The sequence below is a fragment of the Vanellus vanellus genome (genome assembly GCF_965231255.1).
Source record: "Vanellus vanellus genome assembly, chromosome: 3".
Classification (NCBI taxonomy): domain Eukaryota; kingdom Metazoa; phylum Chordata; class Aves; order Charadriiformes; family Charadriidae; genus Vanellus; species Vanellus vanellus.
Window position 1 is genome coordinate 121,473,606 of NC_138907.1, and position 123,079 is coordinate 121,596,684.

At 41.3% G+C, this 123,079-nt stretch overlaps 5 protein-coding genes across 8 annotated transcripts; 1 reads left to right on the forward strand and 4 right to left on the reverse strand.

Annotated features, from left to right (window-relative positions):
- Nucleotides 1-2,488: 2,488 nt before the first annotated feature.
- Nucleotides 2,489-9,626, reverse strand: LOC309670309 (WD repeat and coiled-coil-containing protein; the record flags this gene model as incomplete). Its single annotated transcript, XM_082481189.1, has 3 exons — nt 2,489-2,840; nt 4,939-5,056; nt 7,764-9,626. The coding sequence occupies 3 exons, from the start codon at nt 9,624-9,626 to the stop codon at nt 2,569-2,571; spliced, it is 2,253 nt and encodes a 750-aa protein (XP_082337315.1). The 3' UTR covers nt 2,489-2,568.
- Nucleotides 9,627-21,431: 11,805 nt separating this feature from the next.
- FKBP1B (FKBP prolyl isomerase 1B) lies at nt 21,432-101,016 on the forward strand. 3 transcript variants are annotated; one of them, XM_082481161.1, is made up of 5 exons: nt 21,432-21,456; nt 28,633-28,704; nt 56,284-56,331; nt 97,568-97,680; nt 100,347-101,016. In XM_082481161.1, the coding sequence occupies exons 2-5, from the start codon at nt 28,668-28,670 to the stop codon at nt 100,473-100,475; spliced, it is 327 nt and encodes a 108-aa protein (XP_082337287.1). In that variant the 5' UTR covers nt 21,432-21,456; nt 28,633-28,667; the 3' UTR covers nt 100,476-101,016. The 3 variants fall into 3 exon arrangements, with proteins under 3 accessions (XP_082337287.1, XP_082337286.1, XP_082337288.1); XM_082481160.1 differs by lacking the exons at nt 21,432-21,456; nt 28,633-28,704 and adding an exon at nt 53,426-53,534; XM_082481162.1 differs by lacking the exons at nt 21,432-21,456; nt 28,633-28,704; nt 56,284-56,331 and adding an exon at nt 53,510-53,534.
- Nucleotides 25,015-40,038, reverse strand: LOC309670285 (WD repeat and coiled-coil-containing protein-like; the record flags this gene model as incomplete). Its single annotated transcript, XM_082481159.1, has 3 exons — nt 25,015-25,181; nt 28,974-29,094; nt 38,119-40,038. The coding sequence occupies 3 exons, from the start codon at nt 40,036-40,038 to the stop codon at nt 25,015-25,017; spliced, it is 2,208 nt and encodes a 735-aa protein (XP_082337285.1).
- Nucleotides 101,017-105,625: 4,609 nt separating the features above from the next.
- Nucleotides 105,626-110,806, reverse strand: SF3B6 (splicing factor 3b subunit 6). Of its 2 annotated transcripts, XR_014268982.1 has the most exons (5): nt 110,670-110,806; nt 110,220-110,338; nt 107,663-107,801; nt 107,014-107,166; nt 105,626-106,009 (listed from the first exon to the last, which is right to left on the reverse strand). XR_014268982.1 is itself a non-coding variant. In XM_082481134.1 (4 exons), the coding sequence occupies exons 1-4, from the start codon at nt 110,697-110,699 to the stop codon at nt 107,077-107,079; spliced, it is 378 nt and encodes a 125-aa protein (XP_082337260.1). In that variant the 5' UTR covers nt 110,700-110,806; the 3' UTR covers nt 105,626-107,076. The 2 variants fall into 2 exon arrangements, 1 of the variants encoding a protein (XP_082337260.1); XM_082481134.1 differs by having other exon boundaries at nt 105,626-107,166.
- Nucleotides 110,807-112,573: 1,767 nt separating this feature from the next.
- Nucleotides 112,574-116,842, reverse strand: TP53I3 (tumor protein p53 inducible protein 3; the record flags this gene model as incomplete). The annotated part of the gene is made up of 5 exons (XM_082480490.1): nt 112,574-112,762; nt 113,550-113,746; nt 114,358-114,570; nt 115,743-116,010; nt 116,705-116,842. The coding sequence occupies 5 exons, from the start codon at nt 116,840-116,842 to the stop codon at nt 112,574-112,576; spliced, it is 1,005 nt and encodes a 334-aa protein (XP_082336616.1).
- Between the last annotated feature and the right edge of the window lie 6,237 nt (nt 116,843-123,079).

Here is a 123,079-nt window from a genome sequence, read left to right on the forward strand (position 1 = left end):
CTAAGATTCCTAGGGTTATATTTCAAATGCAACATTCGTCCACACACACATACACCATGAAGAACTAGCGTAATCCCGTGACCAACCTATTAACAGCCTTCAGTGGGTGACTTGCGCTTGCTGTGTCAGCTCTAGTTGCCCGACACGGCGATGCCCTGTGTGCGTGTCACTCCTGGTGCGCACCTGGGGAGATGGAGGAGTCCTACAAATCCGTCTGGTGCAGCCTGAGACTGGGCACACTTCTGGTGGGAGACACTGTCTTTCACCAACCTAGAACTAATACAAATAGATAACAATTCCAAAACAAACAGCTGATTTTTATATGCAGTTTGGCTCCAAAATGAAATTGTAGAAGCAGCACTTGAGGCACGCGGCATTCAAGGCACCCTCCCGGGGTGAATGGGACAGCACAGGTGGTAGAGGGTTCCCACAGAGCCAGGAACGCTCAGTCCTGCAGGTTAGTGGGACATTGGAACCAGGAACTGGCGTGGAAGAGGACCGTCAGGCAGCTGAGAAGAAACACAGTGCATCCCCAGCACCCAGCCTGCTTTGGACACGCACCCACTGCTGAGGGTCTGAATTCCATTCCTTTCTAGTAACGGTGATCGCGGACCACCTCCTCATTGAACAGTGGCAATTACTGAGAACAGGTGCTTGTTATGGACAGGATGAAGCCCACAGTCGCCAAATTATTTTACCTGTTGTCCTCCTCCCCTGTTCATCAAAAGCTGTTAAATTCTGGTTGCACCACACAACACCGAGTGCTCTTTGCAGCTTTCGCAAATGTTGTGTCTTTAATATTGTATTTTGTGGACAGATGATTTTTTGACAGCGGCTAAATTCCCAAACAGGCAATAAAAAAAAAGAGATTATATTAGTCCTGAGACAGCAGCTCCAATTCTATAATCTTGTCACGCGATTCCTTCTCACACAGTAAGTGCCACTGTGAAAGCCTGATAAACTGCTTAATGTTATCATGCTTTAATTTTATGGGTAGCAATCTTGGATTACTGTCTTGTCTGCAGTGCTACAATCCATGCTACATAAACTTGTGCTGGTTTCATAAATTTCACCTTTGCATTTTTCTCTTTCTCTCTCTCACTACAAAAGCCCATAGAACATTTCCTTCTGTCAGCCTTTAAATCGGATGTTCTCAAGGTAATGGGTTATTTGACTTCCCTTCTCCCCATTCAGCACATGCTAGCTATGAAAATTAAAACAGATGTATTGAAGATGGATTAGCTATGAAAATTAAAATAGATGTATTGTTAGTATTAACAGTATTATTTGAAAGGTAACAGGGGAAAAAAATCAATATGAAGACAAGAGATGTTTAGAAATAGTAACTAGCGAATGTTTAGTTATTCAAATGTAACTAAAATAATTTTACACCTATAATGATGTTCTGGGCCTGGCTGAGATGGAGTTAGTTTTCTTCACGGCAGCCTGTGCAGTGCTTTGGATCCGTACCCAAAACAGTGTTGGTAACACCCCCGTGTTTTGGCTATTGCCGAGCAGCTTGTACAGCTTCACGACTTTCTCCTTTTCCTGCTCTGTCCCACCCCAAGAAGCCAGGAAGGAACAGAGCTGGGACAGCTGACCCCAGCTGACCAAAGGGACACTCTTCACCATATGTCATGCTCAGCAATAAAAACTGGGGAAAAGAAGGAGAAAGGGGAAGATGTTCAGAGTTACGGCATTGATTTTCCAAAGTAACTTACACATGATGAAGTCTTGCTTTCCCAGAAGCTGCTGAGCATCTGCCTGCCCCTACGAAGTACTGAATGAAGTCCTTATTTTGCTGACATAGCTTCTGTTTTACATATTAACCTGTCTTTGTCTCAACCCATGAGTTGTTGTTGCTTTTGCCTTTCCATTTCTCTCCCGTCCTGCACAGGGAGTGAGGGAGCAGCTGGGTGGTGCTCAGCTGCCAGCTGGGCTCAACCCACCACAAATGATGACACACGTGACAGCCACTGCCCCAAATCCACACAGAGAAGTATTATTGGTGGGCGCAGGAGGGGAAAGGGTCTTGCTTCTGCATACTATGGATATTCCACATGACCATACTTTGTCCCAAGCTCCATTTACCTAAACCAGCACTTCCACCCTCAGTAACACCAGTACAAAACTACACGCACTTCTGTAGGCACTATTTCTAACCAACAGTGGGATAGTTCAGGCTTCAACAGAAGTGATGAAATGCTGGACAACACAGCGTTTTCAAGGGTTTCTTTATTATGTAAGTTTACTATCATCTAAAAACACCAACATATTAAAAACCAAGATGGAAACTTTAGCTCGGAAGCTTGTAGGAATACACCTTTTCAACCACCGATACAAAGAAGACTTGGTCTATACTGCAAGAGGCATGTTTAAAAAACACTGCTCAGTAGAAAAAAAAGTTAATGTTTCCAAGGATCAAATAAATAATTTACAGTGATATGCAACAAAAAAAATTACAGAAATCAGAGATTTGAGACAGACTTATTTAGAATTTGCAGCCTACACAGTAAATTTAAAAGTCGCCCATTGTTAAGATGGGCATTAAAAAAACACTGTCAAAAATTACATTTTACTACTGGGCTGTTCTGAAGCACTGCTGCTGTCTAAAGTGTTGGAGGAGCAGTCTCTGAGGACTTCCAAAGAACTCGTGATATCCAGACTTTCAGAAGAAGCAGGTCTGCACCCTTCCGTAGAACTGATGATGTCCAAAGTTTTGGAAGAACGGGCACTGTAGCCTTTTGCACTGGCATCTCTTACAATTATCTCCTGTGTGGATGTAAACATTAACGGAACAAAGCCCTCACTGTCCGCTGTGAGAACAATCCAAGATGAACCTGTGAAGACACATAAACATCTGTTTATAAGTTTTCCTGTAATTAGGTATGTTTAAGGTATAAAACATATTTCTTCTAAAATTAAAGTTAAATGTTTATGTATGTTTACAGTTTTTCTAGAAAAAAAAAAAGTCTGGGGTGATATAATCTCAAAAATAAAAGACAGCTAACAACTACGAGAAAGAGCTTTCTGACTGATTTTGCCACTAGGAGACAAAACTATAATAAATGCTCGCTTCAAATAAGGAGGAGGAATGAAATTCTGAATAGAATTCATAAGCATCCAGACTTGTTTTTAATTAGGTATTCATAAGATACTTCCCAGTGCTTAAGCTGTGCAGATACTGTAAAAAGCAGAAAATTATTAAATTAAATGACAAATTAATATCATAAAACCAATTTAGAAACCACTTCTATTATGTAATTTCAATACAATTAATTCCAATAAACACAAGGAAGAAATACTGTACTATACTGTGCAAATGCCACCTCGCTGGTCCATTTGCTATTTGACTTCACATCATCATTAGCATTATTTTTGCAATTTGAAATAATTTACCAAATCCAAAACACCGACCAATTCATATAAACCAGAAAATTTTCATACTTGTATCTGCCAAGTTGATGAAGAAATAAAATGGAGCTTGTGGGGGTGAGGGAATTCAGAGAAACATTTCCAGCTGTTTGTAAATTTAAATTACGTAACTTCCTATCACAAGTAAGGTCATGAGAAGATTGTAGCTTAAAAGCACGCAACCCTTTAATCTTTTGGGTTAATGTCTCCTTTGGACCAAACTTTAAAATCAATATAATTCAGGAATTTGAAAATACCATTCCTACTTTGCCCATTTATCTAGTAATGTTTGTAAAATTAATAAAGAAACCTACAGTAACACTGTTTGCTTTTAAAATTTATCTAGTAAATACGTGATGATTACTCATTCCTGGGCAACCAATTCTGTTAAGTTTACATTTTTAAGCTAAAAATGAGAAATGGAAACTAACATAGGCAATGGGGCCATTTTTCTTGCCAGAAAGAGTTGTTGTTCAAGTCTCATTGCTCAAAATAAAATTCCAGTCTGAAAAATTAAGAAATCAGTACCTACAAAACTGCCAACTGTTATCACTGCATCTATCACACGTTTCTGGGTTGTGTCACAAAATTATTAAAGTAGTCACCGTGTTTCAATGCAGGTAACTGATCCTGCGACGGGTAACGTAAGATAAATGGTAAGGACCTTTTCAAGACTCAACCGCTAGTGAATTATCCCGCTACAGTTTTATCTAGCTATTGGAATACTAAATATATTCCAACAACTACTTGAAGAAAAAAAAGACTTGCACAATGGCAAGAAGAGCAGTCTTAAGGCTTTGGGATAGATGCTCAGTAATCTGCAAGTAGGCAGGCAGCAGACAGGGTAGGGAAGTAGCTGGAACACAGTTCAGAGAATATCCGCAGTGGTGGGAGATCGTATCCCATAAGTGTGTTTCCTGCCTTTGCCAAAAGCAAGACACTTGGGATTGACGCACACACAGACACGCAGGACCTGCGTGGGATAAATAGGTAACAGCAGAGAAGACCACAGCAATAAGAAAGGTAGTTTTCTTCACAGCCAAAACTGAAGTGGAATGCACTGCTAAAATTTACAGAGCTACTTTTGTGTTTACAAAAAAAACAGAGGATTTGGTAAAGGAGAGCAGATGTTGGAACTACAGATTAAAATATAGAAAACTGTATTCCAAAACCACCAGTCAACTCTAATCTCCTCATTACTCAGACTTCTCTATTTAGAATAGCTGGAAACAAATAAAATACTCGGTGACAGTAATTTTCCTGTATAATTAGCTACTTGCTAAGGGGGTATCAATACATCAAAGTCCGCTCTTTTTTTTTTTTAATACGATGTAAAAATTCTTCTCAGTAGAAGCCCAGAGAAGAAGCTTTATGTTATAAAACAAATGAGCAAGCTTTTGTTCATAATCTTTCATTATGTATTCCTTGGGTTTTTTTCCAGATGGGATTCTGGATATTGCTATTGCTCACTGAGAATGTTGCATGTGTTTGAAGTATTTGCATTATTGGATAATTACAACATACCATGTTGCATTTCTACAAGAGAGAGATTGAATATCTGCTGGACTATATTTAGACGGAGTTTACCACCACAAAGAATAACAGCTCGTCTTTCATCTGAATCACTTCTGGAAAGCTGCTTCTGTAAATTCAAGAAAGAATCATTAGATAGCATGATGTATATTTAAGCAGAGATGTCAAAATGGCATTAATCAAAACAGGATCACAGACATGCCTTCAACTACATCATTTAAAGAAAGTCAAATGCTACTTTCATTCAGACCCATTTGCAAGATTTATACTTTCAAGTCTCAGCTCTCAAAGTGATGATCTGTGAGTGATAGCAGCAAGTAACTCTGCTAATTCAGCACGTGTCAGAACGACAGGAGAGGAAATCATACACTGCTGCTGAAGCAACCATAAGCTTCACCCACAGCGCAATCCTGGCTCTCACCCTCCCACCGGTGAGGGACGTTTCCCTGGGGAGTCTGTAAAGCTGCAGGTTTTCCATCCTCCCCCCTCCCTGATGCACAACTTAGGAAGAGGTGAGAACTCCTGTCCATGAATGTGTGGGACGAGAAATGGACTAATGAATGAGAAGGGCTTGTTTGTCTCACCTCTGACCATCACCACCCCAAGCCATAAAATCCAAAGAGCGTCTTCAAAGAATATCCCCCACGGGGCAAAGCAAAGCATTTTTAAAAATCTGCGAGAGATCAGTTGTTACCAAAAAATACAAACTCTGTCTTTGTGTAGGATAAAATTCACACAACCACATCGCTTCCCAGGGAAGCCTTGATAACATCTCCGGGTCATGACAAAACCACGATAAATTCTGACTCCCTTTCCATGCTGTGGACAGACCCATCCACCCACAAGGAGGGTGCGTAGCAGGGGGGAGGCTGGAGATGCACACATGCTCTTTGCTCCCTGCACTGATGAACACTGCCCTCTCAAAGACATTGTTCATTTGGGACATTTTGGGTTTCCTCGATATTTTGTAAAATACAGCTAATAGCTTGGGCAGTAGAGAAAGGATCAGGGCTCAGTGCACGAGGTGAGGATCCCTGTTTGCCTGGTAACGATTTCCCAATCAAATATACTCTGATTGAAGTTAAAACACAGCATTTCCTGCCAGAATTTCCAATGCCACTTGTAATTCAAAAGTCAAATGCTTTGCTTGCCACAAATCATCAGTGATCACAATATGTAGGCAAAATTGTAGCATTACTTTAATTTGCGAAGCTCCCCCACGCAAGCGTAGCTGATCTAGCTCGCAGAACACCAAGACAAGCTGATAAGAAACTCAGTTTCAAACTACACGTAAAAAGAGAGCTGAATATAAAAACGTAACAAAAATTTGTGCCGCCTCAAATTGAAGTAGGCTTCTAAACAAGCACCTCAGATAAACGAGACACCAGACTTGATGAGGGAAACTTTTGCTTTTCAGAGTAATGCCCCACATATAATTAAGATTTCAGAGAGCTAGAAAAATTACAGTTATTACAATTATTAAATGTTTGCAATGGAAAACGGTGAAGAGAGTGAGGGAATATGATCTAGGACCTAAGAGTTCAATGCTACAAAAGTTGAGAATAATTTTTTGCAATAATAAACCTGAAAAATAAGAGCTTATTGAAAGCAAAACAGCAGTTTAAATTACTTTGAATATTGACTGACGTTTATTAATCTGAATTCTAAATGAGACCTAGCAGATTTGTGCCATGTTTTGAGAATCAGGTAACTTACACTTTCTAGCATGAGATTTGGAAGTGCCTTCTTTCAGCCAAGGAAAGTGTCTTTCACATGAAATTTGATTTTAAATCCATTTGTAAGCTATGTTAATGGAATTATCTATTGAGTCCCTAAGGGTCTCTTTCCTTGTCAGATGGTGCTCCCAATACTAATTAGCAACAGCTCAGTTTCAGAGCCAAAGCTTTTCATTGTTTTGTTTTGTTTCAGTCTTCATTATTTCAGTTGTCACCACAGGAAGAGGCGAGATTGACACCAATTCCCATACATGGAAATTTTCACTTGTCTCAATTTCTAAACAGAAAGCTTCAGAAGTTGCCTATGAAAAACATTACCTTCCTGGAACTTCACGCAAGTCTTTAATTCTGCAACTGAACCGTCACACGTGGGTTCTCTGGAGTCCCACCAGCTCCTGGGCTGAAGAAGGTAGGCCTGCCTGGGCCAGAGCCAACGAGCTCAGCCCCGCGCAAGGGGGGGACAGGGAGCTGCACATTCCCCAACAGGACATCGCTTCAAAAACATTGAAAGCCTGCAGAGCAGTGGGACTTGTAACATTAGTCTCACCTGCAGGAGCAGGATGGAAATCTAATTTTATTGACCATTACGTGATAATGGTCGTCTTTTTCCAGAAATGCTCTGGTTTTACCACTGGTACAGATAGCTGTGCAAGAATGAAAGCACTACTACAGCATCCATCTGAAATGGGAATAATTTTAGATACATTAGTTTAAGTTTAGTTTAAAAAATTACCTGAAATATTTCCCTCGTTCTATCTCCCATCAGAGAAAAATACAAATACGTAGTTTTAAAAGAACTGTAAATAGGGATTAAGATGTAACTACGGGAACAGTAGGGAAGAAGGACAACAAAACCAAGCCAGGCTTACGTAAAGCCTAAATAAGTCTAAATAAGACTCCTATTGGATTCACCTGCATGCAGTGAGATCATTCATACATACTGAATTTGCCCGTACTAAACATTCACAGGATGTCATCCTTCCTGAGCATTATCTGACAAGAGTTTGTGTTTTAAATCCATACAAAGAACATACATCCATACACAGATTTTATCATTAAGGCTTCCAATATTAAAATTACCTGGCAGGTGATGTTAATAAAAGCGGGTTCCTGAGAAGATGGGTAGACTGGAAGATTTCTCTTCCCAGATTTTAGCAGCTCAGTTAATTCACAGACATGATGCTGTAATTCTGTGAAGTTGCTAGACAGTTTTTCTACATTTTTTGAAAAGTAACTCGCCTCCTTTTCACTTAACAGGTTATTCTTGTAAGAATTTGGTATTTTGGAAGCTGCATCTGCCTGCCTTTTTGGAGATGTTGGCTTGTTAGAAAACGCCAGCGATGTGGCAGACAGTGCCACAGTCCGATTAACTGGTTCAGCATCAAGAGACTCAAGACCTGGAGGAAAATTCATGGAAATCTTTTTATCTTTGAGGTCACTCACGTTCAACAACAAGCTTTGTTCATAAACAGGACTCTTAATTTCTTCAATGAGTTTCCTTCTGCTGGTTGGGGACTGAATGGCAGCACGATCTGGTATCAAGAGTCCATGGCTGAGAGGGTGAACATCTGCAGAGAGATCATGAGCTATGTTTGAAAGGTTCAAATTGGAGCTTCCACTAACTGATGAAGAGGTTGAAGGACTCATTTCAAATATTAGTTCCTTAATCATCAATCGGATCATGTATTTGTCTGATCTTGAAGAGGGAAGAAATGCAGGGTCAGTGAACTTTTGTCTTCCAACCAGTATCAGTAATAATTTATTGGTCAGGAAGCACAAACCCTTTGGTTTCTCATTTTTCTCTAGCTGAATTTGTTGAATATTGGGTAAATTGGATGAAGTCAGTGAATAGACTAAAATAACGTTACAAGTATTGGAGGCAACCGATACAGTTTGAGTTTTTGCATCAAACGCCATTATATCAGGAACCAGAATGCCTGGGATGCTAACTTTTTTGGTAGAGGTAACCTTTCTTTCAAAAGTCACCAAGATGAGGTGTGAAGAATCTTGGCCACTTCCCGTTAGGTAGTCCTTGGGCCTCAGATGAAGAAGAGGACTGGAATCAGCACCCTGCTTGCTAGAAAGTATGTGAGTTAGATCCACAGGAGATGTAACAACAGACAAGGGCTTCTCAGAGTCCAGTGACTTTTTCCCCCCATCCATGGAATACTCTTCCTCACCACATAAGCTGGACTGTGAGGGGAAGGACTCTGTTTCAATGCTCGCTGGAACTTCAAATGCAACACCAGCATTTAAGCCACAGATCTTGTCTAGAGGAAGCTCAGTGGCAACAGCAACTTGGAAATTCAGAGTTGCTTCTACAGCACAGATGTAGCCTCCCACATCAAAGATGGGGCAAAAAGAACAAGGATCCAGTGTTTTCTGAGCATCATCCCAAATATAAGAATGAAGGGCACTGCCTACCCCCACTACTAAGCGGTTGCCTTCCTTTGTCCAACAAGCACAGTGGATGAGACCGCTGCCTTTAATATCTGCTTTAATTCTGGAGTTGTTGAGATGAACAGAGTGTAAGACGGAGGCATCCCGTGTGGTTAGCACAGCCAAGATCTCCTTCTTTGGATGCCACACGCAGCCTTGGGGGAGCACAGGAAACGGCTCACTGATGTCACATATCTGAGAAACTAAGAGCTTATTTCTTTCTGTAGCATTAAAACAGAGCTGCCAAACGGTGATATGCTTTTTATGTTGAACGGCGAGCAGAGCTGGGGCATCAGGGGGACATGGGCCCCAGTACAGTCCATGGACATGTTCAAACTGACCGACAACACTTGAGTCACCAAATTTTGGTTCTCCATTATGAAGGTGTAAAGAAGTTAGTATCACTTGTTTCCCATCTGTCCAGGCAATGCCATGCACAGGGTGAATTGCTTGGTATAAGGCATTAAGGCCAGTTCTCAGAAGCTTCGCCTTTCCTAGCTCCATGATTTTTAATGTGAGACATCTAAACAAATCAGACAAAAAAGAAAAAAGTTATTGTAGAAGATAGAGGGCAACACCTATATGATTATTTATCTTATGACCCTGCCGATGCTGACTCTTCCTTCCAATGAAGTCAATATACACATAACGTTCATCTATGCTTAATCCCCAACCATAGAACTTTTTGTTTATGGTGTTTCCACAGTGAAATGCAATTTTAAGAGAAAGAAAGTTTGCTGTTTACACAGGCTTAGTCTGCTGCATTTTCATCACAAGACCAGTTCTTTCATTCTAATCGACAGGTTGCTGCTTCTCAGAATATTTTTTAATTACTTCAGTATTAAAAATTTTCAAAATATCGCCTCTCACTCTCAGCTTCATGGACCATTTGTGATCAGATAAAGTAATCCCTTACAAGTATAACCGAGCATTAATGCATTATCTATAAATCTGATCCTGTATTAAGTGGGTGAGAACGAGGCATTTGTATAGTTATTCCAGAAAGCTCTCTAAAAAAGCAAATGCAATTTTGAAGAAAGTTAGGATCAAAGCAGATTTTCCTGAGGAAATGCATAAAAAAAGAATTTAAAAGAACTTAGAACATGGCAGAGGAACAGACCCATCCACCCAAGGCACAAATTGTACAACGACTGCATATGAATTACTGGTTTATAGGCAGAAAATAAAACAACAGAAAACCTGCATTCCAGCATTTTTGAAAAAATAGGTTACATGATTCGCCTGATGTCTCAAGAGAAGCCTTTTCAATTCTCTCTACATAACAGCTTCAAGAGGGAGAATGGGAAACTGCCAGCAATTATTATTCTCCGTAATCAGTAACCAAGTGTCTGGGACATCCAGAAGCCATATGCAAGGCACCAAAACTTCAGAAGGGTTCAGGATTTTACACATATTTCTAGTTTTTGAGCTGTGAGCAATCCCTACTCTGTGCACAGAAGCCAATCCAAAGGAATTGATGTTTTCCTCTCTTAAGATTTTCCGTAGGATTTGGCTCAGCTGCACAGCCATGGCACAGAATGAGTTGCAGCTTTAGTAGGAAACATAAGAAACAAGCAGTGTTTGAGAAAGTCAAATTGTCAAACTGGAAGGGTTCATAACAATGTGCAGGGCCTGGCACTACTCGGTATTTTAATTAACTATTTGTGGATGATCCCAAATTTGGAAGAAGGGGATTGGAAGAGCGGATTTCAGGACAAAAATTAGATAGAAAAATTTATGTTATGATGATCAAGATAAAATAACTTCTTCTCAAACTAGTAACAAGTGCAAATAATATACTTAGTAAAGAAAAAAACCTACATGGATAACTCTTCAGGAATAATTCCCTGGGTAGCAGTATAGCAAAAAAGAATCTGGTTTACAGGGGATCACAAATTTAGTATCTCAGTAATGTGAGAATGTTGCCAAATAAGACCATTCTAGAATGCTTTTAAGAGGGATGCCATAAATGAGGGAGATAATTACCTCCCTTCCTCAGAGCTAACAGTATTTCCACTACAGTACCGAGTTTAACTGTCCAAGGATGACGGAAATGCTTAACAGAGCTCAGGGACCAGAGAAACACGAGAAGTGGGTTCACTCAGTTTGGAGAAAATTGTGAGTGGAAACTTGCAAACACCCACCAGGCTGCTGACAAAAGAAGACTGATCCATTGTTCTCCGGGTCTACTTGTATAGCGCAAGATAATAATCAGCTTAGTTTCAACAAAGGAGATTCAGGTCAGCTATTAAGTAAAATTCTACCTATATATGACAGCTAAGCATTGAAGCAGGTTACCTTGGAAGGGGGGGAGAAGGCACTGCATGAATTTCATAACCTGTAAGAGCCAATTAAGTAAACATCTGTCAGGGATAAGTTTAAGTACACTGGATCCTGCCTCAAGCAAGAGAGGACTCGAGATACCTCCCAATCAACTTCACCATCTACCTGGCTTTCCTCTAAACTCCAGTATAACCAACCTCGATCTCATTAAGCAACCACCGGTTGTGGGAAAATCAAAGCGTTAGTTGTTCATTCTTTAGGACTCTGAATCACGTGTACACTGCTGGGCAATACTTACCAATGGAAGGGAGATGATAAAGTGCCCCAGAAGATACGCCGAGATACTAAGCCTCCTGGGCCATCTGGACAGTTTCCCCTGATGCAGGAGATGTTTCACACGATGCCTGGAAAAGCAAAAGCAGCAAAACACCCACTGGTCATCACACTCCAGTCAACTGGTGCCCAAACCCCCCTTCCCGCAGCGCACCGCCGCTTCCAGCCGCGCGTTCCATGGATGTTCCATGCTTCCAGCCACGCAGGCCATGGCGCTCAGGCTGTCAAGGTGTGCCGCCACCGCCTCCTCCCCGCTGGGCAGCTCCTCCGCAGCCGCCCCTGGCCTCGCCTCATGCCCTCGCCCCGTCCCGGCAGACGGTGTGGCGATGCTGCCACAGCCCTGCGGGCAGGCCAGAGTGCTCGGCGAAACACGGCGCCTGTCCCCAGCTCCTCTGGGCAGCCGGCGGGGGAGGGAGGAGACGCTGCAGGGGACACTCCGGCAGCCACCGCCGCGGCGGGGCACCGGGCGGCCACGGCAGGGGACAAGACAGAGCGCCCAAACCCGCCCGCCCGCGCCGCTTCCCCCGCGCCGCCACCCGCCCGCACCAGCGAGCCGCCGCTCCCCTCGCGGGCCCGCCCGCACCGATATTCCCCACCTCCCACCAGCTGCCCGCCCGCTCCTTCTCCTCCCCGCCACGGCCAGCAGCCTCACCCGACCGCCAGCTCAGCCCGGCTCCGGTGAGGCGGTCCCCGCCGCCGTGCAGCGGAGCGGGGCGCTGGACTGTGACAAAAACCTCCCGCCCGCAGCCCGGTCCCGCCTCCCCTATGCCCAGCCCCAGCACCGCCCGGCCGGGAGGGGCGGGCAGCGGCGCTCTAGCCGGGTACGCCTGAGCTCTATGACCCCGCAGGCGGCGCCTACGAGGGGTGGGCGGTAGAACTACAGCTCCCAGGAGGCAACGGGGAGGGGCGGGACCGCCCCGCCCCTTCCCCCACCCCTGCGGCGGGTGGCGCGCGCCGTCTCCTCAGGGCGCCCCAACAGCCGCCGCTGCTGAGGTGACAGCGACTTGTCCTCTCCGTCGCTCCCGAGGGCGGGAGGGGCACGTACCATGCAAGTTTCAAGAGTTATTTGGATCCTTCTGTGCAAGATAACGATGCAAAATGAGATATATGCCTGCTTTGTTTTGTGCCTTTTTTTTTTTCCTTGGGAAGTCACACTTGAGAAAGCATATAAATACGATACAGAACTACTGCATTGCAAATTCTTTGGTCCTGATTTATTGCACTGGGCATAACTTCTAAGTCTCTGAGGCCTTTTTTAAAGTTAATTATTTTGCAAGACTGTGCCACTTTATCACTACTTAGCACTGCAGAGCAGTCTGATCATCGTACATTTTTTGAAACCCATATTTTTGAAGGTTGTTGAAGCACTGGAAAAGGTACCTTAAAGAGCTGCCAAAGGTATGAACAAAATGCTTGAAATGGTTGCAAGGTCAAATATGTAAGTAGCTCAAACTTACCGAAAGAAGAACACTAGGTGGTGACTTGGCTATATTGCATGACTGCCTTTACAGTGAAAAAAAAAAAAAATCAAATAAATAGTTCTTTAAGTTAGTGAAGGAAGGTTTAACAAGAGCCATGCTTGGATTCAAATAATTAAGGCACAGCTGTGAGTTTGATTGACCACTCGAACAAACTACCAACAGAGCAGATCCTCTACATGCATCTGCAAGTTAAAACTTGGTGGCTTTCAGGGACATATTATTTAAATGCAGATTTTGTGGCAGTCACAGACTAATTTCTGAGCTCAGTGTATGGGTTTTAGATGAAATTCAATGGCCTGTGATGCAGGTGAAGGTATCTATGCATCTGTGGGTTACAAGTTACAATTCCATGTACTGTCTCAATCTGAAAAAGCTCAATGTAATTCGACTGTTTTATACCTGACAGGGCACCTGCGAGATGCTGAAAGGTAGACGGGTGTGTTTTAAGGACTGCAAGGAGCAAGAACTCTTCTTTTACGTGATTATACTGGAAAAGGTTTGTGGAAGAGAAATTCCTGCCATTCAAACTGAAAGTAGTTAGTTTCTAGCTTTTTTTTGGAAGCTTTTTCAGCAAAGGAGAAGTGGCCATGGGATAAAGGCAGGAAAGGCTGGAGGTGGAGAATAGGATTTGTTTCAACTGTTGTATTTTTGAAATGAAAGAGCCACCTTCGTGCACTTAATGCTATGAGTTGCAGTAAATTAAAAACAAACAAACAAACAGTTTTTAAGATAACGAATAGATTTCTAAGGTTGGATTTTTAGTGTAGAAGGATAAACAGTGGATCCAAATGCCAGCTTTTCTATGTTGCTCCACAAATACACTTTCAGGTGTATGAGAATTTATCAAAAAATGAACACACACACACACACACACAGAGTTATGGTTTCTCCTTTCTGTTTTCCTTTTTCTGTCATTAACAATAGGCAGGGTGCAATTGTATAGAGAACAATCCCAAACTAGCCCAGAATTGAAAAGGAAATCTGAAAAATTTCCTGTAGAAATTTACTATTATGTTCACAATATATGTTAATACACTCTCATGGTTAGGGCCTTAGCGTATTATGCCTCTCAGAGAGGTGAGCAGAGATGGGCCCTCCTTGAGAGATGGCAATGGCGATCATTTTATTTGCTTTTGTTCTTTTAGCTGTGGGAAGTACACACTTAGCACAGTTATAAGAACGGAACAGCACTAGGAATTTCTGCTCCCTCTTGCCTGTGCCTGTGTCGCACCTGGTGGGTCAGTAAGGGTTGTTTTCCAGTTTTCCAGTTCAGCTCCCTTCTCTCTGCAAGACTGCATAAGCTTGAACACTCAGCACTGTATTGCAGCAGTTACTGGCATAGGAGGTGCCTGGGGTGGTTGGTTCTGTGCCTCGCAGAGGGTAAGACAGAGCCTGTGCTTTCAATCTCATTCTCCCCATGGGTAAAAAATAAGAGTGAAAAATACACGTCCTAAGGCACTAATGATATACCCTGTGATTTTTTTAGATTGATGGTGATGTGGTTTGAAAGTCGTCAAGCCGCCTATAAATAAGAAACCTTTTAGGGACGTGTTTCATCAGTGAGGCTGGCCATGTAGCGTTTTACTCAGTGCCCGGCACCGGAGAGATGGCTCTGAGCTCTTCCCCTTGTGTTTAAGGCAGAGTTAGCCACCAGAGGGCTTTACTAGACAGTAACAGTTTGCTGAGTATAATTATATTCCTGTAATCTCTCAAAGAGTCTTGCTTTCATATAAACTTAAATTGACCATCCATATTAATATACAGAAATAAACATTTAAAAATGATTTTTTCAGGTGGAGAGATGACAACTTAAGAATTCCTCACAAGATATTTTCACATTAAATGTTTATTTTTGTTTCCTATGCCTATAATTATACAAATAAATATTTTTAAAGACTTTTATTTTCATCATGTAAATTCTCTTATATGTGTAAAGGCTAATTGAGTTCTACAAATGAACTAAAAATATCAGCAAAACTTGTAGTTATTTGCAAATCTGTAAAATATGGTCAGTTGCATAATATTTTGATTGAAATGGAATTGTCTCAGCCTACAAGAGTGCTGGGATGGTGTGTAGGTAGTTATTATTGCACCTAGATGTTTATTTCCATGCCCAACAGTCTGTATCTTATTTGAGTAGCCACGGGCTGGTTATTTCGCAATGTAGAACAGCACGAAAATTGCTGTAGGCTACTTGGCCAGTAGCCACTAGTCACAGCTAGTCCCACAGCCATGATGTGCGTAGCCACAGCAGTTATTTCTCAGTAGCTGTAATGCTAATAACCATCTTTTGTTTTCTTTCTTTTTTCCCCTAGACTTTTCAAGCTGTTTACTGCTGATATATATGATGCAGCTGTTACTTCAGGGATTTAAATGATGCAAAACCCTTAGGAGATGTATATAAGGTAGAAATGGGGAAATGAAATTATGCAAATAAAAGTGTTTAAAAAACTGACATTACAGAATTTGTTTGCTATGGTCATGCTCATTTAAAACACACATTTTGTCGTTTAAAAATATTTGCTTACATTGAGTCAGGCTTATCCTTAAACACTGAACAGTCTCACAAATCTGTTCTCAGTCCCTGCACTAAGAACAGATTTGCGTTCTCATAACTTAATTTGTTTTATCATTTGGGTGTCTGCTTTTCAAATTAGTTTAAAACACAACATTAATAAGAATATAGGACAGTCTGAGAAAGAAGAGGTATGAATACCTGTTAAAGGGAAAGAATGGCAGGGAAACAAGGTGTAATGGATGTGATGGGGAGACATGCTGTAGAGTTATTATTTATGCACTCTGCAGATTTTTTCTTTGCTCTTATTCAATATGTACACATTCAAAGAATGTAATGTTATATGGGAAAATAATCATTTGAAGATACTTCCTGTTAACTTCATAAGCATCATCTAAAAAAAAAGATCCATCCAAGTTATGGACACTACTGACTGAGCAAGCTGACATCATCATCATATTTCTTAATGGGAAAACTTAATGAGGCACTTTCGTGTAATTTAGACCTCTAAAATATGATGTGGTAAAGCCTAAGATCAGTAGCTAAAAGGTACAGATGTTTTATGTGCTTTTTGTTATTAAATTAAAAACGTTTCTTCTTGATTTGGGGAGGTGATTAGTAATAAAGATAATAGAAGATGAGCAATTTTGCAGAAAATTACCTAGACCTGAGTCAATATGATGCTGTAACAAGAAGGCAGACATCCTTGTGGGATGTGTGAACAGGATTATTGTGTGCGAGACCATGCTGTAACAAGAAGGCAGACATTGTTGTGGGATGTATGAACAGGTTTATTGTGTGTGAGACACGAGTATCTTGTCTGTTCTGCTTGGCTGAGTAAAGCCAGAAGGGGTCACACTATTTCCGTAGTGTAGGCAAAACTGATTTTTGTACTCTGTACCACAAGGTCTCTCAGGGGGTTCCTTGTGGCTCCAGGCTTTGAGGAATGGAGAGGATCAGTGAAAATTTTTGGGATTAGGACAGTGACAGAGTGAGTGGGAATTGCTGCTTTTCTCTGCAGCAGTATCTACCACACCTCATCTCCTAAAGCAGCTACCATTCTGTGTCTCCTGAAGCCTGCCTTAGCAGGTTGGACTTCAGCAGGTCCAACACTTTGCTGGTTGTTGCAGAGACAAAAGATAAATAGGCTGTTGTCCAAATTATTTTTCAAACAGTTGATTGTTGTCTGCACTGGGAAGCAGGCACAGGCAATGCAGAAAACTCATACAGGGATGTTTTGCACCCCCTGCAATTGTTCATGCTGTGACAGCCCATTTTTTTTGTATGTAAAAACCTACACCAGTGCTTTTTCTATATCTGTGTTGTGAGAGAGTGAACACTGTCTGCACAATATGCAGTTCATTTCAGTAGTTAGAAGAGGCCCAGCTAAGAAGCGAAGTTACTGAACAAAATTGGTTCTGTTTTACCTCAAACCAGGACATTCTGAAACAGGCCTTCAACTAAATTCTACTAACTGCCGCAGTTTACTGGATGCTTGCATAGAGCAGAGCAACAAAAGGTCCAGGGTGGATGTCTATGAGAGAAAATGAAGAAGTGGTATTGCTTAGAGAGAAGAAGACTAAAGGGAGATGTAATGGACATAGTTTTCAAGTATTTAACAGACAGCTGCAAAAGACAAATGACATAAACCATGAATAGTCAAAATCTCTGCTTTGAGGCAGAAAAATGGACCTTTCAGTCCACTAGCATAAAGCTCTATGTGAAACGAATGTACTTGCACTGCTGTGAAAGTGCTATGAAGTAAAAATTAGTCTCCTGACTAGTCACACAGTTTGTTGTGTACCATAAATACATGCAAAACCAAAATAACGTCATATATATTAAAAATGAGATAGCCTTTTGAGAGTCTTTCTGTTTTAAAATTGATTTGCGTAAAGAATTATGTTGTAAATGAGGATTTTTGACATGACAGTGTTCCTTTGGCATAATCTTTCCAAGGACATTTCAGGCATACCTCTTCAAAACAAATATTATCTTCTTTTAAATTACACATCCTTGTAACTGTGGTTAGTCTAGAACCAAGCTAATATACAAATCACATCCTTACAGATATTTAACAATATCATACAAGAGAGACTGTTCAAATCTCAGTCTTTCCAGTAGGCACCTGGAGTTCCCTTTTACTTGTGCCACTGTGTATAGACATCTTTTCTCCTTCTTCATATATCTTGCTGTGAGAACCCTTTCTTGTGGCAGTAAACAATTCAGTCCTAGATGCTTCTGTCTCCTACTGTTGCCTTTTTTGTTTTCCTTTTATGTAACTAATCTGCAAAAGCACTACTTTCATCTTTGCTATTTCTTAGGTTAATCCTGCATTTCAGGCACACTGTTATCATGCACAGTTTTCTTTTATGCTATTAACAGGTACAAGTGTTTTGAGATAACAGTGTATCAATGTAGATCTGTGTAGCTACATTTTGTCTTGATAACAATATCATTGATATCTAAATAAAATGTTAATAAGGAAAGGTAGACATGGAAATGGAGATGACAGCTGGATACAAGTTACATGAGCATAAGAATATTTACAAACTGAATGTGAAATTGTGACTTGTTTGAAGTTCAAGGGAAATTTTGACAGAAATTTGCAGTGGAGCCAGTATTTTGACTTACACTTTTTTTGACTTATTTGACTTATTTTTAGGTGAACTAAGTTTCTGAAGGAAGGATAACAAGGAAAACAATTAGCATCACACTTACAAATAAAATTGTGACTAGTTTGTTATGTGTCGGTTATGCTATCTATGGTAGGTAAAGTGTAAAGACAATTAGTGTTATTGACAATTAGTGTTATTGTAAAATGCAATAAAGTGTTAAACTTAAAAGTAAATTTATTGATAATTACAGAGACACAGAATTCAGTGATAGATAAAGGTATGAGATATGACAGCAATGGGCGTGTTAGTAATTTGTTGGTGTGACTTAAGACTCATGATGCCTTCTCCACTATGCTGGCACAACTGTGCAGCTGAGCTGTAGGCTGAACTGAGAAACTGATCCACTTTATAAGTGTTTTGGTAGGTATTTTTAGCCATGTAAATTTTTGGGTCCATGCATTTCCATCCAGCGACTGCAGGATGAACGAACATGGGGCAGTGGAGAATGAGAAGGCCTTTCACCAGTATCGCTGTGGAAAACTTCACTTCAGCATCCTGCAGCTAAATTTCAATTAGGACACTAGAGCTTTTCCTACATGGCAAAAGTTTATTCTTTGGTTGCTGAAATTATTACATTATTGTGAATTTTGTACTAATTTTTTAAATAATGTTTGTGGACTGTGTCTTTCTGTACTGCCTTTTATAATTTTTAAATGTTTGATTTGAAGGAAGTGATGTTGCCTCTAAAGTGAACTAGTGGTTTGCATTTATCTGGAGTCTTGGTTCATTTTTGTCTGTGTTTAGAGGTACTGCTTTCCTGGCTGCGTACTCCCTCGTCTGTTAAGATATCATGGTGCCTGCTGACAAGTGGGATGGATCCTTGCCAAAGGACAGAGGTTGTCGAGTACTAATGGTTTTAACCGGCAAGCCCATATAACACTGCAAATGTCACCTCCTGTGCAGGAAGTCTTTCTGTGCCAGTACTGAACTTTGGCACCACATGCCTCCAAACATTTGATCACACCTGGCTGTTCACACATATGTGTCAAATAATAGTGGAGGAAAGGGAGGCATAAAGTTCAAGGACAGTATTGGCTCGCTGCAAGCAGAGGCTGAATTGCACTGAGCACTTTGGGAACTCATATAAGAGGTACCCAAATGTCATTAGCTGAGAGATAATGGCAGTCCTCTACTTGTCCATTAGATAATAGCACCAGCAGGGAAATACTGAATCTCAGCAAAGTGAATTTGCATTTAACGTAAAGATTGTGCAATGGCCTCAGTCTGTCAGAAAAATGAAGCCATAATATTAACTGATTAACATGTATGTAAATATATAAAATGCATATTAACATATCAAACACTAATACTAAAAAAGCTAATTTCCGTTGTGTGGGACAATGGAAAATAAATTCATACTTTCAGGTGTGAAATTGCATAACCCCTGGGATTTACCTTGCCTGACTTCACATGCTTAAAAATTAGGTCAGTTGAGTGCAGGTCTAAAGGACTGAACTGTTTCATAATTGCAATCTGGTACTATATGTTGTTTTTTTAAGAACAAGTTAGATAAACGTGTCAGGAGTTACTTAAGAATAATTGGCACTGCCTGAGGTTACAGAAAAGGGCTTTTCAGCTACATATTGGATGGGGTAAATGGCCCAATGTTTGTGGGGTTCTGTTATGACAGGAAAACCTGAAAGTAAAAATGACTAAAAATATGTTCATTGTCCAAGCTGAGAAAACTAGATAAAAATGAGAATCAGGGGAAAGGAAGTTAGGCTTGATGATAGTATTTATACTATTTCAGTGGTTGAAAATCATAGAATCATGGAATGGTTTAGGTTGGAAAGGACCTTGAAGATCATCGAGTTCCAACCCCCCTGCCATAGGCAGGGACACCTCCCACCAGACCAGGTTGCCCAAGGCCACGTCCAGCCTGGCCTTGAACACCTCCAGGGATGGGGCCTCAACAACCTCTCTGGGCAACCTGTGCCAGTGCCTCACCACCCTCAAAGTGAAAAATTTCTTCCTAGTGCTTAATCTAAACCTGCCATCTTCCAGTTTAAAGCCATTGCCCCTTGTCCTATCACTACATGCCCTAGTAAGAAGTTCTTCCCCAGCTCTCCTGTAGGCCCCCTTTAGGCAGTGGAAGGCCACAATAAGATCTCCCCAGAGCCTTCTCTTCTCCAGGCTGAACAGCCCCAACTCTTTCAGCCTCTCCTCATAGGAGAGGTTCTCTAGCCCTCAGGTCATCCTCGTGGCTCTCCTCTGGACACGCTCCAGGATACTTAAGATTTTTCACATAAGTATAGATAATAATATGCTGGAGTAGTAGAGGAAAAGAGGGAAGGACTAGTTGAGGGCCATGCAGGACCTACGTTATACACTTCCTGCAGTGATCTCTCACTTTAGCTATTATGAAGCATATCAAAGTAGTATTTCATTGTGCAAAGTCAGCATCATAGATTGGCCAGCAGAATTTCAGCTGACTTTGATTTTCTTGCATTTAATTTTTATATTGTTTCATTATTGTTTTTACAAAATTGTTTTCAAAATAAAAAGAAAAGAAAAAGCCTCTCTGGCATGTAGAACTTCTGTTGTTAGTGTTTTCACAAGGAGTGGGTTAGTACAAGAAACCACGAAGAGTAAAGCAGACTGCTGCACGCTTAGCAGCAGAGTTATGGAAAATGTAAGGTAAGTTTTAACTTTACTTTGAAGCAGATTGTACTTTTAAGTAAAGATATACCAACTCCTAAAAGTATACTAGGATGCATATAAATGTGCTGGATAAAGATGCAGAGTAATTAAAATGGAAATTTAGGCTTTCTGGTATGTTGTTTATTCCCCACAGGGGAAACATTTTGGAGGAGCTGGTACACCATTTCGTCTCCTGCATGCCACCGGTATGGCATACTGAGTGTAGTCATTCTGCTTTGACTTCTAATTTAAGATCCTAGTCTTCCTAGCTTTCCTCTGTTTTAATTACAGAAGACAGACTCCCCTACAGGATAACTGGACAGAAACCTAGCACCAGTAGTCTCATAATTCTTCCAGAGGAGCCTGTCCTTTCTGCTGGTGAAATAAGGAGCCTTAAAGAGGAGGTTAGTGCCTTCATGAAATTTAGGTGAACAACTTTTTTCTAAACTGATTGATTTTGGCCCTATAAAATAGCACTTCTAGAGGATGGTGAACGCTTCTCAGTCTATGCTTTTCTCCTATTCACAGCCTACTGTCTGCTTAACTTGTGTAGTACAAACTCTTTCTGTCTTTCCACATGCCTTTATCACTGTGCAAAAAAGCTTCTGTGCAGCTTGTGCTTAATAGAACAGTCGTCTTGCATCTCTCTGCTTCACTGATTCTCCATCTGTTCTCCATCCAAACCAAAACTGAAAATTTATCCTCTGCTTTGCATAAATCTTTTCAGCACTTCTTCCAGTGCTTTTATTGCTTTCAATTATAACTTTACAGCCCTGTGATAGACTCTGTATAAGGCAGTTCTGCAGCGCACTGCACTCCTAAATCATTACCTGAAATCAAATATTTCTTAATTCAATTGTTTTCCGTTTTTAAGTGCATGTATATGATTTAAACACTTATTTTCAAATATATGTACATAATAGTGTGTTAAAAAATGAGGGGGGGCAGTGCTATTCTTTCACATAATACAATTTTAATTGTATTATGTTAAAGTCAGATATATAGTTTATTTTTCCTAAGGCTTCCTATAAAATTTTAAGTGTCCAACAATATGAACTGGGGTCCTTGTTTGTTACCAGACTAGTTGTGCTGAGTGATGATAGCACTTTCAGGCAGATTAGTTCTTACTTAGGTTCAATAGGCCTTGAATCATACAGCAGGAGAAAATAATGTCACCAAAGTATAACAAATCCAGAAGTCCATTAAGCATTACAGAAATAAGTTTTTGACTTTTACAGCCAGTTATACCCTGAAACTAATTGTTTTGTCATCTAAAAGTTTATTTGCCTTTTTTTATCTCCACCAAACCAAACTTTGATGTCTGTTCAAAGAAGCTCCTTGCACTCCTCTTCTTGTCAACATTCAAATTGTTTTATAGAAGAGTAATACATGAAAAATTAAAATGGTAGTGTGAAAGACTGACAACAACACGTGTAGTGATAAGTGTAAGTTCTGAGGCATCTTTGATGCCTAGATACTCGCTGATCTCTGCTAGTTAAGATTTTCACCTTCTCAGAATTCCCCTTTTGGCTTTTGCAACAGTGCGAAGGCACAAAGCTGAAAAAAGGTGGAACGTGGGTATTTCTCTAGCAACAAGGAAGTCCTTATGAATAATGTATGTAATGAATTCAAAGAAACTATACTGCAAAAAAAAAAAAGTGTCTTGATGTGTTATCAACCTGATAGGCTCAATCCCATTTTTCCTCAAGTTCATAAGTTCAGAGTGCAGAACTGTTCCATGTAACATATTTTTTGTTATGTTTTATTTTCATTAGCTTCATTTCAAGTGGACCAAACTATGGGACTACCACCCATAGAAGATAATATTTGTGAGAAAAAATTTCTTTTAGTTCTTCCTTTAGTTGAGCCTAAATAGGCCTCTAAAATATATCATCCCATCATTCTAGTTAGTTATAATTAAATTTTATTTTACTTGGCCATAGCTAAATATTGTAAATATCAGATACTGTTGTGAGAAACAAGGATGTTGTTCAAGTGTATTTGCAGGATTAGAAACATCTGCTGCTTCAAAATGTGGTATGTCATTTAGACATCTGATAATGTCTTCTTTCACCATACTAAGTCTGTGAACTTCTGTGTTACTTATTTGATTTCAATGATTTGGGCTGATTTGAGTGAAGGAAAGCATGAATTAACCTAGATTTTTACAGCAGTAATAATATAAATACTCTTTTGAAGACAATTTTAATGCAAAGTAGCAGGCAATCCAATTAACTAAGTAACCATAAAGTAATAAACATGTTTGATAGTTAAAAGGTCAGATTTATTTTATTTTGGTTTGTTGTGGTTGTTTTTTTTTTTTTTTTTTACAAACCAGAATGGTCCTTGAGACTGCTTAAAAAGATCTTTGCAAACAAGGTAGTACAAATATACCCAACTACATTGCATACCTGGGGTTGTACGTGATTTGGAATGATGATTCCTTTGTCTCTCGGAAGATACTTGCATGAGAAGGGCATTATTTCATTCAATGAGTTGAAACTGTTCCCTTATTTCAGGAATTGAAACCATTCCTCATAAGACTTCTGGCTGCATCACTGGAATGGTACTAATGCCAGACCTCCAAACCCATTAAATGCCTCCAGGCCATAGATCATAGACCATAGACTTTTGGATTCAGCCTTGGTACGGGGTGAAGTATTGTAACTGGATTTTAGCATATCTGTGCCCTATAAAAAGGCTTGCCATGGTTCCCAGGCAGAGAAAAAAGACTCTCCAGGAGTATTAACAAGACCCAAAATGCACAGTATGAAAAATAAGTCTTAATAGTAGCTTATATAAGTCTCATTCCTTTTATGTTTCCCTGAATGTATAGGGTGAAGCGGGCATACCTTTCCATGGTTTCTGTTGGGGCCTGTCCAGCGGTACAAAATGCTGGGCCTCGCATATGTGGCTACTCATTACACTTAACACATCTCTTTTACATTTAGAGGAAGAAAAGTTAGGGAGTTCATTCAGTTCTTCCCTTATGCCTATTTCTGTCACCATAATCATGATAGTTTAACTTCTGTGAATCCGTCTGCCTGCTTCTCAGATATATCTGTATTGCCTCTTGTCTCTGACGGTGAGGTTCATCTGACTAAATGTAAATGTTTGTATTTAAACTAGCTTTTGCAGTCAGTGGAAAGGAATAGGCACTTATTTACTTAATAGGGATCATTCACCACAATCAGTTTTAGAAATCTATGTTAAAGCATACGTAAATCTGCTGTGGAAGTGCTTTTCTTTTTTTGATTGATCATACAGGAGTCTAGATGACAAGTTCAGTGTAGACCAACTGCATTTAGCCAAATGAAGTTTGTGTTCAACATCTTTGATCCTTAATTTACTTTGCAAGGTGTTTTCTTTCTCTTCTGTGTGCATGTATAAATCTACGTGCTGTGTAAGACACTGATGGGAGACAGTGATGCAGCCTTTCTAGTAATTAAACATTTTCATATAAAAATTAAGCATTTCTGAAAATGTTGCAAGTTTCTATGGGATCCAGCTGGAACAGTAAAGAGACCCTGATGCAGTTTTCCTTTTTTTTTTTTTCCATTCCTGGTTTTCCTTAATGAATATACATGCTCTTTCTTTTGTGTGGACTGTACACCTGTAGTAGCTAGATTAATTGTTACTACATAATTTTTAGCATAATATAGTTTCTCCAAGAAAATCCTGACCACAATTAAAGTAGAGGCTAGTCTCTCTGCTCCAGTCCGTTGGCAGCCATTAATAACAACAGCTGTGGTAAACTTCACTCTAGGTCTGATCCTTCAGAAGAAATCATGAGGGTCCAGCCAATCCTAGGATTTAGCTATATTGTAACCATGCCACAGATTTTACAGTTAAAATACATTGAAAGTAGTGAAGACAGCTTGCTAGTCACTCAGTTTCTGACACTGCAGAATGTCTCTGTGTTGTATTAGAAAAGAAGGTCATTAGTATTCTTTGTTCAGAAATTATGTCACTCTGCTTGGTGGTCGCATTGAAATGCTTTTTTTGTAGGAGTGACCTCCACAGACTTCTGAACTGTCAGTTCCGTCTCTTATGATTATCTCTTGTGTTGCTTTGAATATTAATGGTACAAAGCCGTCCTTGTCTGCAGTGAGCACAATCCAAGAAGAACCTACAAAAATTAAGCAAAAAAAAGAAACTGAGTGTACTGCTCTGGTTATGTAATATGCACAAGCACGTTTTAAAAAGCCAGACAGCACGCAAGCAGAGCAGGCTTTCTTTTTGTGCTCTAAAGCCTTATTACGCTAATGACATTAAGGTCTGACAATCCATGTTAAACACACCTTTGTATAAATGCGAAGGGGAGCTAAATGAAACGTCTTGAAAGCTTTGAGGCATTTTGTCCCTTATTTAAGTCAAGTTGAAAGAACTTTCCTAGTTCTGATAAACTGTAAGTATCTCCGTTTTCTGAAAACTCAGCCAGCCTTTCCATGCTGACTTTTGTTCTAGTGACATCTACTTCTTTTATCCTTTTTGCTCATCTGCTCTACCCAAATGATGATGAAGAGATCATAAAACCTGAAAAAGTTGGCGAGGAAAATGATTGTGCTGTATTTGGTCTAGAAGGAAGTAGGAGTTTCCATCTCCTTTACTGTCAAGCCAAGATTGTTCAGTATGTTTTCAAATTTATATAGCAAATGGAAGGAAGTTACACCTTGAAGATGACGTATAAAAGATATCATGATTTATAAAAGATTATTTACAAAACCTGATATAATAATTTTTTGTCCTGTAATTATTTATTGAATCTTCTCATAAAGAGAATGAACAAAATCTGAATGACATTTTTAATTTTTGTTGTGTGTGTGAAAAAAAAGAGTCAAGATTAAAAAACAAAGGCATCAAAATCATTCAGGTTCACTTTCTCTATTGCATAGAAATAGAAAATAAAGCTACTCCCCTTTGTCTTTTACTTCCCTTTGCAAATCAGCTTGACAATGAAGCTATGTGTACCATATATATATATTTTTAGCGATTAATCTGTTTTCTTTTGGACTGGATATTGCAGTTCTCATAGAAAATAGTGAATTCCTTATTTATCTTTTTTTCAGTTTGACATTTTATGAAAAAAAAAATTCTGTGGCAACTGAAAAGCATTGTGGGAGCCCTTGTATCACATGTTTTTCTTAGAGCGTGTGATCCTGTCATTACTGAGCAGGGACATTAGCTGGGATCTGAGGTAAAGAAAGCCATGTTATGTTCTGTGGTTGAAATTTTTAATTTTGGGAGATAAAACTGTAATTTGAAAAGGAATGTGAAAAAAGAAAGTGTAGAAAATCCAGAAGAACCATGCTTAATTTTTGTCAGTCATAACAAAGCACGTTCCTGGACAAGGCAAATCTCCCCTCCTTATACTATTAACAAAGCACTTTTCCAGGCTGCTGCACTATTGCATGTTGTTGTGTCACCTGTTACATCATAAGAAGATTGTCATTCCAAACCATGAATCTTTAATCTTCTACTCTTAATACTTTTGTTCTAATTCTGGACAGATTTCAGATTCGATAAGCAATAGGCCTGAAAGTTGAAATTCTGCTGTCCAAATCCATAGTTACGTTGTTGGTGAAATTGATAAAGCATACTCTTTTGTCAAACTCTTGCGACTTTTTAGTTTCATCCATTGAAATGTTTGAAATTCTCTGTGTCATTGATAACACTTGCTTTGAAGCATATCCCACAAGGTATTTCAATAGTGGAAAAACCTTGTGCAGGATGTAGTACCCTTTTGCTATGCACAATTATTATAATGATGACGGGCCGAAAAGAGGGACTTCATTGTGCTTATACCAGAGCAGGTATTATGACAGGCTATAGTTAGTACAAGTAATGGTATTACAGTCCTGGGCTTAAAGTGCACATGAGGAGGCCAAGTTCATTGCTTGCATGACTCGATCTTCATAGCCTTGCTGTGTGTGGCTATGAATTTGGGCTACAGTTGTGAACTTCTTCCCAATATATTCCAGTTTAAGTGTTTATTCATAGTAAAAAATGCCAGCCTGTCATTACAATACAAGCACAGTCTTCATTGTGTCCCCTTTAATTATACAGTATTAAAGGATGGGAGTGATATTTTTAAACATCACATTTAATATTCATGCCTGTGGCAAAGGAAAGATTTAGGAATATAGACCTGTACTGATCGGAACTGAATAAGTTGCTACGTAACTACTTCTGCCCCATACTTGATAATTTTGCAAGATTTTGGTGACTTTAGAAAGCTTCTTGTTTCAGTTATTCTTTTTGCTGTCAACAAACAGACTCACTTTCAAAAGAGCTGAGCACCACATTAAACAGAAAGAGGGACATGTTAGGGTGATTCTGAGACATTCTCTTTTTGATATCTCTGAAGTCTAATGCATGAAATCGAGGAGTGGTGTTCTGTTAATTAAATTTTAAATATTCAACTGTTCTATAGGGCTGAAAATAGGTTTTCTCACAGGACGATTATTTATTATTTTCATACTGAATTCTAAACTGCTTTTTGCATTATGGGCATTTGTTTCCACAATCAAAAATTGGAAGTACAGGTTAAAAATGGGTTGTGCCATGCAAGGGAAAAAGCCTGCTGGGAAATAGCTCAGGCCTCTACAGCAAGTGGAGTGTTTTCATATATGCCTCCACTGCACTGTACGGTCAAGAGAGATTGTTGACAAAAATATGAAACCTGCATATCCTTATTTTCTCGAACAACTCTCAGAAACTGCTGTAAGCCAGGGGAAAAGTGAAATGGCCCAATGTGACTTGGATAAAGGCAGATCTACTAATCAGTGTTGTATTTGTAGCCCCTTTTCTTCATCCTTGTGGTCAACAACAAGTAGATAAGCAGAATATGAATGGCAGAATGGTGCATATTTTACGTCTCTTTTTCCCACTGTCCTTGGTGCCAGCACCAGTAACATCCCAGGCTTGGTTTCTTTTTCATCAATAAGCCTGTTGTATAGCAGTCTGGTATATAACCTGGTGTATATATATAAACTATATATATATATATATATATATATATATATATATATAAACTATAGCTTATGTTATTACTTTTCTTTTTGTTTTCACCAACAGTTGAATTCATTTCTCATAAGACAGAGTATACCAATTAAGCCAATATGTCTCAGCTTGTCAGGGCTTAAGACAAGGGGCAAGACAGAGAGTAATTTATGGATCTCTCAGTGTGGAAACCCTGCAAAGAGATCATAATTATAGCCAACTGCTGTGTACTGTAAGATGACAATATACTTAGACTGTGATGAGAAAAGCCATCAGAAGCATTATAGAGAAATAGCTAAAAAATAACAGTATGTATGTTGCTAAGAAGGTAGCATACATGGACAGACAGGGACAAGGTGAATCAAGAGACCAGTCTGGGGCTAGGTTATCCCTAGCTGCTTCTGTTCTTACATGTTAATCAGTGGTGGGTGGTAGAAATGTGAGACTGGCAAATTAGAACATTGAGCTTCATTGTTTATCATACATTAAAATAATCCCAAATGCTACATGATACATAGATATATATATATCTCATGTTCTGAGAATGAATTTTTTTCCAACCTACTTTCTATTGTCAGGTCTGGGACATGCTCGTAAAGATGGGCAAAACAAAATGCCAGAAGGTCTCAAGGAAGCATTTCTATTTGCAGGTAATACAGTGTACTAATTATTTTCTCAGCCTTTCTCTGTAGAGGCATCTAATATATTACTCTGGTAACAGGTAGTTCTGCAGTTACTTAGCATTTAAGTGATTTCAAGAGACGCTCTGCCATATTTCAGACAAAGGAAAACACATACTTATCAAAAAAAGTTAGCTATCTCAGTTTACTAAAGTATGGGGTAATTACTCTACTACAAATGCCTTTTTTAAGCTAAAAACCTCAGTTGAAACCAGATACCAGAAATAAAAAGAACATACCGTGTTTCATTTCAATAACAGGCAGATCAAACAGCTGCTGGACTAAATTCAAATGGATCTTGCCATCACAGAGGAGAACATCTTTTGTTTCTTCAGTAACTGCTCCATTTGAAAAACTTTTCTTCGAATGCATATATGTAAAAGAAAAGATCTTGTCAAAGTCTTAGACGTTGTGCCTGAGTTCTTTTAACCATTCCTCTGCTCTTACTCCTTTCAGTTCTTTAGTCATTTTGCTTTTTCTTTGTCTGTCTTTTTCTTACAATTTATAGATACCATTATGCAATGCAATTCTAAGCACAATCTCGCAGTCCCAGGTGAAGAGGAATATGCCTCTTTGCTTTTTGCTTTGTGTGCTTATGAAGCTCAAAACTGCATCAGCCCTGTATATATAATGAATCAGGTCATGCATATATGCGTCTATTGGGCCTTTCTGCCTGAAGAATCAATTCAGTGGAAGGTAATATATCATGCCTGGAATGAAGTTGTCCAAGATGCTACCAGAGCAAATGAGTACTCTGCTCAGTTTCAATTGTACGCATGGGTGGTTTTGATAGTCCTTGGTCAGCTATTCCACCCCAGTAAAATAACCTCAGTTCTGACACAGAGAGAATTGCAGAGACTGGACATAGTGACAGTCTCTCTGAAAAGCTGTCATAACAAGGTAACTTACGAATCTTGTGACTTTCTTTGAGAGAGAGGGAATGTATGGATTTACAGCCCTGGAATTTGCTCTGACATTCACTAAAAGAACACACTTGCATATTCATGCTCCATGAAGTTTAGCTGGCCTTCAGAATCAACACCTTTGTGTTCCATCATTGTTATCACTGCAAAGTGCAAGAACCACAAAATAGTTGAGCTAATATGATTATGGAGTGGATATATATTTGCATTTACATTTTCCTATCTGCTATCATTTGAAAGTCATTTTAGCATTAAAAATTTTCCAGGGACTCAATGCCATTATACAATATATGTGAATTGGACATTTTCTTCTAAATATACTTTGCTAAATATATTTTGCTAAATATTCTTGCTATGCTTTGTCCCGTGAATTTCATTTTGTTCTTTCCTCTTCGTACTTTCCACCTGTGTAGTTCCCATGTGTTATGGTGTTTTTTTTCTTTGGCATCCCTTATGTTTGCAATCCCCCCAGATTTAACATATTTCTTATTTGAATGAACAGTCTATGTATCCCATTTCCTAGACTTTTCTGGTTTGTACATTCAGAAGGGATCCAGGTTAATGTTTTACAATGGGTTGAAAAGATGTCATGCATCCTAACTCCTGTTCTAGTCCTACCCTGTCTGTGTCTACTTCGTACCCTTGAATCTTTCTTGCTAATGTGAAACTTACAGTGGAATGACTTCACAACTACATTTTCTATTTCTGTGCATAGTAATCTAACTTTTGACTAAATAAACATCTCTTTTAATGCTTGTCTTCTTTTCTAATTCTGCTGTCTTTTGTCTCAGTCGCTCTCAGTGAACACATGCTTTTTTGCTGTGTAACAACCTTTCTAAATCAATCACTTTCATTTTTCTGTACATATTATGCATAGTGTCAGGCAACCACATTGCATTCTGTAAATCAGAATGTCTACCAACTGTTGCAAAAGTACTTTTTCCCCACTCTATCATAAATTGGCCATGCAGCTAGTCTATGGCTGATTGTTACTTATTTATGTATTATGATTGATGTATGATTATGATGATTGAAGATGTAAGAAATGTAAAAATATCTTTCCGTTAAAAACGTAAACTTCCCAACTTTCAAAAGTCTTCTTATCTCTTTCCCCCTTTCAAAACAGCCAGAAATTTGTTGCTGTGTAATTAACAGGGAAATACCTAAGGAATGCATCAAAGGAGTACCATTTTCTTCATCATAAACGTATAGTAACTTTATTACAGCTATAATATATAACAGAACTTCTTTGTCATTTTTAGGTCTCTTCGAATTATATAGTACTATATTCTATTGAACCTAAATACACTTAAAACTCAATGGGCTGAATGTTCAGCAATGAGCATGTGTTTTGCGTTTACATTGCAAAGATGCCGTTTGCCTGTACAGATATTTGTGCAAAGCTTTTCATTGCTGCATATTGTGGATTAGTACATCTAACAACTACTTCATTTTCCTGAATTCAGGTTGAAATAGCAGAGTTTATTAAAACTTGTACTTCAGTTAATGAGTTATAGAAAACTGTGGACAGTAAATGAGACAGGCACATTGCCTTGACCAAAGTGGTTCATTTTTTCACGTAGATACGCTTCAACTCAAGAATAATCAGAAAAAAATCTAGCTGTGCCTCTGTTGACTTGAAATCAGTTGAATGGAAATGTATGTTACAGGTGACTTTGTTCTAGTATGTCTCCTACTTAGCCCTGCAATTTATCGTTGGAACAGCTATTAAAAGCAGAAGATATTTTTGTATATACAAAACTACATGGCATCTATGTTTTATCCTGACCAGTTTTTCAAGTACAGACCTCAAAGCTTAAGTTTCAAGTTGTCTGTCTTTCATCACTTGTGAGAATTCATATTAGCTATTCTCTCTGCCTTTGTCATACACTTCTGTTTATAATGATAAACTTAATCATCTTTACATTTTATTTTTGTCTCCTGGCAAATTCTGTCAGGTCAAGAATCTTTCTTTGTTTTAATCTTCTAATTATTTAGCCTTTCTTTCTAACATGGAGTTTAAGTGATTATAACATGCCATCTCTTTAGGGAATATGTTCATGCATGTCATATCATAGGTTAACTGATTTAAATGCAGGCCTTCTTGAGAGGTAGGTAACTGTTAGTATTCCCTTTTTATAGATGATCAAATCCTTACACAGGAAGATTAGGAGATTCATTCAAGGTCATGCAAGTAATTTGTGACTGAGTTAGAAATACAACTAAAATCTCACCTCAGTACTTCCCATTTTCATGCCTTAACCCAAAGACCATTTTCTAGTCAAATCTAAATTTAATCCGCCTCTTCCCAAAATATGTATCTCTGGTTTTGCTGTGTTGCTATTTATGTCCAATAGAAACCAGAGGAACTTGTCATTGTCATATTAAAAGCCCCTAATGTTAGTTGCTTTTTCCTAAACCAAAGTTTATTGGTAGACTAAGAACATATTAATCACAGAAGAAATAAATATATTTTTACATACATGAGTGGATATTTACAGATTAAGTTTCTTTAGCCAACTTCTTGTAGTGTGCCAGGTGAACTCTCCCTCAACAAAAATCCAACAGAAAGAAACCATCAATTCAAAAATTGTTTTCCTTTATCCGTGCCAGCCTGCCCCCTTGATCAGATTTTATAACCTATAAAGGGTCTTCTGGGCTGCAGCCAGTCCATCACAGTGTTACCAAACTGTCTTTCAAAAGTCATGGTTTGGAATGCAAATATATATGGGAAGAAAATCATTTACTAAGGTAAAAAGAGTTCCTGGATTAGATGTTATACTCCGTATGTCTGCATGATAAATAAACGTCTTTTACTACTTTTTTGAACCCCACTGAGCAGTCAGCTAGTTCTGCCTCTTGACCTTTTTCACTATTTATCTTCTATTTCCTAATGCACTATGCTTGCCTGGATGCTGAGATCATCTTCATGAACTTAAATGCAACGACTAATGAAACAGTGGAATATGCTACCAATCAGAATTGGTTTTACTAACACTGGTTTAGTGATCGATTGCAGTTTGAATGAGTCTTTCTTGCACATAGATGTCTAGAAATGTTAAATGTTTTCCAGATGAGGCCTCACGGCTGTGTTGCCCAGTATTGCATTACTTACTGGGTGTACCTCACTGATGTACCCACAGATTGTCTTTGTTCTTTTCATAAACATGTCACATTTTTGATTCATAATCATCTTATAGTCACTTAACACATGCAAGCTTTTTTCATCCTTGGTTGTTCCCAGCTAATGAATATCCAGTTTACAGCAGAAATTCCTTCTATTTATTGTGGAATATATCACTATCCACTTCAAATTAGTTCATTTCAATAATTTTTTTTTATTCTAGATGCTAAGGTCATCAAATTACAGGTGTGATATCCTGATCCTCTATTGACTTCTTCCTGTCCTACTACTGACTTTATGCTGTATGTAGATTTTATTAGCATATCTTATCAAATCACTAATGAAACTTTTAGATTAGCCTGAAAATCAGTCATGAGAAAATCCTCTAGTAAATGTCTTCCATTTTCTTTTATATTACTATCACTGTTTACTATCTTCCTTCCAGGTAATTCCTTAACCATTTTATATTTCTTCTATTAATCCCTATTCTCTGCTGTTGAACAAATAATTTCCCCTGTGGCATGATTTGAAGTACTGTACTGAATTACAGGTATTTTAAATATTCTTCATATCCTTTGTGTTAATAATCTGTTCTTTTATAAATGAAAGGTATCAGGTTAGTCAGTCACATATATGCATTGTAAGATGAATTGTGCTGTAGTTGCCTAGAACTCTGTTTTCATTTTCTTAAACCCTTGGTTTCAGCTCTTCGTGTTATGCTTCAGGAATAATTTCAGTTTTGATACCTTAGTACCCATTAGTCAGTTTGCTTTTGCCTTTACTCCCCACATTCGTTGTGTGGGATGAGAAAAAAATGGTAAATTAAATAGACGTGGGGGAGCTGGCCGAGAAGACAATGAAAAGAGAGTTAGATGTCTAAGGAAGAGCACTGAAGAGGAATGAGAAATATGATTTTTGATATTTAAAGTGCTGTGTGTCATTAAGTCTTGTGCAGCATTGCCACTGGTAGTTTTAATTAGGTTTTGCAGCCTGCACTGCTCCCCTTTCCTCTCATGATTTCTACTGTTGCTGTGATTCCTTTTTGATTTTTGATGGGTCTTGAATTTATTTTGATGAAGATCTTAATATCTTTGCTTGCCTTTATGTGGGACATTCCAACTGCAACCTTAATTAACCTGTTAGAGAAGCATAAGCCTGTAAAATGTTTGCATTGGAAGCGATCTGAGGTGCTCAGGGGTGCTTAAATCCCAGTGCAGTTTGCATTTATCGTGCACATCAGCGTTTCAGATTATATGATGCTAGGATTTCTCTATTCTTGGCTCCTTTTTAATAGTGCTGCAACTACAGTTTCAGATATATTGTAATCTAAGTTATATCCTTTGTCCTTGTGCTTGTGCTTCCATGATCTTTGGGTGTGTTTTTTTATTAACTCAGATTTTTACTTTCTTTATACAATACAAAAACTTGGATTCATTTTTGACATTATGTATTCCTTTTCCTTTGTGTCTATGTATCCAACAAACAAATCATCTGGTCTAATAAAAGGTATTGTGTCTCCTCTGCAAACCCTGCTTGTCTGCTATTGATCAGTTTCAGAACATTGTTGTCAGAATTTGTTCTTAACAAATTCCTCAACCTTTGCTCAAAATGTTATCCATGCATTAATTACACCTTGTCTTGACTACTGCAGGTCTTTATTTTATGGTCATCCTAAATCTCTTCGCTCTAAACTTCAGGATGGCTGACTAGTTTCTTACTCCAGGGAGCAGCCACATCACCTTCCTTTTCCATCATTTTCATGGCTTTCTATTGCTCAACCCAAGTCAAAATTGCCCTTTGGATTTCAGAAAGGTTCGTGGTCTTATTACAGCTGATCATTGCAGCCTGGTCTTTGCTCATTTTACTGTGCCAGCCTTATACCCCCCTTCTGTATCTCTACTTCACGCAATTCTATCAGAAAAACTTTATTGCCATATGTTTGCATCCTTTCTATTCATCTCCCAGCTCTGTGTAAAAAATTGTTTATTTTATAGCTGACCTTGGCAATAAAGTTTCCCATAGTAAATTGTATGAAGATGCTATAAAAGTACAAATTGAATTGTATACAATTATTGGTGGGTGCTAAGAAAAGGAAATCATGGTGACTAATTACTGTAAAGATATTTATTTCCTGTTTAATTATGCAATCAATGCTCTCAGTGATATATACTTTTGACATAATACTGCTTGTGAGAAAAATCTAGGAGTTTTAAGATATTCTTCAGTTTAAGATGAATCTTATTCCTCCTGGAGAGGTTTGCCTAAATGCCATTAATTTCAAATCCAGATTGGCTTTATTTCCACTGTAATTAGCTTTTGAATGAGGCTATTTTAAATATTCTGCAGCTGTTCCTTTTCTTGGGGAAAGGGATGAAAAAAGTATCTTTTTTCAAAATGAAACAGAAAAAAATCTGTGACAGATCCTCATCTCTTCTTTTTTTTTTTCTTTTTAAATAATATCCTTTTACTGGGTCTGTCTGTCTGCTCTCCTACACTATCCTGAATCACAAGTCTGTATGTGATGAAAGAGCAATAATATTTGCTTTTCAGGGTTGAATGATCAAGTCACCTCTGGTGGCTGAATGCTATTACACAAGTGATAGTGCAGTGACATTTCCAAAGTGTGAGTGATCGTGTTTTTCTTTTATGGCTACGGGCTACAAAGAATATAAATTCTGGTAGTACTGCATGGACATGACTTCAGAGGAGTTATAGTTAGGCTAGCGCTAACAGAATAAACAAAGATTTTGAAGACTATTTAGTGGGCAGACATTATGAATTATTAAGTAATGCACATTCTGTTTTATATTACGATTTTCTAAGCAGAACTGGAAATACATAAATATGTCAATAATGCTTCTGCACAAGTGTTCATAATTGCCTGTTAATTATTGCTACATTTTTATCTGTTATGTTTTAAACTTTCCTGTTATGTTTTTAATGCATAAATATGGTTATGCAGTACTGATCATTATGTTTTATAGTACAATAGATTTCCCAATCAAGATTGAGCCTCTGCCACGCTAGGGATTATACAAACGCTTAAGAAGACATGCATTTGGCACAAAAAGCTGAAAGATAATGGCCATGTTATTGACTGGACTGCAGTGTTCCTAAAGCTTAGAATCTTTTCCACAAGCTGATATTTATATCATAAAGCAATAAAGCTATTTCCTGACATTTTGCACTGTGAACACAGAGCCTGGCTGGAACCCACAGCCCAGCTAGTCTCTGAGCTCACAGAGCGCTAATCAACTCCTGAAGGAGGAACAAGGTTCAGATGTCTGAATCCAAACTAATCAAAACAACTATTTTCTGAGAAAATTATTAGCTGCCTATGAAGCAAATATTTCCCTGTCTGTCTGGAGGCCTTTTTGCCATCAGTCTATTTTTCATTATTTTTTGGCATCATGCTGTGATCCTGTTAGATTTCAGAAGAGGGGCTGGACTATGCAAGGCATTAGTTGTGAGACTTACACAGAAAAGCTACGTATGCCAGAAAGACATTAAAAGTGGCACTTTTTCTGAGTCGTCATAATGCAGTACTAGTGGTGCTTTCTGCTGGCTTAATGTGGAACTAACCTTTTCAGATAAGTAAGAGTCTTCCTTTCTAAATGTAGTTAGTCTAGCAGTATTTTAGAAGCACTAATATTTTTTTCTTTGCTGCCAAAGGAAAAAAAAGGTTAATTAATTCTTACTGCTTGTGCAAGGAAATGTGCACAGTGACTTCAGATCTGAGATTAATGTTAAGTGTCAGAAACAAAACTTCTCTTTGGAAAGGTTAATCCAATTGAATCCAAAAGATAAGGCTGCTTGCTAAATAAATAAGTTGATTTATGTTAAGAAATCAGAATTAATTTGAACATGCTGGGGTAACAGAAGGTCTTGCTTCTTGGCAAATATAATCCTAAATTATTTAAACAGACATGTTGCTTTTTTCACCAGACTTTGTAAAATGTATTCAAGTTAAATTATTGACTACTTCAGACCAAAAGCTTTCCTTTTATCCAGAGTACTGGAGATATATATATATATACTAGAATCTGCTTAAATGCCAAGTAAACAATTGCTAAAAGTAATGATTATGATTTAACTGAGTTACCATTCCCTTAATGAATGTTTAAGGAGGGGTACTTAGGTGCCTATCTGGATTCCTTTAAAGTAAATTGAAGTCAAATTTGTTTGACAAGTACATACTTCAGCATCATCATAATGTAATGTATTACTTTGACATAATGCTACTTATGTTGCAGTAGATAAGAATGCATTTATAATTGGCATCTACATCCTGAAAGAGACCCTAGTTTTAGCAGCAATACCACTAGCATCAGCATGACTAAATATATTATCAGTTTAATGTTAGTATTAGTGCGAATAATACTAAGAATAATAGCCAGAAATAATTACCCAACTTACATTCCTTAGTCGAAATTCTTATTGAAGCCAGTAGGAATTTTGCAGAAACGAGGGTTGGATAGGAACATCATGATTTGACATTCGTCTTTTTATTTAATGAAATGATAATTGCATATTGACAGATATTTTTTCCAGAAAATTTGAAGTGGTAACATTTTTCTCAAATTGTCTATGTCTAGCTCTGTGAAGATTAGTGGTGAGAAATTAAAGTAAAATTAAGCCAACTTCATGTCATGCCCATCTAAGTTTTCTATAAATTGAGATTCAATACTTTGTTTTGGCCTTCATGAGACACTAGCTATCTTCAAACTTTGGATTTGAGCCAGGGTTTGAATTTATTATCATGGAATCAGAATGATTAGGGTTGGAAGGAACCTTACAGATCATCTAGTTCCACCCCCCTGCCATGGGCAGGGACACCTTCCACTAGACCAGGTTGCTCAAAGCCCCATCCAGCCTGGCCTTGAACACTTCCAGGGATGGGGCATCCACAGCTTCTCTAGGCAATACGTTCCAGTTTCTGGTGGGCTACTGTACCACCCTACTCATAGGCTCATCTCTACACTAAATTAACATTTAAACCTTTTGTACATTAACAACTGTTTGGCTCTGTTTTCTCTCTTTGACAGATGCACAAAAGATCAGCTAGTATCCAAGACAGTTGTGCTTAATCAAAGAAGAGCAGACAGACACAAATCTCCCATGTGAAGTATCCTCTGAGTTACCCACATCATCCTGAGTTATTGTTTCAATGACAAATTATAATACTATTTTAAATTAAGCTTGATGCCACTCAGGTTACATTTCTCATGTGTTGATAAGAATTAAACTGCATCCTCTTGATTTAAAGCTCAATAAATACAAGATTGTTTAAAAATTCAATGTCCTATCACAATATATTTAAGCTGACAAAAAAGTTACCTGATAAGTGATATGAACGACAGGTGGTTCCTGTGAACATGGATAGGCTAAAGATATCCTCCTCCCATTTTTAGCACAGTCCGTTATTTCAGAAAGACTCAGTTGTAACTCATTGAAGCTGCCACAAAGCCTCTCTAAATTTCTAGATATGTGACTCGTTCCTCTTTCACTTGGCAAGTTGTTGTTTTTAGGAGAACTTGATGTTTCTTGGATCACATTGAACTGCACTTTAGGGGAAGTTGGTCTGCTGGAAAGCCTGGTAGGTGTTCCAAAACCAAGAAGAGACACTGAACGCTTGGTAGGTTCAGCATCCAGTGTATCCAAGGCCACCGAGGCGTCACCTGGGAGCCTTTTTTCATCCAGATCACTCACGCTTGATGAAGAGCTCTGCTCATAACTAGGGCTCTTTACTTCCTCGTTGAGTCTTCTCCTGCCACTAGGAGATTGAATAACTGTGCTTCTTGGTATTAGCAGCTCCCTGCTTTGAGGTTGGTCTTCTGTGGCAATATTTTCAAAGAACTTTCTTTTTCCAGGAATATTCACAGAGGATTCAAAGTTATAAAACATATTCTGCTTCGTCTCAGGCAATGCTGAAGAATCTTCTTCCAGCATCAGTTCGTTGATCATCAGGCGCATTACATACCTGTCTGAACTTGAAGATGGAATGAGACTAGGATCAGGGAACTTTTGCTTCCCAATCAGAATCAATAGGAGTTTATCTGTCAAAAAGCATAGGCCCTTTGGTCTTTCATATTTTTCCAGCTGGATTTGTTGAATACGAGGCATGCAAGAAGAGGTTACTGAATACACCAAAACAATGTTAGAAGTATTAGAGGCCACTGCCACAATCTGAGCTCTAAGGTCAAAAGCCATTATATCAGGAACCAGAATACCTGGGATGGTGACTTTTCTGGTGGTGGTTACCTTTCTCTCAAATGTCACCAAGATCAAGTGAGAAGAATCTTGACCATTTGTTGCTGCAGAGTCTTTGCGTTTCAGAGTAATAAGAGGACCAGGGTCAGACCGACGGTGGTTTGCAAGGATATGAGTTAAATCCACGGGACCTGACGAAGAAGAAGCAACTGAATCAACACCTGATCTGTCTGAATCTATGGACTTTCTTCGCAGGTCCATGGAGTATTCTTCATCACCAAGCACCAGAGCAGACTGTGAGATTAAAGAACCAGTTTCTGTACCAGATAGCACATCAAATGCAATGCCTGCATTCAAACCACAGATATTATCTAAAGGAAGCTCAGTAGCTACAGCAATTTGGAAATCCAGTGTGGCTTCTATAGCACAGATATAACCTCCCACATCAAAGACTGGGCAAAAGGAGCAGGTACTTAGAGTTTTCTGAGCATCATCCCATATGTAGGAATGCAGGGCACTGCCTATAGCAACTACTAAACGATTACCATCCTTAGTCCAGCAAGCACAGTGGATAAGCCCACTGCTTTTGATATCTGCCTTAACTCTAGTATTGTCAGTACGAACAGCATGCAAGACTGAAGCATCTCTTTTTGTAAGCACAGCCAAGACCTCCTTCTTTGGATGCCAGACACAGCCCTGGGAAAGCAGTGGAAACGGCTCACCAACTTCACAAGTCTGAGAAATCAAGGGTTTATTCTTCTCCGCAGTGCTGTAGCCCAGCTGCCAAATGCTAACATGCTTTTTATGCTGAACAGCAAGCAGAGCTGGGGTGTCTGTAGAGCAACATGGACCCCAGTAAAGCCCATGAACATGTTCAAATTGACCAACAACACTTGAGTCTCCAAACTTTAGTTCTCCGTTATGATAGTATAAAGCAGTCAGTATCACTTGCTTCCCATCTGTCCAGGCAATTCCGTGCACGGGATGGATGGCCTGATATAAAGCATTGAGGCCAGTTCTCAGCAGCTTTGCCTTTCCCAGCTCCATCTTTTTAAGCTTTTTGTCTACTGGTACTTGTTCCAAAGTAGGGAATCCATGGAATTCACTTGCAGATCATGAGGAAAATTTTATCTTCTATCTCCTTCCCTTCCTTTCCAGAATCAAGCTGGTTTTTCTGCTAATAATCCAAGAGCCTATATTGTGAACTCCTTCACAGTAAGCCCGCAGTTGCTCTTCTAAGTATAAATCCATGTCAAAGCTGCTTTTGCTATGTCTTTTCCTGGGAGGAGTTATCATCTTCATGTGATGGCTAACAAGGTTTAACCAATTACTGTACGTTTTCGTAGAAGTCTATTTTTAACTCTTCACTGCTGGGAGTATATTTAAAAATAACACTCTAATACCTTGACCTTCAGTGAATGAAGGTCTTTAATGAAGGCTGGAGAGAGATCATACACTGTTAAGCCTAAGTATTAAGCTACAGCCTGAAATAATGGCCTGACACTTCTTTCAGCCAGCCTTTGAAGGATAAAAGAAGATTTAAACATACCTGAGAACTGTACAAGGCAGATTGCAATCTCTGATGGACAGCATCATTCAAAGATACAAAATCCTAAGTGGCTATGAAAGGGAAGTAGAAAAGGGAAATCATGTTCTGTTCTGTTAGTAGTTAGAAGAGAATGAAGGAAGGTGAGATTTTTTTTAAAAAAAAAGCAAAATAGTGTAAAAACAAAGACAGCTGATTAGTGTTCATTTTACTGGGACAGATTTCCTAGCTACAAATATATAGAGATTTCTTTCTTGGTCTTCCCAGCCACCTGTATCTGAGGACCGTTCCCTCATCATATAGCCAAAATGCAAAGAGGAAGACAAAATTTTCCTGTTTCCCTAAACTCTGCAGTTTCTACAGTATGTAAAATAATGTCAAGCAAAGATCCTAGAGTTGACAAAGACCCAACCAATGAACTCATGTTAAGACAGTGGGGCCATGTGAGGATACGCCAATTTGTTTTGGTTGTATTGTTTCAGGACCAGAGCTGGTTCAGATGGACTGCCTTGGGTGTCTCCATTCTTCCCTCCTTTTCTGGGTTTAGCTTGGACAGAGCTCGCATATCGCTGAACATAAATTGTCAGGATGGGATTCATTACTTAAATATAACCAACTATTACTATTTTCAATACCCTAGGATATCTGAGACAGCCACACTGGCTGGCAGATATGGCATAGGACTTACAAAGAGTAGTGCCATTCTGGAGTGGCAGCTGGCAACAAAGAGATGATCCCTAGATAGTCCCTAGACTGTCTAAGATGGTATTAGAAGCTTATGTACAGGTAACTGAATCCCATCCTCAGCATCTTTTTGTAGTTCTTGTTTTGCCAGTATCTCCTTTCTGCTTTGATGTAACTTGTGTCTCTTTCTGTTTGCATTAAAAAAAATAATGTGAATAAATTAGGCCTGGGCAGAGGTTTACAAATTATCACTATAATCACTATGGTTAAAGATGTAAGACTTAACTATACCCATTCTGCATCTTTGGCTGATTTATATTTTATATATTTTTATGCTAATACCTGGGAAAAACAGAACTCTTGTTGAAGGCAGTTGGACTTCTGCTGTAAGATTTTTTTTAGTATTGCTTTTCCAGGTGTATTTACTGAGGATGGTGAGTACCAATAAAGAACTCCACATTTATGTAAAGTAATCATACCATATTCTCATTCACAGCTACTTGGGTTTTGTAGATTATTTCATGAAGATTACATTCAAAATCAAGACTTTTTTATATTCATAAAGGACAAGCCAGCAGTGATGACTGGAATAGGTAAAAAATAAAAAGTTAAATATGCAGGTTAGAAGACCCCCTTTTATGCAAGACTCCTAAATTTTTGGTGCCTGTTGGTGCTTGCAGTGAAACCATGGTTTTTAATGATTTTACCCATTGCTGACACAGATGCCCAGGCCACACTTAAGGTGCCACACTGCCATACCTGTTTCACTAGGAACTCTTGGCTATTCTGTACTTCTTCAAAGTGGTAGCAGCATTATTGTGCCATATATTAGTGGTAGCTTTTTACCCATAGTGGTTATAATGAATAGATTACATTAAAATACAATCCCAGCAGCTCCACAAATTTGCAGAGTCTGTGTAAGACATTTTTGTTTTGCTTTAAAATAATGCTGTTTCTCTGCTTTGCTGTCTTCTGGATGTGGTTTACTGAAATTGATAAAGCTATTCTTTAGCACAGCCATCTCATCTACATTCTGAATGGTGCTTTAAATACCGTAACAAAGCTATGTTGCAGCTGGATTCTAGCAACCTAAAATGTGTCTTGGATGCAGAAACTTCTGCCTCAGTATGACTGAAATGCTCAGAAGATGTTTCACTAAGGATGATATGTGTTCTGCTAGCTACGCAGACATCTTGAGATCATGGACTACTCATGTGGAACATTGGACTTTCTTTCCTTTTTTTTTTTTTCATTTCATCATTTCTCATAGCATGCCAGAGGGCAATAAAAGGCTGAATCTATGAGATTTGCCAGTAACAGAATCATCCTCAATTTTGGAATTCAGGATGTCCCACAAACACTGAGGTCTTGAAAAATATTTGTAGCAGAGCCACAGTCAGCTTTTCATCTAGCTCTGAAAGCATTAGGAAATAGGACTTCACTTGATGTAGTTATGTTTATTTCTTGTTATCTCTAAGATACTCAGATATAAAAATTACAGCATCCACAAAGTCTCACTGGCATGGTAGCGAGGTGATAAGGTAGTGACGCATGATATATTCACAGCTGATTTCTGCTTTGTCCAGTGTTACAATCTCATTCACCTCCTGTATACTATCCCATAACATCTTTATGGTAGATTTTTTCTAGAAAGTCTGAAGCAAATGAATAAAGGTGCTTAGTAGATAAAGAGTTACTCGGGATCAAAGCAAATTCCAGATGCAGACACAAGGTGAATGAGAGAGACAATGAACTTTTGTTTAACACAGCCTCATTTTTAAAAGCAGGATAAAAATAGAGAAGAGGAAAAACAAGCTCCCCTCATTCAGCTAGCATATTTTTTCCAGAAACTGGTAAAACATTTAAATAATATTTCGATGTCACCTTGGCATACACAGATCTATATAGCACACACTATAAAGGCCAGTTACTGAAAACCGTCCTGGCAATACTGCAGTTTTCCTTTGAGACCTGGGAAAGCAATGTGACAAATAGTCTTTTAGTAGTGTTAGTAATCTGAGACACTCCGGTGAGCAACCACAGTCTTTACACTGATACTGAGCTAGGTTTTGATCCTATTAACATCACTGTGCCTCAGATTAACTGTGGTACAACTCAGATCAGAATATCACCCATGGTTTAAACAAGGTGTTTCAGCTGATGGCACCTCGGCCTCCTCTCTCCTGCAGAGTGATTCCAGCCAGCCAGTCTCTGTTGCTTAGAAGTAGCGCACAAAGTTAGCGTACAAAGCTTAGAAATAGCGTAGGTTGTTAGAAATAGCGTAGGTTGTTAGAAGTAGCGTACAAAGTCCAAAAATTGAACGCCACCCACCGAGCTGCACACAGCTGTTAGTAGCTATGAGTTCCCATGGTTCCTAATGAATATTGGAAAATTAATCCAGCCCTCATTGTTGCAGAGGTTGAGCTACCCTTTTTTATAATACTGATTTTATATTGCTGTTTTCTCACATTGCTATACTTACTATTCACCTGTCTTGGGATATGGTGAATACATTTTGAGTTCAATATGGATCAGAGCTATTGAGTTCCAGGCTCTTTAAATTTATTTGCCTGGCTACTTCTTGTCCAGTGGGAGATCGGTATCTAAATGTCTCTGTGGATCTGAGTTCAGTGCCTTGCCAGAAAAGCTGAGATTCAGACTTCATTTTCTCCTTTATTCATGGTAAAATAACTCTTTCCAGGCTAAATCTTGCTTCAAGTTAATGAATTTGATGTTAATATTCCTGGTGACTTCAGAGGAAGACTGATGCAGCTCAATATGTAATAAAAACATAAAAGTAGTAATTTTTCTAATACTAATTTAACTCAACTTTATAAAACATCTAATGCTTTGTGGTATTTTTCCTTCAAAGATATTGCTATGTAAAACTACTCACCATGATTTCACCAATTTAAGTCGATGTGTCATTTAGTTTAACGCTTTCAAGAAGCTTGAGCAATGTATTTATTTTCCCACATTGACATTTCTTTGCCTTGAGATCCTATTTAAAAAAATAGTTATCTGTCACAAGCTAACTGGAACAGAATGTAAAAATGGTGCACAGTTAATAAAGATACAAAATATCTAATCTGTCAGAGCAGATCTACTGATCACACTATGTAAATCAGCATTCTTTTGACAGTGATATGTCTGTGTGCTCTTACTGCTCTCAGATTGGGATTTAACCCACTAGCTAGCACGTTTTTGTATGTATGTCACGTAAAGTGGGAAAGATCTAATGCAAGGTTGTATTTTTTATTTAAATATATTTAAGAAAACTGCTAAGAAGATTGGTTAATGTAAAAACAATTAGGCAAATTATTATGTAAAGGTAAGGCCCTGATCTTTTCTCTGCAGGCTATATTCAAACTAAGGAGGCATCAGGCAGGAAAGTTGCGGCTTCTTTCTAAGACTGTTTCTTTTGTACTTGCAGTGCCATGGTCTTACCTTTCTCGAGTGCCTGCCTGGGCCAAATGTAACAGGCTAGCTTGATCTGTCATCTAAACAGAGGCATCCAGTATGGGGACACATACGATGGAGGAGACATTGCTAGAGTACAGATAAAAGTTTTGCAGCTTCTTGTAGAAGTTCACAAATTCTGCGAACTCACTTCCACACTCAGTGATAGGCTGCTAGATGGCAGCTTTCCAAACGTAGTAAGTGTATGACTGACTGCAGCCAGTCCTCTGACCTCCAATGTGACCTCCAATTCTCTGAAATCGCCCTGGACCTCAGTGAAGCCACCAGAGATGTTCCATCATATCGTTCCAACCTGAGCTATCCATCAGTCCTGCAGGAGTGTTGTCAACAGTCCTCTTCATGTTTGTGGTTCTCGGAATTCCCTCTCTTCTCTAATAGAAAGGCAAGAATGTCATAATTCTAACATAGCAGTCCAGCAAGTTTGGAGGAGTTGGCAAAGCATTTGTTAATCTCCCAAGCCTTCCCTTTTGTGGTTTAGAGTGAGACTCCTGTGGTTCATTGGGGTTGGGGAGAAGAGAACCAAACCTTTCCAGAAGGCCACTTCATTCTTGCTTCCAGCAAGCCTGTTGCGCTCAATGTTTTTCTGGCTTTCACAATGATAAACAAAATAGGTGAGGAGTTAGGAAGGAAAGAACATAAAGGGTGGTTATGCAAACATGGTCACAGAGAATGAGACTCATTTTATATTTAATTGTAGGAGTGGGATTCATCTCACAAATTAACATTTCTACATTGAGGTATATACATATGGCTGCCTACATGAAAGTAGTACCCAAGCTCCCACTGGGCAACTGAGTTCAGCCTCACCTCACTAACATCCGGAGACATACACATTATAGTTGTCTAAGTCTGACCCTGCTTACTGATTCGCTTAAAAGTCAGTGGTGGGAAATAGACACTTTTAGGGCATGATTCATTCCATCCTAAAGTACCTAAAATAGATAAATGCATCTTGCTTTATGAGCCTAGCTGAAGTACTCAGATAGGACATGGTTATGAACAGATGAATGCCAAGGAATGGGGTGCAGTCATGCTCATGTCTGTTATAACTAGCACATTTATCAATGATCAGCCCACTGACAGCCCTTTCTAGAGCTACATTTCCTACATCCCACATCCCTCCCACCGCTGAATGCCCTCTCTGTCTCAGACCACTATTTTGTAACTTAATACTCCCATCTCTATATGCCAGTCTCTCGTGCTTGCTTTATAAAGCAATCAAGTTTTTGATGGTGTTCTTAAAAAGGAATATTTCCTGAGTTTGAGCTGTGTTTGTGTGGAATAGAATCTTAAGGAAAGTGATAGAAACTCCAGTACTTAACGTTATTAAAATTAGACTAGGCAGAAGAGTATGAAATGTTCTTTAGGAAACATTCCTGTCTTGGCAAAGAGAGGGAATGAATGATCTAATAGGTCTTCCCATGTGTAAGTCAACATTCAGCTTCCAAATTATGCCAGTCTTTTTCTTTCATAAGCATTAAATGTATTTGCTTTTGAAGATGTCTCTTCCTAGTACCTTCTTTTTTACATGATGAGCTAAATTTATACTTTTGAAGTGATATTTTTATCATTTGCACCAAACACAACAGATAACTTAGGAACGTCTTGCATGGCAAAATGATAAATAGATCACTCCCATTTGAAAGTGACTTGAAGAAGAACTAAGGATAATAATATTTTTAGCAGATACATATTTATCCCAGCTTGATAATTTGTAAGGGTCACTTAAACTCTGTCTACGCTCAGAAAATAATTTATTATTGTAATGTAAGTCAGGGCAGTACAAGCCTGACATAACCCTGTATTGAAACTGGTTGGTTGATGGTGTAGACAGACTCAAACTCTTAGCAACGTCTATTTTTCAAAGTGCGCTAGAAGGCAAATTTCATAACGTATATCAAAATCAGTTTCTTCTGAATCACGTGGATTCCAGTACCTGTTCAAGCATTTAAACCGTAGTTGAGCATACTGATTGAGAAGGATCATGGGGTCTCTCTCTCAATCTAATTTTGCTTGATGTATGGGGTGTGTATGATGAAAGCACTTCTCATGGCCAGGTTACATGCATAGTTTTGCTGTTGCTGTCACTGATAGAGCTGTTCTACTTTAGGGATGATTACGAGGCAATTTCAGAAATATCTGAGGAGAGCTGCTTCCCAGCTGTATTTGGAAACCCTTGTAACAAATCACCTTTGACTTGGTCTTCTCTAGAAACGTTCTTGCTAGTTAGCCTTAGCAGAATCTCCCTACCTCCCTTCCCACGGTATAGACAAATATATTGGTGAATGTGTTCTAACGTAAGCCTGGTAACTAAAATGAAACAGTGGTAACATTGTGCTGCTATCCACCTCCTTTTTTTAATAGTTCACCTATAACTTTCTGTGTAAGCTGATACAGAGCTATAGTGGATGATGACTGTAATCCATAACCCTTGGGCTAGTTTAAGTGTTAGGTAGAATTGTACTGAAGGTCCTGTGGTGTCTAAATTTTTACTGAAAGTCTGCAGTGGTTCTGTTTTGTTTGGTTTTTTGGGGAAAAAATAAAAAGACTGTCCTACTTCACTAGTAGGAAGGATCAGAAATGTTTCCACTTGAGGGTCAGTTTAAGCCTAAATACCTGTTCTCCAGGATTCAGCCACCACATACTTGCAAAACCCAGAATGGCTGACTCAGCCTTGCCTTTCTGTAAGAGGGCTAAAGGCCAAATGCTGGGTCAACCCTGATGAGGAGCTGAATACCAGAAGGATTAGTGTTTGTGTTTGTCCTAGAGATGAATGTAAAAAGCCTGAGATTTTTAGTGGTGGTTGTTGATTTGTTGACACTTACTTAGAGTTAAAGCTGTCCCTGGAGTATCATACAGAAAAAAAACACCCAACTTTTTACAGTCTTTCTGTGCTGTCCTGGTTATAGCTGTCCTGCTGTGTGTACAACCTGCCTCTCTGCCTGCTGATCTTTTAGTTGTAACTTCAGATCATTTTGGTTGGGAGGTTCTAGAAACTCATTAAATAGTGTTAGAATTGCACATGCAGAATGAAAGAAAACAAATACAGCCTCAATTTTCTGAATCTATTACCCAGCTCCCTTGATTCATTTATCTGGAGGATTGAGAATGCCAGCTAATTTCTTTTCCACAGTTACATTTTCCAAAATCATCGAAAGACTAATCAGAAGCTGGTAGCTAATATTTGTGGTTTGTTTGGTTTTCTCCTGTTGTTTGAACTGCTTCCAATATGTCTTGCCAGTGACATTTCTTCACCAAGCAGAATAAATACCAAAACTACAGAGAAAAGAGTTTTACTGGAGAAAGCAGCAAATGTGTTGCACTGTAAATACAAAGTTTCTCAAAGTCACTGACTTCATTCTGTAACTTCCATGGCAAGGAAATGACAGAGCTGGAATAATTAGTTTACTGTTTATAGATCTGATTCCAGTTCTGTTTTGTTCAGTTTGAAAGATAGACTTACTTAAATTTTTTAATCCATTTTTTGCTCTGAAAGATTGGATGGAAGAGCAAATTTAATCCTCTTGGGCAGTCTGCTTATAGTATTGTTATTATTGAGACCACATTGCATGACCCTGAGTTTAGGCTCTGGGCCCCAAGGTGTTACATTTATTTATAATAAAAGATGGCCTCTGCCCCTGAATTATGTGCAATCTAAATAGACAAGGCAGAATGATGATTCTCCTTATATAAGTGAAATAGTGAGGCCCAGAGCAATTCCGAGCATATCTTCAGTTCAGCAAGCTGGCTTCGAAACGGTAGGCAGTGGAGCGATATCAGTGCAGCAATCTGCATGTGTGCTAATTAGCCTGGATGGATGCTGCAGTTTCAGATTTATATTGCATCTGAGATGCTAGCTAGTTTTTACACATACTGTTGTGCAGTGCCCAGCAGATGTATTAGCCACTTTGGAGCATTATGCATTGCAAACAGAACCAAAGTAATTTAGGGTCATGCAGTCAATTTCAGAACTGTGGTTAACCTCACTACCACTTCTTCATTTCCTTCTCTTCTTCATTCTGCAGGAAAAATATTATAGACTCATAAAGCATTTTAGGGGAAGGGACCTTTGGAGGCCATATGGTCCAACTGCTTGCTTGAAACAGGGCTGATTTCAAAGTTCAATCAGGTTCCTCAAGGCTGTGTTTGATAACTCATCTTGTGAAGCCTTTTTCCCTACTTTTAGTCAGAATCTCCCTTGCTGTGACTTGTGTCCATTGCTTCTTGTCCTTTTGTTGAGCATCTCTGAGAAGAGTGTGGCACCATCCTCTCCACCACCCACTAGGTAGTTTTAGGCAGCAACTGACATCCTTCCTTAGATTTGTCCTCTGCAGGCTGAACTAACCCAGCTCTCTCACACTTTCCACATTGTCCAGCCACTAACCACATTGGACTGGTTGGACTTGCTCCAGTCCGTTAGCATCTTTTCTGGTACTGGGCAGACAGAAACATGTAACAGCATGAGTCCGTCCGAACATAATAATCTAAACCCACTTTTTTTTCTAAGTGGTAAACTGCATTGATCTCTTTTGGAAGTGAGCTCCATTAGTTATGTCCTGGTCTTGTGGAATTTTTGCCTCCATTCCTGAGTGTAAGCTACCAATTTCATGGCTCTGGCAGCTAGTGGTGAGCTGGAGCTCTTCCCTGTTCGTACATGAGGTGACCTCACCTAGTCCTGTAAAAGGCTTTGAAGATCAGGACAAAGACCTTCATAATGACTCACATTTAAGTGCTGTGATAGAGAGTAAGTGAATATCTGAGTTGGGAAGAGCCTGCTGAGGCAGAAGCCTCTCTCGGTGGCAGCTTTTAAGTCAGTTTTAGTGCTACTGAAAAAATCTGGCTGCAGTTTTGCACTCATAACTACAGCTGCAAGAGGAAACTACTGATACAGATGTGGACGAGGAGTTCCAAGAGGAAGGTGAGGATTCAGAATAACTGCTTCAGGAGGAAGCTTTATTCTGTTTGGGGGCATTTGGAACAAGTATCATTTGGGAGGAGGTGGCTGTGCTGCAGATCTGTGGTAACCAGCTGTGGTGAGAAGAGAGACAGTCCTCCTATGACAGGCACGTTGAGATTTTTGTTATGTTTTGATCTGTTCATCAAATAGCCATCACTGTGGGCACACTATCAGAATTGCCCTGGGGACCTGCTTTGAGGGAAATCACTTATTCTGGCCTGACTGTTTTTTTTTTTTTATCAAGGCTAGTGAGGCACGGGAACATTCACAGTGACATGACCTGCTGAGCTGGGCAGGCTGGTGTTTATTTTGGTCGGGTTTTTTCCCGGTGGGATGCTGGGTTTGCATGTCCTGTACACTTTTGGATTAAAATTACTTGATGGTGCATGTTGGTTCAGTGAGGGGAAAGGTCAGTATTTGTAAAATATTTTTAGTTTGCTTTCACTATTTGTTCATAGAACAGTGGTTGGATTTCAAAGTAATGCTAAATCCTTCTCCATGGCTGCTGGTGACACAAATGTGTATTGTCTGGGGGGTTTTGTGACCTCCATGAATTTATACATTTGCAGAATTTGTGCTTTCCACTTATAGGCAATTTAGTGCTTTGGTCTTCCAGAGGTGTTCTTCATGTGCATATGGAATCTATTACACATGATTTATAGATCCTTTGTAGATTTAAAAAACAGTGAAGAATGGGATTTGACAATATAGGAACTATGAATTAAACTATGAACTAAACTAAAACACCCTAAACATTTGAAAACTCTTTGTCTTGTGGAAATGCATAAATAGTTGAAAACAGTGCAGGCTGTAGGGGTTTTAACTAAAGAAAATGAGATATTCAGCTGTTAGACTTCAAGGGTTTGGGTTTCTGCAAAACCTCATAATAACTGCGATCAACTTGTCCTCTTTGTGACCACTGAGGAATTTCAGAAATTGGACTCATGTGGTTCCATCATAACATTTGGGAAGGAGGGTTCGGGGAACCCTCTGCTTTTCCAGGCTGCTGTTTTTGTTGCCAGGATAGAAAGACATGCTGTGGGAAGGTCTTGTGGTAAACCGCTGTTCGGGAAGGTGAGCTCTACAGAGCCTTGAAAGCTGAGACTAATGGACTTTATCCTTGATACAGATACACTGGATCCCAAAGCGGGAGGAGGTGGATGTCGTGCAATAGCTTTCAAAGAGCATTCTTTAAAACACTAATCTCCTGGTCTGCTTCGATAATTTGGTTTTAGCAGTTTCCTTGGTCATGGACTTTCCCTCTTAGTCCCTTTGTCCTCTTTGCCTCTTCTCCAGTTCTTTGCCAGTCCTGAAACGCTTTTCCTTTGTATTTCAGAGGCTTTCGTGAAGATATGGGGCATTCCTTGCTTCAGCGTTCTCTTCCAAGATCTTTGTATACTGTCTGGTTGTTAAGAACAGTGTCTTTGAGGACCTTGATGCCTCAGGTGAATGCAGTAGGGTGAAAAATAACAACATTATTTGTTGTTTAGTATCTGTGATAACAAAGATTTTAAAAAATATCCAACAATTTTGAGATACCCCCTACAGATCCTTTTTCTGTCTTGGAATTTGGTCTCACCTTCCTTTCCTTGTGCTTGGGAATATATAAGTGTAGGGGATTTAATTAGCTGATGCCCAAAAGAAGCTAAACATCTGCGTTTAGGGACCCAGCACAGGGCAAGAGACCATGGGATAGGATGCTCATAAATGCTCATAGATTTAGACCTGGATCAGTGCTTGGTCACTCCTAGTCCCTTCTTGTGGCTTATGCATTTTGCTGTTGGTGGGTTTTGTTGTTATTATTGTAAGTTTGCCTGAGGATCCCGGGATCTGTGTGTAAGGCCATCACATTTGTGATGACGCTTCACGTAGATATTCTGTGTCCATTCTGATCTATATTTATTATGTGATTGAGTTCAATCTCCTCCTGGCACAAGATGCAACTCGGGAACAGCTGTTCTTCCACCATCATGGAGAGATGTATAGCCCTGACCAAAGGAAATATATACTTACTAAGACTAAAGGGAACCCAGCAAAGTATAAATTGCTTTTATTCATCAGAGTTATGCCTTCTGATGTTCTGATTGTCTCAGAGGACACAGACCTGGAGCCTGGATAAAACCAGCCCTTTCTGGTAAAGTCAAGGGCCCTACTTGGACACTGTGTACCTAGAATTTCTCTTTGTGACTCCCTTTATATGCTCAGCATTTGCTGTGCTGTCCTTGCTGCTCTGTAATGACTCTGAGGCACATCTGGAATTAGCAATGTTCATGTCTTCTGTGCCACTTATCTCCTGCTTGGCATTTTCCTCTTTCTCAAATTCATTTTTAGTATCTTGATCAGAAATCAAATGACATTCTGAGATTTGCACTGAAAAAAAAAAACCCTTTTCAGAATTTGCACTATTACAGACCTGTTCTGATGAACTGAAGTGAGCGCCTGCTTATTCTACATGTGCTACGTACAGATGCAGAATTAACTGGGATGGGAGGCAGGCTAAAGGAATCCTTGTCCAGTCCTCATTACCGCTCCTGAAGTCGTGTGAACTTGTGCTTTTTCCTCACTCGGACACTTTTTGGGGAGCTTCATCCAGCCAGCCCCAGTAAGTTTGGAGTGACTGACTCACAATAAAACATATATACAATACAGCATGCAGGTGAACAGGCAGTCTGATCAGAAGACTGTGAAAAGCAGTGTGGAGATGGTTGGTATAGTTCAGAGCGTAGATGCAAGGGCCACCTTATCACAGTTACAAAACAACACAGTAATTCCCCAGTTCAGTCATCCTGACAACTGCCCTGTGTAGATGAAAATCCTTTGGAATGGAATCCAGTTTGTAACAGATAAAAATCCTGAAAAGCAACGCCAGAGAAGTGCAGGTTGGAATTAGACGCATACAGACAGCTCTTTCAGTTGGAAAACTGATGATGTTGAGGTTCTGTTTTCATTTTTTAACCCAGAACACATAGAACTGTAAACAGAACTATTCCTTTGGAGTCAGTGGAAACCGTGAGATTCGCGTACACAATAGTTTATGAGGCAATAGTATTTTTCATCTATTTCAGGTACACTTGTTAGAAGTAGGTGTAGCTCTTGCACAGCTTTTGAATTTGTGATCTCACATCATGGGAGCCCCTGAGCAACACATACCTAGATTTTCTCATTTAAAACACGGATTAGGACAGGACGTTGTAAATTGCTTTGCGTGGTGAAATGCGGGGTACCTCCAGCGGCCCGCCGGAGCCCTGCCGCTGCCGTGCCGTGCGCGGGTACCGCCGCCCAGTGCTCCCGCTGCCCGGTACCTCCGCCCGCCCGGCGTGCCCGCGCCCCGGAGCGCCCCCACAGCCACCCGCGACCCCCGCACACCCCCTAAGCCCTCCCGCCGCTCACACCGCCGCGGCGGTGCACGGTGGGACGGGGATGGGGACGTGGGGGAAACGATGGCAAGACCCCGGGGAAGCGCTCCGCCGGGTACCACCGGGCGGGCAGCCGGCGGGGCACCCCGCTAAGGCGAGCCCTGCCCGGGGGAGGGCGGCAGCCCCCCGCCCTCCCCCTCCGCATCCCCCAGGGCCGGGGGCGGGATGCCGGCGGGCGGACCCGCCGCCGCCAGGCGCCCCTCCGCCGCGGCGGCCCCCGGGCGCTCCGGGCGGGGGCGGGCGGCCCCTCCCCGGCCTCCCCGCCCCTGCCCCGCATTGGCTGCGGGCGGCTGACGGGCAGCTGGGGAGGCCCCTGTCAGGCGGCCGCGGAGGGGCATGCCTGCACTGGGGGTCCGGCCGCGCCGCGCCGAGTCGTGCCAAGGGGTGCTGAACCGAACCGAGCCGCGCCGCGCCAGTGCCGCCATGGGGGTGGAGATCGAGACCATCTCTCCGGGGGACGGTACGGGACCGTGGGGGGGGAGCAGCCCTGTGGCAAAGGGGCTGGGGGGGCGCCCGGGTCCGACCGGCGACCCGAGCCGGCGGGTGTCGCACGGAGCGCCGAGGCCGGGGCGGGGGTGGGAGGGGAACCGCCGTCCCCGTCGGCGGGCAGAGAGGGAAGGCGGCGCCCCGGTGCGGGGAGGCGGCGAGGTGCGGGAGGGAAGGCACGGCCGCCCCCGCACCCCCGCCCCTGGTGCGGGAGAGGGGATGCGGGAGAAGGGGAGCGGGGCCAGGCGGCCGCCCGGCGTCCCGGCGGCGGCGGGGGGAGCCGGCGGCTCCCCGGGCGGCAGCGCCGCGGCTGCCGGCGGCAGCGGCAGGGGCGGCAGCAGCAGCAGCGGCAGGGGCGGCGCGGGGGCTGGGGATTTTTCCCCGGCATCCGCTGACAGCTGCACAAACCGGGCGGGCGCGGGGGGCAGCGGCGGGGCCGGGCGTTCGGCCGGGAGCGCGCCCTGCCGAAAACTTTCCCCGGTTCCTCGCCCAGTCTCGCCGGGGGCCGCCGGGCGTTTGTGTCAGCATCCCTCCCGGCGTGGCGGCGGCGCGCCTGCCGTCTCCTGGTTCAACCTGTGATGCTGGCGAGGGCTGAGGTGCAGCCCGGCTGGCGATGACCTCTGCCTGGCGCAGGGTCTGCTTTCCAGGGCCAGTTCGTGGTGTTCTGCTCTTCTGTGGCGTTGTAATACCATTTCATTGGGGTTTGGGTTATTTTTTTTATTTATAAGAGGACGCCTTTTCTAACATACAGCCATATGTATCTATATAATGGGCCAGATTCATCCTTGGCTGATACTCAACCGTAAATCATTTGTTCAAGTCGATCTCAGCTTAACTTTCTTGGCCTTCTTTCCTTTCTTTGTGTATGCTTTTAAATTGGCTTCTCCCTCTGTGCTGTTTAGCTCTGGGGACCAAATTCTTCTCGTGGTTGCACAGATGTAAAAGCAGAATGCTCATGTGGGTGTAAGTAATGTTGCTGGGTTGAGAGTAGAAAGAAGGGTGGAACTTAACCTCGTAATAATACTTCCTAGCTATTAAATATATCAAGGCTGTCTTTGTAAGCAATATGCTATTCCAAATAAGGTTATATGGATTAGTTCTCTTGGTTGCAAGTCTTAATCAAAATCAGCTGACTTTAAATACTGTCTTAAAACCACCGTTAGTCGGTGGTCTTGAGAATCTCTGCTTTTAATTCAGCTTTGATGTGGATTTATGTAGCTTCATTGACTTTGCTGGTGTTACACTCACACAGGAGAGTATGTGTCAGTAAGGTCTGATACTCCTTTTCTCAGATCTCTATATAATAGTGCTTCATTTGAACAATACCTGTTTTACCAAGGGTAGGATTCATCTCGCATAACTTTCCTCAGGTTAGGTCGCTAGTCTATAGCAGTCTTCTAGGTTTTTTCTGTAGTCATCTCCAGAGAATAATTCATCTCTCCTCCCTCTGGATCATCTGGGTTTCGCTCACAGCACTGCTAATTTTCCACTGTCAATAGGGGAAGACCAGGAGACCAGCATGTGGTAGTTGCCTCTGTTTTAGATGGCTAAAGTTAAATGAGATGAAACCCACTTTAGGGTTACAGTGGTGCCCTGGCTGGATACTTATCGTACTGCGCTTTGTGCAACCCACGGCTAGAGATACTGCAGCCAAATGCAAGCTGATGAACAAGGCTGCTCAGAAGATGCTTGGAAGCACCATCTTCTCAATTTCATGTTATAAATCTTGGTTCATCATATTAGCCTGCCCTCCTGCCACTTACTGCTCAGGGTGGTTTTGGCATATAAGCCCTAAGTACATAGCTTATGTGTTACTTGATGTTTTATACCCTGCGATGCACCCTGTAGTGCATAAATTATCATGTTAATTCAGACTAAATAAGCCAGAAAGCCAACTAAGATGTGAGCCTCAGTTTCTATCTAAATCCCCAGTTTCTAGCTTTCTGGCAAGGATGTTCTTTAATAATTGGTCTCATTCATACTTTTAAGTCTTTCTGAGCCCTGCCCTGACCAACATTACTTGAGAAATCAAGGTTAGCTGTTTTAATATGCCATTGGCACCTAGTTGAGCCTGGAAAATCTTCCCCTAGCTTTTAGTGCCTTTGGCAGTACCTAGAACAGGTAAAATGGAAATGGTAATTTCGTTTTTCCAGTGGCAAGAAAATAATTTAAGCTTTCCTTTCAGAATGAAAATTTTAGGAGGCTCTTGCCAGAATTTAGTGTATCACTGCTTTACTGTTGCCCAATGCTACAAAATTAAACTGCCTTTGTATGTAAAAATTTTTTTAAAACCCTTGCTGGCTAATTAGAGCTGTCTTGAGTGAAAAGCATTAGAAATATGAATACAAACAGATATTTTTCACAATGTCAAACTAAGATTTTATTTGAAAAATTATAACAAAAACCTTCTGGGAATTTTAAGGTTATAATCCATGAAGTTTTGAGAGTTCCTTTGCACTTAGAGAATGTAAATGCATATGTAATGCCCACATATATAAGGAGAATTATGTAAGGAAAATATTATTTGGTCTAACAACTAAATAGGAGCCAAGCAGAGACCTTCTACCCTAAACCATACCCATTACTGCCTCGCATATTAGTGTTTTGATAAAGCATGGTCAATACAAATATCAGTCTGGCATTTTCCTCTTGAAAGATAAACCTGCCTAGCCACACAGATTAATCAGAAAAAATAAAAGAATAACCTTTTATAATTTTAACAGGACGGACATTTCCAAAGAAGGGTCAGACGTGTGTGGTGCACTACACAGGTAAAGGCATGTTCTGAATATTCTTTTGATACCAATTGCCTTGCATTCAAGAGTGATTTGCCATTTTAAATGTGCTTGTTGTATTTTTTGCTTTGTTCTGTCACTCATAATCCATTTGATTGTATTTTAATGTGTTTCCCGTATATTTCACTTCTGGCTAGCAGTTCCAGCAGTTCTAGATGCAGGATCTAGATGTGCCCGCTAGCAGATTTGCCGAGTGAGGCGTTCAATGGTGAGAGGTTAACAGATGAAACTGTGGACCTGATTCTTTAAGCCATCATACTAGCTAATGAAATCAAGCATGAAACAGGGAAACTGCTGGGTTCATATATTTCCAGCCTCTGATCTTGATACAGATAATTAATTATTGTATATATCTTAAAAGCATGTGTCTATGTATTGGCAGTAAAATTCATTCCAGATTGAAGAGATCAATACAAGGTCTATTTTACACCTGCTTTATGGACTTGTGTGAATCTTAAGTGGTGAGTTAGTTAATGGAGCTGTTTATGCTGCACCTTTACACAGTGGGAAAATGTCCCTTAAATCAGTTTGTAACATTATGTTTTGTATACGGTTATGTAAATTGTCAAAAGAATGCAAAGACCTCTGCAGTCCGAGTTCCCAGCTGGGAAGTTAACATCAAGAGCTATCATTTTATGTGGTCTTTTCCTTAAGAAGGCAAAACAGGTGATGTGGGGATGACAGCTACTGATCTGGGCCTAGATCCATGAGGTAATGTTTTCCTCTAGCATTTGGTGTTATAGTAAAGTTCTCACTGGTAACTGTCGCTTTCTTTCAGTTTTGTATTTGCTTCTGTAGCTTACAGCTGGAGCAAGGTGGAGAGCATTTTCTGGTAAATATAACCAATGAAGTAAACCTGTTTGTCTTTTGAAGAAGCTTTTTTATACAGTTTAAATAATGTCACTCTTCAGAAGGTTATATGGGAGTCAGTGCACTGGCTTGGGATATAGGATGTCTGGGTTTAAGCTCCTATACATTTGTATATTCAGAGTATTTTGATCTGATGAGGATTTCTAGTTTGAATTAGAAGTTAAACACATGGGTCTCCCATGCCAGTCCCAGCTCTTACAGAAGTTCCTCTGTAACTTAGATCTGAAAATAGATGTTTTCAAACTATTTTTGTGAACATGCTGAAAGATATGTTTCTGTTCCGGTCCAAGCTTCAAAAGTTTTTATGAAATAAAATTGTCACCTCCCACCCCCAGTTAGTTCGAGTTAAATTTAAATGTCAGAACTGAAATAGGAAAAAAAAATTGAGGCTGGTGGCTCCCACAAAGCACAATTTTGCTGGATAATTTCAGAGAGAGTGTGAACAGTAAATGTGGAAAGATAACAAGATGCTGCATACTTTTATTGATATCAGATACCATCTTAGATGAGGCTATCATAAGCTGGATTTGACATAAAAGACTTTATGAAAACTCATTAAATCAATCTCCAGTGTAAACTGTGCTTCCTCCATATACCTTGCTGTTGGTTCTATGCAACCCCTCTAACTCCCAGATTAGAACAGATATCAGAAGCAGCTCATTGTCTCAGTACCAGCACTGTTGCGATGTCTAAGCAGTCTTTGGTGGTCATATTTTTAAAGGCAGCCTTTGGTTAGCGGTTAAAGTGTTTTCTTCCAGTGGTCTGTAAAGCATGTAGGAAAGATGACATATGAATGTCAAGTTTTAATGTAAAACTGGTTTATCTGAATACAATATAACTTCTTTTTATACTGATGTAATTCTGGATGTGCCTGGGATTCATCTTGAAATGGTCTCTGTCTTATTTACATGATTTCATTAGGCCTTACTGTACTCAATGCTTATCCTCACCGCACTCCTGTGAGTCCCGCTTTAGGAAGCGGGTAGCTAAGTTACAGAGATGCCCACAGAGATATCCAGAACATCTATCTTGTCATCTAAAATGCGAGTTAGGAAAAATTAAGACACCTAGGTGCAAGGAAACAATCCAGAAACCCTGCTTTCCAGAGCTGCTAATATTGGGATCGTGTAAAGCTCACAAGTTGTCTCCATGTTCAGCCTATGGGTCACTCTGGAACGAGGCATGGATACCTGTAGGGAGGTGTTGTAGTCTGGGAAGTGAGGGAACCATGCGCTGACTGGACTCCACCAAGATCTAGAGATCATTTGGATCCTGAGAGGAGCCTGACCTCACTGGAGTGCTCTGAGCACAGCTCTGAATCCAGCATCAAGCACAGCAGAGAGAGCTGCTTTCAGTTAAAAACATGGCCTGTGGGAGCCCACTTTATGTATAATAACTGAACAGTTGTTTCGGACATGGCAAACCTATGCTCAGTTGCCTTTTCCAATAGAAGAGGGTCGTAGCCCTATTTGCCACATCCTTAACTTCGACCATTCCATTCTTGGGGAGGAGGAAGCTGAAATTTCCTGCTCCCTGCAGTTTAGCCTGAGGCATTCAGCAGTGAAGAATGCAAGAGCCATGGGCAAGAAAAGGAGCAGGCAAAGAGGGTGAGTACTTGGCTCAGGCACTAATGCAGAAATATTGAAGGAGCTGTATTCTAGTCCCTGTCTTCAGGGATTAATTTTGTACTTTTTTTTTTTTTTAAATCCAATGATTTTCCCAGGTGATGGTGCCTAGTCTTGACAGCTTGGTGAGCCACGTAACTTCTTGCAGCAGCCCTTCCACTCACACACACACACACACACACACACTCACACTCTATGTGGTGATACAGCTCCTTAGCACAAACATGGTTGGTTCCATGATTCCCTGAGGGCTGGGGTTCTTGTGCATGTATAGAAAAAAAACATTGCCTGTCCACTAATTATTCATGTGACGATGGTTCCAGCGAGGAGGAGAAGACTAGAAGGGGCTTGCTTCTGCCAGAGCAAGTTACGAATTTTTAAGGAGACTCAAATGAGGAGTGGACTGTGGGCTCTGTTTTGTCTTGCTACCTCGTCTTGCCTTCCCTCTCCAGGAGTCTCATAGATGTGCGTTTACCATGTGATGGGGAGCGATGGCAGAAAGCATGGACGGGAGGGGACTGCTGGCACTACAGAAGTAAAAGGCCTGTAGCTTGCTTCTGAAGCGTCTTTGGGAAAAAGGTTTTCAGGAGCAAGCTATCTACATGAGTTGTCCTGGCACTCCATGCTGGAAAAACTCCAGAGAGGACCCAAGGCTGGTACCCTAGATGTTTGGTAGTCCTATCTGCTCATGCTCCAGAATCTTATGATTCATGCATCGCCAAGGTATGGATTCAGCAGAGTAGTCTCTAGTCTGATGACCCTACATTCCAGAGAAGTGGGAAGTGAGAACTGGAATCTCCTCAAGATGAAGGAGAACTGTGATCAAGTTTTACACTTTTGCTGTCAGTGCCCCAGCTATTAGGCTGTTATATGTGGGAGCTTTGCCTCTTTCTCTCCTTGTTTGACTAGATGCGTAATCTCAGGAGCGGACTTTGTGGTCTGATCCCCAAACGCATTGTGGTGCCTTAATGGACAGACCGAAGTTCCAGTGGCAGGAGGAGTTAAGGTGCAATCTCACTAGGGAACAGTTTAGAAGGAACCTCTTAGTTTAAGCAAATCTTTTTCTTTGGTTTTTTTTTTTTGTGGTGTGTTTTTTGTTGTTGTTGTTGTTGTTTGTTTGTTTTTGTTTTTGTTTTTTTTTTCCTAAGAAGTAGTTCTGGACTGCTTTACAATTAGAGCAGGATTTTTGGATTACCCTTCAGAAGTACCTATACTTGCCCATTCTGACTACATAAGATGCCTTAGTACCTAACTTTGGTACTGTAAATCACTTGCTAATTTTTCAGCTTTGCACAGCCTGAGTTAAGTACACAAATAGATGCTCAACATTATTGCAGAAGGTTATATAGGAGGACTGTGACAGAACATGAAACAGAGTCCTGATCTTAGTATGTGATGTGAGAATGTGGTCAGATTCCTGTATGTTTTACCTTTGCTAAGAAATTTAACAAATGTAATGATTTCTTCTTCTCAACCAGCATCTATGTTGTGTCTCAAAAGTTACCTGATGCAATATTAAAAGTAATGGGATTAATAGATAAGGTAGTGCATTGGCACCGAAATGTATTTCCAGCAGCAATGGTTTATGTCATGTTTTTGTCAGAGATTTCATTGAGCAAGCTTCTGAAAGCCTTTGGCAATCTGCTTACTCCTTCTGTTTTCCATCTGCAAAATGATAGTTGTAGTTTGTCTGCCTCGTGTAGATAGATTGCAAGCAATCTGGGATATGAACTGCCTTCTTCTTCATGCCTAATGTAATGGCGTCCTAATCTTGACTGGGTTTTCACGTTTCATTGTAGTACTGACAGTAATACAAGTAAACAAATTACAGTGTCATTAGTCCTGGAGTGTATCAACAGAAATGAGGCATTTTCTGCAGTTTTGTTTCCTGTGGTTTAAATTTGTTGACTCTGGCAACAGGAATTAGCAGTGCAGAATTTTCAAAGATTTATGAAGGTAATACGAAATGCGTATTTCTTTTAGTTAGAAATGCCCTTAAAACAAAACCTTTGCTGAGGTTGTGAATACTCTGGAGACTGTGGCAGTGGTAAAACCTGCACTCTGGAAAGCTGAATCCCATTCCTGGCCCTTCTCTTGGATGATGATGTGCCCTCAAACAAATTTTGTGTATGCTAATCCCAAATCTGCTCTTAATAGTGAGAGGGCAGCTTTTTTTCCAAGTTATTCAGAGCTGGCATTCTCTTGTGTTGTCCCACGTAGCTTGTGGCAGAGCTGCATTCTCAACCTCTTCATCCTGTAAATCTGTGATAATAATACAATTACCCTTTTTAAGGAACTGATGATATTCAATATTTCTGGTGTGCTGGGACAGACTTGTTTGAGTGAGACTATAAAGGCACATTAATCATTAATTACTTATTAAAGTGGACTTCTATTGGACAGGATTTTCCATAGACTTTTTAGGCTAGGACAATGGCCACAAAATTGCACCAAATAAATTTGGAATGGAATGGAATGATTTTCAGTTGGAAGGGACCTACAATGATCATCTAGCCCAACGGCCTGACCAAGAGTTAAAGCATGCTGTTACGGGTGTTGCCCAGATGCCTCTTAAACACTGACAGGCTTGGGGCATCGACCACCTCTCTAGGAAAAGAGAGGTGTTTGACCACCCTTTCGGTAAAGAAATTCCTCCTAAGGTCCAGTCTGAACCTCCCCTGGTGCAGCTTCAAACCATTCCCACGTGTCCTATCACTGGATACCAGGGAGAAGAGATCAGCACCGCCCTCTCCATTTCAATACTGAGAAGTTGATTTATAATTTTTTTAAATGCTTAAAGTGAAATTCGCTATTGAAATGAATGAATACTACTCCGTTTATTTCAGCTGAGCTGTAGAAATTCATTCTGTTTTAGGAAGCAGGCCTTTATTTAAAGAAGAATAAATGATTAATCTGAGGACAAACTCGTATCATCTTCTTTTCCAGTATATTACCAAAATTACTTTATATTGTTTCTTTAGCTTTGGCAGTGGTGTAGTCTTGAGAGTTATGATTGTGTCTGGGAAGTTGAAAGCTTTCTTTTTTTTACCTTTTTATATAACGAAAGAATACTGCGTAGATGCAGATTAACAGCAATCTATAGAGTATGCTTGATTTATCATGATTAAAAAATGCATTTTCCATTTAACACAATACAAATATAATGCAATTCCCTTGAAATAATTCTTGCCAAAAAGAGAATAGATCTGTCTATTTTTCTTGGATCAAAATCAACTCACTCTTAAGCATGTGTAGCAATAGCCGGAGATTTGTCTATACTGACATACTCCCCAAAAGACTAACGTAAATTCAGAATAACTTTGAAGAGTATCATATATTTGCCTGTGAGCCTTGATATCTGCATGAGTGGATGTACATTAGCTTTGTGTGAAAGCAGTTTGTGCCAGGCGAGTACAGCAGTATGTTATTTCTCTGGTCCTGCTTTCAGAAACATCTATATCACTTCAGTGGGAGCTGTGCATGTGTATCTGAGAGGAAAATTGAACTAACTAAGGAATTTAATCAAAATTCTTTGTCTCCAGGAAGCTGTCTAGCTGGGTTTGGAAGAGGATAGTGAACACTACAATTAGAGTTATCATTAATAAGAATTGTATTGTAACAGACATTATAATTGAGCCTTGAATTATAGCCAGCTAAATCTTGATTACCTAGAAAGAACTGAAGTGTTTTATTGAACATGTTCCCAAGATATATTATACCAGGAGATTGTGATATCTGTCCATCTTTTGGTGCCTGCCACTTTTCTGTATTTTTTTTTTTTTTTACTTAAAGTAATCTCTTCAGATTGCCCTGGTTTGAAAGGATGAAAGCATTTTACTTCTGCAGAGATCTTGGTGGCAGCTAAGCACTTAGAAGCATCCTTTCTCTTTGGTGAATCGTAACTGCAAAAAGTAGTTTTGCTCCTCAGTGAAGAATGTAGTATTTTGCTGCCCCTCAGAAATGATTTCCAAGTCTTAAAACTCTCTCAATAAAAGGAGTAAAATTCTTGTGTTTGCTTATTTAATGTAGATTGGGTACCTCTGGAAATATTTTAGCAGTGACTTCAGCCTGATAGTGATTACAGTCAAGAAGCAAAAGTTTGAGGTGGAGAGATTTCTCCTATGCATTTTGCTGCCAGCTCAGTGACTGATTTCAGGTATATTATGTGCTCTTTCATTTCTAAAATGTGACAGAAAAAGGAGGCTGTGCCTTTCAAAATTGTCATGAAATTAACGTTTGCAAGTACTGTGAGACTCACTGTAAGAAGAGCCTATTGACGTGAAAAAATGCTTTGATGAATAAAAAGATTCAGAGATTTGTAAGAAAAAATGTAGTAACTTCAGCGGCTGAATTAGTGACTTTAAATTGACAATACCAGATTGTTGCCTGATGTAAAAGGATCAGTGTAATAAACTGTAGCCTTAAGTTTCCCAGTTGCTCCTCCTTTGCACAGAAAGCTGCATTGCTGTGTACTGAGCCCGTCGCTTTCACTGAAATTACTTGTGGTATTAGATGCTATTTAGTGTCTGTAAGTAAAACAGAAAAGGAGCTTGGAATTATCCAACAGCGTTCTTATTGGCAACCTCAGCTGAGAAGTGGTGGTTTGACTAAGAATTGGAAATCTCTTCCATTGAAGGTGGTCCCTATGGCACTGAGGTGTTATTTGGATGGCTGCTAATATGCTTTGTGCAAAGAAAGGGAAGACTTCAGGATTGCCTGTTAACACTGTCTTATATTCGTTTAGGAAAAAGACAGGATGAGTTTCTTTCTTGCAGAGTAAAGAAGATTATAAAGAGATTTCTTCAAGATAACATACACGGGCACTTCCCCCCTGACAGAGACTTCTTTTGTCAGCATGAACCATGCTGAATGATTTGGTGGCTGCTAGCTTTGATTTTAGAGCACCTACTAACCTCTACAGGATTTCCTTTCACAGAGGGATTGTAGCATCATGCTCCCTTCCTATTGTGCATAGAAATGAAACTGCTAGCAAATAATTAAACCTCCTACTCCTGCCTCACAAAAGCCTGTAGAAGTGGAGTTCAAGATACTGAAAAAAAAAAAAAAAATAAGGTTCACAAAGCAGATCATCTAAAGTCCCAGAGAACTAATAGCCTCTGTTCATCAAGTTTTTAAAAGCTCAGAACTGATCCAAAATAGTGCCATCTCTTCAGTAAATTAGATTCTTGTTTTCAAGCAAAATATTTTTGCCGGGTCCTCTTTGCATGTATTTTCAATGATCCCAGTGTGCCACTCCACTTACTTATAGCTCATATGTATATTTAGGGACTATGACTCCAAAAGTTTGCATCAGTTCTTGGTCATTAGAATTCCAGGTCCTCACAAGAATGACATCATTTTCTAATAACTTATGCCCCCCCAAAATGAAAGAATTGCTGAAACAGCTGTTGGAACTGGGGCTGCCTTGTGCAGTGACTAGTATTTGTTAGTGTAAAATGTACAAATGATTACTACATCAGCTAAATGAGAAACTCTATCAGCTGGCACCAGTTATAGGCTTGTCTCTCTTTATTGACAAAATAGAACTGACATCGCTGTATTTACCTAATTAAGAAGTCTAAATTGAGAGGTAGGTACTTTAGGCTACCTAAATAGTTAGCCTTTGGATATGCCTCTTTCTCTATTGATTAGATCAAGAGCTTAATATGGTTCCTAAGTCAGCTAGGCAGTGTTTGTGGAAGGGTTAATATTTTTAATTAGACAACATGCGGTGTCATCCCTGTGCAGTGGATACATGGCAGCCACGTTTCAGGTGTGTCGCCTAAGCAGTTGCTGTGTGGCCAGAGATCTCCGCAGGCCTGTGATCTTCAGAGCTCGGTGGGTTGGTTCTAGTGCTGCAGTGATGTGCGTGGGAGATCCTGGGGGGGGACACCATTGCCAAGGATCTCATTCAGTGCCTGTCTTTTGGCGCTGGTAAGCAGTTGAACAGGCGGCCTCAGAGAAAACATACTTCTGGGGGAAGCGGTGATTCAGCGCTGGCATGAGTTCTGCTGAGTCTCGCTGAACCAGTGCCAGGGGGCTGCTAGGGGGCTTTATATTGAAAGCTACATCTCTCAGTTAAGATATATTATTTAGCATTAGTTACTCAAGGGCATTGTAAATCTTACTAATTTTTTTTTTTTTTTTTTTTTTTTTTTTTCACAAGACTTCTGGCTGCAGAAGTTTGTACTCTCTTGCATAGCATTCAGCGCGGGGGATCTTAAATGTCTTAACTGTGGTGTCATCAGGCAGAGCCAGTGGATCCTGTGGCTGAGACAGCAGCAGATCCCTGCAGTCAGGCAGTGTAGTCCTTTATTGTCCATCCAACATTCTGCATCTTCTAAAACTCGGTGTTAACACAGTGGTTGTGAGGCACATTGGATTTGTAGCTCTCCTTCTGTCTCTGCTTATGGTATCCCAAGTCTGATTTCCATTTCCAGATCTTTTGCATTTAATCTTGCATACTTAGTGGTTCTTAGTTGGCTCTTGCTGCTTTAAATCACTTCCCTTTGCACATTTAATGATGCGACTGCCTTGATTTAGCAGGATTGTCTTCTTTTATTCTGTTCTCAGTGAGAAATTGAAGACTTTTGGTTTGGTAAGGGTGATTTCCTCCTGGGCAAAGGAAAAGGCCTAACACTTAATTAGTTCATCTTCCAGTCTATGATTGCTACAAACAGTACGCTCCCTGATGCATTGGTTCTGTTTCGTTTTAAATGACCAAAGTGATAATGCTATTTTGCTACTTCCAAACCCATTGAAGCTGCTGCTGTTGCAACAATAAAAGTAGCAGCTTTCTGTTAAAATTCTTTACCCTGCATTAGGAAAAAAAGAGGAAACAACAAAAACAAACCACAAAACGAACAAGTGGTTGTTTGGAAATGACACTATAGTACTTTATAGATATTGTAGTTAGGGGAACTTATATTTTCATTCTCTTCTGTGGATAAATTTCTGTTTATGCTATAAGAATGGGTTTCCAGGAAGAGAGGAGGGCCTTGTACTTTCGGAGGTGAAATCTGGCCATATCTAGGGCACATGAATGAAAATAGAAGATGAGTCACACAGTGGACAAGGTCCTGAGGTACCGCCACGAAGTGTTGCCATTTCCAGACTGGAACGTACAATTTTCAGCCTGAAGAACTGAAGTAAATTTTGTTGTTGTGAAAGCTGTAATTTTGGTGGAAAAGTCTTTCCCACAAATTTTATTTTGAATGTTGAGGATCTGAGACTTAAATTTCTAGGCTAGCTGCCAACTCTGTATCATGGAATCACAGAAGGGTTTGGGTTGGAAAGTACCTTTAAAGATCATCTAGTCTTACCCCCCTGCCATGGACAGGGATATTTTCCACTAGATCAGAATCACAGAATCACAGAATCACAGAATTATCAGAGTTGGAAGGGACCTCTAGAGATCATCTAGTCCCACTCCCCTGCTAAAGCAGGATTGCCCAGAGCACATTACTCAGGACTGCATCCAGGCGGGTCTTGAAAATCTCCAGGGAAGGGGACTCCACCACCTCCCTGGGCAGCCTGTGCCAGTGCTCTGTCACCCTCACCGTAAAGAAGTGTTTCCGTGTATTTGAACGGAACTTCCTGTGTTCTAACTTGTGCCCATTGCCCCTCGTCCTGTCCCTGGGAAGCACTGAAAAGAGCCTGGCTCCATCCTCCTTCAACCCACCCTTTAGATACTTGTATGCCATAATAAGGTCTCCCCTCAGCCTTCTCTTCTCCAGGCTAAAGAGTCCCAGCTCTCTCAGCCTTTCCTCATAAGGGAGGTGCTCCAAGCCCTTAATCATCTTAGTTGCCCTTCGCTGGACTCGCTCCAGCAGTTCCCTGTCCCTCTTGAACTGGGGAGCCCAAAACTGGACACAGTATTCCAGTTGTGGCCTCACCAGTGCAGAGTAGAGGGGGAGAATGACCTCCCTCGACCTACTGGCCACACTCTTCCCTATGCAGCCCAGGATTCCATTGGCCTTTTTGGCGACAAGGGCACATTGCTGGGCCATGGATAATTTACTGTCTACCACAACCCCCAGATCCTTCTCCTCCAAGCTACTTCCCAGCAGGTCCGCCCCTAACCTGTACTGGTGCCTAGCATTCTTCCTCCCCAGGTGCAGGACCTTGCACTTGGTTTTGTTGAACCTCATTAGGTTCTTCTCTGCCCAGCTCTCCAGCCTGTCCAGGTCACGCTGGATGGCAGCACAACCCTCTGGGGTGTCAGCCACCCCACCCAGTTTGGTATCATCAGCAAACTTGCTGAGGATACACTCTGTCCCCTCATCCAGGTCATTAATGAATATATTAAACAAAATAGGACCAAGTATTGACCCCTGGGGGACACCACTGGTTACAGGCCTCCAACTAGACTCTGTGCTGCTGATCACAACCCTCTGAGTCCTGTCCCGCAGCCAACTCTCAGTCCACCTCACTGTCACCTCATCTAGCCCATACTTCCTCAGCTTCCTAATGAGGATGTCATGGGAGACAGTGTCAAAAGCCTTGCTAAAGTCAAGGTAGATGACATCCACGACTTTCCCCTCATCCAGCCAACCAGTTATAACATCATAGAAAGCTATCAGATTGGTCAAGCATGATCTACCCTTGGTAAATCCATGTTGACCACTTCCAATAACTTCCTGTTCCTCAACGTGTTTGGAGATGACATCCAGAATGAGTCGCTCCAATACCTTCCCAGGGACAGAGGTTAGACTAACCGGTCTGTAGTTCCCTGGGTCCTCCTTCTTGCCTTTTTTGAAGATTGGAGTGATGTCGGCCTTCCTCCAGTCCTCAGGCACCTCTCCTGTTCTCCATGACCGTTCAAAGACGATGGAGAGTGGTCTAGCAATAACATCCGCCAGCTCTCTCAGCACTCGCGGATGCATGCCATCAGGGCCCATGGACTTGTGAATGTCCAGCTTGGCCAAGTGGTCTCTGACCCGGTCCTCCGGTTGCTCAAAGGCCTGTCCAGCCTGACCTTGAACACTTCCAAGGATGGGGCATCCACAACTTCTCTGGGCAAGCTGTTGCAGTGTCTCACCACCCTCAGCATAAAGAGTTTCTCCTTATATGCAACCTAAACTTACCATCTTCCAGCTTACAACCATTGCCCCTTGTCCTGTCACTACAGGCCTTAGTAAAAGGTTTCCCTCTGTCTTTCTTATAAGCCCCCTTTATATATTGAAAGGTTGCAATAAGATCTCCCTGGAACCTTCTCTTTTCCAGGCTGAACCACCCTAGCTCTCTCAGCCTGTCCTCATAAGAGAGGTCTTCCAGCCCTCTGATCTATTTTGTGTCCCTCCTCTGGGCCCGTTCCAACAGGTCTATGTCTGTCTTGTACTGGGGACCGCAGAGCTGGATGCAGTACGCCATCCAGGTGGGGGTCTTGTGAGAGCAGAGTAGAGAGGGGGAATCACCTCCCTCAACCTGCTGGCCATGCTTCTTTTGATGCAGCCCGGAGTACCATTAGCTTTCTGGGCTGCAAGCATGCACTGTCAGCTCATGTCCAATCTTTCATCCACCAGTATCCCCAAGTCCTTCTCTGCAGGGCTGCTCTCAATGCATTCTTTCCCCCGTCCATTGATATGGGGGATTGGCCTGACACAGGTGCAGGACCTTGCCCTTGGCCTTGTCATGGGGTTCACATGGGCCTCAAGCCTGTCGAGGTCCCTCCAGATGGCATCCCTTCCCTCAAGTGAATCAACTGCACCGCTCAGCTTGGTGTCATGTGCAAACTGGCTGAGGGCGAGATAAAGATATTGAACAGTATCGATCCCAGTATGGACCTCTGAGGGACACCACTTGTTACTGATCTCAATTTGCACATCGAGCCATTGACTGCAACTCTTTGGATGTGGCCATCTGGATTCAGCCAATTCCTTATGCATCACATAGTCCATCCATCAAATCCATACTTCTCCAATTTAGTGACAAGGATGTTGTGTGGGACTGTGTCAAAGACCTTACAAAAGTCGAGATCTATCATATCTGTTGCTCTTCCTTTATCCATTGTAGAAGGCCATTAGGTTAGTCATATTGGTCTGAGCTAAAGTATTGTATATTAACCAAAATTTGTGGCAGTGTTTAAAGTTGTGAATCTGAATTTTACAGCTCAGCCTTATCTTCAGTTGTCATCTGAATTAGTCTCATGTGGGTTTTGCCCATTTGCACTGTAAGGCAAAATTATTTTTTCTTATTAGGAAGTTACTCTGTCTGACCCTGCTGTAACCCTTTCTTGTCTTTCTTGCTGGAAAGTTATACTACGTGATATTATCCTGCTACACACATGCAGCCACATAAGGAGCATCCAACCATAGTTTGCAGTACTTCTGTACCTGACCACTATCCACACACACTTAAATTATAAAGTAAAAGCAAAATTACATGTAATCTTCCCTCATTCTGAAACTATCCTGCTTTTTTCTGGAGGAAGTTGGAATGGTAATTGCAAAGACTGACTTTAACCATAGGGGAGAAGTCTTCTTCAATGACATTTGTTGTTCGTGCGAGGAATGGTCTTTTCTGCAGTGTCATGCTGAAACACCTGACCTTGGCTTGGGCTTTAGATCGCTCTCTGGAAGCGTCTCTCTTCACTGATGAGAGCGGATGTTCGTCTGTCACGCTGCTTGTGTGACTAGCTCCCCACACTCTCCGTGTCCCTCCGTGGCCAGCTGGCAACAACTCTGGAAAAGCTACAGCTGCGACAGTCCCACACTGCCAGGCCAGTTTCTGGAGTCCACAGACAGCCCCATCAATAGCTTTCATTTTATGCTCTGCTTTGAATTTTGTTCTGCTGTCATTTGCACCTAGTCTTCAGTCAAAGAAATAGCAGGGACAGGTTGAGAGCTCTTCCTTAGGTCAGTCAGCAGTGCTTCTGCAGAGCACAGCTGAGGGCTATCATGTAACGTGGGTTGAGCCTATTTTGTCATGTCCTGCCTTTTCCTGGCTGAAACTCAAAAGTCATGACCTTTGATATCTGAACACTGGGGACTACCAGTGCCTGTAACTATACGAACAGGTGCTGAAAGTTCATTGGATCAAGATGGCAATGCCTCATTAAAAAATGGTCCTTACCTGTGCCATTCAGACTTGTTCTATGCAAAACCATTTATATAGCTCATCTCCTTTTCAGCATTTATATATTCGGATTCCTGCCTGGAAGTGTAGGAGTTTTAAATGCTTATGAGTCACATGCAAATTCAGGGCTCATACAACCAGGAAGAACTGCCATCATTAATCCCCTGTGGACAGTTTAAACAGTTGAATCTGATCGAAATGCTGTGTCCTTCATTCATAAATCCCTCCGGAAAGGGAAAAGCATTGTTTACTCTCCTTTAAAAGACAAGGAAATTCAGAAGGAAAATTATTTGTTCAGGGAGCACAGCAAGCTTTTGGTAAAAGCCCATGAATTTCTACCCCCAGCTTTAAAGTCCTTATCTATTATATTTACCACTAGGCTGTATCAACTCTGTGGAAGAGCTGTTTCTTTTTTTCCAGACCTCAGAATTGTTTAACTTTTGAGAACAAACTATTTAAATTAAGATGAATGGTGGAAAATCACAAAGTACTTTAGTTTTTATTGGGTTTTCTGTCTTTCTCTAACCAATCCTGATTTGATTGGTTATATAAGCATTGTAAACAGATTAAGGGCTCAATCCTTCCCTGCTGTAAAGAGTAATAGGGATTTGATTGTAACAATTCACTTTATTTCAATAAAGTAACTAAAGCTTGCAATACATTGATTCACTAAAACTGCAGAGCCATTTCTCAAGTGCTTTCCTAAGACTTGCTCTCAAAGCACATTCAAAGCTCCTCTTCAGATGCAAAAGTTTCTAAAGCCTTTGGGAAGACGATATCAAGCAAAGTAGTCTGGATCTAAAAGAGCTTGTAGCTGTAAACACAGGCGCCTGAGGTAACGGAGAGCTGAAAAATGGTTTGCCTTGCAGAAAAAGAGCAATGAAATCTTGGGCTGGGATTTTTCCCTGCACGAGTGTGGGAAGAAACATTGACTAACTGCAAAAGTCCTCCATACTCTAGTGGAGTTAAACAACTTGTAATCTTTCTATTATTGTCTGTCACTGTAGGACTGGCCCATTTGTAGACTACAAAGCATTTAAATGATGACAGCTGTATTAGGCAGTAAGGGTCATGGTTAGCCATTGTGTTTATAGAGGGCAGCAAGATAAGAATAGCTCCCAGTTTTCAGTGCTTGCCACATTTACTTTAGATTTTGGACACCTCTGTACGTTTTGTGGACAAGTAGCTGTGTTGAAAAAGTGGGGGGGTACTAGGGCAGTAGTTATCTCAGCTTTTCTTTTTCCCTTGAGAAACTGATGTACGATACGGGCCAAGAGGGTGTCAGCTGATAAAAGCCAGGCAAATGTGAAGTGTTCTCTGAATCTGATGTCAAGGAGCCTGCCATCCGAGAGAAACCGGACATGGTCTGGCAGCACCATGAATGAATGAATGAACGAACATCCCCAACGTGTCCTTCCACTGCACCCTCCTGTTCCTCTCCAGAGTTTTGCAGTGGTGTGGGGAGCTAAAGTGATTGTAGAGAAGAGAGAAGACTTGCCTGTGGGAACGAGGGCAAATACTTATTTCTGTTTCGTTCTCGCGTTTCTGACCTGTCAGACTTGCCAGGAGTGTACTGTTTGGGGACCCTCCTGTAGCACACTCTCAGTCTCTCCATTGCAATAATTTACTGGGACAAATTTCTCTTTTTAGCATGCTTTGGTTTTGAGAGAATTTTACCTTGAGTAGGCAGACAGGGTGTCTGTATATGCTGAAAGAATTATTGTTATTAATGTGTTTATTAATGCAGTGCACGACTTTGTTTAAAGGAAGTATTGTTGCCCTTCTACTGAGCGATTGCAAATTTCAAGCCTTTATAATTAGCTTCTTATCAGACAATAAATCAACGTCACTAGCCAAGGTAACTTCTGAACATGACTTGCATAAACCTGTCACTGAGCAGGATTCATCAGAACTGCATTTGTTCCTGATCAACTTGGATGTGATGAGCCCTATCAGGGTGAAGTATTTAAAGACCCCCACCTCACCCTGAAATAGTGGCAATGGTGCACAAGCAAGATGATCCTCCTACTTCCCCCCTTCCTTCCCCCCCCCCCCCCCCAAAAAAAAAAAAAAATCATGACTCTTGGATTTAAAAGGCAAGAAACTCTGTTTTGCTGAACCTTTCTTTTACTGCTTCTCGTGAAGCAGTGTCTGATAATTTAGAAATGCTTTTTTTGGCTGAACCAAGTGAGGACAGACTCGATGACAGCCCTTGTGTATGAGGAAGATACTTAGGACCTTTTTATAGTGAGAAGCCACAACTCATGCATGGTTTTCTACCTGCTGTTTGCCAAAGAGCTGGGGAGACAACTTAGAAAAAAAATGAAACCAGCTTACCAAATATTTTTACACTGTGGAGGGTATCCTGTACAACAGAATATCGTATTAGCTTAAATATGGGATCAGCATTTGTATATTTAAGGTGGATTAGTGTGGATTTTTACGATTTGTTTTCCTGCTTTTGGATTTACTTGAGTAAGACATCTCTAATACTTGCATGTGTGCATGTACTCTTGAAGTTTAAAGGTTTTGGATCAAAATGTTAAAATCTTCAGGTCAAAGTGGTTAGGTTTTTCTTAGTATTCAAAACATTTTAAAATTAATTCTGATTCATTGTTTTTACTCAGTATTGGAGTTCTGAAATTTATTATCTTATATTATACTTTGTTCAGCCAGTGTCTTCCATCTGTGTTTTTGGCCAGTAATGTGGCAAAATTCCAATTTAGGAGAGGATAGAAAAGAAGAGAAATAGAATAGAATATTTCAGTTGGAAGGGACCTACAACGATCATCTAGCCCAACTGCCTGACCACTTCAGGGCTGACCAAAAGTTAAAGCATGTTGTTAAGGGCATTGTCCAAATGCCTCAAACGCTCGCAGGCAATTTTGGAGTTACGGATAGCAAATGTCAAGATGGCTCACCAGGAGTAGGGATACAGATGACTGGAGAATATTTACAGAGGATCATAAAGTCTTCCATCATGATCTGCAAGGAATTCATGATACATTGAGTAAGAAATTAGAAAAGGTACAAAATAAACATGCCAGTGGATATAGGTTGTTTTTTTGAGTAAAAGACTTTCCAGTGAGCCTTAAAATGGACTGGTGTTAGCCCCACTGTAAGTGACACTTTTATCAGTGGAGAAAGATATCAAGGTGAAAAAAATGACAAATAAATCCTGTATAAAGTGTCTCATCCTGTAGGTCATTGATACAGAGTAATAGGGATCACTATGTAAAATGGTCACAAGTCAATAATACATTTCAGTTTCTATAAAACCCTTTACAAAGTCCTCACTGGAAGAACAAAGAATGAGGCCTGTGCTTACAGATAAGAGGACTTTGTCATGCAAAGCAGTGACTCTGGAAAAGATGTGGGGAGTGGTGGTTAATTATCAAATGAACACGAGCTCCGGAGCTGTTCTTTTGCCAAAAAGCTGACTGCAATCCACAAACATATAACCAGGAGCACTGAGGGAAAGGGAGGAGGTCCAGAGGCTTCACACTACTATGGCTGTTTCAAAAATAGTGTACTCAATTTTGTAGTCTACAATGCAGACTTGAGACATCAAGATGAGACATGAGGGTGGCAGAACTGCTGGGAAACCTTCCTGAACATAGAGTGCTTAATGTAGTCAGCAGAGGTTAAGGGATGATTTGGTACTGACATGGGGAACAAAAAATCGATAGGACAACTGAGTTGTCCTATTAGTTCAAACAGGAATTATCTAGAGAAAATCCTACATCCTATTTAGAGAAAAGCCTGCATTGAAGTAGGAATTCAGATGAAGAGATTGCAAGGACCACTTCTAGCATATAAGTGCATTAATTAATAGTTTTGTCATGTAATTTGGAAGCTTTGGTTGCATTCTCGTTCAATGTTTTTTCCCTCATTGTCGTGGTTTAGGCCTAGATTAGTCCTAGACGCTCCAGATCTTTCCTAGATTCAATAGCTTTTTGGGCTGAGCTGGCAATTTGTCTGACTCCCTAAATACCAACGTTTGAACTTGAACTGCCCTAGCTTTAATCACGTCAATTATTTTTCTTTTGCATTTCATTTTTTGTGTGTTCATATCTTTGATGTGTTTTCCTATATAGATCTGGATGAAAACTACAAAATGGAGTCGATCGACATGTTATCTGCTTTTTCAACTTCTTGGTTTTACGATGGTGAAATAAATGCTCTGCCATGGGTGGAATTTACTGACATCAGAGGACAGTCAGTGTTTTGTAGGAGATGCTCCATATCTTCAAAAATGAGCTGGTAGAGAGCTCTGGAACCACTTACATCCACTTGCATTCTGATTACCAGCTTGCATTTGGCATCCTTAGAATTGGTCGCTTCTCTAAAAAGTAGTTGGAGGAAATTAACAAAATGACTAATCAATTATGGAACATAATATCATGTTTCACTCAAAGTCATTTTCCATACTGAGCCAGAGGCCTTAATTATGTTTTTACACTGCTTTGGTTGATTCGATTTTTATTAGATAGTGCTTATTGCATGTGAAAAACAAAATGGTTGCATTAGAACAGATAGGTATTTGACTTCAAGAGAAGTCTTTGAGGTAGAGACTACTGGGCAGAAACCTTTGATCGGTGCTGTGAATCTGACCAGATAGCTCTAATGTCTCTTTCTATAAAATTAGGTGAGTGTTAGAAATCCCTAGCAGGACAGCAGTATCTACGGGAAGGGAGGCTTTCCATCGTGATCTGCAATGCACAGAAATATTTGCAGCTCAAAGATTGACAAGCCAGCCTGCTGTTCAGGGTAACAAAAGCTGTTTGCATAAATCCCCTTGCAGTCATCGCGTCTCATTTAATTGACATCCCACTAGTTTGTTTTTCTCTAAAAACTTCATTTGGCTGAGTATTCTGGAAAACCCTGCATTATCAATTTAGTGCAGGCAAAGCAAGTTTCTGCAGCGGCTATTTTCAGGAGCTGATGTTGGCCACTTCAAGCCCTGTCCCACCTCCAGCTCTGCCCTGTTCTGCAGCAGCACTGCTTGACTCTCATTCTGCTGCGTGCTCCCGCTCACCGGGCTGCGGTTGTGCGGTTCTGTATGTTGCACGCACATAGGAACCGTATTGTGTTACAGGAAAACCCGATGTTGGCAAACAGCGCTCACAGTTTGCGCTTTAAGCATACCTCAAGGACATCTGTGTATGGTAAAAATAAAAAAAGCCACACTGGAAAGAACATGGGAAAATTCTCGAGAGAGTGACTGTAAAAATGAATAAAATTTATGTAAAAATAAAATGATCCCATCTAAAGATACGATGCATACCTAGCACACAAATTCACCTTGATTTTAAAGTCCTGCTAACTCTGGGTGTGGTTTGGGGCCAAATCCTGGGGCCACCAGAGGACCTGCGGTATGGCTATACTGAAAGGTGCAGGCAGAGGTAGACGGACACACCGGAGCCTGGGACTGCCTGCACATCCTCGGGCAGCGCAAGTGGCAAATGGCACAGTCTAGGTATGACGATACTGAGCACCTTGATGTCTTTCCCAACTCAGGCCTGCTTCATAGACATTGCAAGAAATAATAGAGGCAAGGATAGCCTCGCAGCCTGTATTTTGGTAAAATACAGCTTCATCCCATAGATGGTTTGGGTGTAAGACTTTTCACTTGATTTTGTAATAGTTTTGTTCTGTTTAAGTAGAAAACGGTACCTACGTTGTGTATTTTCTAGCCCTAGGGATCAAACCAGATATACAACAAAACCTTTGTGAAAGACATTAAAATTCTCTTCTCTGTTCATGTCACACAGCGATAACTCTCAAATGCAAATCTACCTGTAGTCCTGATTTTTCTGTGCACTAGTCGTGATATGAATTTTATTCTTGAAGTAGGTATTCATCATTATTTTCAACACAATGCAACCATTCTTTACTTGTGTTACAGTAACCCCTAGAGGTCCCACCGGAGGGTTTCATCATGCTGCACACAACTGACATAATGAGGTTAATTTTACTGAGTGTAATTGGTTCCCTGTACCCCAATGTTCATGATTCATCATTTATTTTGTCAGTGAATAGTGAGATAATGAGATAGCAGGTTGACAAGGGCAGAAATAAATTTAGGTTTAAAACGACGGATGTGCCTTGTGAGCAAGTTCAGCCAAGTAGGACCTCAGTCTGTTCCATGGGAATTGCCAGGTCAAAGCTGACTCAGAATTAGTATTTATGAATACTCCATCAAGATGTAAGCATGGATAATGATAAATGTCTTATTAATATACATATTCACTGATACTTTCCACTACCCAGTATTTCTTAAAATATCTATGCACCAAAGTTGAGAAGAACAATACTTTAGATATCATCTGATCAGAATTATGGCTGCCTGCTGAGATGCAGTGTGTGTTCTTCATACCGGATAACAAAAATACGTGTTTTGTACTATGTGGACATGATAAACTTTGCAATGTTCTTGCCTGTTCCTCACTTTTAAGAGTTGTGGTTTTTTAAGTGATAAATGTCATACGTGTTCTCACACAGCATTGCAGCTTAGGAAGTTGAACTTTTAAATTCAATGTTTAGGCTTTGGAGTGATGGTAATTACTGTAACTTTGTGATAGCTATACTTTATGTCTAGGGAAAACATAAGAAAATACTTCGAGTTGAAGAGATTTTAAAATAATTCAGTTGAAATCAAAGAAGTTAGATGCCCAGATGCATTTGCAATGCTCGCAGTATGACTACTGCGTCTTTAGACACCTAATTATCTTTAAATATCTGTCCTTTATGCTGTGTTTAAATGCAAAACCTGTGCTATTTGTAGCTAATGTTGTGTTTTCTGGCATGGATGTGTTAATATACGTGATGTAAGCATTGTATCTTTAACTAACATTTTTGTATGATAGAAAGAGTGTGTGAGACCAGATATTACATTCTTCTATCCTGGTGTAGGTGTGATATTTCTAATCTGGTTAATACATACTACATTTTATATACATTTGCAGTTAAAAGAAGATTGTGTGTGCTGCTCTGTAGCAGGCACCAAGTGTTTCTCGGCTTTTACTGGGCTTTCGATGTTATGAGTCATGGAGACAGGGGAGTATTAAACATTTCTGGCCACATTAAGTGAAGATCGGTCCCATTTGGCTTGCAATTTTAAGTACTTACTAGTTTATTTAATAAAGATTTTGACTGCCTTTTATTATGTATTATGTGTGATTCACAGGCTTAGGAGACGTGGCACGTTCAGCCTCTCACTCGAGAGGGTCTGCTGTGTTGGAGACAAGCACGTTCTCGTTCTTGAACACCACCCCAGGCCGTGTCTATTACAGCTGACAAGGGCTGGGAGCAGGACGGTTGTGTGAGCCACCGCTCCTGATCACAGCCTTGCCCTGCAGGCACGCTACAGACTGCCCGTCCGGGTGTGCTAAGGTGCCCGGCAGAATATTAAACTGCCAGACAGGCTTTGACATAGAGTCCCTTGGGCTGTGCCTGGGGTTGCGCTTGTGGTTGCGCTGTCTGAATATAGAGTAAGTCTGATCCAGAGGGCAGCCTTTGGATGACCCTGGCATGCAATGTGGAAATACCCGTCGTCTCAGAGCACGGCCAGCTCTCCAAGCTGGAAGGTTAGGTCAAAGATACACGACTATGAAGGAGAGAGAGAGAGAGAGAGCGAGCAATTTCAGCTGAGGAAATATCCACGATCTCAACATGCCCCAGCCATGATTTTGTAGCTCTCCACTGGTGATAATCCACGTTGGCTCAGACCCCAGCTGGGATCAGACAGGTCAGCTCCTGCCTAGAGATTTCTGACTGGGGAACAGAAATGGAGCTCTAAACAGAAGAAAAAAAAATGAAAAATTTTAGGATTAGACTGAGAACACTTATGTTTGGCTCAGCAGTAGCAGTGCCACACACACGTGCGGCGTTTGGGAGCTGTTTCCTGATGGCACCACATAAGACGCTCATGGAGCAGCATCCAGGCTGCGAATCAGAGCATTCGCTTGACTTGCAAACCGAAGTGTGGCTCTGGAGCCAACCACAGAGCTTGCTACTGGTCTCACTGGGAAGATTATCGCTTCTTTTATTTACAATTACTTTGGGCAGACCAAGAGCCTGATGACAAGAATGTCCAATACATGATTTAGCTTCTGCAGATGGTCAGGACGTGCCCATCTAATTTCTTGCGTGTAGGGGCCAGAGGGAGAGAAAGCAAGGGATTTAATGGGAACTGTAGAGCAGTCGCAGGGAACATCCTCCTGGTACTCTGCAGTGTAATGTGAGAGTCACACAGGGTAAATAGTGTTTTATTTGTGAGGACACTGGGTTGTGTTTGCTTTCTGGGTCTCCTCGGGGCTCCGTAGGAATAATTTTCTCTACCTTTCAGAGGCTGCGTGTTGCTGCAGTTTGCGAGGTTTGGGGGGTCATGTTATTGATTTTATTTTCTTAGGAGAAAAGGTAAATAGAAAATCATTCATTTGCACACTCTGGCATGAGTTGGACCTCAGGACTCCTGTATGAAAGCTCAAGGTGACTGAGAAGCGGAAGATACTTCAGTATTTAACCTCCCAGTGAAGAGATGTGTTTAATTCTTTATTACGTAACTGCTTTTTCAGAAAAATTCTGTATTTTTCCATGTATCTCTGACTCTGTTTCCAGTTATTCTAGTAAACATGGGTGTGTAGGAAGAAGGGGAATAATTGCTTTTTAAATGGTTGAAAATAATGCAATTAAGCCCCTGTAATCAGATGCTACAGGATGTGGCTATTCATTTCAAGGTTCTTTTTGCTAAAGATCGATCCTGCTGTGATTAACCAGTGGCAGTTCTTGGGCTTCAGACATAAATATCCAGGAAGGCAAAGCTGGGCAGATCTTCAGATCAAATTTATCCACGGCAATTTTAAGGGTGGAGTGACAAGATCAGCTCTGGAAAAATAAGGAGTGAGCTAGTTAGTTATCCCAACCAAACAACCATTTTAACAATCCTTTGGTTGCTTTCAATGCAGGGGCTTTTGGACAAAGTTCTGCTCTCAAACACTCCCCCCCTACTATAGATGTTCCCACCATATTTTTTTTTCTAGCATCATCGTCGTTTCCAGGAACAGAGAAAAAAGAATTCGATTACGTTTGTATCATAGCATCATTCAAGAGCTCCGTTGTGCTTAACTCTGCAAAAAGCAGATTAAGAGAAACTCTCATTCTCAGACAGCTAAGGAAGGTGAACAACAAAGAACAGAGGAGGAAGGCACACAGTCAGATACACACATATATTGCTATCATCATATTTACTTTGTGTTTTCAAAGGCAAATAAAGAGACATCTCTCAGCCAGATCATCCATTTAATAACTCATTTTTCTGTAATGCTAGGGCGTGTTTGGGTGTTGAGGAGAGATGCTCATAGGGGGAGGTGGCCTCGGAAAGATGCTCAGAGAGAAAGAGAGCGTTCAGGGCATGGAGCACAAGAGTCAACGCCTCCCCCGGGTCTCAAACATCATTTCGTTTGTTTTGAACGTGTTTTAGCCCACTGGCAGCTTTGCCTGTGCTCACTTCAGAGAGAGGTGGTTATACTGTAGTATGTATATGTACAGTGTGACTACGCTGCTATTAATACACCCCCAGGGAAAGGGAGGACGGCATGGTACAGTACGTGTGAAAAGACATCTTGTGCTGGCGGCATCGTCATTGAGTCATTCCATCCTGTCTGCGGCTGCGGGGAGCAGTCACTTCAGGGCCGTAAAGCCGCCATGGGCTGGGCTAATCGTTATAATAATCACTTCAGGCACAGCCTGGCTCCCCCCATTCAGTCTCCCTCCACTTTAGGTCTGTAAATATTTGTCCTGTCCACATCTATTGTTGGCACAGAGGCATCAGAAGAAAGTTCTCTTAAGCCTTTGCTTGCATATTTGGCTTTGGGCCAGCGAAAGCTAAACCCGATCATCTTAGCCTCTTACTGCCCCTGCTAACTCTTTTTTTTTTTTTTTTTTTTTTTTCGGTAGTAAACGGTGACTCTCTTCAAGATGGGCCATAATTTCCTGGGGTAGGTTGGCACTCCCCCAAAGCATACACATTTAATAGCATGTGCCGGTGCAAGTAAACAGCAGGACAGAGGGTTTTTTCTTCCTTTTTTACACACTATCCAATTTGTTCCTTGGCACTTTCCCCACTCATAGGGAAGGGTGGCTGTCTCTGTATACAAGCCAGAGTTTGATTTATTTATTTTTTGCCTTCCTTGCTGTAGCTGTCTGTAGCCGGCACACCGAATTTCCAAAAATGAAGGTGTTAATACAAGTATCGTTTACTGCCCCTCCTGCGACATCTATGCCACTGTTATTTCCAAGTTACCCAAAATGAGAAAAGCAATTTGGATGAGTCAGGGAGTCTGCCCTGACTCAGACTGTTTAATGTAGGAGTGTCTCAGGGTTATGCATATTTCTGTTAATATAGGGTCAACCTTTGGTAGGGAGCTCTTGGTTTGATTTGCCTATTTTTAGCAAAGTCACACCAATGCAGCAAAACCAGCCAAACTAAACCTGGCTCAGTTTGCGTTGAATTTGTGTGAACAAAAAAAAGAACAAAACCCAATCATTGTCTTAAAGGAGTGAAACATATTAATTTTATTCTGTGCTCAGCCAACACACTAGTTTTTATGTCTGTGGTGGGGAATTTTGTACAAAATCCTCCTTTATTCTTGCAGCCCCAGACTGGTATGACTGTCTAGTATCAGATGTTCTGCTTTTGCAGTAAAAAGTGTTGCAACATAACTATTTTTGTGTTTCATACACAGGTCTTTTTTTTTTTTTTCTTCTTCTTCACACAAATGAAACCACAAAGACCTCTCTCGAATTCTGGTCCTTTCAAAGTCTCTATGCAAGGACACTGAGAGAAGCTCTATCATTTCTCCTTTCTACTCTCTCAGAAGGCTCTTGATGCAAGGACAAACGAAGAAAGACTTTGTATCCAGGTTATTAGTGTTAAGAATAAGAAGTTGTGGGTAAATATTCTCACTGTATCTTTTGTGATCCCGCCAAGGTTTATTAGTCCTGGGTCCAGCAGAGTAATTCCATGTTAGAAAATCTTACTGGTGCATGGATTAGAATGTCTTAATTTTCTGGCTTCCAGGAAGGCAAGCTGACTTTAAATACAGTGAGTGAGGAAAAATAATATAGTAAGAAATTGAACAGAATATCTAGGGAGCTAGGGAAACTGTGTAGGAGAGTAGAAAATGGTTATAGGAGAGTGTGTGGTGGGAAAAACCCTGTATTCCAAGTCTCATATCTCTGGAATGGCTCGGTGAGAATTTCTCCTCAGCTGGGACAAGCTAGCATTGCTCTATTGACCTTTTTGAGGTTCAACTGATTTACCCCCGCTTAAAATCTGACCTTTTGTGTCCCGATAGCAAGGTGGCATAGAACTTTTGTGTCCAGATAGCAAGGTGGGAGAGATCAGAGCAACACTTCCTAATCTCCACGAAGGCTTCTGAAGCAGATAAAAAGGTAGCGCTCCTGCTTTGCATTCTTTAACACTTTAGGAGAGCAAGCAGGATGTCGGAGTCGCTCTGAATGAGATCGGAACAAGGGTTAGATGTTCTTGTAACCTTAAAAATACAGGTGATGCTGATTTCTGCTCTCTTCTGAGAGCTTAAATGATTGAGATGCAAGCAACCAAACTGAGACAGTGGCCCAATGCACTTAGCCTGGTAGCACTGTCACCACAAAGATGGAAAGAAAGATCATATCTGGGCACCAGCCTAAAAAGGTTCAATGGACTGTTAAACAAATTAGGGATCAGATAACATGTTCTCCCGGTCACTGGGACAAAGTCTGTCTGCCTTAGATTAAAAACACACATTGTGCCATAGCTAGAAATGCTCACTCTCTACTTCTTGTCATGTGTGAAAATCCATATCATTTTTATGGCTGTGCAAAGCATTAGATCATCTGAAAAAAATGAAGAAAATCTGTAGTTTAAATTGGCCTCTCCTCTTTATTAAGCAATACTGAGAGTCAACACAGGTCTTGGAGCTCACCCAGAGGAAGTTTGGTATTTGATTTGAACATGCACAGTGCGTCTCTAAAATTCAAACTTGACGTGAAGGGCCAAGACAAATATATTCAGACGTACAGCCTGCACCTGCAGTCCATGTTACATGACAGCCTGATGTCATGGTCTTAGCCTGTGTAGCATTTGTAGCAGAAATCATCCTTGCAGCGTGGCAAACAAGGCCTTTCTGTTGGTTTTTTTTTTCACTGCTAGGCCTTCATCTCTAGCCATTATTAGATTACTAGCCAGAGAATCTGGTGCAGAGCTCAAGCTAATGTGAGAAAATAGAATTCTGTGTATCCATGCGTGCACCAGTTCTGAAGAATTGATAATGCTTACGTGTTTATTTGGTGTAGTTATGATCCACCTTTAGGCTGTACTACAACAGTATCTGCATCCCTGCCTTCTCCAGGGCCATCTGTGATCTTCCTTGCTGATGTGATTCCATAATTTCCTCTTCTTTCCCATCCTTCTTGCAGCAGGAAGAATTAAAAAAAAAAAAATAAAGAAAATATGGTGGTGTTGGTTTTCTATTCAACAATATCCTAGGAGAAGCAGCTTTGGCTGCTTCACTGAAAAAGTTGCTACAAGATGATGTCATCTGGCAGGAGGCACCAAAACAAGACGGGGTATTGCAGCAGCTAAAAATGACAATCTGCAATGCACCAATATTTAGGTTTCATGGTGCTATAAAGCAGTTCCATTCAAAGAGATGCAACTAAGCACTGTTTGAGTTCTGGCTTCTTGCAAGATGCTCTGTGCCTGTACTCTCCACATAATTAGATGTAACAGAAGTAGAAAAAAATATTACACCTAAACAGAAGCAGGTATATTTGCTCCAAAAATGACTTTTTTGATTAATGCAGTGTTGCAATCCAAATGCAGATGGTTTATAAATCACCTTTTTTCAAAATCACACTACTTTCATTTAAACCCTTGGGAAAGCGCTGATGAAAGATGTCTTTCTGAACCTGTTTAGCAAAACATTAATTTGAGATTTGCTGTCTAGGAGTCCGGTGTCATGATCTCCAGAGTCAGGTGCTCAGATCTTTGCAGAAAAGGCTGTTTACGTTGTGGAAGCCACCTTAGTACTAAGGGCAGATCACAGAGGGGCTTGCTGGTTCATTCACAAGCTATGCAAAAATTTATACGCAGGGTTTTTTTTGCCTGGAGAATTGGCTCCTAAATACCAACCATATTGGGCTTTGAAACATGTGACTGCCTCTCTAGGAAGGCCATGAACATGCAAGTAAAAAAGTGAAGTTCCATAAAGACAGAAGGCAGTATATAATCCTCTTGCTAGAAGGCAAACACTAGGGCACACAGTGCACAAGAAAGGCAGATGATGTTTTGACTTAAAAAGGCAAAGTACCCCCAAATTACAGAAATATGCATAAATCAAGAATTGAACTACCAGAATTGTTACGGCTGCCTTAGACTTTTGATTCAGCAAATAATATGATAGCTTTAGATAGCTCTCCTTCGCCCAGTATTCAGGCTGACATCAAGGTTGTGGTCCAAGCAGCAGTGGCCTATATATAACATTGGATATCCATCCATTAGTGACTTACCGCTCTTCACTAAAGGCAGAGAAGAGACTAATAGTGCAAACCTGCAGAGAATATTGGTCTTCTGCATGGCAGGGCAGAAGGAGCTCAGAAAGAGCAGTCGTGATCCCATGCCACAATTTGCTTGACATGACGTTCTTCACTGAGCATTTTCAGAATCGAAAAACTCGCTTGTAGCAGAAACGGAGCCTTCCCCAACACGCAGGGTGTGATGGAAAAGTGAAGCAGCTGCACAAGGCAGCAGAGAGATAACTCGCATGGCATCCTTTCAAAGCTGGTGGTCAGGAAAAGCCACAGATGAGGGTGCTGCCTGAAGACCTTCATCATGCCATGACGTATACAAGAGAGAGGAATCACTGATGCGAAACAAGTCAAATCCAGAACTCAGCTAAGCCTTTCAGCTTATCAACAAGAAAATACAGATGATGAATGATCTCAGCAGAGCCTCCAGTATCAAAGAAAAACTCGAAAAATTTGAAAGCTGTCATTTGGGAGCACGTCATAAGCTATAAAGCACAGGTTTATTGGGAGCATTAGCCAAGGTCATGGATGTACAGGAGAAGTCTTCACCTGAATTATGTGCAGGTAAAGACCGAGTACTGATGACGAGGGTATTCTCAGGAATCAAAGCGTCCTGTCTTTCGGGCACATCATTAAGTTGAAAGCAATAAAATTATGCCAAAAATGTTAGGTGGATTTGGTGAAAATGGTGTTTTTACTACACAGTGATATTTATTGTGCTACGTGAATGCTTATAATAGACAAAATAAGAATGGTGCTCCGTGTCTCTAGGATACTGCCTGAGCCCACAGACTGTGCAGAGCACGTGAGATGTGAAATGAGATGCAGAACATGCTTTCATGTGGTTTGTTCCTGTTAAAATAGAGTTATGGCGTAAGCGTGCCTGGCTGCGTCCTTAGCGATCGTTGGTCACGTGAGCAGGCAGAAGCTTGTAGATATTTGGTTGTGTTAGAGAACACAGATTAGGTATACCGAGAAAATTAAATTCTCTGCATCCTTTTTCTTGAAAAAGCCACAAATAAACTTGTTTTCCCAGGAGACAGATTTGTACCTGTGTCAGTTTTGAGTCAAATCAGCAGGGTTTTTTTTTAATTATTTGAAACTTAGATGACTTAGGTTCGTTGGGTTTATGTAATTTTCCATTTTATTTCCTTTTTTCCTGGCAACTGTTTGATAACATGAACAGCCAGAACACTTACAGTTCTGACGAATGATTTCCAAAGACTCAGTAGCCTGGGTGATTGCTGCCCTTGTGAGCAGGATCACTGGAACTCCCTATGCAGGCAGCCAGTAAATCTGCAGATACGTGTTTAAGCATTAAAATGGTACACAAAACTGCGATAAATGAACTCCCACAAACCTTTTTCTTTGCTGTGCAAAATGGGAAAATGGAAGCAGCAGCCTAAATGAATGGAGCTTTTACATGTTCCATAACATGACATATTATGGATTACAGAGTAAGTAAGCTCTGTTACCTGGTCAGGAAAGGTCTGTTCAATTATTTTTAAAAGCGATGTAGAATACCTCAGAGTGTCTGGGTGAATGATTATTTTAGACCAGATAACTGTATCCCTCTCATATAAATCTCAGCTTCTTTGATCCAAATTTTAGGTCAGTTCTGCCTTTCTTTTGTTTGGTTTGGCTGTCTGGATACTTGAATTTTATCTCATATGCCTCCCCTTCAGCACACTCCTTATGAATTTTAACTTTTCTCTTTTCCTTTTATGTTTTATCTTTAATGGCTCTGGCCTCTTTTAGCTTGGATGTAAGCTAAACCATACTTGGTGTTAAATAATTGGAAAGGTGGTGGTCTTCAAGAACTCCCTAGACCTCATGGAAGCTGAGTTTAAATAGTTCATATTAATATCTGAAAACAAAGCAATGTATTCTCAGTAGAACAAAACATTTCAGATGGACAGAAAGGAATTTTTTTTTTTTTTTCATTTTCTTAAGCAAAATGTTTCGCTCTCATTCCATTCAACCCTGAATTGTATTTTCTTTAGAATTTTGGATAAAATTGAACAGAACAGAATTGAACTGTTACTTTTCTGCAGAAAAAAACATTCTTTGTTAGTGTGGTCATGATGTGTATATTTTGGTCACTTGATTGTTGGAAACAGATTTTTACTGACTTCACATAGGAAGTAACTCATATAGGATGCTACTTTTTCAGTTACACTTACTGCTGATAAAAGATAGTACAACGTGTGATGAGAGAGCTGTCTGGTCTACAGCAATTCCTGTGAGCTATGCAGTGTATTCACCATCTCTGTCTTTGCTTGTACAGATGATAATATTACATACTTTGCTGTCAAGTCTGAAATCTTCCAGCTTTTCGTTGCTGGTGTGGTACTACATTTGTTTATGTAAAGCTTCACTGTTTGGTCCACTCTCAACTTGTGTTGTTTTCTACTCTGTTGTGCTATTGAGGTATTTTTGGCAATGTTTGTCTCTGTTGTTTGTGTCTATGGACTGACTGCTATTTCTATTTGTAGTACCTAAACTGGCTTAATTTACAATGTCTTTCGTTTGCAGCAGTCCTGAGTGTGAAAATACTTTTGCTTTTGGAAAAACGTTATGGTTTGTGCAGTCCATCCTTGGACTCCTGCTGAGGTCAATGAGAACTTTGTCTAAACAATGCAGGGACAAACCCTGCACAACATCAGGCACAAGTCCTGGGAGCAAGGACTGGGATCCGGGTCTCTGTCCATCCCACTGACCTCCCCCATTACTACTTGCTTCGTTTTCTCTTAACTTCATCATTCTCCATTTCCAGCTACCATATGGATTCAAGTGGAAGCACAGAAGGTGATGCCATTGAGTTTTTGGTTGTCCGATGATGAGAATACCATCAGAAAAGGTGAAGGACATGGGTTTAAATCCAGGCTTGAGGTGGAGTTGAACTTATGGTGCTTTTGGCAACTGTTTATGATAGAAAAGGTGGGCAGTAGCACCCTCTCTACCAAGCACCCCTTGAAAAGGATGGACCCTTCTCAGGCTTGTGTCTCTCCTTAAAATTGGATTCAAAGCTCTGCATCCAAAATGGATGATGATGCTAAATTCTAGGAAGAACTGAAAATAGAGGTGCATCCTTGTACTTACTGTGTCCTTCTGTAGCAGTTCACTCAGTGCACGGGCTTTCTGTATCTCACCTTCTGGAAGTGCCTGTTTGTCTCCATTGCCTCTATAAGAAACTTCTGATTCTTCTTCTGTCTGTCGCTTCAGTAAAACTCAAGGGGGCAGTCACTAGTTGGTGGTACTCACCTGATTCTCAGCCCTTTCTCCGAGATGTTTCCCCTAAAACATTTATTTTGCCTTCTCCCTGCTTCTTCCCGTCACTGGCCCAAGACATGAGTAGCTTGTTAAGTAGATGAAAACAGATACAGGCACTTGGAAATTCCTATTGTTCTCCAGAGAGACGACTGTCTAATGTCCAGCAGAGCAATGCCTGAGACCCATCTGTCAAGATAACAGCTGCCACTTTTTCCATAGTTCGTTTATAAGATCACCGAGATCAAAACTTAGAGATGGAAAAGACCTATTTATAATAACAAACTGCGCTGTTAATAGCTCCTTTCCACTGTGGCTCTGAAGATACTTTAAAGGCTTACTGAATGAAGCCTGTCAAGATACCTAAGGCAAAGTATATTAATTAATAATATTATTGCTGGGTATGCTAGTGACTCTCTTTCTGACCTTGGTGAAACGACAATCGTCGTTTCACAGGGAATAAAATGAAGGTGAGTTATACTTACACAGCTGTCTGGTAGCAGAACCTGTTCTTTTTGACATCCAGCCTTTTGCTCTGATCACAAATCTACGCTATTCTGTATTCTTGCAGCAGTCTGCTCTGGAGAATAGTCCCAAGTGCATCATTTAACTTAGTTTTAAATTACCGTGATCCAGGTCTTAAACTGCTACATATAGTTTTGTACTTTCATTAATATCAGGGGAACTGTGCCAGTTTACGCCAATGACAATCGGCAACACCAGGAACAATGAACAATAATAGGAAGCAAATGTGGCAAAAGAAGAATGTCATAGCTAATATTATTTCAGAACACACAGTCAGAGTTTACAGGCAAAGTGGTATTTATGACACTGCTAGGGTCTGCCTTGTAGCACATAAAACACTGTTTACATTGAAAACAATACTGCAAAAATACTCTTTTTTGTGAAAACAGGTGTGTTCCTCGTAGGTGGGAAGAACAAAATATGCATCTATAGAAAGGTTTGTTCCTTTGATGAGCGTATCTCATATAGCTTTTGAAAAGACAGCTTAGAAAAATAATGGTATCTGAATAACATATTCTTCCACTGGAGTGGTACAGCAAATGATGAAGACTGCTTAGCAAAATGCTGGTTTTATCTGATCTTAATGGTAGGCTGAACTTCTGACAATATAATGAGGGTTACCCAATACATAACTTGTTAATAAACCCTTCTCAGAGTTCAAAGACTAGAAGTGGGTTTTATCTTATGTTATTTCTGCAGCGTGTTTACTGTATGTATACTATACAGTAAGTGACTAGGTCGCTGTAGGAAAGTCTGCGGTCACGGGGTCTAACAGACCTTAGGCAACATAGTCCACAGGAAAGCGTTTGGTATGCAAATCGAAACCGACTTGGTTTCAAACTGCATTTTTTTGCTAATCTTGACTGTGATCAAGTCATTTTGCGTGGAATTAATTTCAACTGTCTTTAGCTACCTACAAGTCTATGGTCTGTCTGTCCATGTCAGTGGAGAGAGCGCAGCGTCTAGATACCTGTCCTTCTCCCCTCTTGAGAAAGGGATTCGTTCCTCGAGTGAAACAGCAGTGTGTTTCACCTGATTACCCTGTGTGTGTTATGCTGAAGTGAGGTCCCATGGTGGCTCCAAATTGGTGCCAGTGAAATCATGTCTTATTTTCCCCATGTGGAATCGCAGGCAAGAGGAGACGATTCCCCAGGAATTCTCCGAACACTTGTGAAGGGAGGGGATATTGCATAATGCCAGCCAGGAAGGTTATACCACATCTCTAAAATAAGACATTACAGGAATGTCTGACCAGTCTGGATCAAAAAGTTGGATACCCTGGATAAAAAGCCTTTGACTTCTGCGTTATGTACGTTTTATGTACACATGAGATCATGATAAAGTGGCAGTGTCTGCGTCTGACTATTTAGAGTAATGTAATCTTGGCATGTTGACTGTGCCTTCTTATATGGCTCAGTCAACACCCATTTTTATAAACCGTGTTTTCTTCTCTGGTTGCATATTTTGTGTGTCTCACTTTTTCCAAGAATGTTTTTCTCCTTCTTCTTTAAGAACAGAGTAGTTGCTAAGTCCTTTGCATGATGTTAGACGATTGCTGTGTTTGTCAAAATGAGTTTCAGTAAAACACTACTCTGTGGAGAAGGTATAGCCATGCTATGCATTGAAAAAGTTAGATGTGATAAAGAACCATGTAAACAGGGGTCTGCAGGAGAGAAAGAGCACTCACTCACTAGCGGTGTAGGGAGAAATGTTATTTTTCAACTCCAAATGCCCCAAAGGCCAACATACCATTTTAACATCGTGGTGTTAAGTGGTAACACATTAAGAACATACTTTTTCATGCTCAAATTTACTGTCTCTGGTTTTGCATAGCCTCTTAATCCAGTGCCCTTACTAGAGATGGGTAGATTTGTCACTAGGCTGTTGCTAGCTTAAGCCAAGGGAATCGGAAGTGTTGCGCTGATAAATTAAGATGTCAGCACAGATTTTATTCAGAGGGAAATGGGGGCACATACTGGAAGACTCGACAGTTGAAAATCAAAGAGTGCCCAATCTGGGAACAGCTCGTCATTAAAGCACACCCAACTGCTGATGCAGTATTGTTATATTGGGTCGGGAAGGTGTTTCTTCTGGCAGATCATTCAGTCTTCTGCCCTTTCCTGAGCAGAGGAGGAATTAACTAGTAGGGAAGCTGGTTCTTTTTTCCCCAAACCCCTCTCTCATGTGATCTTGGAGCCATGCTCAGAGCTTTCCCAAGAAATGTCTGAAGATCCTTTTCTGCTTTCTGTGGTGTTTTGCCACGCTCCCTGCACCCAGAGCTGTACTGAGAAGCACCGGTGACCTAGCTTAGCCCTTCCTGGGCCATACACTCCAAGACAGGTGGCTGTCATGTTCACCTACTTCAGTGAGATTTAACCCGCTACTGAAGTGCGTAACGTCCCAGTGGAAGGTCATCTGCACATTCATACGTGTGCTACAGGCTAAAATATCAAATCCATACCACCATTGCATAGGCAATCATGAAACAAAAATGGGGAGGAAGGAAATACGCGTGTGCGTTGTGGCATAGGATGAGACTGAGAATGAAACCAAGAAGGAAAAAAAAGAGAATAATTGTATTGTCTTGGCACACTTGATGGCCCGAATTCTTTGGCCAAGCTCTGCTGCATGTGTTCGGGTGGGAAATCTTGCAAAATGTCTTCATTGTATTACAGCCATGCTCTTGAGCTGCTCTGCGTGCTTCTTGGCTGGTGCCAGAGGGCAGGGACAGAAAGACCTACCCCAGTCAGGAGCATTCCCTCTGCCTCCAGAACCTGTGTTACAGGACACGGTATTTAGGGGTAGAGATGTAAGTGATGCAGAGTATTTCTGTAGTAATATATTCTCTCTAAAATGTTGCTTTAGACATCTATTGTCCCGCTCATTAGCATACCCAGATCGACCTGGTTCTGCCATGCTTATTCAAATGAAATTTGTCTTATGCTGCAGAGCATGTATATTTTACAGCTGAACTTTGTAATAGTAACGGAATCAAACCTTAAAATAAAATGACTGTTTTAAGGCAACAGGATACCAGAGGAATTGTTTCGGTCTCCTTTAAATTCATGTAGAATATGCTTATTGAGCCTCATATCTGCCTTGAAGGTAAATCTACTTTTCCTTCTCTTTTAAAAATATGCAAATCTATAAACCCGTTAGGACAGAATAATGCCTTTCAGTAGAGTGAACTAGACAATTGCATGTAATTTGCTTGGCTGTGAAGTCAAACTAAGTGCACGGCTCTTTCGTATTATCTTGTAGTTGTACGCGACGCTGATATATAGTGCATGGTAATGCATTATTGAGTAGTTGTCTGTTGTGTCTTCATTGCAGTCTGTCAGCTGCATAATAAATAATTGATTGTGCTGCTCTTACTTCACATTAAAGATATATGAGTATATAATACATGAAGAAAATGAAGCAGCAAGGCTGCCTGTGTTGAAAAGATCAACTATTACTGAAATGCTCTGTGGTAACAGGAACTAAGAAGTGACCACCACCGCTATCCATTTCCCATTTCTATACTTTGAGTCAGTGATTGTTTGTCATGGCAACAAATGGCACACTCAAATTGTTGCTGTTGCCTTTTTAAACAACAACAACAAAAAAATGTGCAGAGATGCACCCCCCAGTCTCTTCAAATATTATCCCGCTAGACTGAAAATTCCCTTAAAGAGATTAACAATTTTGTCTTAAGTGGCTGTAAATTCTCAGAAAAATATGGTCTAAGCCAGCAAATCCTTTTTTCCTCATAAGGCTTTGTTTATATTAAGCAGAGGAAACGTTAGCAGGGAAAAACTGAGTTTGTGTTTACAGTGGTACTGAACCTTTCCCTTGAAAAGCCGTGCTTCCCTTCTCAGTTCCGTTGCCAAGGTCCCCGTACAAGACACAGTAAGATGGCCCACTGTCCAAACATAGCTTAGGAAATTAAAGCATCCTCAAGCTCACATTCAACACTTCCGTTATTTCCATTACAAGAAACGTAATTTCTGATGAAAACAATTTTCATCAGTAAAACTGATGAGGCGCCAGATTTGTCCAGAAAAGAGTTTGCTTTGGAAGTCAAATCAAGGAAATCAGAGGTATACGCTACTTACTGCGTGGTTGTTTGGGAGGAGGCTCGCAGCCACGTATGACGACAGGTTACTGGGCACTGTTGTTATGATGAAAAAGTGTAAAACAGTGAACTGTGTTTTGAGGTAGTAATGAAATGGCAAAGGAAGATGTGAGAGGTGTGAGATATCTGGCTTATGCAGATCTGGATTCTGATGGAATGACCTGGAGAACTGAGGCATGTTAGGTCCTCCAGGCATTTCCCTGGGAAGCAGAAACACAAGGCACCGACTGTAAAAAAGTGTTGCCCAGGTCTCTCCATTTAACACTAAGACATACGGGAACTGTTCTTGTTCCTGATGGGGAACCACATGTTTTTCAGGTGTGTTATCATAAGACTCAGCCACGAGCTAGGGAGGAACGCCGCTGAATGCAGAGCTGTTGTCCTGCTTTACCGCAGGAACTGATCTATTTTAATGTAAAATGCAAATAACACCACTGAAATCAGTAGAGTTCCACTGGTATAAACCAACCTGGGATGTGATTTGTGACTTTATGGATGTGTTTCTCCCACCACTCCTATGTGATTTTGCTGAACTCCTCTACTTTGCTGAACTATACCCTCCTCTATACACCATGAAGGTGTCAATTTTGACAAAAAGGCTTTTTGTACAGTTTCTAGGAAACTTCCCAACAGTACATTTTCCAGACTAAAAGTGTTTATTAGTAATTACAGGTTATAAATGGGGTGGGGTGGGGGTATCAGAATTTCCAGCCTGTGTGAAAGTCTCCCAACAAACTATTGACATATTTTGACATTAGAAACAATATATTTTAAGGAAAAGAAGAAACACTTGAGATCAAAAATTCTTAACCCACAGCAACACTAACTGCAGCAAATGCTGCCTCTGAGAGTCAAACCAAATGACAACTTTGTAGCAGCACAGATCTGCTATGAAGCATAATTGGGAAGTTGATTGCATTAAAGGGTATCAAAATATAGTCCCTGTCCTGAGGAGCCTCTGGTCCGCATAACGTGAAACAGGATAGTGTCCTGGAAATGCCTCCTGAATATCTGCCCCTCTTTCTGCTGCCAACGTGTTCAGAGAGTAGCTGTCTCCAAGCGTATGTATTGCCTTTACGTTCTGTAGGTAATTACAATTTGAAAAATAAGGTAATGGAATACTTTGCAGATGAATGTTGCTGTTTTTTGAAAGTCACCTATTCAATTTATCCCCTAAATACTTGTGAGGTAAGTGAATCCCATTGTACAGGATAAAAGGAGAGCAAGTAGTGAAATCAAGGGATTTGTCTTGGATTAGGCTCTCCATCTTCTGATTCCCAGAATGTGTCAACACTGCAAAGACAAATAATTCAGTAAACACTGGAGCCAGTGAACCCTGGGATGCAATTTGGTCTACTTCACTTAGGTATGGATGGATGAGTTAATACCTCCTCACTAGGGCCCTGTAAAAAGCCGGTCTATCATTCAAAATTAATGTTGTTAACTTTTAAACTTTCGTAAGTTAGTTGCTGACTGGCAGTGGTAAACAATTCCAGCAGGATATTGCAGTCCTAACATCTAAATCTAGGTGCGATGAATCATTCTTGGAGATACTGCTCTTTCTCCATTAACTGTAGAAGCAGCTCAGATGACAGGTTGAGATGCAGTTTCTACCTTTGAGAGGGCTAACATTAGCAGTGGCATTTTACACATAAATTTTCTAGATTCAGGCATGTAAGCTTGACAGACTGTCTATGGAGGGCCTTCGGTTTTCTCTCTCTCCATCCATCTTTTGTCTGGATAATGGTTTGGGTGTGGTTTGGGGGGGATGGTTTTGTTGGGACCATAGGTGTAAGGTAGGTGTCTAAATAGCTGGGCTGTTTCTGTGGATTTGTATTATGTGGCTGGTTGAATTCCCAGCCGAATCATTCTCAGGTGAAGGAACCCTCTGGTAAAAAGGAAACTAGGCTGTGGTCCAGCTGCAGCATTCATGTCTTTCCGTTCCTGGTCTCTCCTCCGTAATACGGGTTCTCTGATAACAAATAAAGATTGAGCCTTTCTCTTGGTAGAAGCATTTAAAGATCTTCTTCCTACACAGATTTCTTTTCATTACACACATAGGATAGTATGAACCCTACTCCTCTGTCAAACTTGGTTGAAATTGGCTAAAAGATTCAAAAGTTGTTGGGCAAGTACAGACAGTGTCATTAGCCCTCTCCCCTTAGGAAACAGACTTGTGCTGTGATCTTAGCTGAGGCTGACTGACCTCAGTTAGTTAATTCATGTTAAAAGAGTGTTTTAATAAGAAATAATATCTTGTGTTAAACCTAGACTGAAGTTTTGGTTTCACTGCTGTTTTAGCCCAAATGGCATTGTATTTTTGGCAGTTTAGATGGATCCCCAGCCGTGTTTGTTAACAAAATGACTTGTCTGCTCTTTGATCTTCAGCCTCAATGAATTAAATTTCAATGATTCAGCAGAACCCATGGTCTGAAACATCTCCTTTCTTACAGCCACCTAACTTTTAAAAACTAGTTATTAGTTAGGACGCCTTGTAGATCAGAATGTTTTCAAATCTGCTTGTACAATTAATTATTTTAATACAATGATTGTTACCTTTCAGAATCAAATGTAAGGTTATTATAACAAGTGCAGGCATCTAGATGTCCTTGCTCAGTCAAAACTCTTATTGATTGTTCTGACTTTGCAAACCAATGTCTTTGTTCAGTTCCAGATTGTGTTTTTTTTTCTCCTTGTTGTTAGCTAGATAAATAGAGGTGCTAGCAGGCTGAAGATGGGCATCCGTCCTTGTTGAAGAATATTAACCAAATCAATTTTTTTTCACAAAAAGAAAATCAATTGATGCATTAGCAAGAGAGAAAATAAAACATTATGCTGGTTTTGCTCCCAGGAGCCTGAATAGTCAAGTCCAACTTTCAGAAATAGAGATAACAAAGATCTAAAGTTCAGATCTAAATCCGGATCGGAACTTCTCCAGGGCACATGGGGACTCTGACTCATTTCTAAACTAGATGTGCATTTAAAGGGCAGTCGTATAAAAATTGACCCTCCTGCCAGAGCTTTGGTGAATATGGACACATCTGACTCTTTGAATCCCAGTTTGTTCTCCAAAAGCAATAAGGTGGGCTGGTGACAGAGGCAGTTACGTTTCTGAATCCATCACCTGATGGATTTTCAGCCATTGCTGAAAATAGGGTATTGCTGTAAACACAGGAGAAGCAGCCTGTTTTCTTCTACAAGGTTTTCTTCTACAGGCTTTTGATGGTGAAATTAAGAGTCAGTTTTTATATAATGCATGTTATTAGACTGGCAACTCAGGGGCTGATAGAAACGTGATTTTAAATGGGAAACATTGTCCAGTAGCTGTGGTCAGGATCTCTGAAGAGTTAATTCTGGTTCTGTTACCAGTTTGTTGTGTGGCATTTTAGTGAACCATCAGACCTTTAAGCTAAGTATTTTAATAGGATTTATTTACAAAATGAAGTGAAAACATATGAAAGTGTTGTGGAACTTTGCATCTCAATCTGAACTTCCAGACTGAGGCTATTTTATAATACATATCTTCCTCTACCTCCTTGGGCTGCTGTGAAGAATAATTAATGTTTGCATACTGCTTTGAACATGCAGAATGTAATGACAGTACTAAGTTTTAATATTAAAACTATTAAATATTGGGATTCTGTAATAGTCTCCTTCCATTTCATAGAACCATAAGGTTTTATGATGTGTTTAAAAATAAAATTGCTGTGAGGAAGGACTGCCATTTAAATTTAAGATCAAATACTTCAAAAAGGATTATATGATATGCCTGAGAGTTCCCCCTGAGCTGCTTCTCCCTGCCTGCCCTCCTCCGCACGCCAGGCTGGTTTTCTGCATTACAAACGAACCTGTGTTTGTCTGTGGCCGGAAAGCCTTGTGCAGGCAGCTGGTGCGACTTCCCAGCCTGCGTGGAGGGGGTTTAAGGGTATCACTGAGCCGATATATTGCATAATATGTACTTGCACCAGGGCATATGTAAAATACTTCACTATTACACAGTGAAAAACTTACGGAATATGGCAAGTGCTAATGGTGAAGGTTATGACACATATCTTATGGGCAGGTTATTCCATAATTTTCCTTCTAAGGCCTTATACACACACACACACGTGCACGTCTCCAAAGTACCAACTTTGACAAATGTTGCCTTTGGTCAACAGCCAATTTGCCTTAATATGGCATTTGGTTTTAATATTGATGTGAAATATCTAGACACAGAACCCCACTGGAACATTCAAATACTGCGTACTCATTACTGCGAGTCCAGAATGCCATCACCACTGATTTAACTCCTAATGAATTTGGAGACATCTATGTCTGAGCTAGTTGTCTGGACTTCCCTTATATTCATTGCAAAGAAATAGGCACTGCTAGGATGCAATTCATTATGTCCTAATGTAGATCCCTAGATTTGGTTAGATGAATTGCCCCCTGAAAGTGCATTTTTCTCTGACTTGATTATAGAGGGAAGCAGAGTAATTAGCTCAAAAGTAGCTGGCTACATCTTGGAAGCATAAGGGTTGGTAAGGTGAATCCTACCCTTTTAGTTTTTGTTTTTCGTTCTGGCACATCTCTTTATATTTACCTTTGATTCATAGCACAGACTTTTTAAGCAGCCAAAGCATGCCTTTTTTGTTGTTTGGACAATAACTGATGGTTTTCGCTGAAAAATAAAACTTGTTCGTCAAGCTGGTCTATTAATATAATTGCTTTAATGGAAAGAAAGTAGTAAGACTGTATTTTTCATATTGGATCATAAAAGCAATATTTCTCAGCCTTTTCTGTCAAAGCTGTGCTTATAATGTTGTTTTCAACCAGAAACTTTCTCAGATATTTGCGTATTAATGAACTTTTCTTTGTACAGCATCGTGCACAGGAGAGTCACAGTGTATGCCCAGAACACTGGCACTACAGCATTACAAAGAAAGGATTTTTTCTAATGTATAAATATCAGCCCAACCTTGCAATAGCCAGGGTATAGCATTTTGAAAGTGCAATTAACCAGGGGGTTTTAAGTTGAAAGCTACATAATTATCCACTGTTTGAAAAGAGAATGTGAATACCTAATCATGTAGCACTCGCTCCGTAAAGGTTTATCCATTTGCTGTAGAATCTGGCCATGTGTTCATAATATATGGGTTGAAACAGTGTTGTGCCCATCAAAAGGAATGAGTAAGGTGTTCCTGTGACTGTCTCTTGTGGCTGAATGAAAATATAAAGAATGAGGGTAGTAGAGTATTCATATGAATGTTCTTGCTATTTTCATATTTTGAATACAGAGTCTTTTCCATTCTTTCTGTATGAGGAAGAGACACGTGCAGTTGTAATGTTGTGTAGAAGTTTCACACACGTGGTGAGGAATGGCCACATCTGTGTAACGCACGTTATTCTGGTACTCCTGATTAAATCAAGTAGGGAAGTCAAACAATCCAACGTACCAAATATCCCTTCTAGGTATTCTGGTATAAAATTGCAGGAACAAGTCAAAGGAGCTGCTCTGTACTTGCAGGTGTTTAACTGGCAGCAAATTTGGCTCAAGGGTTCCCAAACCTCAACCTACATCTCCACCCTTTGAAGTGGGTGGAAACCTCCCGTTGAGTGTGGTGAGCTTTGGGCCGCCGATAGCGACAGCCCCCTGGTTACCTGACATGTACTCCACAAGGGTTATGCCCTTTAGTTAGCTATGCTGTTAAAAGAATACCTTCAAATAAACGGTAAGTATGTTTTAGGGAGCTTTTTTGTGTTTAGGAGCAGGCCTGGATCAGGCACCTGCATTAGGATTCCCTCTTCTGCTGCTTCCCGCTTGTTCCTTGCCTTGGAGCCGGCAAGCTCCACTGTGCGAGCAACAGCGCTTCTGTATGTCTGTGCAGCGTTCGGTACGATAGGAGTTATTGCATTAAGAATAATAAGAATAACAGATTTCCATTCTAGAGCCTAAATTACTAGAAGGCAAAGGTAACAGTGTGGTACCACTGTATTCGACTCTCCTGCCTTATCATTTTGGATGAGGCTTCAAAGTGAAAATGGAAGTGAGCAGCTGATGTGACCAAGGCATTAATTTTTCACTCCTTCCCTCCCCTCCAGCACTTAAATTTAGACATAGCTCAGATTGAAACTGTCTGTCTTGTTTTGGCAGGAATGCTACAGAATGGGAAGAAGTTTGATTCCTCCAGAGACAGAAACAAGCCCTTCAGGTTCAAGATTGGCAGACAAGAAGTCATTAAAGGATTTGAAGAAGGTGTTACACAGGTAACAAGAAATGATTCTGGCTGAACTTCAAACCAGCTGAAGGGGGTGTGAGCACTGCAATGTCGGGCGCAATGGTGACAGGACCAAGTGGAAATCACAATGTAGGGTGTGGAGTGGTTTTCTGAAAGCACGGTCCATTCGAGCACGGTATTCCCTGTAGTTGTCCTCTGTCCATACAGGGATTGTACTACATGAGGCTTTCCCTACATCCCCTACTCATGAGGCTTTCCATGTGCCATGAGTTTGGGATGGGAGAGGTGACATCTCCTCCCTGGGTGCCAATGTGCCACACAAGCCCCATCCCTTTCCCATGGGCAGCTCCACATATAGATAACAGTGGCCTCTAAAATGTTCCGAGTGGCAGTGTTTTGTGGAGCGGCCTCTATTCAGCTACTCCATAAAAGCCCAAGCTGCTCTTTTAGATGACATCCATGACCGAGCTACAGATTTTGACCCGTACTGAATAAGGTACCAAACTGCACTGTTAAATTTTTATGACCTCAGGCTCCCTGCTACAAAACTTAACATTCAGTGACCAGCCCTATGCTGAGAAAAAGGAAACTGCTCTCCATTAATTGCAGCTTGAGTGCCAACACAGTAAAACCCTAAAAGAGCCACACACTGCAATTCATTGCCAGCTCTTGCTTTTTGTCTGCAGCGTTGTGAGGGCCCGCTACGTGGGGAGTGCGGTCAGGCTGCTCGAGGGCAAGAGCAAATGAGATCAGGGTGCAAATTCCTCGTGACTCCCCGTTTCGGGGTCCTAGAGTTCAGTGTAGGAGAAAGCTGCTCAAATAGGAACGACTATAACAGGAACAACTTCTTATGCTTGAATGGAGAGAAGGGAAAGACTGCAAAACGAGAAACAATCCACTGAGGAATGATGCAACCGTGCTTTTCCCGAGAGGGATGAAAGAGAAAATGGTTCCAGCCCTATGGAGAAAGCAATGCAAGCATTCCCCTCTCTCCAGCCAGAGAAGGAGAAGTCCATTTGAGGAATCTGAGACTCTGAAAAATGCCCACCTTATTCTCAAGGATTTGAGTTGGACTCTATTATTTGCTTTGCAATAAGGCTCAAGAGCTCAGGCCTCCAATGTGCTGTAGAAACCATAAGCCAGTGCAGATAAAGCAGTGACAACAAGGGCCGGGTGACTCAGTTTACTCCTTCCTTGACCGTTCTCGCCCCCTGACTCCTGTCCCTTAATTAATAAGTGGCCGAAAGCCGTTGCAGTAATGAGCGTGGCAACGCGCTGCCCTCCTGCTCCTCCTAGTGGATCGCTGGCCGAAGTCGAGCTTGTGGCTGTCTCCTTCCACCCCGGGGTTTTGAGGGGTTTGGGGAGCGTGATTGACACAAAGTACTCGGAAAAAGCCAGTTCGCTATGTCTAGCATGCAGATTTTTCAACCCGTGGTTTAATGACTGTCAGGCGTCAGCAGCGGCTGCATTTCTCTGCTCAACTTCCGACAGTTGAAGGTTGCCCCAGGCCTAAAAGCCGTGCGTGACTTACCAGCTCTCTGGCTTGCAGGGACCCAGCAGAGCAGCAGCCAACTTGCCCCGTGCAAAGCCCTGCAGGAACCAGGGGAGGTCATCTGCTCTTACACCCTCAGCCCCATGGTACTCCCGGAATGTGGAAAAGTTCATATTCACATTTTTCTTCTACCTAAAGTGATCAAAGCTCTAGCTTTGGCGTGTTTTATGGGATCTGAAAAAAAAAAAAATTCAACAGGACATACTGCATAATCTGTAGTGAAATGATGTGCCTGATCTGGGGAGAGAGGTCTGAGTTAAAATCACCACTTCGAATCAGGGATTGTTTCTTGGCCAATGAGTATTCAGTCACCAGTGTGTGGTCCAGGAATAGCAGTTTGAGAGTGCTCCACCCCAAAAATACCCTGTTGGAAGAGCAGGGATTTGAATCTTGATACCCCAAAACTCAATGAACACTGTTACCTCCAGAGCTAGTCTGGGCTATCCCCCGGGATATATACCCCAGCTAGCTCAGGGTCAAGGGCTCTCTGCTGGAATAAGCAGCACCTGAGGTGAGATGTCTGCCCTCAGGCTTGGGCTGAGTTTGGGCAGATAAGTACATCTTTTTTAAGGAGGATTGCGTCAGTGTTTGCTTTGCACCTGCCCAACAGCAGAAAGTTGGGTGCCTACAGCAGTAATGTTTGAGCAATGGTCTTGAAGTCATCCCTGGTGCTGGTTGAAGAAGGAAAAATGTTGCTGAATGTTTTTTGGAAGCTGAACTTAACTGTGTTTCGGCACTGATCTCATGAATACAAAGCTCTGGTCCTGTCTGTTACCGAGAGCCTTTTCCTAATGCCTGTTGATGGTGTTACATGTACCCTGCGCTCCGCAGAAGGAATGCGCAGCTCCTACAGCTGGCTCCAGCGTAGGCAGGATGGACCAAACTATGCGTTAAAAAGCCTTTGTGTGACTCCCAGACTGGCTCTGGCAACTTAACTGCTGTGAGAAACCAGAGGAGTCAGGAGACCTGCATCTGAGCTGTTCGTGGAAGCTTCAGCTTTCTTCAAGAGCTGAAAGATTACCCCGATGGTCCCAACTCTCCTTGATTCTGTAAATCTGCCACATAGCGATTTATTCTTTTGTTTTCTTCCTAATACTGTTTGTTTGTTTTCTCTTTTCCTTTATCCAACCTCCAAACCCCAGATGAGCTTAGGACAAAGAGCAAAGTTGACCTGCACACCCGAGATGGCCTATGGAGCCACAGGCCACCCTGGGGTCATCCCTCCCAACGCTACTCTCCTCTTTGACGTGGAGCTTCTCAGGTTAGAGTGAATCTTCTCGAGGGAGTTGGCTGGAGACATCTGTTAATAACCATCCGTTCTTTCTCGCCTTGCCAGCAGCGGGAGAAATCTTCACTGGAATCCCAATCTTCCCTGCTCAAGTTGTCCCGTCAATAGCGCCTGCCATTTGGTTTCTTACGCCTTCCTTCTCTTTTTTAACTTCGTGGTGTCCGTATTTGCCTTTTATTAGAAGCTTTGCTTTGGGAAAAATATCTACCGTTGTAACATTTTCAAGTTGTACATTTTATTTAATTTGCATGTAAGAAGAATTCACAGTGACGGATTGAAAATATCTATAAATATAAATATATATATTCCTTATTGAAAAACCACTGCCTTACTGTACACTTAAACCAAGAAAAAAAAAAAAACACAAAAGGTGCTCAAAAAAAAAATCCAATGTACGCCTTGTACATGAACGGGCATTAGCCAAACAGAGTTACCTGCGCTGCCACTTTTCTCAACTTGTACGTTCTGCTTGCTGCTGTTTTAAAAAATACTGTCTCATTTAAGAATTAAAAGTATATATATAAACCAATAAAATCTTGATACTTTACAGTTTCTGTTTCCTGTTTTTCTGCTTTCCTCTGGCTGCTGGAATTCTTTCTGGTGTATAAGAAGTTCTTCAAACAATCATCAACCCGTTTTTTTTGTTAATGATTTCTCTTCTTACATGAAATACACCTAATTCCATGCGCTGCTTGTGTTATAGATGGCACAGTGGAAGATCGCTGTGGGACCAGAGGCACCAGGAACGTGCCAGTAAGGGCTGCTGGGACAGAGAGATTTCATGACTCTGCATCTCCCCTGCACTGCTGGTGGCCCCTCAACTCTGGCCAAAATTTAGCTGCTGAAGAGATGGAAAGAGATGCTTCTCAAAGATGTGCAGCGCTGGTCCAATTCTCTGCATTTACAACAGTAAAACTAGTGTAAACATTTCTACTGGCGATGAGATCGGGTCCACTTTACAAAACCAATCTGGACTGTGGGATGATGTGGCCACTGAACACACCGGGGTTTTTAGGCTGCTGTTTTTAGGCCCCTGGAGACAGAAAGCTGTGTAGACTGTCATTTACCTGGTGTTAGGAGCAGGACCTGATCAGTGACGCTGGCTCTGTGCTGTTATTTTGCTTTGCCTAAATTTGGTTCCTCACATTTTGGCTTGATTTTCCCCTTTGCTGTGGAAACGAAGAGCATCATTGGGTCACGATGTTATTTTTATTCAACTTGACTATAAACTATTTGCATAGGTTTTGACTAATGGATTTTTGGATGGAAGTATTCAGACAGTCGTCACACTATTTTCTTGTGTGAGTGTGTAAGGAGAACACACCTAGCAGGAGCAGACAGACCACGAAGCTATGTTGGTATCTCCAGGTGGTACCTCCGGGAGACGAGAGAGAAAAGGAGCACAGACAAGCAAGACTGGCAGTCTGGGCAGTGCCTACAGCTCGCCCTCCTCTTTCTCTAGATGTTCATTTTATCCACAAAGCTGCCTTTGAGTTTGTTAATAAGCCCATAGAAGCCATCTCTTACAGACTGTTACTCACCGAGGGTTGGTGGAGTAAATGTTTTTCTTGCTCCCCTCTCCATAAAGAAACAGAAAGGCCTTTTGGGGCTCTCTTTTTGGTGGAAATCTGGGCTCACTGCAGCAGCTAGGTTACACATCCACATTTCACTAATAGTTTTTTCGTTTAGGACAGGCTAATTTCCTGATAATAAATGGGAAATGAGGCCTGCCAGGGCTTGATGCCCACTAGCTCTCCCAAATGGTTTTTAAAGGTCCTGCTCTCCTTTGCCACCACGCCTGCCTCTGTCGTGGTCTTGATTTCGGCACTGGGTTACAGATCTCAGGCTCTATCACAGCAGTTTCAGGTGTGACCTCCTATAGATGTCTGGGTTAAACGTAACGTGGTCCTGTCCCGCCTGACAAACACGGGTCAAGTCAGCACATCGGTCTAAAGCTGCTCCTGCTGATGGCCCAGGTTAAGTTAGTTGCTTGTAAAAAGAAAATAAAATATATAGAATCATAGAATCATAGAATCATAGAATCATAGAATCAGTGAGGTTGGAATGGACCTTTAAGATCATCAAGTCCAACCATTAACCTACCCTGATGTATATATAAAGGATCTGGCTCAGGACTTCTCCCAAATGCCTCAAAAGCAACCAGCGATGCGAAGGATTGACACAGCATACCTGAAACGGCCACGCATTCCCTCCATCATCTCTTGGTCCCACTGCTGGCAAGCTTCTGCCGCGTCTAGAGCGAGAGGGAGAGCATCGCCCTGCCCTTGCGCTCCTGCCAGGTGTCTCACCAGCGAAACACGTCTTCTGCTGCGCTTTAAGAGCTGATCCTGTTCAGTCTTATTGCCTCCGTCTGCAGAGCTGCTCTGCACTTGCTGTCTGCCCTCAGCAGTACAACCCGGTCATTACCGAGTCTGTAAAATCCTTATTACAGCTGGCTGATGAAGTGCTCGCTCTCTCTCATCACCCGTTCTCTGCAGAGACCTTTGTTGGAAGCAGCGATTATTACATTTTTCATGCCAATTTCATTAAAAAAAAAAAAAAATCTGAAAGGAAAACTAATTGTGCTTTGTGATACTTAGGGAAATTAAGTCTTCAAGGAAATGTAATCTTCAGCTCTTTATTTGACTGCAAATGCGTTAATTTATTTAATTGTATCATCGATCAACACAGTACATATAATTATTACCACTATATAATGGATTGGAAAAAAATTTACTGTCACTGCCTGTGTAATCAGATATGCTCTTGTTACTAATTTCTAAACAGCATCAATGGAAAAAAATGACCTTCCAGGCTTAATTTCATGCCCTACTTCCTGAAAAATTAAATGGGAAGTGAGCACACACAAAAACCAGCACAGATGCAGAGTACGAGGCTGGTAACATCTGCCTTATTTGCTGCCCCCTCTGCCATTCATATAACTGAACTCATTTCCCTGTCCTTTGATATTACATTTCAAACAAAATCTTGAGCAGACCTCATCAAAACAATCCTCCGGGCATTCGATTTCCATTCCCTCTGTCGTGCAGGTACAAATTATTATTTCATTTTACATGTACAGGGACATCGAAAGCCCTGAACAGGCACTAGAAGAAAAAGTATGAAATGGAATATTTAATGAAAGGCAGCAGCTGAGCTCTCAGAGAAATCAAAAGCTGCTGATCTTGAGGATTCAATGAAGGAATTTTTATTAATCTTATTACCCTAAAGAATTGCTTTTTATATATGTTTTTCAAACAGCATCAAATCCTCATCAAAACAGACACTGCAGTGCAAGCGCCATGCTCTCCACTATTGACAGAAGCAGTGCGGTATTTGCATATGATTTTAAACAAGGCTGGCAGCACATGGCACCATTATTACTACTTTGACATTTTATTACCAGTATTTATTATTATATATAACAATCCAGCATGGTAACAAGTACCTCCAGTTCCCGTTACAGCGAGGGGACTTTTAAATGCCCAACAACTGCTGTAAATGGCCCCTGTTATCCCCGTGTTCGGCACGTGTGTGTGCGTATGTATATACATGGCATATATATATATAATGCATATATATATGGAGGGGGGGCAGTTTGTAACCTTTAAAAAGCTATGGATGTTCACATAGAAGCAAGCCCTCCAATAGGATTTCACTCATTTAAATATGTTTAAGGCAAGCTCGGTTTTGCCTGAGAAGCTTTGGTCTGTATTAATCTGATGGGTAAGACCTGAAAGGTTATCAGAAGTAATTAACATGGATTCCGCGAGGGGAAGTCATGTCTGACTAATCTGATAGCCTTCTACGATGGCGTGACTGGATGGGTGGATGAGGGGAGGGCAGTGGATGTTGTCTACCTTGACTTCAGCAAGTCTTTCGACACTGTCTCCCACACTATTGTGTCCAGTTCTGGGCTCCCCAGTTCAAGAAGGACAGAGAACTGCTGGAGAGGGTCCAGCAAAGGGCTACAAAGATGATTAGGGGATTGGAACATCTCTCTTAGGAGGAAAGGCTGAAGGACTTGGGTCTTTTTAGTCTAGAGAAAAGATGACTGAGGGGGATCTTATCAATACGTATAAATACTTCAAGGGAGGGTGCCAGGTAGATGAGAACAGTCTTTTTTCAGTGGTGCCCAGTGATAGGACAAGAGGTGACGGGCACAAACTTGAACACAGGAAGTTACATCTTAACATGAAGAGGAACTTCTTTACTTTGAGGGTGGCAGAGGGCTGGTACAGGTTGCCCAGAGAGGTGGTGGAGTCTTCCACTCTGGAGACATTCCAAACCCTCCTGGACGCCGTCCTGTGCAACTGCTGTAGGTGACCCTGCTCTGGCAGGGGGTTGGGCTAGGTGATCTGCAGAGGTCCCTTCCAACCCTGACCATTCTGTGAAAACCAAACTGGCACCTAAGAGCAACAACAGCTGAGCCCAGCTGCTCTGCATTCAACGTGTGCACATCACAGCTGCACCCAACAGTACAGTGCTGGGCAAGGGGGAACGCTGGATGTAACCTCAGCTGCCAACAGGCTCAGTCTCCCATCGCCTGTTCCCAACCTGGGGCACAGCTCGCTGGGGCCTGGCGAGGCCTCCTGTGCAACAAGAAGCTTCAGTTTGAAGGGACAGACACGGGTATGGGAGAGGCAGAGGGAGGAGAAGGCTTTTTACTGAACAGTCACTCCCCACAACAGAAGGGAAGGCAGACCCATTCCCAGGGGACACTCCCCGGTCAGGCACAGAGGGGGAGTTCAAGCACCCCCAGAGCTGGAATCACAGGAGAGGCATGTCAGCTGCCACCTCCCTGCTGCCCAGGGGTGAGAGAGAGCTGGTGCGGAGCATCACCGCCACCGTCACACTCCTCCCAGCTGAAAAAGGACTGCACAGCACATGGCAGCCTCAGGGGACCTGCTCCCTTTGAGGGCTGGGCACTGGTACCCACAGCCAGGCACCCTCCCCCAGCACCCGGGGGCTGCACACGTGTGAACGCCCACATAAGGCCACACACGGGTGCTCTACAAATTCTTACTTGCATCACAAACATGCAGGTGATGAATGATTTCCTTTCTAAAAGGAAAGGTCACATGCAGAAGTAGTGCAGCATAACGCCAGCCTTGATGGAAAAAAAAGCAAAACTATGTAGACCCACATTTATTTTTTTACTAAATGAACGCAAGAACAGTGTGGGTTTTTAAGCAATAGATTTCAAAATCTAAGGATACAAAAACATTCCTTTAGGAGAGTATAATACACTAAAAAAAATTAACTTAAATGACAAATCCTCAGACCAAGTGTGTTTGCACCTGCCCACGTTCTGCACTGGCTGGAAGTTGTCTGATCAGGGAGTTAAACATCAAATCCGAGCAAATAAATCCTCCCGAGAGGCAGGACACTGCCACCATTCCCAGGAACATTCCAGCAGGTTCAGAACACAGGTGGAAGTTATTCTTTTCCACTTCCAAAATATACTGGTTATGCATACTCTGTATCACACCAACTTTTATTCACAGGATATGAATGCTGAAAAAAAAAAAAAAGCCAAAAAAAGGTAAATATTTTCTTTTTCCTCCACTAGTTACTATGTAATTTATGTACATTAAATATATTACAGTTCAAACACAGAGAGTAGAAAACAATCGCCACCACAGGTATCTGAAATTCCCACCATCATCTGCTCTCTCGTTTTGGTGGGGTGTTCTCTACCTAACATTAAAAGGCATGAAGCGTATTCCTGTTACTCCTCCTAACCTCAGTACAAAGCTGGTACACGGAATAAAGATCTCATACACCATTAAGTCAGTCCCGCAGCAACACGCTATTAAAGCAAGATTATTTTACTGCAGCTTATCTGTTTCATCTCAATCACCAGGAACAAGACATTTTGACTGAAGTCACCTAAGGAGTTGGATCATTTTAAAAGGCCATTCATTTTCTACAGTTTGTAAAAGAAACTTCGTTATAAACACAGATTTGGGCTTGCTTTGTTCCTAGTGAGAAGTAGCCCAATGATCATGTAATGGAGTTCGGCTCCTTCAAACATTCCCAGAGGGAGAAAGGCGCAATAAATCATGTACAATATAGACAGGTGTGATGAACTACCAAACCACACATTTCTTTTTTAAAAAAGCACATCAACCCCTGTCGCAGGGAGACTAGCTGCAATACTCCATTTCCAGAAAGCAGCAAGAGAGATGTACCTCCAGGCAGGCAGCTCATGCAGAGCCCCTGGAGCTCCTTGCAGGAACTGGCTGCCACACTGAAGATCTGCCCTGGAGACTGGGCAGAACTTCAGGAGGTGACAAACACTCAACGGACTTGGTCCCATCTTGAGAGGTCCTGCTGGAAACGGGACTGTGGCTCTGCAGCATTTACCAGGTCGTCCTTACAACACGGAGAAGCCACATCTGCTTAGGATTTAATCTTGAAGCAGATCTTCCAATGTTTTACATTTATTTAATTCTAACATGAAGATCTAAAGATTCAAATTACAGCTTATCAATTTAAAAAAAAAAAACAACTTATACTTCACTGAGAATTCCTGTGTTTAGTTCAAGAACTCTTGAAAACAGTTTCCAAAAAAGTTCAGTTTATTTTGGTGGGTCTGTATTAATTCCATATTTTTCCTTGAGAAGCTTAAGCTGTTCCTCTTTCTTCTTTGTGTCCATCTTTTGGAATGCCTGTAATTAGGAAAATGAGATTAGATTTTTTTCCCCCCCTCACATCTTTTTATGACACATTATTTCCCAGTAACTACAACCAACATCACTATGAACTACATCAACATCACATACAAAGAGTGACGCTTAATTCTGAACCTCACAGAATGCCACAGATACCATCAGAAACAGGCAAAACATTAAGACCTACAGACTTTTTACCTGTGAACAGGACTCACATCCTGTTGCAACTGTGCAGTTTTAAGGCCCCTGTTCCCTCTTCTCCAAAGCACACTCACCAGGAACATGCTTTTCACACCCTTGGTCCAAAGGTGTTATTTTATTTTTTTTTTTGCACACAAATCATGAAGTAAAGATGAAATCCTGACAACTTATCCCATCCATTCCCTCTACAAGTTTGCATTTATTTTTTAAAATATCCAAGCAACTGTCTTGTCAAACCATTTTCTTTTTGTGCTAGCTACATTCACAGGTAACTTAAAAAAAGTGTACGTACCCTGTTTGCGTTATAGTACAAAACAACAAGGTATCTGTTGCACACGTTGAATCCCGACAGGTGATCACAGGCATTTTTAGCATCAAAGATGTCTTCATAGACCACGTAGGCTGTTCCTCTAGTTTCAGGAGTGTTTCCACTGCAGGCAAGATGAGTTTTAATGTTAAAATAAACAGGACATAGTTCTATTAGTCTTTAGCTAATCTAATTGCAGTCACAGCTAAAGCACTTCACTAAAAAACAATTTATTAGGGTTTTTTTTTCTAGATATTAAAATACATCCCTGCTTTCCACACCCATCTCCACTTAACAGTTCAGAGTCAGAGAGGACAGGAAAATGTGACAGAGGCACATGCTGCACTATGCTCCTTAAGGAAAATTCACCTCTCCACAACAACTATCAGAAGCTGTTGCTGTCAGGGGTTGTCATATTTCTGGAAACACTCTTAAGTTTTTATTACAGCAATTAGCTTGTTTTATTTACTATTACAAGACCAGGCTGTGAGTTAATGGCTGTCTGGATCAGATGTCTCCCTGGGATGGAATACGGCTCTGGGCACATCCCAAAGTCAATTTGAGAGAGTCAGAACAGCCCCACTGGTGCAAGACCACGTCAGATGCATGGCCATTGCCTCTCTGAACATCAATTCAGTTTCATTTGCCTGAGGGACAGGAGACATGTCTGGGCACATAACGCTAACAAGCCCGGAGAGATTGCAGAGTGTACGAATCCAAAAGATCTCAGCGAAAAGACAGTTGTAGCTAACTTAATCAGAAGAATTGTCTCTAAGGTGCTTGCTTCTAAGAAGAGACCTCCTGAGGACAAATGATATCACACATATCCACACAGGGACGCATACAAAAATGAAGAGAACAGGACAAAAACTGCACAAAGCACAAAAGTCATTACAAAAGGAGTTCTGTTATGCCTTGTCTCGTGATAATGTTAGGATTTCTGTGGAAAACAACACAAACCAGTAGTTCCGAGCACTCAGCAGGGATGCCGTCTGCAGCTCCCTGTTGGACACATATGCCAGCACATCACTCAGATGGAAAGCTCTTCTGGTATGGCTTAATTCTTTATGTCCCACTGTCACGCTGTTCCAATCTACAGCCTTTCAGAAACCTTAAATAGTAGTTCTTCATTATGCTTATTTGTGAAGAATTCCACCTATCTGGCCAAGCAGGAAGTTTATGCTGTCCCTTGTTCCTTTAACCACTTCTCCTACCCCTCCCTGTATGAGAAGCATCTCACTGGCTCCATCTTCCAACACAGCACCAGCGGTATGTCCCCCTGTCCTTGTTTGTTTACTGAAGGCAATTCTATATGTAAAACTCCTTTAAAAATGATTGTTCAGTGTATAGAATAATCACTACAGCTCTGGAATGAGCACTTCTATTTGGGATAGTAAAGTTCAGTCTGTTTAACTGTTTCAGTGTATTTACGTCCTGCGTAGACAAAACAATTAATTACTCCCCCTAGTCTCAAAGCATGGGGAAATGGAGCTCAATATAAATAACAAGGATACATTATACTCTAATCTGATCAGCAACCTAGTCAAGAACTCAGAGATGCTGTAGGTTATTTTGCCAACAGGCAGATAAAAGCAGTACAAAAAAACCCCGTACCAAATATGAACTACATTTCCTTTCTATTCAGACATCTATTGAAATGTGACTTGAAAAGAAAATGTAAGTAAAAAAATGCCAAGTTTTGTTTCCTCCCCCTCCCCTTCCTAAATATTTTTTCAGAGGGGAAAAAAAAATATCTTTTTGTATAAGTGTCAATACTCCAACCAGCCTTACTACAGTTCTCAAAAAGTTCTTCCTGAATTCCAGCTTCAGCCAGCTCTGCTAGAAACGTAGGAGAACATAATACTAACCAGATGAAATTATGGTTTAATCCACAGCATACAGACAATATGCAGGGTAACACGCATCATCAAAGCTCAGGTGTTCAATATTTGAAATAACTAAAGGCAAGAACCTCTGATTTGCTGTAGACATATGTAACCTCAATGTGTTTTAAAACAAAATTAAAATCAAATTGCCATTCTCCACAGACTACATGGCTCCAGGACAAACTGCATCTGATGCACAGGGAGTTGTTTCTGATACTTGCTTGTGGTCGACGCGCCCAGCAGCAATAGTAACATCTTTATTTTCCAATTAGTTTAGTATCTAACACTCATTAAACATGGAACTGGTTGTGTTCAGTTTTTGCCTTTCTTATTTTTACCTTTAGTTAAGGTGAAAGGTTAGCTGTATTTAAGATTTACCCAAGAGAACAAATTCATATTTTTACCAATTTACCTAAGTTCACATCAAATTTAAGCTTTTTCACCCCACCTACAGGCAATATTATTTTCAAATGAATTCACACATATGAGAAACATCATCACATCCATCTCTGGCACACAGGGACGCTGCTAAAATGTGTTTAACTTTTTCAGCTGTGAAATCCAGTTGCTACCCACTGCAACAGGAATACTGAGTTATAACACGTATACAAAGCATATAAAATCCTTTACTTTTGAAAGAAAACTAAAATACTTACACTCTGATTTGTCGAATAGGCCCGTATTTCCCAAAAATATCATACATTTCCTCCGCTGTGATTTTATACGGCAAGTTCCTAATATACAGGATCCGATTCACTTCTGGAGGCAGCCGAATCTGATGAAGAAACAATATACTGTGTGTTAGACTTAGAGCACCCACTTCAGACTTTAACAACAGCAGCTTACGAGCTAAATCTTGGGGCTAACATCACCAGGAGAGTCCAGATTAGCTTCGCTAATTCTTTTTTAATCCTCCACAGCTACAAACTGGACGTGTTTTGTCAACCAAGAGGCCTGCCTGGAGGGGGACGGGCTCCCTTGGCCGGGGACGCGGAAGGAGCGCAGGCCGGGCGAGAAGGCCTGCTCTAGGCCTCGGGCCGGGGGACGCCTCCTCACCGCCCCGGAGGGCTGAGGCGGGCCAGGGAGAGGGTAGGGAAAACACTCACGTTGGCTCGCTTGGCTGCTTGCATCGCCATGGCGCCGGTCGGAGGGAGGGGGCTGCCGCCTGAAAGAGAAACACCGGCAGGGAACGAGCCTGCTCCGCGACGCGCCGCTCGCCTCGACGGGGGACCCGGATGCTATCCCAACGTGCACCGCGCCGGAAGCGACGGCGCCGGAAGTGACATCCCCGCCAGCCGCTGTGCCCCTCCGCCAATGGGCGGTGGGAAGCACGTGACCTGCGGGAGTGCCCCGCCTACCGCCCCGCCCCGTCCGGGGCTCCGGCGGTGTGTGCGATGGTGGAGTCGTCTGGGTCGGAAGGGACCGTTCGTCGAGTCCAACCATCCACCTAACGCTGCCAAAAACACCGCTAAACCACGTACCTCAGCGCCACGTCTGCCCGTCTTCTAAATACCTCCAGGGATGGTGACTCCACCACTGCCTTGGGCAGCCCGTGCCAATGTCTGATAACCTTTTTGGTGAAGAAATTTTTCCTAATATCCATTCTAAACCTCCCCGGCACAATTTGAGGCCATTTCCTCTTGTCCTATCACTCGTTACTAGGAGGAGAGACTGACCCCCCCTTGCACGCTCTCCTTTCAGGGCGCTGTAGAGCGGTAAGGTCTCCCCTCAGCCTCCTTTTCTCCAGGCTAAACATCCCCAGTTCCCTCAGTCGTTCCTCATAAGATTTGTGCTCCAGACCCCTCACCAGCTTCGTTGCCCTTCTCTGGAAATGCTCCAGCACCTCAATGTCTTTCTTGTAGTGAGGGGCCCAAAACTGAACACAGCACTCAAGGTGGGGCCTTACCAGTGCCAAGTACAGTGTGGACAATCCTGCTGGCCACACTTCCTGATACAGGCCAGGATGCTGTTGGCCTTCTTGACCACCTGGGGACACTGCTGGTTCACATTCAGCTGGCTGTCCACCAACACCCCCAGGTCTTTTTCCACTGGGCAGCTTTCCAGCCACTCTTCCCCAAGCCTGTAGCACTGCATGGGCTTGTTGTGACCCAAGTGCAGGACCTGGCACTTGGCCTTGTTGAACCTCATACCATTGGCCTCGGCCCATCGATCCAGCCTGTCCAGATCCCACTGTAAAGCCATCCTACTCTCAAGCAGATCAACACTCCTGCCCAACGTGGTGTTGTCTGCAAACTTACTGAGGGTGCAGTCGATCCCCTTGTCCGGGTCATTGATAAAGATATTAAAGAGAACAGGCCCCAGCACCGAGCCCTGGGGGACACCGCTTGTGACCAGACACCAACTGGATTTAACTCCATTCGCCACCACTCTCTGGGCACAGGGGCACGGCCATCCAGACAGTTCTTTACCCAGCAAACTGTTTACCTGTCCAAGCCACAAGCAGCCAGTTTGTCCAGGTGTCCCCAGCCTTGGGTGGGTTGCTGTGTCCCCCCCTGACCCCTGGGCTGCCCCTCCTGGTGCCCCCATCTGGCAGAGCACTCCATGGCCTCTGCCAGGCCCACAGCCCCGCAGCCGCCGCAGCACCTCAGGGACATGGGCTGTGGGGGGAAGGCGGCCAGGCAGCACACAGAGGTTCCTGTCGGGTGAAGAAGCCTGGGCTGCGGTCAGCAAGGAAGGCAGGGTGGCACCGCTCTGGAAAGCTGACAGTGATGGAACTCGGAGCCGAGACCAGCAGTCAGTGCCGGGCAGTGTTCTCCCGCAGGGAGGAGCACTCACCAACATTTTGTTTACATGTTCAAGACCCACTGCTAGAGCTGCAAAATGAACCTTTTTATTGAACACATCCTGTAAGGCTTTGCTTTACCTGTCCTTTTTGGCATCTTCCCACAGCAAAACATTCCGGATATAGAAGCAGAAATGGCAGATTCTCTGCTTGTCACACACCCCTAATGACTCTGTCCCTGAAACAATTACAGCAGTGGGCCTTCCTTTAAGATGAAGCAGGCATTTCAATGACAATTTTGCCAATATTCTTGTTTTCTTCCATGATCTTGTGTGCCTCCGCAATCTCGTGCAGAGGGTAAACACTGTCGACAAGTGGTTGGAGATGAGGGGAGGTTCCTCCAGAAAAATATGGCAGCACATCTTCTGTGAAGGCTTTCACCAGCCGTTCCTTATACTGAAGAAAAAAAACATTTTGAAGATTATTTCCAGTCATGTTATTCACAGAAGTATCTCTGAGCACAGTGTACAAAATGTGCAGTTTTCAGGGAAACTCTTTCTGATGTTCTCATAGTGAGACAGTAAACATCTAACAGGTGTAAATTACAAAGAAGAAGAAAACTTTTTGATTAATTATATTTTAATTGAATTAAATTCTCCAAACAAGTGATATAAGCTCAGTGAAGAACCATTTAAACTCAAACAGATAAAATTCTTGAGAATATTATGTATTAGACCATGGATAGAATCTATCCTAGGCCTCTGCACTGCTGTCTTTTACTGTAATATCTGAGAATTTTCCACATAAAGTGATTTTTCCTAGGTAATTTTGGAGCATCCAAATGGCTTTGGTCTCTACTGTGAAAAATGATGTAGTAGAGGCTTTTCCCCCCCCTTCCCCACCCTGACTTGATCAAGTTGCCTGATCACTTGAGTTTTGTTTCTTCTTAGGCCAAACCTTTAGATTATGGTACTCATGAAGTACATTAAGAAGTCCTGGGTATCATACCTCTGATTTAGTAGTTGTAAAAGGGGTGCATTTGCTAAAAATAGAAAAGGGAAATTGTAACTTAATTTTGCAATGTTTTCCAAAGTATGTAGTAACAGTTCAAGGTGGTGATTTTTTGGCACCAATGTGTTAGATTCTGCTTTAACACTGGTATCAAAAGGAAGCTCTCAAAACTATAATTGATTTTAAGATCAAACTGTATACACTGTATACACTTTCAACAGCCATTACTTGCCTCCTTGTCTCGTGATCGTAATAGACTTGTATAGATGCTCCCTCTTTTGGAAAGCAGCCTTGCAAGCAAATCTCCATGTACTTCACCTCCACCTAGTAGTCCGTAAATAATCCACCGGCCATCAGTACTCAGACAGTTGAGATTCTTCTCCCAGTATGAGCCACCAACACAATCCAAAATAATATCTACTCCAGCACCTCAAGTAGAAACAGAAAAGATTTCAGCAATGTAGTCGAGCTGCATTAAAGGTAGGATAATTTCAGGCAAAATTAAAACCTTGTTCTTTATAGGTACAGAATCAATCTTGCAATTCTTATTTAAATCTTTCTACTGAGATTAGGAATTGGCACAATGATTTGTAAGGAATTCTAGAATCAGGCACAAAAAAAAGAGTCATTATAGATATCCAGATACAGACGCTGTCATAAACCATCCCAAATGCTTAAAAAAGCTAATTTTTTGTAACAGTGAGAGAACTAAGTTTTCTTCCCATATTCAAACACTTACAAAGACAAGCGCGAGGATTTGTTCCCACAATTCCTTGTGGAGTCAACAATAACACATGCGTAATATTTATACTCCAAATGAACACAAAGCCAAAGAGAGTCCATGCAGAAAACAGCACAATTAAACTAAGGAAAGAGAGATTCTTGGGCTGACCAGGATGTTAGGTTGTGCTAACAGGGTCATTACCATCTGCTCCTTCACCGACTAAGGTGACAGTTGAAATTGAGTGTATGTGAGGATACGTTAAGAGGTACACACTCCTCCTCAACTGTAACACAGTCCTTCACATAGAGGTTCTTACCTTGGGTCAACGCCAAGACCTTTTCACTAAAGTCCTCATTCTTGTAGTTGAACCCCGCAGCTGCTCCGGCATTTTCTGTTGCTTTGAGTTTCTCTTGAGTTCCTGCTGTCACGATGGGAATAGCTTTTGCCAGTCTCACCAGCTGAATGGCTGCTATACCAATTCCACTAGCCCCAGCATGGATCAGCACTCTCTCACCCTTCTGTATTTTACCTGAAGGAGGACATAAGGGAAATGGTTACCCTTTTGGCATCATCTTTGGATTAAAATATGATCAGGGAGGAAAATACTGAAGAGGAATCTGAAAGAGCTGCCCTTGAGTGGGCTTTGTTTACATCTTCATATCCTTCATAAAAGAAACAAATCCAGAACTAACACAGCTCTTAGTGTGCCAACAGGACTCCATTTTACTGATGTCAGCGGAATGACTTTACTTTGGGCCTGTCCAGTTCTGGGCATTCATGACCAAGCTGCTTAGGTGAGTGCAGGCAGCTTTTTAATACCAGGACTGCCCACTGCCACCAACAGAAAACATACCTGGGGGATGTTAATAATGAGAAATCAGACTCTCAACAATGGAGAAATACCAGAAGCACTGGGTAACGTTAAGGACCAGTTCTACCTTTCATTTTACCATCTGCTGGTTGACTTAATGCATTTGTTTGTGTTCCACTGATTGCTACGGGAAGTGAAGCACCAAGTAGTCCTGGAGATGTGGTCCTAATTGACCACAGTCCCCCAAGAAGCAACAGTGCTCAAAGCAAGTCTGCATTTCAGGTAGTGAGGAAAGTTACTTGTTTGTAACTCCTGTTCTTTAGTGGAGCTTTTAGATGCTACTGCTGAAGAGGGCAGAAGAAGGATATTTGTCAACTGAGGAAAAACCTGCCAAGTGCTACTGTTAGTGCCTCTGTAGCACTGATTTTACCAACAGTTAATGTCTGCATGAAATAAGGTACAAGAAGATGTTGTCTACTTTAGATCCACAGGCAATTAGTAAGAAAGTTCATGATATGGTTATCCTTGCAGGGAAGTGAAATCTTTAGAAGTAGGCTGCATTTTGAGTTGTTTGGAGAACAAATAAATTATTTCAGGGTTTAGGCTTAATGGAAATTGCGATTCAAGCTTAGAAATACAGATGAAAAGAAAAACTGACCATCTTTCCATATCCTTCCTTGTAAATATACAATCACCAGAGTATGCTGTGACTGGGGACATTTCAGGATTTGGGTCTGGCAGAACAGATTCTAGCACATGTGAATGGAGCGACAGAGAAAAGGCTCTTCAAAGGTAAACAGCATTCAGATGGAGGCAACAAAGAGAGGATTTCATAACAGAAAAGAAGAAAAACTGTTTTGGTGGGATAAATTTGTAAATACCACTCTCACCTACAAAATGCAGCAGCTGAAAGGCTGTTAGCCAGGCTTCAGGAATGGCTGCAGCCTGAATAAAAGTCATATCATTGGGAATTGGCATCAGGTAGCCTTCGGGTACTGTTACATATTCTGCCTGGCCACCTCCGGAGAGCAGAGCCATCACTGCATCGCCAATCTTCCACCGGCCCTTGCAGCCGGGTCCGAGCCCAGCCACGCTCCCAGCTGCTTCTAAGCCTAAAATATCACTTGCTCCTTTTGGGGGAGGGTACTTCCCTCTCCTCTAAAACAAAAGAAAAGAGAGGGCAGGGAAGGAAAAGACACACATCAAGGAGAGTAATGATCTGCAATATTTTGTTCACATGCCTACAACCTAAATTCATATTTATTTAATCCTGCTTTCACACTGTGAAAATGTTCTAGTAATTTGAGGATCTTCTATCCTCTTGCAATACTTCTTGTTTCCTGAGTATGTTTTATTCTTAAAACTCAGTGTGCAAATTCAATTTATTGTGAGTCCCCGTTGTCCATGCCAATCCATGCTAGGATGGTATTATGGTCTCCAGTTGCAGAGCGTGGTTTTCAGCTCAAATCAAAGCAGCTCAGACTTAACAATTTGAATGTGATTTTCCCCCTCTGGAATTGAGCCAGTGGAACATTTTGCATTCAACTCAAATGCCCAGAGAATGGTCTAAGCATCTAGAAAGACCAGAGCTTTCGCTTTGCATCTTTTTTTGAAAGGCAGCTGCCTTTCCATGCCACGCCAACATTGCAGTGACCCAGATAAAAACGTTTATCTGCTGAATCAACAGACATCTCTTCTTTCATCCCTATGAACATTCCCTTTGAAGTCTCCCATCCAAATGCTCACCAGGCCAAATCTCTTTTAACTCTTCATATTTGTCAATGCTTCAGATAGGGGCTTGAAAAATTGGTGTCATTTTCTCATGCACAAGTCTGCTTAACAAAACACCTACCTGGAGTAAATCAGCTCTATTGAGAGCGCTGGCAGAGACCTTCACAAGAACTTCTCCTTCTCCTGGATGTGGTTTCATCACTTCTTTCACATAAAGATTTTCTGGGCCTCCTGGGCAATCAAAATAGACTGCCAACATTTTCTCTGAAAAAAAAACAAAACCAAAACACCCGACATGAATGCAGGCACACTTACGTGCAGCTGGAAAATCTCAGTAATCAGTAACCACAGCTCCACAGACGCCACTCCGCAGATGGGACAATGCAAACAGTGACACAGGTCAAAGGTAGAAGTGGGGAAAGCTGCCAGAGAAAGCTGAGGAGTCATAATGCAATGAAATACAATAACTTTGGGACACAAAATAGCATTGCAAAGGCCACTTGACAAACCACAAAGATCACCTCTCATCAAGTCATAGGCTTTAACCCTGCACAGAGCCGCGTGTGGATCCAGCAGCGCTGACCACCCTCCCACCTTAACTGTAAAATGTAACACACAAATGAAAATAACATCCTTTCCTCTCAACTTGCTGCATGATTAAGGCCCCAGTGTTCAAGTGACTAGAGGACACAGGCCCTTAAAATAGTAGATGCAAATGGGATTTTAAAACCCTCAGCAGAAGGAGCCTTTATTTGGCACATCAAAAATCATGTAAGTGCTGCCTTACAATTCAGCCTTTAGATGACAACCTGAAGAGACACAAAGGCACAATGGTGATCTAGTGCAAATGAAAGATAACAAATGTTTTTTAAAAATCCTATTTATTTCCCTTGCCTCAGCAGGTGATTCCTGTGTGCCTGATGCGCTCTGGTAGAGGGTCCCACTGCTGCAGGAGTCTTTCGGGTAACTCCTCAGGCAGGGTTCCTCAGGCAAAGTTCCTCCTTGCTTTTGTCACCAGCAGCTGTTGAGATGGGCTGAGATGTCAAGCCTCCTCCTGCCTGGCAAAATCCAATCTGGAGCAGTCCTCCTTCTGCCCCCTGGGTGCTGGGTGGAAGGGGAAGAGAAGAAGAGAGAATCACAACGGGAACGACTGTTATTTCCCGAGAGCTGGTACTATACCGAATACGGTTTTGGGATGCCACCCACTGACGTGCGCAGGGTGGGCTGCAAGGCAGAGCCTCTTCAAGTAAACACCATTGTGTGACAGACCACCATCACTTGCATTATGATATCCGTACAGGAAAAGCTAAGTGCATACTTGATTATTTGTTGTAAGACTGCAAATGCAGGATGATAAACACCCTCAAACCCCAGGAATGTAAATCCCCACGGGGTGGTGCTCTATGGCTATTTTACAGTGAATAAACACTTCCAATTATTCATGTAAAATGTAACTGAAAGGCTTTTCTTTCTGAGGCTGTCTATTTGTTGTTTTCAGCTGAACCATTTAATCCAGTCCCACAAAATTTGCCTATATTAATGGGAAGCCCACCAGTACCACCCCACAACTGATGCTTCTGCTCTCTTAATTGTGTCCAAATTTAGTCAGTTAAAAATAAGATGCAAAAGAAGCTTCTGTCCCTCTTCCAACACAGTCCACCAAACTGTATTTTTGTTTTTCTTTGTTACTAGAAGCAGACCCACAAAAATATTAAAAAAAATAATGCAGTGAGGATCCAAGTATCTACACTGCTTTCAAATGCACAGAAAACTGCAGGAATTGAAAACCAAGTTTCCAATCAAGTGCAACAACTTTAAACTGTCAGATCTGCCAGCAGTGGCCCAAAACAACAATTTAAAGAAGTAACATGGTTCCCAAGCACAATTTGTGACTCACCTTTTTGCTATAAAGAAGGGAGGTCGTTCTCCGCACCGGGAACGAACCCTGCCTGCCCTCGGGAACAGAGTCTGATCCCAGTTCCTCCTCTCCCAGCTCTGCCCTTGCTGTCAGCCATTCCCCAGCGAGTCAAGGGGTGGGACAGAACAAGGTTGTGTTTTACTTTGGAAGGAAAGACAAGAGCAGAGTCAGAAATATTAGCACATCTCACCAGTATTTCTAACTGCCGGCCTGGTTCATTGCACGGATCGCGGCAGAAATCCACTTTACCCTTCAGCATCGAGGGAGAGATCTGCCGCTCCCCCCCAGCACAGAGGGAGGTTTGGTCTAATGCCTTGGCTGTGCTGATGCGCTGGATGTGCGCGTATGTGTGCGTTCTCAGGCTGAGCGTTGAACTGATGGTTTGATTTCTGAACTCCGAGTCGCTCAGACTGAATTTACTTAACTTACGTTAAAGGCACATGAGCTGTGACTGTCCTTATGCTATATATCCACCTGAGGAGGCTTTATTGTGCTCTTGTTCCCGTAAGACGTCAGTGTTAAAAGTTTACTGGTTCACATCCGTTAGCCCGGTGCATTTCTACCCGATCACACCTCTACATTCAGCTTTGCTTTTTCCCCCCAAGGGAGAAGGATCAGATCATGCCTTTCTCTGTGTCCTAGTCACCAGGTCTTGAGTTGTCAGGGAATAAAACTGACAACTTCAGACTATTTAAAAATGATAAATCATATGTCTGTCCATGTGTGCCATTCTTCTGTGGGTTTTTTCCCTATGGATTTTGAGATTTTGGAATTCAGGCTTTTAAACATTTCTTTGAAGCTAAAATAATTTAGAATCAAATACAGCTAAAAATTCTTTTGCTCTCATGTGACTCCAAGAGCTAATAATTTATTTGCTTCTTCGGATGGAAAGATCATGGAGCCCGGTCTTCTGGAGGCAGGCTCTTCACCTGGTGATGAGGCAGAGCCTCAGCTGTCCCCTGTACAGTAATGGCTTCACTCAAATGTGGATTCTTTGATGTCTTATAGCACACACAGCCTCATTCAACCCTGGTGTCCTGTTTGAGAGACACAGGACTAATTTCTCTTCTAATGCTTGGGAAAACTGCACTTTTAGAAGACTCCAGTGTCTGAATTTGTGAAAATATTTACTTTACAGCCAGCTATGCTGTGTGGGTCTCAAGGTCTCAGTGTTTTTGAGCTAGCCAGGTGCAGGGATGAGAAGGAGTGAGACCCAGGCACTTGACCGAAGCTGACCAACAGGATTATTTCATACCATCAACGTCACACTCATTATAAATTAGAAAGTTTGCTGCGAAGTTCTCTCTCTCCCTTGATGGCTGCCGTCCTGAGAACTTTGTGCCCTGGTGCCGGACCCCTGAGGCCTTCCCTTCCTCCTGAAGCCGTAGCGCTCGCAGTGTCCGACATTTGCTGTCCACTGCTGGGAGTGCACAGCTTCCTACTGATAGAATTGGCTGAGTATAATCTTTGCATATTCTGTATTGGTGTCGGGATCAATATCAGTTCTTTAGTGCTGTTAATGTTAATTATCTAATCTTATTCTATTAAATCTGTTTATACTTCAGCTCTCGGGTTTTCTTGTTTTTCCTGATTTCCCTTTCCCAGGTGGGGAGGGGTCATCGGGTGATAGAATGATTGTCTAAATGACAACAAATTGTTATGGGTCTCTCAAACCATAACACCTGGTAGTGCCATTGTTCCTCCTCCTTGAACTTTGCAATCCGCTACGTCTAAAATAACTTTCTACAGCTGTCAATGACAATGCAAATTTACATGTTTAAAATGTGGTTTATTTGTAATATTCAAAGATATACAGGACAATCTGAAAATCTATTAATGTAACAATTTCCTTCGTCCCTTGGATCTGTGATGCTACATATAGCTGCAATGCTATTAGCAAACTTACTTTGCTTAGGGAGATTAATAATTTTATTATGTGGAAAAAGACAACATTAGCAACATTAAGCAGAACATCTTAAACCAAATCTTGAAAACATCACTTTCAATTCAGTTAAGAAACTTAGATGATGGATGCATAGGGTAGTCCTGTTATGAGCAGTGAGCCCTCAAGTGTTCTTGGAAAAACAGAAGGAAACTCAGCAGTTGGAATGTTGTAAAGCAGTAGTTTCTTGCTTAAACTGGATGATGCTTCAAACTTTATTTCCTCATGAGCAGTCGTTCTGAGGTTGATGAAGTTGAAGTTTTCTGCTGATTCAGCTACCTTTCTCTCTAAAGTAGTCTGCTATAATAACACAAGGAAATAAATCAATAAATAAGAAAGAATCACATGCAGAATTGCTGTGATGGAGATGCTTTTTTTCAAGGTCAAACCCACCTCAAACTATATTGTACTCGAAAGAAGACAGCTGTATTTCTAGCTGAAAATTAAAAATACTAATACCTATATCCATGAGGTATTATCTGCTTTAAAGAATAAATGCTGAGCACCTTAAATAATTTTCAGAAAACACTTGTAATGTGCAAAGAAAAGCCGCTTTGTTTTCTTTTCACAAAGAAATCATCCAGAACAGCAAGAATAAACCCCAGAAAATACACATTGTCAAAACCACTGCAAGTCTGGCCCTGGAAACACTTAGACCTTAGATTTTACTCAGGAACAGTGGCCAATTACAGACAATGTAAGTATTTCCAAGACCAAACAACTTGTGTGCAAATTGTTACAGGATTTGGCAAGAATTGGCATTTTTTGCAATCTCCCAACATTACACTTTCTGCCTTCCTCCCATGGCACCACAAAGAAGCTAGTAGCAACGGTGATATGGCTCCCGAATTTATTACTGAGACAACTGGACAGACTTGGGGCTAACAAACACAATGACACCTTTTGGATCTGCTCAAGCTCCATTTGTAGTACTGCAGAAAAAAGACTAGGATAGAGTTAGTCTGAAGTTAGCTTAAAATATAAGGCCTGATTCTTATATTTAGTAAGTCTCATTAATGCTGCCCTAGATGGAGACAATCCCTTGAAAACACTCCATACCTGGAAGGGCCATTCTGGTTTGATAGTATTTCATACCCGTTTTGACCCAGTGATTAAAAACTCCTATTGATGCTCTCAGTAGACTTAACCCAGTGGCCGTCCTTGAGGTTACTACTAGAAGCTGTTTGTCCCTACCTTATGTCAATTGTTACCAGGATGGGAAATCTCTCTGTTCCTCAGTTCATTGCCCTGCACATGTCCCCCAAAATTCATATAATTTCAAGTTAATGTGGTGGTCATACATATCAGTGACAAAGACTTATAATATCTAATCTCTAACAGATCCATCACAGCTGCTAAATATGATGGGCATGACGCAGAGTCATGTCTGGAGCACAAGAAAATCAAGGCTCTCCAGGCACTGCAGTGCTGGTACAATGGTTTTGCACTCAACCTGCTATGTGACACTGACAAAAACAATGGCTAAGAACAATAGAAAGCAGAACATAACATAAAGCACCCTGAGGTTGCTCTGGTCATTGAGGCTGAAATAAACATAGGAAAGATCAAAAAAACATGGGCAATCCACTTCCCTCTTCTCCTGGCCTGTCTGCAGTCAGATGTGTTTTGGTTAAACAAAGTGCAGAGGCTGTGAAGTGTGAACAAGTGGAGAGGCTGCAGTGGAGGCTAGTCTCTGCCAGCCTGGCACTGAGCACAGACCCATCAGCCAAGAATTGGGTTTCCGAGGGTCCAGCAGGCAATTTGGTTTAAAACGTGCCTCATAGCTTTTTGAATTGTAAAAGCCTTTTGAAAAAGGCCTAATGAAAAGTTTGTTACTGTGACTATTATAGCTCTTTCCAGACTGAATGGCTTATGCCCCAAACTGCAAATTAATTCCACTTACTCCTAAATGAGGAACAAAATGAGGCACCTAAATGAAGAAAGTCTAGGAGCACAGTGGGCCTACAATTTAATTCCTATTCAGTGAAAGGAGATGTGCATATCCATGAGTTAAGCTGGATCTTATTGCTCTACAAAATATGCTTTAGAAATACCCTTGAAATTCCTTAGAAATTCCATAGAATTACCCTTGTGGTGAAAATCAAGGCTATTACAGGAATCTGCTCTTGTGCATTTTATCCATTTGGATGATGCAATAAAATGGTTGTATCCTTGATGGGGAGTCAGCCATGTATTCCAGTAATAAGATGTGTAACTGTTACTTATCCACCAGACCATGGACAATGAAGAGCGGTTAATCCTTGCCAGCACCTCACACAAAGGGAAAGCTACATTTGAGATGCAATCAGGATTCTGCAGCTGGTCTGCAAAGGGCTGGGTTTTGCAGTATTCCCAAATGGGGAACAAAGATGTTAACACTAAGTCTTTAAAACACTGAGCCCAGTAGAGGAACTTAAGAGGTGTCACACAAAGGAAACTTGGGCAGGAGAGGGAAGGAAATGGGCACTTTTGTTAGAGAAGAGGTGCTTTGTTACTGTGAGACAAGGAAACTGTTTCATGATGTCTCAGGATTTACATGTAGGAAAAGAGACTCCAGCTTTCTTCTAGAGACTGGGCTTTCTAGAGAAAGTCTGAAACCCTTAGAGAGCTCATGTGTCTTTGAAGAAGTGGACTGT

Excerpts from the sequence above, each read along its gene's own strand:
- FKBP1B (XM_082481161.1), top strand. The coding sequence starts at position 28,668 with ATGCCAGAAGGTCTCAAGGAAGCATTTCTATTTGCAG. Across the intron at positions 56,332-97,567 it reads GTGTGTGGTGCACTACACAG|GAATGCTACAGAATGGGAAG; the intron begins GTAAAGGCATGT and ends TTGTTTTGGCAG. Across the intron at positions 97,681-100,346 it reads TTGAAGAAGGTGTTACACAG|ATGAGCTTAGGACAAAGAGC; the intron begins GTAACAAGAAAT and ends TCCAAACCCCAG.
- SF3B6 (XM_082481134.1), bottom strand. The coding sequence starts at position 110,699 with ATGGCGATGCAAGCAGCCAAGCGAGCCAAC. Across the intron at positions 107,802-110,219 it reads CCTATTCGACAAATCAGAGT|TGGAAACACTCCTGAAACTA; the intron begins GTAAGTATTTTA and ends TCTTGCCTGCAG. Across the intron at positions 107,167-107,662 it reads TGTACTATAACGCAAACAGG|GCATTCCAAAAGATGGACAC; the intron begins GTACGTACACTT and ends TCCTAATTACAG.